The sequence below is a fragment of the Perissodus microlepis genome, chromosome 1, assembly GCF_051167445.1.
Source record: "Perissodus microlepis isolate ML-2025 ecotype Zambia chromosome 1, ASM5116744v1, whole genome shotgun sequence".
NCBI classification, from domain to species: Eukaryota; Metazoa; Chordata; class Actinopteri; order Cichliformes; family Cichlidae; genus Perissodus; species Perissodus microlepis.
This window is the reverse complement of record NC_140461.1, coordinates 1,316,236-1,459,973: the sequence shown is the minus strand read 5'-3', so window position 1 is coordinate 1,459,973 and position 143,738 is coordinate 1,316,236. Positions and strand designations below refer to the sequence as shown.

At 45.8% G+C, this 143,738-nt stretch overlaps 4 protein-coding genes across 11 annotated transcripts in view; all 4 read left to right on the top strand.

Moving 5' to 3' along the window:
* Positions 1-32,568, top strand: part of ccdc102a (coiled-coil domain containing 102A) — a 55,859-nt gene extending 23,291 nt beyond the window's left edge. Inside the window, exons 1-10 of one of the 3 annotated variants that reach the window (XM_084925879.1) lie at positions 4,774-7,794; positions 8,186-8,605; positions 8,895-9,287; positions 14,539-14,762; positions 15,240-15,348; positions 16,833-16,949; positions 17,408-17,617; positions 24,845-25,015; positions 25,782-25,885; positions 28,266-32,568. In XM_084925879.1, coding sequence (XP_084782005.1) covers positions 7,780-7,794; positions 8,186-8,605; positions 8,895-9,287; positions 14,539-14,762; positions 15,240-15,348; positions 16,833-16,949; positions 17,408-17,617; positions 24,845-25,015; positions 25,782-25,885; positions 28,266-28,398 — 1,896 coding nt within the window. In that variant the 5' untranslated portion in view covers positions 4,774-7,779 and the 3' untranslated portion in view covers positions 28,399-32,568. The other 2 variants (XM_084925897.1, XM_084925888.1) reach the window with 2 other exon arrangements.
* A 34,508-nt stretch (positions 32,569-67,076) lies between these two features.
* Positions 67,077-135,080, top strand: dok4 (docking protein 4). Its single transcript, XM_084925831.1, has 9 exons — positions 67,077-67,337; positions 93,943-94,275; positions 113,082-113,189; positions 114,869-114,983; positions 115,649-115,768; positions 116,566-116,755; positions 131,294-131,432; positions 132,039-132,156; positions 134,822-135,080. The coding sequence occupies exons 2-9, from the start codon at positions 94,210-94,212 to the stop codon at positions 134,965-134,967; spliced, it is 1,002 nt and encodes a 333-aa protein (XP_084781957.1). The 5' UTR covers positions 67,077-67,337; positions 93,943-94,209; the 3' UTR covers positions 134,968-135,080.
* LOC146393070 (uncharacterized) lies at positions 125,075-131,287 on the top strand. Of its 3 annotated transcripts, XR_014800048.1 has the most exons (5): positions 125,075-125,798; positions 126,593-127,476; positions 128,177-128,221; positions 129,145-129,274; positions 129,771-131,287. XR_014800048.1 is itself a non-coding variant. In XM_084925854.1 (4 exons), exons 1-4 carry the CDS (start codon positions 127,396-127,398, stop codon positions 129,860-129,862), a joined length of 378 nt encoding a protein of 125 aa, XP_084781980.1. In that variant the 5' UTR covers positions 125,088-127,395; the 3' UTR covers positions 129,863-131,287. The 3 variants fall into 3 exon arrangements, 2 of the variants coding, with proteins under 2 accessions (XP_084781980.1, XP_084781987.1); XM_084925854.1 differs by having other exon boundaries at positions 125,088-127,476; positions 129,145-129,304; XM_084925861.1 differs by having other exon boundaries at positions 125,147-127,476.
* A 4,593-nt stretch (positions 135,081-139,673) lies between the features above and the next one.
* Positions 139,674-143,738, top strand: part of nadsyn1 (NAD synthetase 1) — a 9,244-nt gene continuing 5,179 nt past the window's right edge. Inside the window, exons 1-13 of one of the 4 annotated variants that reach the window (XM_084925810.1) lie at positions 139,674-139,912; positions 140,866-140,926; positions 141,002-141,118; positions 141,230-141,283; positions 141,386-141,475; positions 141,573-141,624; positions 141,702-141,790; positions 141,868-141,985; positions 142,067-142,198; positions 142,674-142,745; positions 143,364-143,488; positions 143,562-143,610; positions 143,698-143,738. The exon at positions 143,698-143,738 is cut by the window's right edge and continues 62 nt beyond it. In XM_084925810.1, the coding sequence (XP_084781936.1) occupies positions 139,828-139,912; positions 140,866-140,926; positions 141,002-141,118; positions 141,230-141,283; positions 141,386-141,475; positions 141,573-141,624; positions 141,702-141,790; positions 141,868-141,985; positions 142,067-142,198; positions 142,674-142,745; positions 143,364-143,488; positions 143,562-143,610; positions 143,698-143,738 (1,085 nt within the window). In that variant the 5' untranslated portion in view covers positions 139,674-139,827. The other 3 variants (XM_084925792.1, XM_084925801.1, XM_084925819.1) reach the window with 3 other exon arrangements.

Genomic DNA, 143,738 nt, shown 5'->3' with positions numbered 1-143,738 from the left:
AAAGTGCACAAGTCTGTTTCTGTGACGCTTTTCTGATCCTCTGATGTTCCTATATTTACTCATTCAACTGCACCTTCTTACCTGCAGCCTGGAGCTCACCTGTGTTGGCTGAGACCAGCTTAAGCTCATAGTTTTTTCAGCGGTCACGCTTACCCAGCTACAGGTGTAGCCTAAAATCGAAGTAATCTAAAAACAAACACGCTGCGGCGTTCCCAAACCGGTCGAGAGACGTAATCTCTCCTCCCAGTAGAGCGTACCCAAAACACGTCATCCACGAGGCATGCTGGGTGACACTGGACCACTTCATCTGCTTCCTTTTGATGTGGATCAGTTAGATATGTATTAACAGACAGCATGTCGGTGGCTTAACAGGTTTTTATCCATCCAGGAGAATGGATCCCATCTTAGTCTTATTTTGAAAGTTCATTTGCCGCCACTCTTTCCTGACCGAGTCGCCGTCATTTGGTAAACTGAAAAGTTTAACCCGCCCAGTTTGCACTTCTACACTTTCCCAGGATTCACACTGATTAATTAACTCCACCATCAGAGATGATCCCAGAGAGCTGCAGCAGGTGGAGAAACTGGTTCATCTGCTGGTGTTGTCCAAAGTGTTGCTGGAGCTTCAGCGTCTTCAGTTTAGAGATTAACGTCAGGCTGCAACACACGAGGGTATTCCTGTGGGTTTGTTGGGCATGTTGAGGCCTCAGCTTTAGAGTTTGGGATCCAGACGTGCTTCTACAGGCTCCTGGAGGTTGGGGTGGATTTTGGGATCTCGCCCAGTGGCTTTAGGAAGGATCTCAGCAGAGCTCAGGAACTCCTCACACACCGACTCCAGTGTTAAACAGGCGTGGGAACGTGTGGTCTCATTTACTGCTGTAATCTTTGGGGACTCGTGAGAGACGCGTTAATAATCAAATAGTCCGTCATCGGTTTTCCCTCGATACAAAAAAGTATCAGTAAAGTTTCTGTTCATTTGAAGTCGTCAGTACATTTCAGTGAAAGCTCTCCGGCTCTGGCTGTACTCGTGCAGCGTCGTCGCTGAGCTTCGTGCACCGCGGCCTCATCCATCAGTTTAACGATCAGCTGATCCAAAATAAACTGAGGCTTGATTACTCGCTCAGAGACATCCGTCACCGTGCTGGCTGGAGAAGCTGACGGTGACAGAAACAGGAAGCGCTTTATTTACAGTGTTGATGCTGCTAAACAGCGCTCCTGAAAGAGACGCTGAAAGACGTCTTTCCTCACTGAACGTGGTGTAATCTGATAGGTTCGCGTGGATTTGCAGCTCAGGAGCCACAACGCTTGAGCCCGCCAATGAATTAGATGGGAATGCATGTGCGCTAATAAGCAATGTCAGCTGTTTGCAGTTATGTAAGTAATAATTACTGCTGTGAGCATTTGTTGTATATAAAAATCTACAGCCTGACTGTACACAGTTTACTCTCTGTATCGCCTTTCATTGTGTCTCTATTGACAGAAATAAGCCACGAGTTTGTTTTTCTAACCCTAAAGATGGAGTCAGTAGTAAAACAAGGAGGATTTACCGTTTGCTGTATTTGTGGAGTAAACCTATTAAACAGGTTTATTAAATTATTAAAAAACACGAAAGAATTGATGGATGAAAAGACAAACTCACTCTTTGACCCTCGGCCTCAGCTATTTTTTATTTTCCATCCACAGGCAATATGGCAGTATCCAATTAAATCCTCAAATTTCACAAACTAAATTAGATCTCAGGCTTCTTGGTCGGTCTGTTAGTGCAGTGACCTCACAGCAGCCATGTTATTGGTCACATGATGTCATTATAAGGCTCCAACAGCACAAACAGGGTGCAGAGGTCCAGTTCAGGTGAAGCTAGCAGACAGCTAGCAGCTACAGCCGCCTGTGTCACCATCCACCTGTCAGTCAGAGAGGCCACGCCCCTAATGCATGTTATTATGAAGGAGGGAATGATCCACAGAGACCAATTTCTGCTGTAAAGTTTGGACATGGGGGTCTCCGGGGACTGACTCACTGCTGCCTCTGCTGGACGTTAGAGGAACTGCAGCTTTTAGAGCTTCATGTTTCTGAGCTGCTTTTCTCTGCTTCTAAAACATCTTCTGTGATGTCACTGTGGTGAGTTAATATTCAGTCTTTATTCACGTTTTAATCTTTAATGAGGAGCTCTGAACCCGGAGGGCTGAAATCATGTTTTCAACACTGGGGCTGAAATATCAGACAGAAACTTGGGCTACGTTCACTCTGCAGGTCGGATTTTTTTGATCAAATCCGATTTTTTTTGTCTGCTTGTTCACACGACAAATAAAATGCGACAGGAAACGCGCTCCAGTGTGAACCCTCAAAGCGGCAAAAGAAGACGTCACACACAACGCGCTCAGTTTAGACCCAGAGCAAACAGTAGTGTTTGACCGATGGCCTTAATATAAAGACTTCGGACTTTACGTTTCCCAATTTTGCTTTAAGTTATTTTGTTATTTACATAATAATGTAAATAACCTAATAATGATCCTTATTGCTGTTTTAGAGGAGCGGTGCTTCAAAGGATAGCTGCAGATTTCTGTCAGAATCTGCAGATTATACAGTACAAAGAAAATGTTCACGTTGTCTTCCCAACAGTTTCACTGACAAATACGCTGGATGTCCAGGAAGCGTTCGCGATGTCTTCTCCGGAGCTGATAATTGGCGTCTGTCTTGTGTCAGTGACGTAAAAGACGGATTTAATGCGACTTGACCATTCACACAGCAGTCGCTTTCTGAAACATCGGATATGTATCGGATTCAGTAACACATACGAAAGTGACCCAGATCGGATTTGAAAATATCGGATTTGTGCCGTTCACACTGTCACACCACGATCGGATAGATGGTCGCAGAGGGTCAAAAAAGCCGGATTTGATGCGCTTTCGCCTGCAGTGTGAACGTAGCCTTGGTGTTGGTTGAGCAGATAAACAACTTGACAGCACACACAGGGGTGGAGAGAAGCTGTAGCAGGCTGGTGAAAGGATGGAGCTGCAAGTCAGTGCAGGCTGCCGGTGAGCAGCACTGACACGTTCCTGCGCGGATGGAAACAGATCGATGTGCTCGTTCCTGTCAGCTGTACACACAAAGGTGCACTCCTCCTCCTCCTCCTTCCTCATCCAGGAGCAGAGTATAAATCAGGTGTGTGTGTGCGCACAGGGTTTTTCCTGCATGCAGGAATGTTTGCACCCCCACCCAAAGAGGTTTTAGCAAGTTCCAAGTCCAAAGGAAAAGTTTCCAGCACCAAATAGTGCCGGGTGATATTTACCAAAAAAAATCGAGCCCCTTATAATCCCGTGTGCCTTATGTATGAATCCTGGTTGTGTTTACTGACCTCGAAACGATTTTATGTGCACGGATGCTGCGTACGAGTTTGTGATGAGGGGTCGGATGGAGCCGAGCAGTGCGAGGTGCTGATCCCGGCTGCTGCTCCGGTCGGATCTTCTTTAAAAATTCACGAGTCCTCCTCACCGTCTCTGTCCTCGCTGCCCTGCAGCTGCTTCATCCCGGCGGTGTCTCATTACTGATGACTGACGCGGAATTTGGTTGGAGCCAGTTTAACCGTCGGGATGAGTCGATTCGCCGCTCAGCAGCACAAACACACTCAGTCACACCTCTGCTTTCCTAAGCTTTTGCACAGTGCTGGTCCGTCAGCTGTCTCCATGCTTTCACTGATTCAAGCTGCTGTCTCACACTGACACTCGGCCCTGAACCTTTCAGGGACCTTTCAGGGATTACTTGACAGACAGCTGAACTTTAACCTTGCAAACTGCTGCCGGAGATGATTTATGGTTGTATGTGATAAGGAGACTCGTGTGTGTGAGATTTGTGCTCGTTTGTTTGGGGGGAGAGGGATGAGCTGCTTTAAATGTGCCCGAGGAGATCATTAGCTTTGTGTTTGTGCCTTTTAAATGTTTGAATGAATTTCTACATTTGTGCATTTTTACTCTGATTATTGTTCAGGGTCTTTTATTTTGGTGGTTTGGAGCCGGTGACATCCTGGAATGAATTCAGGGCCCACGAACAGTGCCTCTGATGTTCTGGTGCTTTCGCTGTGGGAGTGGTCATCAGGTGTGCTGTCGCTCTATCCAGGTAGCTTCCTCACTTTTAAATAAAACCAATTCCTGGAGTAGGGGGCCTGTTTCCTGCGGTGAGGACACACCGAGGACGTGATTCAGTCGTTGGTTTGTTCAGCTCTGAAGCACGAACGCTCGTTTGCTGTTTCTCCCACATGGTCTGTGTTTCACCTTGTATGTGCACCAAATTTCAGGTAAACATTTCTCTTTCCTCAGGTCCTGAGTGTACTCACATCAAAAATGGTTCCTGTTATCAGGTGATGATGATAAAAATCCAAAGACTGTAAAAATATAAGAGTAAAAAGGACACGAGATGAACTCACGAATCTGCCGATTAATGAGTTTCTGACCAGATTGATGGCACAGAGAGGATGAAGATTTTAAATGATTCATGGATTCAATCATTTCTGCCAGCGCTGCTGTTTGTTTCTGCACATCAGAGCTCTGGAACTTTAACCTGCATCCATGGAAACATTAACGCTTCCCACAGCCTGATGACGACACCCGGGAGCGAATGAATGTGATTGGATGAACCAGTAGAACATCATGTATACATCTTTGGCATGAATGCATGAACATTCAGTGACACTGTGAAACATTATGAAGGTACAACTTAATAAAGCTTCACCTGTTTGTGCTGTTGGAGCATTTTAATGACGTCATGTGACCAATAATATGGCTGCTGTGAGGTCACTGCTCTAACACACCGTCCAAGGAGGCGGAGCTCCAGTTTTGGTGAAACTCTGTGATGTTACTGAGTCTGTATGATGCTCCTGCACAGACTGTGGATACCAAACAACACAGCATTAGCTGGGAACTCGGCACTGTGTGTGTGTGTGTGTGTGTGCGTGTGCGCGCGTGCGTGTGTGTGTGTGTGCAGGAGGTTTTCCTCTCATTCACGTCTCGCGTTCAGCCCGTGCTCGGCGGCCTGCGTCCTCGCTCTCTCGTCTGTTTGATTTCCGTCTGCTTCTCTTTCTGCCGTTCGTCTTCCCGACCCTCCTCTTCCTCCTCTCGTTAGTCTTCCTCTCCCACACTTCGACCCAGATTCTGGTTTTTCCTGAGTACACTGCTGGGTTTGCTGTTTGACTGGGAGGTGAACTGGGGGATGAGATTTGGGACTGGAGGCGCTGGATGAGTGTCGGCGAGGGATTTAGCGATGCAGCTTATCGGGGGCAGAGATGGGAAAGTGCAGCTTTCCTGCCTCGTTGCTCTTTGTTTATTTTGCAGTGTGGATGTTGGACTCGTGTGTAGCTGCGGTTCTGACTGTTCATCTCTTTCATGGCTCATTTTAGGAGGATTGTTAGTGAAAGAGTCAAATCTGCTCAGTTTTCAGTCTTGTGTTTCTTGTGCTTGGACACAGTGTTTCACTGCTGCTGTGGACGATGGAGAGATCAATGAGCTCCTCTTTGTTCTCTTTGGCCTTTTTCTTCTTCCACAGAATCAAAACTAAAGTCACGCGTGTCATAGTTTGAAGTCCATGACGCTGGGAGGTGGAGGTGGAGGTTACTGCGAACATATCACGGTCCTGAGATCATGTTTGTGTTTGTAGTCAGTCGTGTTCGTCCGCTCGGTGGACGAACACGACTGACTACAAACTCGGTGAAACTTCATGTTCACGTTGCTGCGTTTGAGTCCCGTCCAAGACCGCGGGCTCCACTTCCCCTGTCCCGCCCTCTGACTCCCGCCGTGGCTGATTGGGCTGGTCCCTCAGTCCCTGCTCCAACCAGACTGCACCGTCAGTCACAGTCATTAACCGCGCACACCTGTAGTCCAGTATGAGCCGTCTGCTGAACCGGATCAAGTCGGTGTTTCTGCTGTTGTCGGTGTACCTGGAGGGAGTCGTTTTCTTCCTCGTGTTGTGTAGCTGATGTCGCGTTTGAGGACAGCGCTTCGTGTTTGCACATCAGCAGTGAGACAAACGTAGCGCCCTCCGGGTTAAACCGTGTCAGACTCGGGTTCGAGGTCCGCTGTCAGGACTGACATGGTTTCACTGAAGCCTTCAAACACTCAGGATGGAAGAGGATTCATTTATGTTTCGAGAGAAGTTGAACGTCGTGTTTTAATTAAGTGGTAATTTAAGTGTAACAAACACAGTGTGAGCTGAATTAAACGAGTGAGGTCAGAGTTTTATAGATGAAAGGAAAGAGAAGCCAAATAATCTCATACCTCACTTATCTTGTTCCAATAATCAGCCGAAGCCAGAATTCCAGTTGACGTGTGATTAATCGCACAGCCTCAGGCTGAAGGGCGAATGAAGCAAAAGGACGAAGAGCGATGAAGAACTCTTCAAGTCTTAGTTCTGATTTGTGACTCACAACATCTCAGACATTTTATTTTTGCGTTATTGTGAGAAACAGCCGTGTACTTTCCATAAATCGTCATTTTTTTAGCACTCGGCTGTAAAAGGCTGCCGGCGTGAACGAGGTGACAGAGGTCATCTCCTGAAATGTTCTCAGGGACCTCGGCCTCAGCTGCTTCTGCTTTTTTCTCCTCACTTTAACTGTTTGTCCTTTTTCTTTGTCTGTTACTGAAGGACGAGGTCAGAGGTCAAGTTTTCTGAAAATCGCGTGAACACAAAGAGGAACGTCACCTAAGTCGTTTGATCGACGCTGTGCTACCTGCAGCCCGTCCGTGTTTCTGATTGGTCAGATGCTGCAAACTCCGCCTCTTGCGTGTGAACACCCTCATGGTCTCACTGGGAAATCTTGAGTTTGTGCTACCTGCAGTGCACGGTTTCGGGAAAGCAACAAATGCGTGCAGGTCGACAGTGATGTCACCACGCGCACGTAGAATGCTGATTGGTTTAAAAGCTGACTTGGACAGGAAGAGGAGCACGAGCGGCGTCACTAACCTGCAGGAGGAGGGGTCGGCAGTTTTCAGCGTCCTGTCCTCTCAGGAGTTCAACCAAATCACAACAACAAACACGTTTGTGACACTGCCCCCTGCTGACAGCGCAGAGCTACAACACGCAGATGATCGTCCGCAAAGCTCCGGCTGCCGGCGTCCTGGCCCGCTAATCAAACCGATGACCATGTGACCCTGTAGCCCGAGTCATGATGTCAGAGTGGGTGGAGCCAAATAAGGGAAGGATATCGTGGACATGTTGAATCTGCCGGAGCCAGCTGCCGTCTTTAATGTGGCTGTTCAGACACGATGAGGTTTCCAGCCCAGCTGGTTATTTTTACACTACACTCAGTGCACGTGATTAACTTCCTGGGCTGATGGCGTGCACTGCCTGAAAGCCGTCAGTTTACCTTTGGAGGTCCAACATGTTACCTGTGCAAACGGGGCAACAGAGGCAAAAGCAGAGGGTGTGTTAGTGGTTTTACCCTCCGCTGAGCCCCCAGCTGCTGAAGCTAAACCTGCTTCATTTCCTCTCCTGCGCTGCTGCCTCGCTGAGACTTGTTCCCACAGTCCCACAGCTCCTCGGAAACTTCCTCTGGAGCGGGGAGGGCGGCGGAGGCGGGGGCTGAGCGAGGGGGCAGGAAGGACCGGAGCTTTTCTTGGCCCGGCGTCTGAGACCAGCTTCACCGTGTTTTTTCCCAGGATTTCATAACCCAAGCTGGCACTGACAGCCGAGATAACGTTCAGCCGTTACAGCACGAATGTGTTTCATTTAGACGCTTCAAGAAAAATACTGACAGACATCGAATCCGAGCGATTATTGGAACGCCAGCAGGAAACGATGCGAGTCCACCAGGTATCCAAGTAACGCCACACTCGCTCCACCTTTACTGCGCCGGGCTCACAGGAAAACTAGAGCCAGCAGAGACTTTGATTGGGAGCTTTGAAAGGCTGTGAGTGGACGACCATCACGGCGGTGGTCCGGGCCGCCGCCGCCCCCGTCTGTGTTTGTTTGTTTTCTTTATGTTTTATTGGTTTTCTTATTTATACAACATGTACAACAATACAAGTTAATCACAGTGGGGGGAAAAAAACATAAAACAAACAAACAAACAAAAACAAAACAAACGATTTTTATGGTTTTTAATACTTTTTATGTTATTAAATTTGTATTTTTAGGTTTATATTATGTTTTTGTTATGCGCTCTCTTTCTTATAGCGCTCTCTTTCTGTGTTTCTGTCTCCAGGGTGAGGACGATGCTCTCCTGATTCTCGGCGTCCTCGTCCACCCCGTCGCCTCCACCATGAACCACACTCCCAGCCCCCACCTGTCCGACGGCGGCAAGCAGGCCGGCGGCGGCCTGCTGTGCAGCTTGGGTCTGGGATCCGACCGGGGCGTCCGCTCCCCGGACAGCCTCACCCACACCCCCAGCCCCACGGGAGGAACGCCCAGCTCCAGCCCCCCGCTGCTGCTGTCGCCCGGCCTGGGGGGCCTCGGGCTCGGCTCCCTCGGGGCCATGGGCGAGGCAGCCGGAGCCGACTGGGAGAGCAGGGAGGAGCTGAGGCTCAGGGAGCTGGAGGAGGCTCGGGCCAGGGCCGCCCAGATGGAGAAGACCATGAGGTGGTGGTCGGACTGCACCGCCAACTGGAGGGAGAAGTGGAGCAAGGTGGGAGAAATGTAGCTCAGTGGCACGGAGCAGGGTGGAGACCGGGCTGGGTGGGGCCCTAGGTGGGGATTCAGTATCTGAAAGAAAGGCTCAGCTATGGAGCTACAGATGAGCAGCTGTTTGTGAGCAGAAATAATATTTCTATGATATCGATCCACTGTGAGCCTGTACGGAGAAATAATATCAATAATAATAATGATGTAATACAGACGCTGAGGTGTTTTAGATGATGTCCTATAAAGAGGTTTGACAACCCGCCTGCTCAGTCAGTCGTCGTCTTTGTTTCCAGGTTCGTGCGGAGCGTAACCGAGCGCGCGACGAGGTCCGTCAGCTCAGGCAGCGGCTGGACACCCTCACCAAGGAGCTGACCGGCATCCGGCGCGAGCGGCAGGAGCTCGCCTCGGAGAACGAGACGCTACGGCAGGAGACGCTGCGCCTCCGCGGCGACCACGCGGCCCTGCCTCTGTCCGCCACGTCCCCCTCCTCCTCACCCGCGCACCCCCGCGGCGCTTCCTCGTCATCCTCGCCGACCATCCCCCCTTCCTCCCCGGCGTCATCCTCCTCTTCCTCTCAGGTCCACGGCGACGTGAAGCCGGACAGGGCGGCAGAGGGACCGCCGGGATCTCCAGAACCAGAACCGGTGAGGGACGTGGAGTTGGACAGGCAGAAGACGGGTCAGAAGGTGAGCGTGCTCTCAGCTGGCGTTCTTCTTCCTGGTTTTGGTTTCAGATTGAATTTCTTCCACACGAGGTCCTGACCTTTAACCTCTGCAAACTTTAGTTTTGCCTTTGTGCATTTAAATGAAACATCAGGATGCAGCTCTGACAAACTCGGTGCTCATGAAACAAATGATGTAATCATCAGTGAACTTTGATCAGTGATTAGACTGATCGGGGGGGGGGGAGCATTTTAAGGTTGGTGCTTGGTGCACATGAAGGATCTGATGATGGTTCATCCACGGACATCAGTGAGTCCTGACCCAGCAGGTAGCAACGTAAAAAATAAGTAAACAAATAAAAGTATTTACAAAAGAAATGAAGTCTGAGTGGGTCTGAACAGGATTCAGCTGAATTTAGTAAAATGGTGACTGAAAGTTAAACCTGAGACCAACGTTCAGCTGTTGGAGAGATGAATGAGTGAAGGTGGTTTAACGCCCGCCTCCTTCACATCGGTGCGCTCGCATCCTCGGCTGCTACACGTGATCCGTGAATGTAGGCCACTCGGGCTGCTGTCTCCACTATGATAAAACACACCCCTGTTATAGCACCAGAGGTGTGTGTGTGTGTGTGTGTGTGTGTGTGCGTGTGGATGTCCTATTTAGGAGGTACAGCTACCCTCTGCCTGAGCACGTGAACACGAATCACGCCGTGTCTCCAGAGGACGCTGTCTGCCGTCTCTGCCGTTGGTCCCATGAGGACAAACTTGATTCAGCCTTTCATTGACTCTGTGGAGCTGCTTTGTGTTTGGAGGCCGATGTAACGCTCAGGCTTTATTCTGCCCAATAAAAACAGAAGAATGAAAACGCGACCGCAACAAAAACTGTAATGGGCTAAAAACGAGTCAGCCACACGTGTAACAGCATCAACAGCTGCTGCGCTGCAGCTAACGCTGTTTATTGCACCATGAAAACACCATGACTGTGTTCTGTAGTTCACGTTATTGTAAAATTACTTCTGTGGCATTGAAAGCGCTCTCTCCAGGCTCCCGGGGATCGTTCGATGGTCAGGGTGTATTCCCGTCTTTCCCAAAACATTCCCTTTGGGAATTTCTCAGCATGATTTCCTGTTTCAGTTGATTCCTCGGCCTGGAATCGACTGGAGCGGTCTCGCGGGAGTTTTGCATCCATCGGCTGTGAGTTCTTACACTGAAATCCAGGAGCAGAGGAAACAGAACTGTCTGTCTGTGCTGGTGCCCCCCGAATGTAGTGTTTACGTGGAATACAGACTGGAGGAACCTCGACACACCGTCTGTCCGTCTGTCCCGGGGGATCCCGAGCTGCTTCCAGGGACGGTCAGAGTAAACATATCATCAGTGAGTTCTACCCTGAGGACTCTTCTCAGCTGGGAATACCTGCAAAACCTCCAGAAATCCTGATCAGATGCCAGAACAACCTCACCTGGCTCCTTTTGGCACTTTACTCCGAGCTCGTCACATCAGGCACCAAACCAGAGGGATCGGTTAAGTCTCCATCACTCTGACCTCAGCGGACCCTCGGGTCCTCAGGGATGCTGAAAGTGCAACACTGGCTTTAAAGATGGTACCTGGAAGTGCTGCTTCATGCTGACGTGAACCAGTCTCATCGGGAATATAAGGCGCCGTTCTTTGGAGGCTGGTGTGGACACTTCCTGCTGGGCAGAGGCTGCAGGGCAGACCGGGATCAGTCAGAGACTCCTGGGTGTACGTCTCCTCCTGGCCTGGGATCACCTCGGGATCCCCGACAGGCTGGATGTGTGGACCAGCCTGTGAGCCTCTCTCGGGTCAAAAATGGGTGGCTGTCCGTTATCATTGAGAGAGAGCGCCGTCACACTGTATGATTTAGAGACTGCTTCGTCCAGTGCCACAAGTCTCTTTGGCTTTCGGTTGAGTTCTGAAAGTGCTGCTCGGTTTTATCCGTGACCTGCACCTGTAGTATCAGAGGTGATGAATCATGTGACTAAAATAGGCCCGAAACATCCTCTTGGCAGCTGGGGGGACGTTCCCCTGCGGTCACGTTTAAATCATTCTGCTTCTCGTTTTATTCTCGACAGCAACTCTCTGCCGTGGGCAAGGGCCCACTTCCACTGGAGACAGCGGCGACCTTCACCTTCAGTCTGCACTAACACCTGATTGGCTGCTTCAGTAGAAAGTTCTGGTGTCGGGTCTTTAGTTTTTATGTGTGAGAGTCATCAAACCCAGGGACAGGAAGTGAATTTTACTCATGAGCTTCAGCGCAGGCGGAGGTCGATGCGGTGCTTCACCTGCACCGTGCCGTCCAGCTTTCTGCTGTGAAATCTGGCGGTGCGTAGAAAGCGGCAGACCTGAACGAACTGCAGCGTTACAGAACCCGAAACGATGAGCGGGACAGATTTGGCCTGCAGCGTGAATCACGTCGGGGATGTTTCTGGCCTCTTTGGCCTCCGAGCGATCATCAGAGCGTCGTTAAAGCGCCGCAGCCTTCCCAAGCGTTGTTGCATCCATCCGTGCAGGTTTGAGTTCATTAAACTTGAATCTGAGCTGACGTGAAAAAACCGAAGGCTGCAATCAAACGCAGGATTTCTGCGGTTTGTCTGCTGTTTGCAGCAGCGGTGGGTCCCTGTGTTTCTCCGCACATGTTTGGGCTGCATGTAAACCGTGATTATGTGTCTGTCAGCAGGCAGCAGAGGTGGTCTTGGAACAGTGGCTCGCTGTTGCTCTCACACAGCTCAGCCTCATTTCCTGTCTCCTTCCATTGTTCTCCTCTTTGAGTGCTTCCACATGTCAGGCTTTGTCTCACCCACAGCGGCGCAGCGGGGCCCTCTGTTGGCCGTCGCCTGTAATGGCAGCGTGGCAGCTCTGTTTTCCATGTGTTGGGACGGAGCGTGCTCCGTGACGCTGTGTCGCTTTTCCTCACGCGTGAGTCTGGACGACGCAGTCCTGTTGGTGTTACTGCGTCGTCCACACTGGAGGGTTTGCTGTCATCCTACAATGATCCAAACTGGAGCAGTGAAAACAGTGACATTTGACTGAGTCGTGATCTTTATGCTTTCAGTCAGAAGAGCAGTGGTAAGGCTGGGCGATACCACCCAAAATTCATATCTGGATATTCTTTAGCTGGATGGTGATATACGATATAGATCTCGATATTTTTTTAAAGCCATAAAGTAAGAACAAAAAGAGAATTCTTAGTCACACTGTCCCAGATCTCACACGGGCACCTTTATTAACACACAGCGCAGATGTACTCAGAAATAAATTATCAGCATCTATTAAATAATAAGGCTCCATAAATAAAATAAAACAATGTTGTTTTTGTGCATAACGAAAAGCTCATAGTTGTGAAGTCAAAATGTAAACTAACAGACGCTGAGCATAAACAAGCATCTGTGGCCCTTATACACACAGTACGGTAATATTACGTTGAAGCACAGTACGTATCACTCCGCGAGGCTCCTCGGTAGCTGTAATGCTCCAACAAGCCATCAAGCGGTGCGGCTCCGTAGCTCAGCAAAGTCGAACTAAAACATTTGTTGACAGATTGCTGAGTGCCTGCAGCACATAAAAGCGGTTCGAGGTCAGTAAACGCAACCAGAATTCATACGTACGGCACACTGTCGATTTTTGAGAAAATCAAAGGATTTTTGGCGTCAACGCGTTAGCCCGGTTAGCTCGTTAGCCCGGTTAGCTCGTTAGCCCGGTTAGCTCGTTAACGCGTTAACGCCGTCCAGCCCCACGCACGGGGCGATCCGCGGTAACTCATCAACGGAGATTTGCCCCTTTAATGCAGTTATGGCGGTAACGTCGTTTTAACGAGATTACCGCTACCAGCACTAAAATAGTAATCTCCAAATGTTGTCTTTTTTGTCGAGCAGCTCCTCTTTGATAGCTGCCGTGTCCACTTCATTGTGGTCACTACGTGACTGTAGCCCCGGGTTACCCGCTGAGGGAGGCGGGGCAGGAAGGTAACACCTGCTAAAGGTTTTCACTTCCTGTTTCTCGACTTGCTACAACAAACCTGCTCAGTCAGAGGGAAGCGTTCCCACAGGCGCGAGTGAAGCTCTGACGGTTCGGACCGTTTCAGAGACGATAACTCCGAGTGTGTCGCGTTTGTGCGAAGCCTGAAATCTAAAGCTGCACACCGATTAAGAGTGTGGAGATGCCCCGAGTCGTGACTTGCAGGTGATTCTGCAGTTTGACCCTCTGTTATCTACAGAAGCTGCACATGTCAGCGACAGGTGTTCTTACTGCAGTACACGTGTTGCTGTCTCAGCAGCTCGTGCATAAACTAAATAAGGTGAAGGCTGTTTTCTTTTTTCAATTTCTTCTATAGGTTATTATGGTCGCATGAATATTTGTGACGCTGATAATCGCGTTGTAAAAACCTGATGTTGTGACGATATCGTGACGCCTCAGACTGAACTTCCTTTGGACGCTTGATCAATAAAACAAAGCATGAAAGTTTTTATCTGCTGAAGTAAAATCATAAACTGTGATTGGACGTGACAGCAGGACATTGATAAATCAGGTTTCCTGCTCTCTTCAGTGCCGGCACCTCCCGGTTTAAACTGTCTATCAGTGTGATCGATATATCGATTGATCAATCGATTGCACTCACATTTACTTCAGTAAATCTCAGCTGCTTTAGTTGATCTCCGAACACCTGCGATGGTCTCAGCTTTGATGCCAGGATGTCCTTACTTTTGAGGGAGCACTTGAAGGCAGCGTGCTGGATGTCTTAGAAACGAGCAGCTCTGGATCGTGCGGGAGGCGAGTGATTGTTCTGTGGAGGAAATAAGGACGAGGTCTTTGCTGTCCGCCTGCCAGAGGGGACAGATTTACTGCGTGCTGCAGGACGAGCGCTACGCGTAGTTTTATTTCTGTTAAGGTCATTAAAAACACGCAACGTGAAAATGATGTGAGAGTTCGCTGGCAGCAACCTCAGAAATTCCAGTTGGGTGGGTCCAGATTTGGTGCTTTTTTTTCATGTTGTTTTCCATCATAACTTCATGAGGAAACATCCACATGTTCAGGGCTGAGAAACACATTTGAGCTAAAAGTCAAAGTTTACAGCAGGTTGCAGAAACTGTTCCACATGTTTCAAGTCTTTGATCTGTTCTCTGAGTAAAGCACAGCATGTCTGTCACATCGTCCCTCCCTCTCTTTACCTGCCAGCGTGCGTCCGTCTCTCCCACCTGTGTGCGGTTTAGCCTTCATGTCACCGTCTGACCTCCTGGTCTCTTTGTCTCCTTCTCCATCAGGACCTGGAGCTGCTCGATTCGGTGCTGCGCTCCCGAGCTCCGGGCGCCGACGCTCAGGAGGCCTGGGATGGCCGCGGCGGCGTCAACCCGGCCGGCTCGCGCCGTCAGGAGCGCAGCCGACAGCTGTGGGAGGACGCGGGGACGGCGGAGGAGGACTCGAGCAAACTGAACGCTCTGCAGCTTCGCCTGGACGAGTCCCAGAAAGTCCTGCTGAAGGAGAGAGAGTAAGAGAAGCGTGAAAAACACGACTTCTGGTTCTGTCAGCAGGGACAGCCCGAGGCCGAACCATCAGTCACATAATGTAGTCATAAATCAGCATTTCACCATAGAAATCCTTCTTGTCTGTAATGTTTTTCATCGATCGCGCCCAGAGATGTGAAACTCATTTTAGGAGTTATGTTATTGTTTCCACACCATCAGAAATCTGTAAAGACAGAAACCTGTCGGCTCGACTCTGAAACTGTAAGAACGTGAAGATCACAGAGAAATGCGTCGTTGTCCTGTCGTTAGAAAGAACAAGACAAGAAAGCAAACAAACCACGAACACACGACAGATCGTACAGAAACAGGAAGTCTTCTGCCATTACATTTATTTTCTGTTATTTTATTACTCCGTTCTAGCACGAGTGGCGGGGAGTGTGGCGGGGAGTGTGGCGGGGAGTGTGACGTGACTCATTCGCGCTGTCTGTGTTTCCCTGCAGAGACAAGCTGGCTCTGAGTAAGAGCATCGAGAGACTCGAGGCTGAGCTCAGTCAGTGGAAACTGAAGTACGAGGAGCTGAGCAAGAGCAAGCAGGAGGCTCTGAAACAGGTGAGGCACAGCACAGGGTCACCCGAGCACAGCGGACGCTGCTTCGCGGGACGGTCCGTCTTCTTTAAACGTGCGCTCTGACTGTTTTTCTGCTAACAGACGAGCGCTCGTGTCTCTGAGCTCCGTGCTTCATCGATCACTGACCTGCTGTCGCACAACAAGAAGACAAAGACGGAGCAAAGCAGCCGAACCGAAAGAAAGCAGAAGGCGCAAACGTGACAAATACATCAAAAGTGCAACGAAGGAAGCCGGAGTGCGTGATTCTCAGGGACTTCCTGTTAGACACGCGCTCGACTTACAGCTTGAATTATTTCATAGAAAATGTTCCTCACTTCAGATTTTCACACACAGTTTGGTCCACGTGACGCTCGCAGACGGTCCACAAATAATTAGCGTTCATAACATTTAGTCAGCAAACGAGCGAGAGCTGCTGACGGCGTTTGAATTTCCTTTCTAACTCCAGTGATCACGACACGACAAAAGGACGATAAACACAGGTCGTGATTGTTTCAGCTCGTTATGCAGCAGCTGCACAGCATCATGCGTCTGTGACGTGTTCAGTTTGAATTTTCGGTTTTTACTTCTTTATACAACAGTTACTGTCAAACAGCAACTGATGCAACAGGACAGGCGCAGCCAATGTGCACAGCTGACCTTCAATTCAGCAGTAATAACAACAATAACAATAATAATAACAACAACAGCAGCTGTTACAAATAAATAGAAGAGCAGGAGTTCTTAAACATTTCAGTGATCACAGTTTTGCTTTTGTTTGAACATTTTCAGGTCTTTGAATGTTTTTATTTCTGGTGTTCAAACCTGTGGCCTCTGTGCTGATCGCGCAGTGATCGTCAGTCATCACGAGTCATAAACTTTCCAAAAAGCCCTTAAAATGACTTTACTAAGAAGTCTGATTGCTTCAAATGTCCCGGCAGGTCTTCAGCTGCAGGAGGCCTGCTGTGCTCGGCAGCGTCCAAACCATAAAGCCGAGTGTGACGATCTCTGTCTTTGTCGAACCACTAGGGGGCAGCACCGCTCCGCAGACGGCAGGTCTGATGAACATGAGTTAGATAAAAGCAGCAAAGTGGGGGTGGGGGGGGCAGAAGATGTGAGAGATGTGTAGATGATGATGAAGGTGACGGAGTTTGTAGATAAGCGTGTTAGAAGATGCAGATGAAAGCGGGATCGCGCTGCAGGTTGGAGGAGGCGGATGAGACGAGAGGCAGAGATAAGGAGATATGACGGGGGGGGGGGGGGGGGGGTCACGCTTATCTCCACGCATGTTGTTTCAGATCCTCCAACATCACAGGAGGCGTCTCACAGTGTCTGCTTTAAAGAAACAGCCGCCTCCCCCGAAAAACGTCCAGATAACATTAAATGTCAGGCGGCTTAAGCGTGGATTTATTTCTAACATCAGCCTGAACGATGCCGGGAAAGCCTGAGAGTCACTGAAAGATAAAATGTTCAATGTCTTCATCCTGCAGCTGAACCTGCTGAAGGAGATGCACCAGGACGAGCTGGGACGCATCTCTGAGGACTTGGAGGACGAACTGGGAGCTCGAACCAGCATGGACAAGAAGCTGGCCGAACTACGAGCTGAGGTGAGGGACCTGACAGCAGCGCGCGAGAATCACGACCCCGAGAAAAGCCGTGGAAGACGTGAACGGACGTCTCTAACATTTATGAACAATTTCATACAGAATTAGATTAAAAATGTCAGACTGCTAAAAACAGTCTGTGAGTTTGTAGGTGCAGAAGCACTCAGGGAGGGGCGGCCCCCCGAGACAGACATGAATAATCACTAATGATTACATGCAGATGGATAAACACACAGTGAGTGAAGAAGAAGCACCCAGTGCATCATGGGAATCCCCCAGCAGCTACACCTATAGCAGTGTAGCTTCAGAACAGCTGTTTATGTTATTTTAAGGCTAAAGTGGGCATTATTAGGGGTGTGGCCTCTTTGACTGACAGCTGGATGTTTGGGCTGCCGTACAGTCAATCCTGCCTCCACCGGCGTTTGCTGTGAAATCTGAGGCGTGTCGTGTGTTTCCTACAGATGGAGCGGCTGCAGGTGGAGAACGCCGCAGAGTGGGGGCGTAGAGAGCGCCTGGAGACCGAGAAGCTGGGCCTGGAGAGGGACAACAAGAAACTGCGAGCTCAGGTTGAAGACCTGGAGGAGCAGTTAGCCAAGCAGCGCCGGCAGGCCGCCTCCGCGCTCGACAGCGACCTGAAGGCCATCCAGACCGAGCTGTTCGAGAGGAACAAGGTGGGCGGGGCTTTCTGCGTGCTTACTTCCCTCTCTTCTTTCATTTTCCTCGCGTGTTCCTCCACGGTTTCATCCCTCACGCTGCACAGCTGTCAGGTTTTTTGGTCCTTCATTTCACGACACCGTGGAAATCCCTCCACAGATGTAGAGACGGGCGGCGTTTGGTCCGAGGCGGGCATCAGCCGGCTGAATAACGAGGAAAAGTAAACCAAGTCTAATCAAAACCTCATGACAGTCTGAGCTCCTGCTGAAGGGGGGAGACAACGCCGGGTCACGGGGTGTCCATGTCGTCATGGTTACATGCAGGTTAACTGACATCCAATAATAAAGATGGAGAAACTTGTACATGGGCAGAGACGGTGAAAGGTGAGGTGTCTCGAGCTGAGACGAGCAGGTTCATCAGCTTGCAGATAAAAAATAGAAGATTAACAAACTTCAGCTTTTATTTCCTTCAAGCGGAAGACGAGAACGTTTCATTCAGGTGAAACAGCGTACCTGTAACCTCAGGTCAGGGGGTCGTTAAGGTCAGACGCCCTCCGAGCGCCCGACGCTCATCCTGCCTCTCCCACAGCTCGTTAAATAAAGCGAGGAGTTAAAAAGAGAATTTCTTTGGCAGCTCAGAGTTAACCCGAGTCTCGTCAGGTGCCTTCCACCTGTGACGATTACACGTTACTTACTTTCCCTGCAGCTGACGCAGGTCGCGTGCTGCACATGCAGAGCAGCTGCGGGCTTTATGCCACGTTTGTGTGGACGACACAGAGGAGATGCTGCTGCCTCTCACATTTCCACTGATTCACAAACGAGGTTTAAAGTGCAGGAAGTTTGGTTTCCTGCACACCGATGAGCTCGCGCTACGTGTTTGTGCCCCGACCTTGTCTTTCAGGAACTGCGTGTGTGTGTGTGTGTGTGTCTGTGTGTGTGTGTGTCTGTGTGTGTGTGTGTGTGTTTAAAAACAGAAAGATTGATTGTGTTTTGTGTTTAGTGTTAAAACCACAGTATTGATCCGCACAGCGAACAACAAACAGGGCGAATGACTGAAACACACACACACACACACAGAGTGATTGAAACACGCACACACACACACACAGAGTGATTGAAACACGCACACACACACACACACACACACAGAGTGATTGAAACACGCACACACACACACACAGAGTGATTGAAACACGCACGCACACACACACACACACACACACACACACACACACACACACACACAGAGTGATTGATAGCAGAATCATCTTCATCCACAGTCGAGGCTGTGGATGCTACAGCACAGATTGATGTTCACTGTCACACACACACACATGGACAGTGTGTGTGTCAGATAAGTCACCTGATCACAGTGAGGCGTGATGAGGAGGCGAGGTAAGAAACGGCGTTTAAAGGAAGTCCCGTGGTCACGAGGTTTAAGGAGCGACTTTGACGCTGGTTAACCAAAGTGGGCGGGGTTAAACTTTTGAACTGTTCCCAAATATTCGAAGCGAGTTATTGAAGCGACCTCCAGCGGGAGGAGTGATTCACCAGACTGAATCACTTCCTGTGTGGACATCCCCACCGTCCAATCAGCTGACAGTTGTAACCAAATGAATTCATAAAATACTTAAGAACAGCAACAGCGATAAAAAACAAGCAGAAAACACCAAAGATAATAAAAACTCATCATTTAAATTCCTGAAAGAAGAAGAAATCCAGCAAAAACTAATCATAGGTCTTTGAAAATGATCAAACCAACACAAGGATAAATACAATTAACTGATAATAAAAAGCAAATTATTAAACGCCCGAACAGAAATCAGCAAAAGAAGCAGAAATGAAATAAAATAATAATTTAGGTGAGAGGAGCAGAGCACAGCTGGAGTTGTGACCCAGCAGGTCGCAGCATTAAGAAGTGAAAGCCTGATCCAGGTGATCAGGTCACCTGTCCATGCAAAGGTGGCCTGATCCAGGTGACCCGAGGGCTCAGGTGGGTTCATAGCTCATCTGAGACGTGCTGAGGTCTGTACGCGCCTCCGCACGGAGCTGAGGCCGATTTTTTTCAGCTTCCTGTGAAAGTGTGTGATGCTGCTGCAGTTCACAGGTCAGACTCGGGCGAAACAATCGCATCAACGATCAGGCAACATCTGAACCTTCCCAGGGCAGGAAACACTCCTGCTTCACCAACACGTTTAAGTTTTGGCTGAGAGGCTGAAAAAAGTCCAAATCTGATCCTGGCAGCACAACACAAACGCAGGACTCTCGAGGAAAAAGTGTGAACATCCAAACACAGAGGTCAGAGTTCAACAGCTTCAGAGCTCCAAGAATGAAGACAGCAGACACACAGAGTAAGAGACTATCAAAATAAAACAGGAAGTAACATCGACGAGACATGAGAGGATTCTGGGAATGAACTGAATAACCAGGAATCACACATAAGTCTAAACACCGTCCATCACAGGTAAAGATCCAGGATAAAAATGCCAAAAGACAAAGAATACAAAACTCTGAGTATGAAAGAACTACAAACACAAAATGAACAGGCAGCAAACACGTCAGAGTAACCACACAGAGAGCAGAGGCCACGCTTTCATTTTCTCTTTCATTACTGCCGACAAGCATGGCGTCACACGGCGAGCCTCCCCGTGCTGTCAGCGGTTCGATCGGTCGAGTCGTTTGAGGTCAGGTCAGGCCGTACGGTGTGCATCCCAGAGTTCAGCGGGGTTGGATGCTGCATCAAAGAAACATCTGGAAGAAGATCAGTGAGTGGATAAACAGTCTCCATGTGAGGAGGTTATTTAGGTTTTTTCTCAAAATGTCACAAATAAACCTGATACGGCCTGTAGGGACAAGTCTGCAAGGAGGGTAACAGTCAGTGAAACATCAGGAATAAATGATTACAAGGCAAACAGAGAGACGGCTTCATGCTTCAAATACAGGTCAAAAACCAGAGAGCTCAGCGTGAGGCCGTCTGCCCCACAGCTCGGACCAAACAGGACGACGATCCCAGCACAGCAGCAAACAACGGAGCTGCCGCAGTGGTCCAAGGTCCAGACTGTGTGTGCGTGTGTGTGTGTGTGTGTGATGATCTCTGGTCCTTTTAAATGGCCTCATTAAGCAGCAGGGTGGGTGGCAGAAGTGTGTGTGTGTGTGTGTTTGTCAGTGTAAGTGGCCTCCATTACCGCCCATCCCACAGGGTTATTTATGAAGATGTCAGGCTGATTTAATGCTGCATTTAACACACACACACACACACACACACACACACACACACACACACACACACACACACATAATGAATCAAAGGAAGTCAGACAGAATGATAATTAGACACTGTTCGAGCTGAAGAGTGTGACTCGTAGTCTGCGAGGAAGACTCTGATGAAGAGGAGGAAAAGATGGCCGAAGGATAAAGAAGTTTGTCCTGGTGGACTTTTGTCAAGGACCTGTTCAACGAGCTATTTAATAAAAAAAAACGTGGGACAGGAAACGGCAGAGTTTGCTGGTTAATTGTGATTAGACCTTCAAAATAAGAGCGAGGCATCTGATTGGTGAGCTGCTCTATTTTTGTTCCCAACCTTTCATTTTACTTCCTTCTGCTCCATCTTTTCTTTGTGTCTCTTTACATTTTCTTCCTCTTTGTGTTTCATTGAGCCGATATCGCCAAACCGCTCCGAGAAGCGCGCACAAGCCCCTCCCCCACTGTACGACTCCCGGGCAGCCCTCGTTATAAAACCAATTCTCCTCTTCATCGTCTGTGGGACTGCTGTCTAAATTAATGCTAAATTCTGCATGACAGAGGGGGAAGGGAGTGTGTGTGTGTGTGTGTGTGTGTGTGTGTGTGTGTGTGTGTGTGTGTGTGTGTGTGTGTGTGTGTGTGTGCACGCGTGTCTTTGTTTTCTGTGAGCAGATGTAGCAGCAGACTTCAGGGTCTTTGCAGTGAAGGAGAAACATTTAACAGGCAGCGCAGCGTAACGCACACACACACACACATTTGTAGGAAGGCAAACATTCCTGCTCATACGCCGTCCTGTAATCCATGTTTAATGGAGTCAGGGACTTCCCGCCCCTCCCCCGTCCTCTCCTCTTCTTCCACCCTCTCAGACAGCCATCGTCTGGAAATGATAAGACTGGGGGGATATTGAGGTCTCTGACCTGCTAAAGATAAAAGCAGGAAGTCCTCAAACTTCTCTGGCCGCAGACATTAAAATTAAATCACCTGCAGTAAATTAACTGAGTTCACACTGAGCACGGTTAACTGAAATAAGGACGGGCAAGATTTTAGAGATGTGTCGTTCTAGATTCTGTTCGCAGGTCTGGTTCTTTATTAATAACAGAGCAGTGTTTATGAGGAAAGATGGAGGCGGCGAGGGACGGCTCGCCGCGTGTAAAAGCATGTTTGTTCTGCAGTATCAGAAAGTCATCATTGAGAAAACAGTTCAGTTTTATTTATTTAGCAGCAAATTAGCACAAACCAACAATCAGACCTCTGTGAGCCGCACTCGGGGAGCAAGAACCCGGGTCGGCCTCTGTTGTGTTTTCTGCCGCGAACGTGTCAGAGTGGGAAATGCAGCAGCATCACTGAGGCGTGGCAGAGAATCACCTGATCCAGCTCACCGACGAGCTTCATCGAGAGGGAAACGTCACACGAAGTGTAATTATCTCCTGAATTTAGCCATATTTTATTAAATAAATCATTTTCATTAAACTTGGAAATATGATTATATTTTTTTCCTGGATATGAAACTGTACGGGCAGCACGGTGGTCCTGGGTCGACTCTGTGTGGCGTTTGCGTGGGTTCTCTCGGGTACTCCGGCTCCCACAGTCCAAAGACATGCAGTTAGTGGCCACAGGAGTGACAGACTGTCCAGGCCGTAGCCTGTTGTGAGATGATCAGGACCCACGCAGCGTGCGGTTGTTGGTTACAGCACTTTTATTTTGACCCACAGTGTTTGTATTCAACCAGGATGCCCGCTTTCCAGCACCTTCCCACACCACACAAACCACTCCTTCCCGACCCCAGACACCGAAAAGGGGCAGAGTTCATTAGTGGCAGTCCCTCTCACCTGTCCCCTCCGACCTCGCGGCACCGCCCCATGTGCTTATCGTACCACCCCTCCATTGCAGCAGAGCCAGAGACCACACCCATGTCATGTCTGGTGGTAGCTGGTTATAGGTCCGCGTGACCCTGATAAGGATAAGCCACAGATAACGGATGAAACTGCACAGCTGGGGTTACATGACATTAAATGTTACAGTGAAAGCTGTAGCTGATCGAGCGGACCTGTTCCTGTGTTGGATGCTAACATGTCCAACCTTTCTAATAATGAGCTCGCTGTATGTGCAGTAATCTCTGCGAGCCAAAAACTCAGATTAATCTAAATACGCAGTTTATCACAGTTTTTTCTACCCTTGGATCCAGATGATGGTGCCGAGAGGGGGCAGAAACCCCACCCACCAACTGCTCAAACATGTTTATGAGGGGCAACCAATCAAAAGAAAGTTGTCTTAAAAGGGGAGGAGCTAAAACAGCTGGTTTCAGATGGAGGATGAACTGAGGGGCTGCACAGAGGATCAGGTACAGAAGGATTATTTTGGACTGTGAATCATGCAAAGCTGCTCTGGGAGGGTCAGTTAGCATTGCCGTGGTTCCTGTGATACAGATCCACTGGGATTATCCCACAGGTGTTTATCACAGAAAATAATCTCCGTTGGAGGTAAAAGTTTATGATAATCCATAAACAGGCGCTACTGTTTTTTAGGCTAATAGATGAAGCATCGTCACGACTCGAGCGTGGCTGAGCTGTGTTTCCCAGGATGACTGTCCCTGACTGGGACGTGTTCACAGATCTACTGAGGTTTTTTATGTTGGAGGACCAAACAAGCAGATGTCAAACTTTTTACTCCAGACGTCCAACCTTCTGACTTTGAGAGGATGGAAAAGATCATTTCTGGGTTTAAACACTTCCAGAATTGTTTTTGCTGGTAAAATAATCCAAGAAAATATGCAGTGTGTCATCTAAGCAAGTACTGTGTTGCCCCTTTTTTAAAGACGTTACCAGTAAGGAGCATGTCAGACATGTTTCTGACCTCCTGGACTTCTGCCTCGTCCCACTGTCTCGCAGACAGGCTGCTCTGGTCTTTGTTCTAATGCTTCACCTGTGAAACACCACCTCTCCAGTCACCACCCTCCACTCTTCATCTTCCTCATTCCCTCATTTCCAGACCCCACCCCCTCTTTTAATCATCCGTTCTCTTTGTTTGATCTGGCTCTGAGCTTGCACTTGTATTTGTGCACCATTCATCATTTAAATACTGACTGAGGGGGGAGGGGAGGAGGTGTGTGTGCAGAGTCTGAAGGAATTTGTCATTATTTGAACAACAGATTGGACCTGAATTCCTCCTCCAATCAAACTGCTGTCCGTGCGCCGTCTCACTGAGGACATAGAGGAGATCGAAGTTAGTAATAAGATAAAAATTTAATACCTAATAACGCTGAGAGATGGATCAGAAGTACAGATGTAGATAAATAAGGATGTTCCCACTCCCCGGCTTTTATTATCACTGTATGCGTCTCATTTCTGTCCATCGTAAGTTCAGAAAAGCTTCCTGCTGTCTGGGGAGCCATTAGGCTGGGGGGGGGGGGACACACAGTGGTGCATTATTAATCCTGCCATTAGCTCCAAGTGCAAACCAGTCAAATGGAGCTTTTGTTGTGCTAAACCCGACTGTGACCACAACTACCTGTAATTACACCCTCGTGAAGACACGATTTCACGTTCCGATGCTCCTCAGAGAGGCTGCGGTCGCTTCTGCCTGCAGCTGCTTTAGAAAGCTGAAGTCTGCGGCGTGCAGCACACGATAAGGAAGTGCACGCTTTAAAGTGCTTCATCTGTCAGTTTCATATAATCCTCACGCAAGAGCACAAGGCTCCTGACGTGTTCGTGTAAAGGTGCGTCTGTTATTCAAACACTCAGAACTCACAGATTATTTTTAAACGTTGAAGCATTTAACGTTAGCATTTAGCCAGAGATCATCTGACCAGATGTCATGAAATATGCCAACAACCACAAAACAAGAAAAAAATCCAACCGTTGCTCTAATGTCGCTTTTCCATTAACAAAAACACATGTCAGCCATTTCCTGGGTGATAAAAGAGTGAAGTCGTTCCTGATCGTGGTTAATCAGCTGTGAGAATCTGAGGTGGAAACGCCAGCGTCTGAACTCTTTCTCTGTCCTCAGGAGCTGGCCGACCTTCGCCACATTCACGCTAAGCTAAAGAAGCAGTTCCAGGAGAAGACGGCCGAGCTCGCCCACGCCAACCGGAGGGTCGAGAGCCACGAGGCCGAAGTTAAAAAGTTACGACTGAGGGTCGAGGAGCTTAAGAAAGAACTGGGACAGGCTGAGGATGAGGTAGGAACACGGCTACGCAGGTATACGGCTGGGTCACAGATTATGGTTGATCTCATCTGCTTATCCAGCTTCTGACCCCGCCCACATCTCCATGACTCATTCCAAACAACCAACCGACTGACCAGATCAGATCTGAACCTTACCAGTCATTGAACAACCAACACACAAACAAACCAGCCAGTCATGTGACCAACTAACCAAAACATGCAGTCAGTTAAAAACTGCCCCTCCTTCCACCAAACCAACCGACCCGCCAGCAAATGACAAACAAGCAGCAGACTAACAATACAAACAACCAGACAACTGGCCAAACCAATCAGCTACCGTCAGATCTGACACCTACAAACAGATTTTGTTAGTTATTCCAGACAGCGTCAGACAAACCAACCAGCAGCCAGTTCAAAACTTTATGAACCTCGATTCTGACCGACTGAACTAATCGAACAGCTGACCGATAAATACTTCTGTGACTAGGTGGGTTTTTTCCTCTTAATATTTTCAGGACAATTTGAGGTGATAAAAAGGTCTGGTGTATTTAAAGTGTTAAATATTCATTTTGAAGCTGTCTGTGTGGAGAATATTCCTTGGCTCTGGATGGAAGCGTGCTAGCTGCCACAGCGTCGGGTTTTGTGCCTTATGACACGTTTTGCACATCGACCGCTGTGTTTCGGCGCCACAGCAGTGTCTCGTGTTTGAGTTGTGCTGTCTGGCTGATATCGTGCAGTCTGAAGCGGGATTTATGCGTCTGCATTTTTTGCGTTTCCAGCTGGATGAGTCTCAAAATCAGACCCGGAAGCTGCAGAGGTCTCTGGATGAGCAGGTGGAGCAGACGGAGAACCTGCAGGTGCAGCTGGAACACTTACAGTCGAGGTAAGATATGCGTAAATCTCTTTGCACCCGGTGTCCTACACCTTTGTCTCATTTCCTGTTGTGATACGAACTCAGTCACTATTTGCTGAAGCAGACTTGACAAACGTGATGGCCGACGGCGGCGCGACATTTATGACTCATATCGCTAAAATGTTAGAAACATTTCTGAAAACATTTGATTTACAAGTTTTGATGAAAAACATTGTAGCAAATTTGGTTCTCGTAAACCTGATGCTGGGCTTGTAAACAACTTGTTAACATTGCCCTGTGGCAGTAGGGGAGTTGTAGTTTTTAGGACTTGTAGTTTTATCCAAGCAACAACATCTGGGCCTGAAAAATTAAGCCAGCGCCGAAAGCTGCTAATGTTGGAATGCCGGGATGGAGAAATCAGCAGTTCATGGAAGCATCTCGCTTCTGACAACATGGACAACATCCATCTTTGAGATACAGTCTGTTGATTTTGTACTTTAGCTTCTTCCGTTCCTTCCTGCCAGCCCACAGCTCCCACAGCTCCCACAGCTCCCACAGCTCCACGTGCAGCTCAGCTCAGTCTGTCCCGTTTCTGATACAAACACTTACGCTCAGCTAGAGTGTCGGCATGTTTAGTAACACTCCTGAAAAGCTCTACAGGCTCTTACTCAAAACACACCTTCAGGAGCGTGTGTGTGTCTGTGTGTGTGTCTGTGTGTTTGTCTGTGTGTGTGTGTGTTTTAAGCTGACAGCCTACTTGTAGCTGCCAGGCTCAATATGAGTCTTGGCACTGCCTTCATTTATTGTTCAGAGATTAGCTTTGCTGTGTGTGTGTGTGTGTGTGTGTGTGTGTGTGTGTGTGTGTGTGTGTGTGTGTGTGTGCGCCTGTCACTCAGCTCTATCAGCTTTGCACAGTCCTCCGCTCCTCTCTTCCTCTCCTCTATGCTCTCTCTCCCATTTTCTCCACGCTGTTGCTCCAGCACCCAGCAGCCAATCACTGAGCTACCGGTCACAGGTTGCCGTAGTAACAGGGAGCTCGCTCTCTCTCATGCCTCTGCTGATGTCGCGGAATGACAGGCATGTCGGCATGGCAACAGCTTGAGGAGACTGACACAATCTTTGTGTTTTGGGTTTTTGTCGAGGGCGCCGCTTCTCTTCGTGCTTTCATTCAGTTTGCCGGCGGCTGCTCGACTGTCTGTGCTGCTCACAGCGTGCCGTGTCGTCGTACACCGGGTCTGCAAAGCATCTGAAGCCTGCGGCCTGTCTACCGTCCAGCAGGGGGCGGTGCCTCTGAAGTCTGATTGGATAGAAGTCTGTGAGCTCAGTGAACCGCTTCCTGGAAAGTAAAGAGGGCAGATTCCAGATCAGGTCAAAGCAGAAAAAGCAGCCCTGAGGTTCCGCCCACTGTGAAACTCTTCCACATCAAACGTGTGGCGATGGCCGCTGTGGTGACCCCGTGAATAAACAGTAAGAGCGGTCGAGGATGAAACCTGAGAGATCTGTTGCAGTTGTGACGCCTGTGTCTTACCTCAGACCCACGGCTGACACGGCAGTCGCGTGTTCACCGGCTTTGTCTTTGTGCATCATCCAGTTTCATAATTTGAACATTCAATGAAGTCCACTTTATTTTAGTGATGCACACATTGTGAACTACCAACTTTGCAATGATCTTGATTAAAATTATGACAAAAGGGGCTCGTTCAAGACCTCTTGCAGCTGAAGTGCGTCGCACCCCTGCTGAAAGTGTTTTACAGTTGTACAGAGTCCCTGGTTCAGTCTGGGACGAGCTGCAGTTCTCGTCCTGTCAGGCTGTGCTGACCACGTCAGGAAACCATTCCCGTATCGATTTACACACAAACACACACACGCTCGTCTTTCAGCCGACGACTGCTCGCGTTGGTGTCGCTCCGTCCTGCTTTCAGACCGCAAACCAGCCGCTATCCCCTCTGCGTCTGAGTGAAAGCGTCATTCAAACAGAGCGTGCCCGAGAGCGCTGTGATCCAGCGCCTTTACATGCACAGCCTCACTTTATAGACACCAGCTATCAAACAGTCACACAGGAACTGTGTCGACTTAATACAGCTCAAACATCCTCGTCTCTGCAGCTGTTACGAAGGAGGATATTATCTATAGAGGCCAATCAGTTTGTGTATCAGGCTGTAAACATGGTTATTTCTGCTGGAAAGCTTTAACATGGGAGTCTATGGGGACTGACTCACCGCTGCCCCTGCTGGGCTTCAGAGGAACTGCAGGTTTTTAGCACTTTAGCATGTTAAGTCTGTTTTTTTGGTGAATCGCCCGCCGACTGATTTCAGGCAGTGTCTGGAAACACACTTTTCCCGAGGTCGCTGAGCCCATTTGACTGAAGTGAGCGGACGTTATTTTAACCCTCTCTCTGTCTTCCTGTCAGACTGCGGCGGCAGCAGCAGAGTCCCGGTCTCTTCGGGAAGATGCGATCGGCTCGCTTTGGTCCTGAGAACCCCGACGGTCCCAGCAGCGATGTGGACGAGGAGGACGAGGAACTGCAGCTCCAGATCCCATGACACACACACACACACCTGCACGCACGCACACACACACACACACACACCAGCATCAGCAGTCGCGTGATGATGGTGAAGATTGTCGCTCTGGGCTGAAAGCTGATGTTTGGCAACACAAAGCAAATCAGTCCCAACCAGCGAGCAACATTTCAGCCCGAATCAGCTTTACAGCGCACCTGTGCATGCGCCTGCAGCGACAGGTGACGGTGTCCTCGACCAATCATCATTTAGCAGAACAAAGACGTTTCAACAACAGACGTTATCCTTGCACACGCACACACACACACACACACACAGCAGGATGAAGCCCAGCCGGAGTGTTACAGGCGTGAACAGGAAGTCCGGATCGTCTGATCCTCATTAAAAGAACTTAACTCAGACTGAACAGCAGGACAAGCCGACATGTTTTTATCCGTTCCACGTACTCGCTCATTCTTACCTCACACCATCGTCACGAGCATCACAGCTGCTCCAGCTGTGCTGCTGTATTCACATCTGCAGTATTAGAACTCCGCCCAGAGGGAGAAAAGCCTTTCGCGCCGTCTGAGGTTCGAAGAGTTCAAACAGAGAAATTATTTTATGCAGTGTTTCTGAATTTGAGTTTTTCTGCCAAATACCAAAGTGTTTAAAGTTCACGGGCCTCGCTGAGATCACTCGAACGCAGCATTCACACACAGGAAACTGGCGACGCTGCTCCACGCGACGATGTCATGACATGACGCTGTGCACCTGTACACCTGCAGGAATCACAGGCTTACAGGTGTAAGACGTCCGCTTTCCTCTGCTCCCCTTCTGAGGCCACTCGGAGCGATTTAAGTCTCTGTAAGTGAGTGGGCGGGGCCAGGCTGCAGGAAGAAGTCCCGCCAACAGCAGATATTCAGAACACCCGCTGAGCTGTGTAATGTTTACTATAATGTGTTCTCAGCAGGACTGAAGCTGAGTGAAGCTTAAAGTGTGTGAGGAAAAGAAAGCTTCACATCTATGAGGGAGGAGTCAGCGAGAGAGGCGTGGCAGGGCGGAGTCAGAGTGTTTGGAGCAGGAGCACCTGTAGCTCCGGCTGTGTGTCTGCTTTTATTTAACCTGAGCTGCTTTCTGCTCGCTTCCAGGGAGATAATCACTAAAGCTAGCATTAGCCCAGGGTACACCTGGGATCAGCCTCTCACCTGGAGTTCAGGTGTTCCCCAAATCAAATGCACATGTGTCTCCTGTTGATCCACCTGTGTAGGCTTCCTGTGAGTTCTCAGTTTCATGCTAGAAAACATCCACAAACCAAATCCTCTGTGAGCGGTTTCGTGGAGGAGCCTCCATCCTAACCCTTCTTTTCCACCAAACTGCACCCACCAGCCATGTCAGTGTGCATCCACCTGAGCCTTCTTACCTCAGAGTGTCACATCCTGCTGCAGCTGCATCGCTGACGGCACAATTTGACGCCCTGGAGCGTCAAATTGTGCCAGCTCGCTGCGCGTTTCTTTGCTTTAGCGGATGTAGACGGTGGGAAGAAAGTAGTCCCTAAATGAAACTGCAGGGTGTGTGTTTTTCTTTGTTTTTAAGTAAGTGGGTGAGATACCTACGGTGGCCCTGAGAGACCAAACGGACTGCAACTAAAGAAAACACCAGCAATGAGAAAAACGCTGCAAAAGCACACAAAACACAACAGAAATAGGAAAAAACACGTTTTCAAAAGCACAAGGGAAGTGTTTCTGGGGAGACAATAACCCGACGGACCAGTTGCAGGAACCAAAATATGCTAAGAATCGCGCTGGGAGACACTTCAAAGATGTGGAGGATCTATCGGTTTTGTGAGGAAAGAAAAGATGAGAGATAAGTGTGTTAGCCTAAGAATCAGTATTATACGAATCCATCCATCCGCTTCTCCTTTTCAGGGTCGCGGGGGCGCTGGAGCCAATCGCAGCTGTCATAGGGCGAGAGGCGGGGTACACCCTGGACAGGTCGCCAGTCTGTCGCAGGGCTGACACACAGGGACTAGTGATTGGATTTCCGGCTCTTTTTAGAGAGCCGGCTCTTTTTAGAGAGCCGGCTCTTTCGGCTCCGAACCGGCTCTTCAGGTTGTTTTGTTGCTTTAATTAATTTATTATTAACAATAATATAAAATTATGCACAAAAGGAATTACTAACGTAAAAAAAAAGTGGTTTTATTTATATATGTTTATATATAATTATATACGGTGGCCCCCAGAGACAAAGCACATACAAACTCCAAAACACATTTCTAGCATGAACTGAACTTCCAAAGCAGAGCTACTAGATCACTTAAATTACATAATTGAAAGCATGTGTGTATTGTTTGTGTATTTATACACAGGCACTCCTATATATTCAAATAATTTAAAAAAAAGTTCATTTACCTGTTATTACCACACAAAAAATCCGGTCGTTGGTACTTGCTGGCTTGTGTAGCCACGAGGTAACAAAAGCTCAACACTGTGCCCAGCATCCTGGAGCACTTCTGTTGTCTTTTGTACATGTTTTGAGTTTTTATGTGCTCTGAGTTTTTACGTGCTTCGGAGTTTGTACGTGTTTTTACATGTTTTGGAGTTTTTACGTGTTTTGGAGTTTGTACGTGTTTTTACATGTTTTGGAGTTTTTACGTGTTTTGGAGTTTTTACGTGCTTCAGAGTTCGTACGTGATTTGAAGTTTGTATGTGTTTTGTCTGTAGGGGCCACCGTAAATATACTTTTATTTATTCACTCCACATAAAATGTAATAAATAAATCATATAATACAAAAATCAACTATTCACATTTCAACTTTTAACAATTTAAATTTTCAGCTTTTTCCTTTTACAAATTTAAAGTGAAAACAACACAAAACACTGCAAACCACAACACAATTAAATATAAATTATAATATGAAAACAAAAAGAACATGCATATTCTCTGTCATATGGACCTGCATGAATAAACTTTCTGAATCCTTTATCATCTGCAACCGAAAATAGTTGTGGATGATTACTATACCTTTCTAATGTGACGTTGTTGTCCCTGGCTCTCTTTCTCTCTCTCTCTCTGGCTCTGTTCCTGTGCTACTGAGTGTAACTACCGCCCCTCCCCCCTCTGCCCAGCGTAAAACACAAGGCTCGCGTGCAGTGAAGCGGAAAAAAGTGCGAGAGAGAGAGAAAGAAAAAAAAAAACAAAAAACCACGTGACGGCTCGTGATAAGGAGCCGGCTCACGTCGTTCACGTCAAAGAGCCGGCTCTAAGAGCCATTTCGTTCGCGAACGACCCATCACTAACAGGGACAGACAACCATTCGCACTCACATTCACTCCTGCATTCACACCTATGGGCAATTTTTCAATTAACCTGTCCTCACAAAGTGCATGTCTTTGGGCGGTGGGAGGAAGCCGGAGTACCCGGAGGGAACCCACGCAAACACGGGCAGAACATGCAAACACAGAAAGACCCCGACCTGATGGTGGAATTGAACTCAGGCAACAGTGCTAACCACCGTGCCATCGTGTGTATGAATCATGAGATTAAAACACACTTACCGAGCATGTTTTGGTTCCCGCAACTGGTCCATCGGCTTATTGTCTCCCCAGAAACACTTATTTCCGTTGTGTTTTGTGTGCTTTTGCAGCGTTTTTCTTATTGCTGGTGTTTTCTTAAGTTGCAGTCCGTTTGGCCTTTCAGGGCCACCGTAGGTAGCTGCAAAAAAAGCATTCCCAATGAGTGTTTCTGACACTGCACTAACAACAGGAAGGGGTGCTCTGGATTTTGAGGTGAAACGTCCCTGAGACAAAGACGATTTAGACCCAAATGATCGGCCGTCACAGTCTGGGAGCTGAAGCTTCCTGTAATGACTCAGTATTTAGCATTTTCATGTCGAGTGTCCAGATGTTGTGAGGGAGGATGGGAAGCTCTGAGGATGCGATCTGAGAACCAAACACTTCAGAAAGATCCACTCATGAAACAGTCACACGATGCCGCTGTGACAGCAATAAACCATTCATCCATTCATTCGTTCATCTTCCACCTGCCTCGCCTTCACTCTGCCTCGACTCTGATGCTGGAAGGGGACCAAGACATTTGTACTGACCAGGATTCTGTATTCCTGCTATTTATGTTGTTGTTCTGGTTTAGTTTTTATAAATGATCTGTACCACCGTGTTTTCTATTAGCTCTATAAATGTCAGCTGTACATACGAACACGAGTCCCCGTGTGTTTTTCCTCTGTGTGCGCTGTGATTTATTCATGAGTGGGTCACAGTAATCACCGCCTTTATTGCAGAACTCCGTAAAGCAGCCTCGGCTTTAGCTCCACACGGGCACTAATGAGACAGTAGTTAGCAGGGTCGAGGGCAAGTTCTGCACAGGACACGAACGTCCGAGCACCGTGAAAGGTCGTCAGCAGCACACCCGTCTGTGACGGAGCTTTCAGCAGCAGCATTTAGGAGTGATTGGGGGTCTTTTATTTTGAAAAGAGCCCACATTTCTGCTCCGTTCCTGTGTCCGGCTTCCTGTCCTCGTCCTCCTGGTTCCTCCGTGACCTGAAGGTCGGGGTCACACACCTCAGCTCGTGTCCACATCCGTGGCCTCATACCAAACAAGTCGTCTGTGTTAAAGTTGTCATGGTAACCATGTGTTGACTGCGACCATTGCTAACAACGTTGCAAACGATTGTTCCTTTTGTACAGTTTAGTTTAGTTTCCGCCTCCATTTTCTTCCATAATAAACTTTTTTCAGTTTCTATGAATATCATCATAACATCTTCACGAAGTGATGCATTTTTTGACCACGGCTTTTTTTTTTTTTTTAACTTTATTGACAAACAACAGTATCAGCGCAACGGAGGCTAGACCGTCCCATTACACAAGCCTCACACTTCCGGCCTTAGCGGTCTTTGAGTACGCGGCCCTTGAGGATCGTTGAGGCTGCGTACTTTAGGGCTGCAGACCCTGAATTGGGAGACAGCCCACGTCTCACTCCAGAAATCCAACATGGCGGCAGCTTAAATGCTGTCATGAGGCCTGTGACATCATGATGTCTGCATCCATGTTTGATACATGGCGAGTGTTTCTGCATCAAAAGGAGCCCGCTGGGGGTGTTCGGCTGGGCCAGGGGTCGACAACCTGCGGCTCCTTATAGTGCGGCTCCGCGTGGTTTGGGAAAATAAATTAGTAATAAACAAGTATTTAGCTGAAGTGTATTTTATTTATGTTAGTGCTTTTTTAACTTGTAGTTCTAAATTGGAAGATTATTGTGATTTTGAAATATAAAAATAAAATTATATTCTATTAATTTTTCATCGCTCAAAATAAGCGTCACACTTGCGGAAGCCGGTGTACACGCGGAAAAGGCGTGCATTTATCGAGACTTTCAACCCCAGGTAGGCCAATTATGGATCTTTGGATCCACATTATGTCAGCAGCTCCACCGTGAATTATGTTAAAAACAAACAGTGCTCACGCCTCACAGAGGACAGCTTACAGTCCTGCTGTTCAGAGGTTCGGGACCATAAGTCTTATTGTAAACATATCACGGCAGACCCGACCCGACCTTTGTGAATATTAGCTAGAAAAATACTCTGACGGGTAAAATTAACTGCCAAACCATCCTACCTTTGTGAATGTTACCTACAAGCATACTTTAACGGGTAAAATGAAGTGGCAAGCCATCCTGGCCGAATGCATATGAGCTACAAGCATACTCTGATGGGCAAAGTTAAGTGGCAAACCGTCATATCTACTTAAATTGGTGCTGGAATGACTCTGTGACAGCAGAAATGTGCATAAACTACTTACGGTAGGACGTTTTGCCAAAGTAGGATGGTTTGTCAGAACACCGGCTGTAGCTTTTCAGCTCACAGCCCGACACACACCAACAACAACACAACAGCACAGATAGCGCAGACGTTAAGGCAGCGAGGCGTGATTGCGGGTGCAGCGGCGATATAAGGCGATATAAGGAGGGCGGCTCACAACAGTTTTTGTTTGCTGGATCATTTTAGTTCAGCTTTCCTTTGTTTATATTTCTTTAAGAGTTCAAAATGTGTTAATTACATAAATAAAATGTAATTTTCTCTGTAGCACTTCATGGATTTCATAAGCAGCACACTGTAGTTGTTCACACAAAGCATAAAGGTAAAAAGCAATATATGCAGTGTTATCTTCATTTTAGATGTCAGAAAGTATTTGCGGCTCCCAGAGTTTTCTTTTGCGTGGGAACCGGCTCCAAATGGCTCTTTGGGTCCTAAAGGTTGCTGACCCCTGGGCTAGACTGTCTTCGGGTCGGTGCTTCACTGGGAGACTCCAGGACGCTCTCGAGGGATCTCTGCTGGTTTGGGAACGCCTCAGTGTCCTCCACTCTCCAGAGGAGCTGCAGGAGGTGACTGGCAGAGGGAAGTCCGGGCGGAAGCAGCAGGAAATGGACGGATGTGTGAAAACGCTTGCACTTCCTGTCATGGAGCTGTTTCTTGTTGTGTTGGAGGAGGAGCAGCTTTGCTCCAGAGTCAGTCTGGAGGAGAGTCTTCGGCTCTCTACCCACAGTTGACGGTCACAGGTGAGGAATCGCGGACCTAATCTGCGGGTTCAGGCCAGGTGTGATGTGCTCAGTGAGTGCAGAGTAAGAAGTAAACAGGAAGTAAGTAAAAAGGAAACGCACTGCAGACAGGTGAGCGGGTCGTTAGAACTTTCTGAACACCAGCAGAAAGCTTCTGCGGTGGAGACGCAGAGGGAGCATCTCGGTGCTGCGCAGTAATGAGACTGAAGCTCATCCCCACACAGCACGCCGCCGCCGCTCCTCTGACATCACATCCATTACTGAGCGTTTGCGTCTCAGAGGGGACACATAATGAGTGTTTTACCCTCCTGCAGGAAAACATGCAAATCTCACTGCACACTGTGTGTGTGTGTGTGTGTGTGCTCACTTACTGTGCATAAAACACACAGCTGTATATGAATATTATAGACATATAAACTTGTTCACATATTCACTGTGGAGCCCCAGGATGATACCAAACTCACAGAGCGCCCACACAACCAAGCAACGTGTGTGTGAGTCTGTGCGTGTGTGTTTAGCCTGATCCCATAAGTACAGTAGAGAGGCGATAATGCTGAAAACTGTCAGCTAAGCATAACACACACTGTACTGCACTCTGTGTGTGTGTGTGTGTGTGTGCGTGTGTGTGTGTGTGTGTGTGTGTGTGTGCGTGTGTGTGTGTGCGTGTGTGTGTGTGTGTGTGTGTGTGTGTGTGGTTCATTATGTTAATTCTCTCCCTGTCTTTCTCATTAGGGCAGTAATGGTTGACAGCAGGATGGCACAACATTACACTGAGGTCTCTATAATTATTCTACAGCTTGCAGGATCTCCATGTTTGCATGCAGTAATCGGTGTGTGTGTGTGTGTGTGTGTGTGTGTGTGTGTGTGTGTGTGTGTGTGTGTGTGCAGGTTATTCTTTGTGTTGTGAGGAATAACTGTATGGAGCCCGTCTGATGTCGTTGGCTGTTTTCTCGTCACTCTGGTTCTAAACTGCTGTCGTCTCTGTAATAAACCTATTTAAGTGTGACTGCACGTGAACAAGGCTGGCTGGTCTTTAATCAGTGCAGGCCTTCTGTTGCATGCTCACAGATATTAAAATGTGCTTATTTGTTTGAAAAGCTGTTTAAAACCTTCCAGAATGGAATGAAGCATTAACACACTGAAGAAATGAGCATAGTGAGCAGCTGAGCTTGTGCTGGGCTGTAATACCAGTTTGTACCACATGGTGGTGCAGCGAGTTAGCCAGGGCAGTCATTCGTCTTCATAAAGTCTGGCTGGAAAAATCCGAAACCTCGTAATGGAGCTAAAAAGAAAAAAGCTAAAAACAAACAAGCAAACATCTAAACACAGCAGTATCTAGAACAGCGCCTCCTGGTGGTGAAATTGAAAACGTCTACAGTTTGATTACAAAAAGTACCTTTAAAAAGACTTTTTTGTTTTGTTTTGTTTCTGTTTTTTTGCATGTGTGAAAGTGGCACTTACTGCCACATAACAACCGTTCCACACTCTGTGGGTCCAAAAAATAAAATGAAGATTAGAGGTGCAGTGTTTTCCTGACCCGGTTCATTCAGTCTGTGGAAGCAGCTCGCCCAGCGCTTCAGCGTGAAGCAGACACCAACGTGTGAACCCTCTGATGGTCTACTAGAAAATGTGAATGCAGCATTACAGACAATCCCAACTGTGACCATCACCAAAACCAGCCAGCCGATCTGCACCGTGGCAGCAGTGATTATTGAGATGCTCGGCTACAAGATGAACAGCCACCAGGACCAGTATCCTCCATGGAGATGGAGACTAGAGGCCAGGATGAAGGCAGGAGGAAGGAATTCAACCAACTGTTGGAGCTGCAGACAGGTGTGATGAAGAAAGGGATACCTAAGAAGCCCACACCTGAGGCCTTAAAAACTGCCAAAGACTCTCAGCCCTGGCCAGCTGCTTGAAGAGGTATACCTAAGAGACAGAAGGCAAGAGAATAAACCAGCTGTTTTCCACTGAACCATCCAAGGTGTACTCTCAGTGGCAGGGGAACAATATGAGAACAAATATGGTGGAGATAAAGATGGAGGCTTGAATGCAGCCTGAGTGACAAGAGAGAGGCGGTGATGGGGAGGAGGTGGGTTGCACGAAGGCGTCTGCAAGGGAGAGTCACAGAGCTTCCTTACTGAACTCACACATTGGCTTCATTTCATGAGCAGCTAAAATGAACCAGCTGCTAACAGATGAGACACAGACAGTCCTGATCGCCTGATCATCCAAATACCGTCCAATAACCTGCCTCAGCACCACATGCACGCTCCTGTCAGGCATCATAGAAGCTATGAATAACAGGCACATGGCTCAATACACGAGCAGGGAACTGAAAGGAATTTGATGGGGATGTGGCGAACGACACTACAGGCCAACTTTATGCCAATAGCGCAAGTCACCATCAAGTGCAGGAGACGTTCTGTCCCCACTGCTGTTCTGCACAGGCCTAAACCCCCTGACTGAGATCACTGACGAGACTGGCTACGGATACCGACTACAGAACGGAGCAATCGTCAGCCACCTTCTCCACGAGACTTGAAGATCTACAGCAACAACAGTCATTTGGTCTGGAGACGTGTAGTCCGATGGTAACAAAGCGAGGGAAGGTAGTCAGAAATTAGGGAATCGCACTACCAGAAGGCAACACTGCAGACAATGAGGGCAGCTACAAGTACCTGGGAAACCTTCAGGCAAGTGGGGACCACGAAGAGGCTGCTAGGAAAAATGCAACCACCATCGGTTGAATGGGAAGAACAAGATCTGGGCTATCAAGACCTACGCCCTGCTGATAATCAGGTACTCTGCTGGGATAATCAGCTGGCCAGAGGAGGAGATAGAAGCCAGTGACATCAAGGCAAGAAACGTCCTTACCATGCGAGGAAGGTTTCGCCCAAGTCCAGCACCCTGAGACTGTACGGTAAGCAAAAGAAAGCTGGCCGAGGACTGGTGAGTGTCAAAACCATGATCCAGGATGAGACAACAAGCACACATGTTGACATGATCACATGCTTAGTGAATACATCAGGCAGGAGAAACCCGAGAAAGAAAAAGAGCAAGAGGACGGCCAATCATGGAAGGACTGGCCCCTGCACGGCGTGCACCATCGACATGTGCAGATCCTGTCCTGAAATGGCAGAGGGAGCTCGTCGTCTCACTGAGAGGAGGGGAGAGGGTCGAGGTGCTGCCCAGGTTGGACATCTCTGCACCTGTGCGTCTTCTGGCCAGGTGTTCCACCCACGATGATCTTGCTGTAACTGTTTAGGAATTTTATGGAACATCATGCGTAAAATCGACAATTCTGCACTGAAACTGCAGCCACAACAACAAAAAGGTAAGAATGTCCTAACACAGGTGCAAATGACATTGGCACTGACAGAAGTCACTTAAACCGAAACTGTGCAGAGCTGCCGGGTTTAATATGCACAGGCTTGATCTGCTGTTGCTAACGGCCATCGCCAGAGGCTGAGTGCCTTTAATATGGCTGCCAGAGGCCGTCACTTGAGAGCGTTTTAGAAACTAAAGATTTGTACACAGCGGCGTGCATGGAGCCACTCACACACACACTGCAGCACTGACAGAAAATATGATCATAAATCATCTTTATAAGCACGGCTCGGGGGGAATAATGAGTCGAGACAATACACAGAGGGCGAAGAATCCCATTTTCAGTGGCTCTTATTTCTCAGAGCGTATGCTGGGATTTCTGCACAGACACCGAGAACGATGAAGACGCAAGTGAGGCCAATAAAATAATTGTCCCCTTCAGGGCTGTCAGAGTCGAGAGGACCGAGCCTCAGCGCCAACGGTCTGATGGGTGGATGAAAACAGCAGAGATGAAGACGATGGCAGCTTCGCACTGCGGGTGACAGCAGTGTTTCCACGGGGAACCTCAGCGAGCACGCACAGGTTACTTCAAACGTCTGCACGCGCTTTCAGATGCTTTGATTGCCTTCAGACCTGCTCTCGCTGATGAAGAGGAGGAGGAGGATGGTGGTCTCATCTCAGCATCTTTCGTGTATCTCTGCAGTCCAGCATTCTGTGAGATGTATGTCACTGAGGAAAACGGAAGCAGCCCAAAAACAACCTGAAAATATGAATTTAAATGACTTTTAAGTCCATGGACAGTTTACAGCGTGCTGTTCTGAACCATCAGTGCCCGGCTTATCTTAAACACCTGTTAGTATCACCCCAGAAGAATCCTCCCTTAGTTATGCTGCTATAGGTGGAGGCTGCTGGGGGATTCCCATGATGCACTGGGTGTTTCTTCTTCTTCTTCACTCACCATGTGTTAACAGACCTCTCTGCACTGAATCATACCTGTTATTAACCCTCTCGAGGCAGGCCTTGCTGATTTGCAACAGTTAAAAACTAACAACCTGATTACCCCACATACATATTTTATGAGTTTATTTTACTCAGAAGTACCACTGCACTTGGTTGTGCATTAGCAACAAAAAGTGTAATTTGAGCCTGAGAGGGTTAATCCCCGTCTCTCTTCCACAGCATGTCTTTATCCTGTCTTCCTTCTCTCACCCCACCCGGTCGCAGCAGATGGCCCCGCCCCTCCCCGAGACTGGTTCTGCTGGAGGTTTCTTCCTGTTAAAAGGGAGTTTTTCCTTCCCACTGTTGCCAAAGTGCTTGCATGCATCTTGTTCATGCATGCTGTACAGTTCATCAGTATTTTTGTATGTGCTTTAAAGGTTTTTATCTTCGATGGATCTGCACTGTGTGGTCATTTTGTGGGCTCTGTTATACTGAGTGCCATGTAAAGGGCTTTATCATTTATCCTGTCGTCAGAGACGTATGGCTGTGTCTGAACTTCCACAGGTGAGCTTGTGTGACAGATATCGGTGCTTCTAATGAAACTGTTGGTGAGAAGAGGGAGCGGAGCAAACGCTGAGGAAGCAGCGACTCACCGTTGGAGCAACATTTCATTTGGACTAAAAGGCTGAAGCGATGAAGAAAAGTTGGTGTCGTGAAAACTGTCACAGAACAGCAGATGTTGAACGTTTATCAGCATCATTACGTCCTTTCTATCTTTCTACAACCACCCAAAGACAAACGCCGTCTCTGCTTCCAGCACAGGTCACGATATGGTCTCTTTCACTACACGGACCAAACTTTATTCCAGCTGATTTTAATCATGTCTCACTTAAAAAGACACTTCAAACTTGTATCAGCATGCTTCCTGCCCAAGCAGGAAAGATAAGATATTAGATGTATGGATCAGTAAAGGATGCCTATAAATCACTCCCACCGCCTCCTCGTGGCCCTGCACATCATAAACGTGTGCACTTCATGCCCACAGATGAAGGACAAAGACCTGGACAAGAGCGCAGTGACTGAATGTGTCTTTTTGTGATCATTCTTTAGTAGCATGTTTAAATTTAGCCAGGAACACTTTATCATTCAGGCCATGATTAAGGATGTAATTTCTCAGTTATTAAATGGAATTTCAATGTATTTTTGTTTAAAATTACATTGTAATTATATTTACCTACAAATACTTAAAGATAGGTGCACTAAATATGTGTTTTTAAAGGAATCAAAAAAATGATACTGTAAGTAAATGTAAGTAATTGCCACCCCCACCCCTCATTATTTCCCTATCTTACATGTTAAACACACTGTGCGTTTGCAGCACTGCTCGTACTATGGGCTGGACTAACCGTGCCTTTTTACATTTTTAGCTGACGTAAATAAAAAATAAAAATACACAGAAGTTATACACCACCTGAAATTACTTCTGCAGTACTTAAAGCTACTTGTAAACTAGTTACATAAACTTACAGAATAATTTATTCTTTGTTTCCTGACTTGTTACCATTTTTCTACTAACTCTAAGTATTTGTTGGTAAAAATAATTACGTTGTAATTTCCATTTAATTGCAGTGTAATTACGCCCTTCGCTGTGGGCCGTGTCACAGTGTTTCCATTCAGCAAACAAAGTTCATCTTTAGTGTGTTTAGTTGTCTAAAAGCAGATCACCCTGTGAAAGCTTCTCCGCTTCCATCAGACGTGTAGTTAAAGAAAGCTGTGCCGCTGACCTCCATGTTTAACCGTGCGAAGGCTGCGGCCGCATCTGAAAGGTTCCAGTGGCTGAGTTTAGTGCTTCAGTCTAAACTGAGCCGACTCACGTCCAGCACGTCAGTGGGTGTGAAAGCGTCTCCTCTCCTCCGTCCTGATGGACGTTTTAGAAGACAAGCTGTCTGGTGTCACTGGCTGTAATTACAGGTGCCGTCACCTGGCTGCGCTGGCCTACTATTACACACACACAAACACACAGACACACACAGACACACACACAAACACAGACACACACACACACAGACACAAACACACACAGCTCACACACACACAGACACACACACAGACTCACACACAGACACACACACAGACACAGACACAAACACACACAGCTCACACACACACACAGACACAAACACAGACACACACACAGACACACACACAGCTCACACACACAGACACACACACACACACAGCTCACACACACAGACACACACACAGACTCACACACAGACACACACACAGACACACACACACACAGCTCACACACACAGACACACACACAGACACACACACACACACAGACACAAACACACACAGCTCACACACACACACAGACACAAACACAGACACACACACAGACACACACACAGCTCACACACACAGACACACACACACACACAGCTCACACACAGACTCACACAGACACACACACAAACACACACACACACAGACTCACACAGACACACACACAGACACACACAGACACACACACACACACAAACACACACAGCTCACACACACACACAGACACACACACACACACAGACACAAACACACACAGCTCACACACACACACAGACACAAACACAGACACACACACAGACACACACACAGACACACACAGACACACACACACACACAGACACACACACACACACACACACACAGCTCACACACTGTTATCAGGCCGACTACTCCTTTGCATCCAGCAAACATCAGAGGACGTCACAGGACTCACACACACACAGACTCACGCACACACAGACTCACACACACCGTGCAGTTCGTGCTTGAATGAATTGTGTGGGTGTATTTACAACATGCAAAGCAGCTGTTTATGTCGGAAACAAACACGTGGCTCTGCACTGCTGCAGAGCTTAGCTTTATTTTTAAATCATTAAGACAACATGAAACTTTAACGAGGTCCATGGGGAAAATGTGTGCAGCTACGCAGTGGAAACACACATGTGATTAAGTCCAAAGGTGCAATAAAAAAAACACAACAGCTAACAAACAGCGTGAGCGTGATGACCAGCTGGAAGCACGTTTAGTGTTGAGCCTGCGTGGATCAGAGATCGTAGGACACGGAGGAACCGCGAGAAAACAGAGAACAAGTGATGCTGACCAGCAAATTCACATAAAACAAAACAGGAAGTGAGAACAAAGAGCGAGCTCTGAACAGGTGAAGACAAGGAGGGATGACAGAGACAGGAAGTAAAACACAGACTGGTTCTTACAGTCACTGGAAAACTGAGAGTGAAACAGGAAATGAGTCTAACACAAACATGAAACAGTGGGAGAGCTGAGAAAATCACAACATCAGAAATAAAATGATGAACAACAAAGTCAAACAGCACAGAAAGCGAACAGCAGGACATTCAAACTTCTATAAGGACTCCTTAAAGCTGCAGTTCCTCTGATGTCCAGCAGAGGCAGCAGTGAGTCAGTCCCCATAGACTCCCATGTTAAAACTTCACAGCAGAAATAAACATGTTTACAGCCTGATACACAAACGGACTGGTCTGTGGATCTTTCCCTCCTTATTAACACCTGTACAGAGGAGGATGTTTTTATAACTCACCTGTTTTATAAGTTTGCCTTATTAGGGGCGTGGCCTCTTTGACTGACAGGTGGATGGTGACACAGGCGGCTGTAGCTGCTAGCTTCACCTGAGCTGGACCTCTGCACCATGTTTGTGCTGTTGGAGCGTTTTGGAGCATTTTAATGACATCATGTGACCAATAATATGGCTGCTGTGAGGTCACTGTACTAACAGACCGTCCAAGAAGGCGGAGCTCCAGTTTTAGTGAAATTAAAGGATTTTGATTGGATGTCATGAGCACTGATTAGCTGCTATCTGTGTCTGGGTGATGCTCCCAGACATCAGCACTGCGGTCACACTGGGCCGCTCAGTCTAAATGTTTGTGTGAGGCAGGAGGATGAAGAGCACGCAGAGATGCCGCAGCGAGTCCTCCGAGGCACAAAGCTGCTTTTAGGGTTCCTTCTTGATCTCCTGGTTGCAGTCGCTCGTCCATCTGTTCACCGCGGTGAGGACGTGATACGACTCCCATCAGCACCTCTGCGTTTGCTCTGCCAGAGAGCGTTTAATAGCAGCTTTAATGCCATTCTGTTATGCCTGCTAATGTTCCTGTTGGTGTGCATGTGTGCATGCACGTTTCATTGTCTGCAATAAAGCCCCATGCATCTCAGCACTCTGAGTCTGCGAAAGCTCTTTATGATTACAGATTCATTTTTTATGACTTCTACATTATGATACTAATTACCTTGTTCACTGGTTCACACTGAAAAGCGTGGGCTTCAGAGCGAGCCGTGTGCAAAAAAAAATGCTTATTTAACAAACCCTTTAGTCCCGAATCCAACATTAAAATTACATCTAAAAGAAGTAAAAACTGTCAGTGACATAATTCAACTTAATTACAACACAGAAATCTTATTAGAAACCATATTTTATGAAAGCGAGAGTCATGAAAACAGAGCTCAGGATGGAGCTACAGCAGAGGCCCGCAGCGTGATCCAAGTCAGAGTGAACTCAACTCTTTTTATATGATTGTCATATGATTGTTGGGTTTTGCTCTGTGTGTGTTATTGTAGGGTCTACCTCACAATATAAAGCACCTTGAGGTGACTGTTGTTGTGATTTGGCGCTTTATAAATGAAACTGAATTGGATTGAGATATCTCGTGCGGCAGCACGCTGTTATTCTCAGGTAACGACACCATCATCTCTAAACAGCTTTGCACTGTAACTGTGTCGGAGAAACAAGAATAAAGCTGTAGTCACGGCTGCTCTGAAAGCGCTGAGCTAACCTCTCCGTGGCTGCTGCTCACCGGTAGGGATGGGTACCGGTATCCGGTGCCATTATTGCACCGGTTCTGACATAAACGATAGTAACCAGACCGAAAAGCAGCGCACGTTACGGTGCTTTATTTCAGGTGCTTTTTTTTTTCCTGAGCGGTGACACACTTTAGATTCTAGCCAATCATTTTACGTTTCCGTGGATAGTAGGCGGGCCCAGGTACGTAGGTTCTTTTAGAGCAGAGCTACAGATTAAAAATGCCCAAGGCGAAGCGGTCATGAGACACCTGGCGACGTATAGCGTTTTGTTAAAAGCCGAGAAATGCGCCGTATTTGATAGCTTGCTGCGAGACCTCACACCGTGCACATCTACTGCGGGTGTGGTGCCTGTTATCGGACCCGGAGTTAGCAACATCCCCCAAAAACCCGAAGAGGAGAGTCCTGGCCCCTAGCCCTGCCAGTGTAGCAGAAATGATGAGGATGATGATGCAGCAGCAGCCGTTCTTCTCTGCATGAGTAGCTTAATGTTGTTCGTGTGTAATTTACGTTGAGTTGGCTAACCACGTTATTACATTAATGCGTGTAAGGTGAACTAGCAAACACCGTCGTAGCTACATGCGGCTGTCTTCTTGTTTGATGGCAGATACTCCCTTCACCCTGGCCAAAAAGGCTAAAATGACCAAAGGAAAAGTGGGAAACAGTTAAACATGAGAGGTTTTTGGACAAAGTTTGTTTTTTCCATGTTTAAGCACTGCTTCCAGCCAAGAGTGATACCATATATGCCCCATAGCTGCAGAAAAGGCTAACATTGTTATCTTTTTACAAAAAAACAGCTGAACATGAGAGGTTTTTGGACAAAGTGTGTTCTCCATTCTTTGAGCACCGTTTAAGCACCGGCACCGTTTCAAAAGTACCGGTTTGGTACTGGTATCGGATAAAACCTAAACGATACCCATCCCTACTCACCGGTGAGGCTGCTGCAGCTTTAAACTCACTGAGCAGTCGTCTGGAGCTGCTGCTGCTGACACTTGTTCCCTCTGTGTAATGTTCCCAGACCAGCTGCAAACCTTCCTCGCTCGCCACGTCGCATTCAGCCTCGTTGGATGACGATGATGTGCCGCTGTGCCACAGCTGTGACACCATCAGCTCCACCTTTATAGCTCTTTTCTCATAAGCTCCATTGAGCCTCACCAACTGCAGCTCTGATTTCAGTTTGGCTCAGGTATTCACCACGATGTTTGGCCTTGAGCTTTTCTTCTGCTGCGTCTCATGATGAATTGATGTGCTAACAATAAAGTCTTCATTTCACGCAGTAGGTCTTTAACAGCAGAAGCTCTGGTCCAGTTGATTCTCCACTGTGTGGTCATAAAGTGCAGCAGAAGATTTAGATTCGTCCCTGGAAGACCCCGTCTGATCAGTTGATTGCTCATCTGTGACGGCCGTGGGACCTCCTCCGCTGTGCCAGAGTGGTGATCCTTCATCTTTAGCTTCATTGTGAGGCAGAAGGCGTGTGGTGACTGTGAATTTTAAGAGTTTAACAGGATGGTGAAGAGACTGACATCAAAAGAAAATGTGGGACATCAAGGTGTTCCCAAACCAACAGAGAGACCCGATCCCTGCAGCATGTCCTCTGCCCCGGGGTCTCCTCCCAGTTGGAAATGAAACACCTCGGCGAGGAGGCGGTGGTGTCCTGTCTGACAAACCTCTGACTTATGACTGATGTGACGACCTTAACGAGCTGAACCACAGACTCCAGTAAGCAGTTTTAAGTCGTTCGTCATTCCCGTTGCTTGACAGTCCTTCAAACTTAATGTCTAATAAAACTTTTTAAAGGTCAGCTTTTGATTTTTTATTCCTCAGTTTCCACGCATAGAATGTACAAATCCAGATAAAGTAAAGCTACTATCACAGCATGTTAGGGATCAGTCGTTTAGGTTTCTAGGAAGTAAATCCAGTGAAATATGTTGCAGATAAAATGACAAACATTACGTCCCCACCAAGCAGGAAAGCCAGTTTTGGTTAGATGACAGTCACGGAGGGCCAGAGAAACAGACAGCGAAGGTTTCAGAGGAGACTTCCATCAGTTCAGACTTTAAACGTTATCACAGCAGAGCTGAGGCGGCTCCTCCTCCTGCAGGATCATTTTACTTCAGCAGATTTAAGAGAAGACATCAAACCACACTATAAGAATCATTTTACAGACAGCTCAGCTTAAAGATGCAACGTCCAACACTTTAAATCCTACATATTCCCACAGCTCAGTGCTGATGCTTTACAGCTACAATCAGTCAGTGTCTACGTATGGACAGGAAATAATACTGCACATAAGAACTACAGAATCAAAGGAGGAATGGGTAAACCCTCAGAAACATTCAAGGAACACTTTTGTCAGCTCAGTTAAACCTCTGATCAGATCAGTGAAGTAGCAGAGGGGCTTGGTGATCAGTGTCAGCTGCTTTGGTGTTAATGAAGCTAAGAAAGGTGCACGAGAGGGGCAACAATGGGACGAACAGAAGCAGGAACGATTTATGACATTTTCCCCTCTTCATCTTTTCTGGCTGGTTTTCATGAGATCTGAGCTACAAGAGGACGTCCAGCAGCCACTGTGTCAATGTCTCTGACCAAAACATCAGAAACAGATGTCGTGAGGGGGGCCAGAGGGCCCGGCGTCCTCCAGTGGACCCTGTGAGAGCAGGTTCATCCTGAGCACAGGTGACAGACGTAAAAGGGTCTGGAGAAACTGTGGAGGACATCATGCTGCCTGTAACATGTTCAGCATCGTTAGGTGGTTGTCAGTGATGGTCTGGGTGGCATATCCATGGAGGGACACACGACCTCTGCGGGGAACGACACCCTGACTGCCATCGAGTATCAGGATGGACTCACTGTCAGACGCTGGTGCAGTCGCTCCTGGCTTCCTGCTGGGGCGTGACGATGCCCGGCCTCATGTGGAGAGACAGACTATCGAGTACTACAGATATTGTAACTATCTGATAAAGGGCAAAAAATCTCAGTGTGGAACATACGCCTAAATGTTAAACCCCGCCCACGAAAAGCGATGGAGTCCAAACCAGGGGCGGAGTAAGACGACCAAACGGTTTCCGTTCACAGACGTAACCATTTCCACAGGAAGTTTAAGCACATGTGAGAAAGTGGGCATGTGTTACTATGGCAACAAAGAAGCCAAAGCTTCGACAGATGTGCCAGCTGTTGACTTTCAACCCAAACTGCGAGTTTTATGTAAACCTCACTCACTAAATATTAATTATTAAATCAAACCAAATAACTCAAGTTGTTTCCCAAAGCAACATATTCATTTAATTCGTGACACATTTAAAAACTGAATAATTAACGCATTAAAATCTGCGACTGGAATTTTGGCCTCTGAAGAGAAACTCCATGTGGATTTATTTTCTCTGGTTTTCTCTGGTTGGTGATATTAAAGTCCTGTTTGTGGCACATTAGTATATGTGAGGGGGAAAACTCCTCAAGATGGGTGGTGACCATGGTGGCCATGTAGAAGTCGGCCATCTTGGATACAACTTTTGTTTTTTCAATAGGAAGAGGGCCATGTGACACATCAAACTTATTGGTAATGTCACAAGAAAAACAATGGTGTGCTTGGTTTCAACATAACTTTATTCTTTCATGAGTTTGTGAGGTTTACATAAAACTTGCAGTTTGGGTTGAAAGTCAACAGCTGGCACATCTGTCAAAGCTTTGGCTTCTTTGTTGCCATAGTAACACATGCCCACTTTCTCACATGTGCTTAAACTTCCTGTGGAAATGGTTACGTCTGTGAACGGAAACCGTTTGGTCGTCTTACTCCGCCCCTGGTTTGGAACCCTGGCCACCGTGGTCACCACCCATCTTGAGGAGTTTGCCCCCTCACATATACTAATGTGCCACAAACAGGACTTTAATATCACCAACCATTCCCATGTTATTACGCTGTATCCATATAAATGGCCCACCCTGTATAAACGTCTAAAGCTAACGCTAAAACCAAACATCTTTAACGAAACGAGCAAACACACGATAGAAACTGAAAGGAAACAAAAGAACTGAAATTAAATCTGATAATAAAAATACATAACTCTGGGGGTTTGGCACATTTTCAGATGACAGCTACAGAATAAACCCTCAAACTGCCACTGAGCAGACGGCCTTTTTCTGTGGCTGAACACATTTTTATGGTGATGTGGGTGCTGCGGGTGGGTGGTGTCAGACTGATGTACTTCCTTGCCTCAGGCCCCCCCCACAGTCGAGGCCAACCGGTCGCCCCCGATGGGACCACACCTGTCAGGCTTACAGTAACCACGTCGCCTCGCTGCCCCCCTCCAAATAAAAGCTGCTGCATGAATCTCTGTTTGGCAGCCAATCACAGCCTCTGTTCCACTTCCAACGCTCGCTGTTCCTGCTGCAGCTCGCTGAAAACACATTTCTGTTTGAGAGAATCAATTTGGGCGCACACTCCTGCTCTGTGAAAGTCATTTCTACCATTTGTCATCTACGCAGCTACGCATGAGAGCGTGCAATAAGAAAAACTGATAAGGCGAAGGTGGGTGCAGGGTTTAGATAACCACACAAAGCGAGAGAGCATCCCTGATTTGCAGCTGTAATATTATCACAGACGATGTTCTTGTAGTGTTCCTGTGGGAGTCGCATCAGACTGCAAACTGCAAGGCCTTCCCCGAGAAGACACCAGGATGGCAGCTTGTGTTGCTCCTAAACCTGGAGATGTGGTTCAGCATTAATGCCCCCCACCCCCCCGAGCAGGGACGTTGTTGACACGTGTTCCCGAGTCCAGCAGCTCTGCAGCCGTCCTTCATTCCTGTGATGATCTCTTCAGATGCAGTCGTGTCACAAATTAATGATGAGCTTCCCCACCAGCTGATTTTGATCGTTTTATAAACCTTTTCCAGTGCTTTGTTGGTTCTGTGCCAATCAAATTCTGACTGACCAGTTATTTTAAAAAATCACTGAATATGTTTTCAGTAAAATTGCTCGCACACGTGCAGTTACACAGCGAGCCTTTAAAGGTTCCTCAGCTGCAGGAAGTGTCTATAAAGGTTGTTCCAACACATCAGGAGCATCCCATTCTGGGTCAGCCCCACCAGCTCGCCCTCTTCCTGCCTCACCAGCTGCATCTCATCTCAGTAATCAAGACCTGCTCTCATGCTCCGCTGTGCCAGCTCGGTGTCCGGCCCCTCTCCTGCTCTTTGTGGATCCGCTCGTCTCTGCTGCCAGCCAGCTTGCCTCGCTCATCCTCTGGGCCTCCATCCATCCAGCCCAGCCTCACCCTCACGCTGTCCACCTGCCAGCCAGCCTCGCCTCCCTCTGCTTTGGCTCCCATAGTCGACAGCCCAGCCGCCGCCTCTGGCTCTCCGCTGCTCAGCCCTCCTCCCACATCCTCCTGCACTTTCTAATAAATGAGTTTGGCCTCTCGAGTCTCCGTCTGCACCTGAGATCACCTGTTCTCTAGTCTGCCGTATGAAAAGTAGAGAGAAACTTAAAGTGGATCTGCAGATTTCATCAGTTTGGGGACGGAGGTGGAGTTAAACAGACATCTGTAACTGCTTCTCATGTCTGCAGTTAATTGAAGACCTTTATTCTGACTCGAAGCGATGAATCTCTCCGGCTCTGATTCGGTGCTCTTATTCAGCTGACAGGACTGACTTTTAAATCAATTCCACTGAAAGCAAGAAATATTGATGTATTATTTTATGCATCGTGTTGGAGTTATGAATCACTCGCAGCCTGGTAATAGAGTGTTTTAAAGCCTGTGAATGAAGCCTCGAAGCCTCTCTGTATATTTGAGGTCATGAAAGGTCAGGCTGAGTGTTTCTGTAATGGAGCAGAGAAGTCGCTGCGGCGGTCTCGATTGGTTTGATTTACAGTGAAGTTATGAGAGGCGACTGCACTGTGAGCCCTCACATGTGTGTGCTGGTGTGTCGGCACAGTCCCATTCTTCAGGGTTTCAATTGCTTAGAGTTCTTGTTTAAAGTCTTGAAGGACACATTTTTGCTCATTTGTCTTTTTGGACTTTGGGATCAAAACGTTGTGCTGCGTTCAGAGATCGTTAAATGTTCTCTTGGTGGTTCATATGCTGAAAGGTGTGCCTGAAAGCAGGGCTGGTCACTTTTGATCTCGATGTTTCCTGACTGAGTGAAGGGACCCTGAAGTGTCCTAAACCTGCTTCACAGTGATTCACCATCAAATCTCATGGAAACAAAGCACCATCATTTAAAAACATATAAATGTTGCTCTGTTCAGATCTTAATCTTCTAAAGTGCTTCCTGCCAGGGTTTAGGAAGGTGCTCTATAAATGCAGAGAATTAGTCAGAATAAAATGATGAAAGTTTGTCTTTACTGGTTGTGTCCTGATTCTGAGCAGCTTTCAGAGTTTAATTTGCGTTCAGAGGTTCAATGAAGGAAGATTTTCTTCAGCGGGAAAAAGAAATGTGTTCCTAGCAGGCTTCATCGTTGTCACTGCGAAGCTATAGTCTTGTTTTTAAACCGCAGTAACGACATTATATTTTCACTGCTTTCCTCTTTCATGCAGTCTGCACGAAGCAATATGGTGAGAGCTCATGTTTTAAAGTAAGGATGATGGCGTTTTTGATTATTGACTGTTCAACTGCAGCCCAGGTGTTTCTGATCTCTGATCATCAGCTCGCCTCACTCAGGAGATCCAACCAGCTCCTGGTTTTTCACTCTGCAGGTGTTCGTGTCACTCTTCTTTATTCAAGAAGCTCCAGGGCTCAGTGAGACTGGCCTCCCTCCTGTGCTTTCAACTCAGTACCAAACGCACGAGAGCAAAGTTACCAAAATAAAACAGGAAACAGCTAAACAGTGAACATCATGTGACTGCACACGAGGAGGCGGCAGGATAACCTGAGAGAAGGAAAATCATAAACTTCATTGTGGAACAAAACGTAACATAATGTGGAACCAAAGCAGAAAAACAAGATACCTGCTACAATCCCACATCAGCCATCTGTAAACTGTGAAATGAATCTAACCAAGTAGGTTTTAGTGCTAAACGCTAACCTTGGTGCAGTGAAAACAACTGTCATCAGTGTGATGGAGAAAAACTCTGTCGATGACCCGGGAAAATGTTTTTGTGGTAAACGTGGAAAGAAGTTATTGTGTGTGAGACTGAACTGTGAAGTAATCATGTTCACATAGACAAAAAAGTACAGGGGAGGTGAGTGTCCAAGGACACGAATCAGGAGATTAAACTTCCTGGTTTCCATGAACTCCCATCAGACTGTGTGGTTCCTCTCCTCTGATGAAGAGCAGTCAACAAACAGCTTTCTGAGCTTTTTTAATGCAAGGAGGCAAGGAGGCAAGGATGCAAGGATGCAAGGATGCAAGGATCAGGGAGAAAATGAGACGAAACCAAACTCTTACACATGAAAATCAATAGACGAGATAGGAAAGAAGGAACTTAACAGCAGTTATGTTACCAATAAACACCGTCGGATGTTGTTTGTGCTTCATTAACACTATGGATTTTACATTTACGACTGACAAGAGTGTGTGTGTGTGTGTGTGTGTGTGTGTGTGTGTGTGTGTGTGTGTGTGTGTGTGTGTGTGTGTGTGTGTGTGTGTGAGAGAGAGAGCAGAATGGACCTCAGTCCCAGCCCATTAGAGCAGCTATCAGCCTCAACAGTAACAGATGGCGCCGGCTGCCCTGTTCAGCCGTTTGTTACTGTGAGAAATAAACAGATAAATAAAAGAAACATCACCACTCTGAAGCCTGTGAGACCGAAACAATGTTTAAAGGTGCTCAGAGGCCGCGCGTGTGTGTGTGTGTGTGTGTGTGTGTGTGTGTGTGTGTGTGGGCGTCAGGATAATGGGCAGAAAGCTCAGAGCAGACATCCAAACCGTAGCCCGGTGATTACAGTGAAGCGGCCGCAGAGAAGCTATAATGGAGGCCGTCATATATGAAATTTATCTCTTCGTGTTTGAAGTGAAGACAACGTTTTTTGTTTCTTTGGTCTTTTAGCTTGTTTTTAATGTCAGCGTGTGGGAAACGTAGCGTACACGTGCTCTCCGCGGTGAGCGCCTAAAAGCTCTCGGTGACAGTTTTACTTTGTGCCGAGGGGTCGATGTTTTAGATCAAGAGACTCTCACGCCATCATTTAAATGTCCTGCAGGCCTCAGCTGTACCTCCATCCTCAGCCTCACGCTGAAGAGGTCACCCATTTTGGCACCAGCAGGTCAACAGCTTCATGTTTGGTGTAACATTTAGTAGATGGACTGGCGCTGTGTTTTCTGCAGACATTCTGAGTCTTCCTCTTGCATCATCTCGAGTCTTTCATTTGTTACGACCAATGCTAGAACATCACGTTTTATGCATCTATAAAACGCATAAAAACAAACATGTTGACTGGACTCTGCCGTCCTGTGAAGATTTAACTAAACCATCCGTGCTTCCATTTGAATCGAGCAGCCAAGTGCTGCTGATCGAATGAATAAATGATCGTCAGCAGGTGAGAGCACCTGTTTGCTGCTCTGGAGCATTCAGGTGTGTGTTAGCTCAGAGCCGCAATCGGACATCCCAGCAAATTCATCGTGAGGTCAGAGTGTGGAGATAAACCCAAGAGCTCTGTCTCAGACTCTGCTGGCCTCAGTCAGCAGGTTAAAGGTCAAAGTTCATAAGAGCAGCATTAGAAACAGACTGAAGTATGGCTTGTTTGGAAGTCTGCAGGAGAAAGCCTCTTCTCCATAAAGGACCAGAGCAGCACAGTTTGGGTTTGCAACGCTGAATCAGAACAAAACAAAGACTTCTGGAACCAAAAAGCAAAGTGAGCTGTTTTCCCATAATGCACAGCAGCACGTTTGGAGGAAACAAACAACTCCTGAGCTCCTCTGTATACCAAAGTGCTCCAGAGTCCGTGTGAGGCCGTCTGTCCCACAGCTGAAGCTTGGACCTACCAGCACAGCAGCAAAGAATGGAGCTGCTGCAGTGGTCCAAGGTCCAGACTGAGAGGCTGTGCATGAACCAATGCTGCAAACCCGAACGAGCTGAAGCATCGCTGAGAAGAAGAGAGGAGCAAAGTTCCTCCACAGAGATGAGACAGACTCACAGAAACATCAGTGCAGGTCACTGCTCTCAGGGAGCAGCTGCTTCAAATGCACACGACAAAGGTTACGTGTTGTTAGCAAACTAATGCTAAATGAATGACCTGCGGCTCAAACATAAAGACATAAATGTGAAAACTTGTCCTCACCTGCAGCAATCTCTCAAACAAAATGGCAGCAAGGTTAAACAAAGCAGCAGCGCGGCACCAAGTTTGTTTATTCTGCAGCGCCGCCAACTCTGAAGGTTAATTACAGCTCTGACCTTTCCACCTTCCTCTTCCACTCCCCTAATTTCTCGCTCTTCTTCCTCCCCCGCTCACTTCACTTCATCCTGCTGACTCTGAAGCCACGCAGGAATCAAACCTGGCAGGACGCGGCCCTCCTCCACACGTCCGCTGTCAGAGGCTGCACTTCTTTCCATCTTCACCTCCTCCTCCTCCTCCAGTCTGGTCATTATCAATCCCTCCATCACTCTGTCATTTATTTGTTTACGTCCCTGCTTTTCTCTCCTGACCAGACTGACTCATTCTCCCAGAGAGCAATAAAATGTGTGTGTGTGTGTGTGTGTGTGTGTGTGTGTGTGTGTGTGTGTAGCATGAATTAACCACAATGCTCTTTATTGCTGCATCTCAGCGCAGCTCTAAAGTGCTGCAATTACAGCACTCTCCCGAAGAAATCTCAGCCTCCTTCGCTCTCACCGTCCTCAGTAACACAAAGTTTTGACATCAGTGTGTGAAAAGGTTTTTTTTTAATATAGAAACTAAAGAAACTGATGATTCATACAACAAAGAGGCTTTATCACCCTGACGCCAAGAAAGACATGGTAAAAAAGACTCGGGGATGTCAGGAGCTGATGTGAATTGTTCACAACAACAAGACAGTGCAGAGTCATAAATCCATCAAGTCTGTGGTTCAGGCTGCTCGAAGACTTTGGTGGGATTTAAGGAAAACTTTAATGTCGTTGGTGTGAAAACAGTTTCTTTGCTTGGACAATTTTCACTTTTAACACCCTCAGAAATGTGATGAGAGATAGAAGGACAGCTAGCAGCACCCTGTTGTCACCATCCACCTGTCAGTCAAAGAGGCCACACCCCTAATAATGCAAACATACTGTTATGTAAAGGAAAAGGCTTTTAGTGAGGTGTATGTGAGGCTGGGCTGCAAGGAAGGAGAGAAGGACTTGACAGGGTGGTGCTGGAAAGGATGTGCAGCAGGTTAGGGTGATGAAGGATTGAAGGATGAAGGAGAAGACGTATTTGTTTAATCTTGCTTTTCCACCTAGCTAATATTTGGTGTGTGTTGATACATTTTTATCCGTTATGCTTTGTTAACTACTTTTATGTATTATGATTGTCATTGTTTTATAATTGATACGCGTCGGGTCCTTTCTCTTTTCCCTCCCATCTCCTTTTTTTTAATCTTATTTTGTCAAGCACCTTGGTATACCCTTGGGTTTTTAGTGTGCTTTATAAATAAAGTTTAGTATTATTATTATTATTATTATTATTATTGTTACTATTGTTAAGGATGGAGATGGTGTTGATATTATTTTTACAGCGCCAAATCACAACAACAGTCACCTCAAGGCGCTTTATATTGTAAGGTAGATCCTTTTAACAGGAAGAAACCTCTGGCAGAGCCAGGCTCAGGGAGGGGCGGGGCCAGAGAGAAACCTAAAGGAAGTAATTACAAAGGGGGGAATTACCTCTCGACAGACAGTTTGTGTATCAGGCTGTAAACACGTTTATTTTTGCTGGAAAGTTTTAACATTGGAGTCTATGGGGACTGACTCACTGCTGCCCCTGCTGGACGTTAGCTAACCTGCAGGTTTTATGTATTAAACGGGTTCTTGGCTGCGGAGCAGCGGAGCAGCATCCACTCACTGGCACCGACTTGCTCACGTCTTCGCTTCAGCTCTCACTTTCTCACGTCTGTGTCTCCTTCTCTCTTTTTAATACGTTTAAATCCACTGTCACAACTTCATGGTTCAAAATTAGTATCAAGTAGATATTTGTGTGGCAGAGTGTTTGCTCCAGTCCCCCTCCAAATCTGTTAATACTGGCTGCATGAAATCACACACTTGTATTTATCTCAATGTAATTTAATTATCGAGATAAGAAATGTTGTTGTGAATTTGCAGGACCTATTTATTTGTGTAAGTACTTTATCCAAATCCTTGATCCTGCAGAAGTGTGATAACCTTGATCAGATCTAGATTTATGCAGGTAAATGAAGCCCAGCTGATGACTGTTCACACACCAGAGGACACGTTTGTAGCTCCTCACCCCACTGACGCCTTCTTCTGACCAGTATCAGCATGTAGCAGCTGGGAGAACAGCCACATTGATTATTTTATCTCTTGGTGTTAAAGATGGTCTGATGAACACATTCAGAGAACAGTCCACAAAAGCCCGTCTCACAGTCTTCTTCTCCGGCAGCTCGGCACTTTATTCACTCACATGTGTAATGTTCCTGTTGGCATTAATCTGGATTATCTTATTTTTGTCATGCGTTGAATCTTCTGTAACTTTGATCTCTGTCGTGAGACTCTCATCTTTTAAATGCGAGTCGTCTGTGTTGAGCAGAGAGCTGATGTTAGGATGTGATTAGCTTTATTTTGTGCACTCAGACTTACTTTTACCTGCTGCCTCCACCTTTTATGCTAAGCGAAGCAGATCTCCTCCCAGCTGCAGGGCCTCAGCACACGAGCACGGGACAGATTTCATCTCCGTGTCAGTGAGACTGTTTCGTGGGATGTGTAGGTATTGCTCTAAGGGAGAGATCAGATAATGAAAATGTCAGTGCTGCCACCATATGACGCTTTCAGAGCCATCCGTCACATTACACTGCATCAAACGAACATCCTGCGTTCGCAGCAGCACCGTCAGGAGTTTCCATTAATGTCTGAGCGACACGGACACAAATATCTGACGTTCCCACCTCGGATTTTACTCTGTGCAACGAAAGACAGGACGTCCGTGTGATCTTGTTTCGTGTTGTGTCCCATTATTTGCTGCTGCAATGACCCAGTTTCTGTAAATGGCCTATTAAACTTTCATCCTCAGTTAAACCGTTTCAGAGATAAAGGAGGAAACCTTTATCTTTATAGTGAAACAAGGCAGAGAGGAGGAAAACATCAGTGAACAGTGAGAGACAACCAGACGTTTTATTATAAAGGTTCAATAAATCACAGGTTCCTTTGGCTTCATCAGTGTTTTTATTTTCGCTGGTGACCCTTTAAAATTAAAAAAAAGAGAAGAAGAAGAAGTATTTCCTTGTTTCCTGTAAAAACCTGATTTGTTGCCCATTATTCTGGTCTGCCTACCTCTACATATGTGTGGGTGAATGTATTATAAAGTGTTACCAGCTCATTTACAGCCTCTAGACACACAGTTTGCCCCGCCCCCTGTTTATTAAGCTTGTTTTCATTGATCAGTGATTGAAAAGCTTCACTTTCTGTTTATTTTGCCAATGCCTGCATTTTGCATTTGGCTCTAAAATCGGAGCCAGTTTCATGGATGTAAATTACTCCAGTGTGCCCGTCACTGTGACGGGGATTACGGTTTTGACTTAAATACCCTCAGAGCGCAAAGTGCGCCGATCACAGCTCTAACCGAGCCCGTTATATAACGCCGCTGACATTTCTGCTCAGACATAGGAGTGCATGGTGTCTTTAACCCGTGGAAATCCTAACACGATACACATAAGTCTCCTCCCTCCTCTCCTAAACATCGCCCAGGTGACTGACTGAAAGGAGTCCTTCTCTTTCACCTGCAGCTCAGGTAGATTCTTCATCGTGTCTAATGTCAGTCTGTCCTCTCCTGTTAGGTTAAATCAGGCCTCCATTATTCAGGGAATTGGAATTAAAACCGTCCACTCTTGTTTTGGGGTTGCTCTGTCTGCATCCGTTTGTTTTAAGAGCTTTATCGTCCCCTCGTTCAAACATAGCAGCCAGTGTCTCCACGTGTTCTACTTATTTTAAAGGAGATGTAACGTCACACAACAGTTTCCTCAGAAAATCATTCGTTAGATTCAGAAATGAGCAATGGAGCCTGCAAGTCCCAAAAGCTGCGGTTCCTCTGCCGTCCAGCAGAGGCAGCAGTGAGCCATAGACCCCCATGTTAAAACCTTCCAGCGGAATAAACATGTTTACAGCCTGATACACAAACTGATTGTTCTCTGTGGCTCATGTTTCGCTTCATAAAGACCGTGCGGGGGGAGGAGCCCCCTGTTTAAAATGTATTAATCTTAAAGTTTGTTACGTGGCTTCGACCTCCATGAATGAAACTAACGTGGTCATTAAACCATGGCACCACGGGGGTGCTCTCCAGTCTAATGGATGACAAACTTGTGGATTGTGTGTCCTGATAACAAAATAATGGTTTGTTTTGTGTCATTTGTGCAGCGTGTCACTGAGTCAGGGAGACTTCCTTCTTAATAAACTCCTGGAGCAGCTGAATCTGGAGAGGAAACAAAAGGTTTTCGTAGGAAACGGAGACGGTTGCGTCTCCACGCTGCCGCTCAGCTGAGTGACTGCTCGGTGTGCCGATCTGTTTATCTGTCTCCGCTCTACATTTATTCACATTCAATCTCACGGCCCAGCAAACACAGTAAATACAGCCAGCGTGTTGGAGAGAAGGGAAACGAAATGAGAAGCGACTGTATTTAATATTGCCTTTATATTAAATCCCCAGATGAAGACAGTATTAACGCATTAAAGACTGTTTGGGCCGCGTGTTTGAGCTTCAGCGTGGGGCACTCGGCACATCTTTCACTGGATTATAAACTGATCAAAACTAACGGTTGCTTTTGGTTGTGACATCATCATAAAAGTTTTCCAAAAACAGTTTAAATAAAAACAGATGTGAATTAAAATACAGTCCAATGAGACACCCGTAAAGGTGTGTTTGGTCATGTGACTTTGGGCCAGTGTCTGTCTGTTGTGTGGGCCCGCTTCCAAAAGAGCGTTCCCACAACTCTGCCAGGAGTCCTGGGTTGATCGACATGTTTGCTTGAGGTTCATGTGTTCTCCTTTCACGGGTGTGGCTGGAGGCTTCAGGAAGCTGAAGCTGGATCCAGATTCAGGCCTAAAATCACAGTTTTACTACGCAGCAGAGAACTGAGATCGTAATGAAGGTAACCCAGTGTAGTACCTCAGATCTGATCTTTGGATAGTTTTGAGGTGATTCTGGAGTTTCATTCAGCGTTGGGAGGGAGAGATGAGAGAATCAGAGGGAGCTGAATCGGTTTTCTGCTCCTGCTGTGTCAGGGACAGGATAATGTGTGGAAGGCTTCACTGTTTTTATCAGCCACGGCTGCTTACACTGCAAAAACTGTCCATTTGAAAAGAAGAGTGCTCCTCAAAATCAAAATGCAGTTATTATCTGCTGCCCCGTGTGTCAACTGGAGCTGCTTTGAGATAGGTAGGACCAATAAAAACAGAGGGCTAATACCCATCAGAATTACCTCCATGTTACTGTACAGCTTCTTCAAAAAGCTTAACAAGTAGCTGCACAGCTTAATCCCAAGTCTGCGAGTCCAAACTATTCCCAAAGTCTTTATTTTCTGAAAAACTCCTTCCTCACTGTCAGCTTTTTCCTGGAGTATTAACTCCTAAAGATAGCAGCACGACACCAACTGCCACAAAGATTTGATATTTAAGAAAATATATTTTTATTAGCAGCAGAAGCGTAAAGGAAAGAATACTGTCGATTATTTCTTAGGAACTATTCAGCAACGCAAACATGGTTTTTGTTGTTTTGTTTGGGTTTTTTGGTGGTTAGCGAAACGCTTCTTCAGCTTAGTGTCGACTTCTGAGCTGAAACATTAAGCCAACACTGAAGCTCTTGAACCTGCAGTTCCTCTGACGTCCAGCAGAGGCAGCAGTGAGTCAGTCCCTGTAGACTCCCATGTTAAATCTTTATAGCAGAAATAAACATGTTTACCTGTATGGGACGAGGATGTTTCTGTAACTCACCTGGATTAAGTTTATCAATTATTAGGGGCGTGGCCTCTTTGACTCACAGGTGGATGGTGACACATGCAGCTGTAGCTGCTAGCTGTCTGCACGCTGAACTGTTTGTGTCACTTACAGTTCAGCCCCGTGTTTGTGCTGTTGGATCATTTTTAACAACATCATGTGACCAATAATATGCTGTGAGGTCACTGACCGTCCAAGAAGTCTGTACCAAAACTGAAGCTTCAAAATGTGGAGTCTAAATCTGATCAGAGGGGTTACAGCCAGAGGAAAACAGGTTTGGGATTTTGTGGATCTCACAGTGCGCTGCTACATCAGCTGAGAGCTTCTCTGAGCTGCAGACTGTGCTGTCAGTTTGTAATCCGTAGCTTCTGCTTGTCATGTGAGCTTTGGCACTTCATGTGCACACAGGCTCGTCAGAGATATTTCCTAACAGAGTTTTATGGCCTGATGATTGAGCCAGCCTTTGTAATGTGTAGACTGAGAGGACTCACAGGAAGGAGGCAGGACACCAGTGAATAATAAGAACTGACTGTGCGAACATATATTGCATACACAATTTATGTATTTGTGGAATAAATTGGCGTGGCTGTGGATGTGAATCAGGTTTATATCCAGCAGTGTTTCAACAATCGATATTTCTCAGATTCCCATTTACAAAAGCTCTTGCTGGGTAATATTGTCATAAACGAGGCAACGAGGACAAAGCGAATGAAACCGAGAGAATTAATTTTATTTCCCTGTTTTCAGTCTGGGGACTGAAGGCAGCCCTGCAGCCTCGCTCTGCTTCCAACAACAACGATGACCTCTGCTCAGGTGACCACAAAGCGAAAGGATCCACTAACCAAATAAAGACTCATTATATGTGTTTTTAAACGTATTCATACACCAAGGACTTTCATCTTTGCTGCTTAAACTAAAAATGGGCTGTGATCAGGTGAAAGTCAAATCCTTCATGTTGTTATCTTTGGCTGCCGGCTGGAACAGACAGATAAGAAGATGATGATGATGATGATCCTTCCACGTCCTGTTAAAGTGTCTCGTTTGCTCCATTTGCAGTGTTTGATCTCTTCACCTGCCCTTTGCTCTTCCCTGATGCCACAGGTCCAACTTCCATACATTTTTCTTTATTTTCAGATAATTACTCTCTGCAGACGTTTCGTCTTTCGTCCCAGTTCAGCTGTTGAATGAACTGCACAGCTCACTGGTTTGTAGTTCGCACAGATCACTTGAGACAGCAGCTCTCGCAGCCTTAAGGCTGAACTGTATGATGTTAAAACTGCTCAGCTGGTTCACTTCAGTAAATAAATTCTGCTAAAAAAAGTCTTGCTGGCAGTTTCTTTCCTTTAAAACGATGACAGTGTTTTATCTTTGTTTTGTTCCCAAAGCTCTCAGATATTTTTTAAAGCCATGAGAACCTCATATTTGGACTGGGGGAGGAAGCATCAGCTGCAAAATCATCATCAAACACTGGAAGCAGATGTGGGCAGATGTTGCTCCATGAAGATGCCAGCAGCACCAAGTTTTGCAGACTTTTTTTCTAGCTCATCTTCAAACTGTTCATGTGCTCATTAACACACAAACTAAAAGCAGAGTGGCACAGCTGGAGCAGGAACGCACACTCTCAGGAAAAAAACAAACAGCTGATCTTTATTTAAGATTGCAGCCAACGTCCATGTGGTGCCAGGCAGACACTCCAACGAAGGACAAACTGAAGCTTAAAGACACACACGAGGATTTCAAACTGAAAACAAAGCACAAAGGTGTTACCAAAATAAAACAGGAAGTCCAAAATCCCAAACACAGAGTGAGAGATTTGCCAGTCAGGCACACAGAAAGCAGAATAACTGAAAGCAGGAAGATAATCCAACGGACGATAACAGGACCCGATCGAAAACAGTAATAAGACCGAAGGTCAGGAGAGAGACGCCCCAGGACCAATCGTTCACGCCGATTTTCTAATCTCATTCGCTGACACTAGAGAGAGGCTGCAGCCAAACCGCATCTCAAACACACGACGCAGTTAAAGAATCCAGAGAAAGAATCTGCTGTTGATGAACTTTGATTTTCAAGATTAAAAGCCGACAGTGACAGTGGATTCTGTCGTGTCCTGCTTTCCTCGCGTGCTGTGCTCCTCGTATTAATCGGCTCCAGTTTTTTTAATGAGACCTTTTCTGGTGTGACAGCTCAGCTCTGAGGACTCGTCACTGACAGTCGGCCTTTGGAGATTTTCCGATTGCTTCAGGTCTTCTTTATTAAACCTGACGCTGTGATTTTTTTGTTGGACACTGAAATTTCATGTTCTTCATCCTAGTTGGTGATCTGATCTCATGGATCTGCAGCTTCTCGTGAAGGGAGCGCACCCCTGACGGGCCAACTCACAGGAATATATATGATTCTTGCATGAGGCACAAAAACACTGATGATCTGCTCTTCCAGCTCCAGCATTTAATGCTAATCACGCCAATGCGAAGCCGATAGTGTTGATATGCTCCATGTGGGGCCTGGACTCGTGCTGAGGCCCCACATGGAGCCACACAGGGCTTTTCCCATGTTTGGAGCCTTTTTATATGCTGCTGTGCGTACCAGCGTCCAGCTGAAATATTGCTGTGTGGGTCCTATCTAGATTACAATCAATTAGCTGTGGCTTGTAGGAATTCCTGTGCTGAATGGGGGCTTTTGTTCGTTGTTTTAAATGCAGAAAGCGAACTCTGAAATAACAGCATTAATGAGAAGCCACATCTCACAGACACCCTCAGGACTGTGTGATTTTTTCACTTTTCTGTGTTTGTGTGTCATTTTCCAAGCGAGAGAATGCAGATGTAACATCTCACAGGAGATTACTTCCAGATTTGGTTTCCCATCTGGTTCAAGACTCAGCTCAAGGTGACCCGCTTTGAATGCTCCTCAAACATTAAACAGAGACGCAGCGTATTCCCATCCTTCCCACCGATGCAGCACGGATCTTTCCCCGTGTGTGCTTTTTAAAGTGGCTGCTGTCTGCAGATCGTGCATAATGTTTCTTTTGCCATCATGCTTTGGCTCCCAGCACTTTGCATATGGGCAGTTGTCAGAGACTCTGTGGCCTCACATTTAAAGGCAGTGGATGAGATTCATGTTTTTTAATGTGCAGGATTAATGCTGTGAGGCAGAATGAAATGCATCCATTTCCTAAACATAACCAGTGAGTAAAACCAAAAGTAAAGAATTAGAGAATAAATCAGTGATTGAAAATCAAGTAAATTGGAGTTTGGACAAGGGTCGTATGGCCCCGGAGGACACCGAGTTAAATTCATTTACACAGCACCAAATCACAACAACAGGTGCTTTATACTGTAAGGTCGACCCTACAATAATACATACAGAGAAAAACCCAACAATCATATGACCCCCTGTGAACAAGCACTTTGGCGACAGTGGGAAGGAAAAACTCCCTTTTAACAGGAAGAAACCTCCAACAGAACCAGGCTCAGGGAGGGGCGGGGCCATCTGCTGCGACCGCCCTGTCAGATGTGCACCTGAGGCACTGTGAGTGCATCTGATTTAGAATATTTACTGGGAGCCCTGTGATGATAATAAAGTGCTGGGAAGGTGTGCAGGTGGGGATGGACACAAACTCACCTGCTGATGCAAACAGTTCACATGACGAGCGACTTACGACCACTGCATTTATTACTTTGAACTTATATTTGCTATGTTGACCTGAAGTTCTGCTACCTGCCGAGTACGACACAATGTACAGATCTGAAGGAGTCAAACACACTTTAATCTACCGTGAAAAAGTTGGGATGCTCCGACTTCCTCGTGGCGCACTTTGGAGAGAGCCATTAATCAAGCTGTTAGAATCAAACAGATTCATTAGCCACAGGTGACAGGCTGCTCACACTGAGCTGCCTTTCCAGGTCCTGATCAGTGGTATAAAAAGATTCTGACTCTCTATAATATATAATGTCTTTGAAAAGCTGCTTAGAGATAAGGTGACTCTCAAAGCAGAGCCAATGAGACTCGATAAGAGAATCGAATTGATTATCTCTCAATCACGACACCTGTGAGTGTGTCGATATGTCACGAAGCAGAGTTAATGTTAGAAGCAGGAAATGTTCGAAGCACGGGTCTGAGTCCATCATCACTCTGAGAAAAAAACAAAGTTACAGTTTTCAAACCTCTAATATTGGAGTTTCATGTCAGCAGTATCCTGTGTGAGGACTGGTGATGCTCTCCCTGCTGTCTCTGCTCTGCACCAACCAGCTCTGCTTACACATCGCACACACACCTCCCGCCCCCACCCTGTGCTAATTTTGTGTTTCCTTCCAATCATTTCCATTTGACAACACGCTGCACTAACATGAAAACACCGTCTGGAGAAACAGCATCTTTATCCCCACAGGAAGCTGTGTGTGTGTGTGTGTGTGTGTGTTCACCCACTCAGCGGTGTGTGAAAGGTGGAGACAGGGGTGATATTTCTCTCAGACACAGTCTACTCCAACTTCACCATATGGAGCCCATTACACCCATTTACGAACATTGTACAAGAGCTACACACACACACACACACACACACACATGTAGTTATGATACAGCAACATAAAAACACGTCTGATAGCAGTACAGAAGGAACATATGTCATGTAATAAATAATGGAGTGTCAACATTTAGCCATGCTGTCTGCTCACAGTGTGTGTGCGTGTGTGTGTGTGCGTGTGTGTGCGTGTGTGTGTGTGTTTGTGTTTGTGTGTGTGTGTGTGTGTGTGCGTGTGTGCGTGTGTGTGCGTGTGCGTGTGTGTGTGTGTGTGTGTTACAGAGATCTGTCAGTGTGAGTCACTGTGTTTTGTCTCATACGCCTCACTGTATCAGTGCTATTACAGCCTTATCAGCTCAGTGGCACCAAACCACACACACATGCACACATATGCACACACACGCACACACACACACACACAGTCACAGTTATACTTGACTGTATATAAAAGATGGACATAGTCACAGGTTCTGGGAAGTTGAAGCTTTAACCGGAGCAGATGCCATGTTGGTTTTTGGAGCCAGGAGTGGCCATATTTGAATGAGAGGGAGGAGTGCTAAGCTATGCTAGCCACATGTGCTCAGGATTGAGTGAGTCTGTCATCCTCGTACAGTCTATCAAATACCAGGGAACACACACGCACACACACACAGACACACAACCCCGTTCAGCTATCTTAATGAGACATAATGGTTTCCCTAGCCCCTTACCCTAACCATTAAAAATGAATGCCTAACCCTGACCCTAAACCTAACCAAAACCTAATTGTACCCCTGACACTAAAACCACATTTTGAGCCTCAAAAAGGCTTCAAACTTGTGAGGACCGGTGAGTGTGTCCTCACAAGTGACTGCTAGTTCTCACAAGTATAGTAGAATGCAGCGTTCGGTCCTCACAAAGATAGCTAGACAGGAACACATACACACACACAAACTCTATATCTGGCCGAAGAAGGTTTGTTATTAACCAAACCGTAACGCTTATAATAGAGCATCTCTATCTTTCTGACCAGGCGAGCTTGAAGCCTTCAGGATTTTGTGTTTTAAAAAATTTCTCCGTTTTTTTTTTTCAGGATCAATTGGATTATTTTTTCATTAGTAATTCCTCACACGTGCAATAAAACAATTTAATTATCACTTCAATATAATGTAAGTTATTATAGTTGATTATTTTTTTTAAATAATTGTTTAAAGGTCCTGGGATCCACCAGCTAAAAGAAGAATTAGGGATGCTGCGCAGTAGATTACATGGCCCCGTCCCAACTTTTAGAAACATGTTGCTGTCAAATTCAAAAAGAGCTCTTACTAAAATGGTACGTTTACTCAGTTTAAACATTTGATATGTTTTCTGTGATTTATGTGAATACATTTTGTGTTTATGAGATTTTGGAATCATTACAATCTGTTTTGAAATGATGTGGTGTAATGTTTGTCCAATTAACTTTTGCACTTCTTCTCTGTTTGTTGCTTTTTAAAACTGAGCAACAAGAAAATTATGAGACATAATTTAAATATTTTTGCAGTCATGAGTAAAAAACTGCATTCATGGTGTCATTAATAAAAACATAATGAGTCAAGATGTTGAAAGGCTCTCAGGAGGGGACGAAACTAAGCTAACCCAGATACACGAGGACTGAGCAGCACAGCAACATCACGTCTGGTCGCAGGCCGGTTAGCAGCATTTCTCAGCTGTAAGGAGGCCTGTCTGGAACAAGAAAGTGATGTATGAGTTTTCAAAGAGACAACTACCGCAATCCCACAGAGGCTGAGGCACTGGAGGCTGAACCGCAGGAGCATCAGTCAGCAAAACCGTCGAGCTGTCCGAGCAATCAAATTCTTCTTCATTAAAAGTTCATGTTATTTTGTCCACCTCCCGCCGACCGCTAAAGCTTCCCTCTCTGGTGTTTTGCAGAAGATGAAACCTTGACGGTGACAGGTCTGAGCTGTTGAGCGCACGGCAGGTGTGCACACTTTCAACCCCACCGAGCATCGAGTCACCAGCCTGCATTTTTCACTCAGGCTCTCAACTGATTGGCTGGCTAATTGACTGGCTGTCAGTGTGACTGATGGCACCGCTGCTCAAATCCAACATATCCAAGGTAACGCACTGATGCGACACCTGAAACCCCCCAATCAGCATTTCTCAGCGCACAGAGTGAGCAGGAGAGCACCTGGTTCATCTATCATTCTGATAGTGAGGCTCAGCTCCCGAGTTGCACTGTTGACATGCTCCAACCGTCCATGAGTGAAACTGTGCCGCTTCCCAAAGGCCGGTGTCAGTGCCTGACCTCCATAACTGCTGTTAATAGGTCGGTTCACTGTAACTGTCAGGTGTATATTAAAATGTGTCAGAACAAGTGGAAACTTGAATAGATGACGAGTTAAGACTGATGGGAAGTTTAATAGCAAACATCGTCAATCAGATTCACTTTTGCTGTGCTACAGCCTGGCAGCGCATCCAGCTGATGCCACAGACGCAGGTAAGTCACCGCAGCACCCCACCCGTGCACATCGTTTCCACCTCACCCGTGCCCTGCGCTCGTGATCAAGGTCAAGTGGCTTTATTGTCATTCCAACCATGTGCAGTGGTACAGTACACAGTAAAATGAGACAACGTTCCTCCAAGACCAATCAACATGGGACTACATAAAGTGCAATGTGCAAAGATGTCACATCTGCCTATCCCAGCTGTCTTAGGGTGAGAGGCAGGGTACACCCTGGAGAGGTCACCAGTCTGTCGCAGGGCTAACACAGACAGACAACCATTCGCACTCACACCTACGGGCATTTTGGAATTTCCACATTAACCACATAACTGCATGTCTTTGGACTGTGGGAGGAAGCCGGAGTACCCGGAGAGAACTACATCAGAAAATAAAGGATTACATCTGGATTTGTATATAGAAACAAATCTTTATTCTCACAGATGTTCCTGTACACTATGCCGGCCACTTGGTTATGGCGTTCCATGTATGCCCTGCCTGCTAGCATCTCGCACCCTGCTGTTATGTGCTGGATTGTCTCAGGGGCATCTTTACACAGCCTGCTCCTGAGGTCTTACCTGGTGTGATAGACCCCAGCCTCTATGGATCTTGTGCTGCCATGATTAGTGCCTCTGTGCTGTCTTTCAGTCCAGCTTTGTGCAGTCACAGATTTTATCAATTTATCTAATGTATGGAGTCGGTGTGAGTGAGGCGTGGTGTAATTAATGAAGGTCAGCGGGTCTTAATACATTTCTACATCTTCACAGCAGATCAAATATTTTGTGTGGATGAAACATAAAATCAAGACTTTCCTCTGAGCTGCCTTCTGTTGTGTCTGATGCTGGAAATCAGCGTCCCTTTTTTTGCCTGAGCCTTTTTTGGGGGTGTTACGGTAGGAGGCGGGTCCTGCTGGAGCGTGGCTGGCTGGCTGGGCGTGTTTAGTGTGTGTGAGAGAGAGAGAGCGTGTGTGTGTGTGTGTGTGCCCTGTCGGGCTCCTCTCTCCTCCTGCACGGCTCAGCTCAGCTCGGCTCAGCTCGGCCGGGACGAACGGCGCACACAGGCGCGCGCACACGGACGCTGATCCGCACACAAACCGAACTGCCCGCGCGCGGATCCGCTGGATTTACCGGCTGCAGGGAGGAGGCTGAGAGAGCACCGGGAGCCGTCCGAGCACCGGGAGGGACCCCGCCCGGACAGCCGCAGCTGTCAGCCAGGTAACGGAGACTGCAGATGTGCGCGCGCGCATGTGTGGCAGAGTTTGCGGTGACGGCGATGTCCCGTCCGGTTCCGCCAGCCCGGTCTCCTTTGTTAGGTCACAGCGTCGCGTTCATTTCACGCTCCGTGTTTTTGTCTGTTTCTGTGTTTCCTCGTAAAAACACGATTTTAATAAACCGACGAACCATTTACAGAAAAGTGTTCGGAGAGCACGTTCAGCCATGTCAGTGGGTTTGTGTCACCTGTGCGGCGTGGACACCTGACATCTGCGCTCTCACTATAGTCGTGATATTTATTTGACTTCGTGGGCATTTTTTCTCTTATCTTCCAGTTTTGGGGGGTTTTCTTATAACCAGTGGTTCAGGAGGTCGAGCAGGTCCGAAGGTTGGTGGTTCAATTCCTGGCAGCTCCAGTGTGCATGACAAAGTATCCTTGGCAAGATACCAACCCAAGCTGCTGTCTGCGCGTCCATCACTGAGACAGAAGTGCGCGTGTGCGCCGTGGGGGCTCAGGTAGAGGAGAAAAGCGCTCATCTGAAAAACATTCATTAGATTTGATCTACATTTTTACTCACTGGACACCTTTAAAAGAAAGAAATCTCTTTTCTTTTGGGACATTTTTCCCGCGTGGGGCTCTTTTGTTGAATTGCATTATATTTTGTTCCACTACTTTATGAAGCTGGTATCTTATTTTCTAGGTTGTTTTTAATGTCTTGTCTACATTTGAGACACATAAATTGTATCTTACCGTAATTTCATAACTTTCTGAAATATTAATAAAGAAAACAATCATGTTGCATCCTGTCAAAAGAACCCCTCTGCTGGCTTCCTTCTTTGAGCCAGTCCTGCAGAGGTGCCGTCAGTTACACTCAAACACCTAACGCCGATCTCCTTGATGTGTGGTGGTCAGGTGGAGGTGTGGACCTCATCCTCCTGGAGGAAGTGATGCCCCGTAGGTCCTCCTCCCTCAGTGAGAAATACATGTGATGCAGAAAGAGTTTGTGTGTTTGTCACTGAATAAAATCCCTAACTGTGGATTTGGTCCACAGCCGAGCCGCCTCGTTTGGTGGATGGTGTGACTCCATGGTCGTGCAGCCTAATCCTGATCCTGCTGAAAAGTATCACAGGGTGATGTTTTCTCCTGGGACCGCTCCCCGCCTGATAATGGAGCCTCTGCTTCAGAGCTGCTAATGAACCGCGGCTCTCTGTTATCTCAGCAGCCATAAAGTGATGCTGGTAGTGAGTCTGATAATACAGGGGACTGATGGGGAGGGAAGGGAGGGTTTCCAATGAGAGTCTTTCACGCTGTTACTGCTGGAACATCACGGCAGTGGGCAAAATATCATAGGATGGCATTATGGGAAGAAGGAAGGGAAGATAAGTTAAACTGACACTGAGGTTAATATTGCACACAGGTGAATTTCAGCAGGTCTTTGTGCCTCCAATTAATCGGGCTTTCATAATTTCATGAGCTGTGTTATTGGGACCTGTTGTCAGCTCTTCATCTCCAACACGAAGCTGGGTCAAATCCATAGATTTATGTCCCTACAACATGAGTAATTGTCAGAGAGCAGACCTCCTGTGCTGATGGATCAGGTGTGCTGTGTGTAATTTACAGCTCTAATGGTGCAAACACGCAGCAAAGGTGAAGGCATCTCGTTAGTTTGACAGATCTACGACTCACACAGCAGCCGGCAATCAATCCCGAACGCATGCTTTTATACGTTTCTGTGTGTGTGTGTGTGCACGCATGTGCGCATGCAGGGCTGCATATGCTCATGCATATTCAAATCTCAATTTGGGTCTGTGTCAATCATGCCTGTGGGTGTGTGTGTGTGTGTGTGCACCGTGTTTACATCTTTGTGGGGACCAATAATTGAAAGTTTACCATACTTGTGGGGACCAACAGCTCTTATTATGGGGTGGCTGTAGCTCAGGTGGCAGAGCAGGTCAGCCACTAATCAGAAGGTCGGTGGTTCGATCCCAGGCTGCCTCCTGGCTGCATGCCAAATATCCTTGGGCAAGATACTAACCCCGTGTTCGCCTACTGGTGGTGGTCAGAGGGCCCGGTGGCGCCTGTGTCCGGCAGCCTCGCCTCTGTCAGTGCGCCCCAGGGCAGCTGTGGCTACAATGTAGCTTGCTGTTGCCAGTGTGTGGATGACTGGATGTAGTGAAAAGCGCTATACAAATGCAGGCCATTTACCATTTATGGGGACAAAATCCTGGTCCCCACGAGTTTGAAGATATTTTTGAGGCTAAAAATGTGGTTTTAGTGTCAGGGCTACAGTTGGGCTATGGTTAGGATCAGGGTAAACGGGAAAGCATTATGTCAGTTAGATGTCCCCACTAAGATATGAAAACACGACTGTGTGTGTGTATGCGTGTGTGTGTGTGAACATATATATTTATATATGTGTGTGTGCTTTCGTGTGCTTGTGTGTGTGCATACGTGTGTGTTTCTCAGTCTCTGGGTGAATGAGTAAGGGGGATACACTGGGGAGCTGGAGGGAGGGAGTGAGGAGAAGCTGGAGGAAGATAAGGAGGAGGACTTCTCTCCGGTGTTTTTCCTGCTCTAATTTGCTCTGACAGCAGCTCCTCTGGCTCAGACTGAACGAGCCTTTACACTGAGGAGAGAGAGAGTGTGGAGTATTCCCACTGTCTCCCTAACAGGCTTTAATTGGTGATGCTACAGTAACTGTATAGAGCGGTGTACTTCTGTAGTTCCACTACAAACTTCCTGTTGTGTTTTCAGCTCTTGCTAATTATCCAATATCCCTGCTGCGGATTACAAATCAGCCGATACACGAGTTGAATAATTAGGGCAGCCGGAGCTCTTTGTTATTGTTACTGTGAATTAAAAGTGTTTACACCACAAATATCCTGCTTCCTGTGCTGCTCTGTAAAACAAATACTTTGAAGTCAAATAGAGTGAAGGAAAAATCACTGCCAGCCAAGTGTGAAGCACCAGGGCTGAAAACGACGACATACCAGCACACTGTTTGGTTTAAAGAGATCATTTCCCCCTCATAACCGCTATGTGGTGTGTGTGTGTGGGGGGGGTATTGTATGATTAGGGGTTTTAGAGACAGGTGGGTGGTGACCTCAGAAGTGGCACCGACATGGCAGGTAGCTGGTAACGTTGTAGCGTTGACCATTTTTTAAATCAAACTGCCTTTTAAGATTGACGTTGTGACGCCCCGCCTGTACTAACACCTGTATTAAGCAGGTAAATACCTGCCCCCCCGCTTTGGAGGTAATGTGCTCACTTTTGCCTTCTCGGCTATCCCACTAAGGAGGAAGTGGTGATCATCCAAGATATTCAGACTTGTTGGTAAGGTTGGTGCTGTTAATGACCTGCATGGTGTGTGAATTTTAAAGTGATGGGAGTGGAGCCAGGGAGCCAAAGGCAGTGACGTGAAATAATGAAGTTTGTGAGGTGAACGGAGATGTTGTTGTTTTTGGTGTTTGCAGCAGTGTAACAGCATAACTGTGGAATGTCTTCATATAACAAATGAAACCTGACAGCCACATCCTTAAAAACACTCTGCTGGTGGAAGCTGTTTGCCTCGCTGCAGAGCCCCGTGTGTCACCTGTCTGATGATACATTACAGGTGTGTGTTTGTCCTGCACGCTATCATTTCAGCTTATTACAGCCTTTTTTGGGTGCCGGCAGACTGATTATTAGGCTTCAGACGGACCTCTGCTTTATGACGTCTGCCAGACTTGTGTTAGTACGCATGCACATTTGTGCACGTGCACATAGGCGTGGTGTGGCTTTAGTCTGAAGCTGTTATTGCTCCACCATCTTCCATCAGAAATCTTGACTTTAGCACTTTGCACAGTGAGATGAGCACAAATACGTGTGTCCAGCAAACATTCTGAGTAACACTGGAATAACTAATGTTGACTAGAAGGAAGTTCATGCAGAAGATGCTTGCTGTCCATTTCAAATGATCACGGTGGCGAAGTCCAGCCGTCTCTTCCAAAGCCAGGTGGACTTCTCGCTCTAACTCTTCAGACCAAGAAGTCACAGCATCAGGATGTTTTTCCTGTGGTTTAGCTTCTCCCAGAGTCTTTTGTTTTATTGTAATTAATAAAAGATCACATAAACAATTGTTTTCGAGCAGACCGGGAGGTTACACATCTGGCAACTTATATTTTGGAGCTGTTCTTCAACCAGAACTCCCCCCTGTTCAGCATGGGGGGGTCATCCTTCTATTGATGAGTCCAAACTGAAACCAAACAATGTTCTTGTGAGAAATATGCAAAAACAGTCATGAAAACCTGCAGACACGAACGTCCTGAACACCGAGCTCCCTGCAGGTTTATAACATCAGCTGTTCGAACATTAACTTCAGTTTCCATTTTGGCTTCCAGCAATTATTAAATCAACGTACTTGAGGGAAAAATCAAAATTTAGCTCGTTTTGGAATAATTGTCTTATTTTGTGCCTCAGCATCTCTTTGTTTTGCTCGTGGACGTTGAGTCTGTCTGACCGCAAGCTTTTCACAGCCACAGATGTCGTGTTTAAACAAAGACTTATGATATTTGGTGTTTCTTCCCTCATTTTGCATGTGAAAGACATTTATGGTGCAGTGGAGTTTCAGCTGATGAGCAGCAGCACAGGTTTTGTTAGACATGGAGCAGCAGATGGATGATAGGAGGTGGAGGGTAAACGCTTAGGAGAGATGGAGGAGGTGAGGGAATAACAATGCTGTGACTGATAGCTGTGGGACGGGGGGTAGTATGTCATCGTGTAGCACCCTGTGGGTGCAGATGTCAGCTGTCACAGCAGTGTGGTTACACCATCCACCCTCTCTGCCTCTCTCCTCTGTCCACCCTGGAAAGTTTTCTCAGACTGATTTGTGCTCCGTGCTGTGGAGTCAAACGTCACTGTGGCATCACGTTTGCTTTTAAAGGGATCTCACCTGAAACCCTGATGTTAGATGACTCACACAGGGTTCCACATACTGACGAGAAACCTCATGATGGTGCTCTGGAGTCTGGAGCTGATCATGAACTGATCTCCAGAAGGCTCCAAGGTGAAACACAGAGTTCAGCCTGTTCATGTAAAGGTTTGATTGTAGCCGTGATGGGGTTTCGAGTTCACACGAGGTTCATTTCAAACAGAGTTTTGATCATGCTGATGAGTTTTGGTCTCTTGGTTTAGTCCTTTGATTATTTTATTATATATATATTAATAGGTATCCTCCTTTCTTTTTTTTTTACCTCTCAGCCCTGAAAGGCTGATTGGGTATTGTCCTCACGCCACCGTGCAGGCGGGTGGTGGCGTGGACACTGTGAGCACGATCCATCCATCCTCCTCTGTAAACCTGAAGATGGTGGCAGCAGGCTAAGCAGCTAGTCCAGATGTGCTTTTCCAGGCAAGGTTTTCCGCCTCCTGCAGGATCCCGAGACGCTCCCAGGAAGTTCTGGGTCACAATGAGACCAAAGTTGTAATAATCTAGAATAATCCTTCAAAGATTTCCGTGTGGGGAGGTGTTCACCAAACCTCGAACCTCACATCCTCGTCCTCTCACCGCCTGCTTGTTTTCTTTCTGTTTCCTCCTCAAATAAACGAGACGAGCGACTTAATTAAGTGAAAGCAGCGGTGCATTTGTAGAAGGGCTCACTATCAGTACAAGTGGAGCAGACAGAGCTCTCTGTGTTTTTACTGCAAAGGATTGTGGGTGCACTCAGCTTCTGGTTGACTGGCCTTGACGGAGAGAGAGTTAGAGAGAGAGAGAGAGAGAGGGTCTGTAATTAGTGCTCAAGGCCAAACTGCCACATTCCACATGACAGAGTGTCTCTCTCCCTCGCTCCCTCTGTCTGTCAGTGTCTCTCGCCCTCCAGTTGTGAGACGAGAGCTTCGCTCCTCTCTCTCCTCTTCTTTCCTTGCCTCTACCGTGCAGCTAGTTTTTGTGCACGAAGCAGCTTCTTCTTCATGTGTGTGTGTTGTGTTTTCTGTGCAGTGTATTAACTATACTCCATCTGTATGCTTACAAAATGTCATGTTCCTGGTCTGTTGACCCAGCGTTTTAAGTTTTAGTTCATTTGGATGTTGTTTATGTTTAAGTTCATTAGATTAGCGAAGTTCGTTTGGTTATTAGACTCCTTGTGTTTTCTTCCCCTGTATTTAAGTTTCCCTCACCCTTTGTGTTTCATGCTGCGTGTCTTATGTTATCAAGTTTGTATTATCATGTCTGTCTCATGTTTCCTGTTTTATTTTGAAGGAGTCGCGTGTTCTTTGTTCATTGTATTTAGTTTCACTTCCCTTGTCCCCTCATTAGGCTCATGTCAGTCAGCTGTTCCTCCATGTGTTCCCACTTCCCCCAATCACCTCCTGTGTATTTAAGTCCTCTGTTTTCAGTGTGTCGTTGTCAGGTCGTCTGTTGTCCTTTGTGTCATGTTTCCAGGTTCTGTGCTCTAGTTATTTTTGTGTTCATGTTTTGGGTTTCTATGTTGTCTTAGCTCTCCTAGTTTAGGTTATTGTTTAGCTTCTCCTCTGCCTTTTGTTTTGTAATGTTTTCACCAGCCTTAATAAGCGGCTCGCTTTCTGTTAACATTTAAGTTTTGTTTCGTGGTGTCTGCATTTTGGGTCCTTTTCATAATACATACAGTCTGCCTCTGCCGGACTGTGACACAACAGTGTGTCGTTTACAGAAATCATCACAGAAAGTGAGACAAAAGTGTTTTTTATTCCTCATCTTTCACCTGCATGCAGCTGCATTAGCTGCCTTGATTAGAGCATTAAATGGCTTTTTATCAGTAACAATCATGCTCACAGGTATGATTAATACGCGTAAAAACGCACACTAGGCCAAAAGGTGAGCGTAACCCAGCCTGATAACACAACAGCTACAGCTGAGCTCCGGCTTATAATCCCAAAACAAGCTTTCTGAATGTGGTTAACGCCATAAAAATGATTTATTCAACCAGACAAACATCTTCACATCGTGCGGTTTGTGCCTCTGTCGACCCGAACGCTGTGTCTAACTTTTACACAAGTTTAAAAACAGCTGATAAAGTAATGGGAGTGTTTGTAGCTCCAGGGGAGGACCGAGCTCAGAGCATTCACAGGACACTTAACCCCAGATTCCCTCCATACGAGGAGTCCACGTCACAAAAAAGGGCCGAGAATAAAAATCTGGACCTGAGCTTTGAACTTTGAGTCTCCCACCACAGGATACCAACACATAAAACAGTCATTCAGATCAACTGGACACAAGCAACAACAACACAAATGTCCTCGGTGCTCCGTAACCAGCATTCAGCCTCTTCTCTTCTTAATGCGCTCTCCTCCACCTCTCCGTCTAACGTGCAGGAGCAGGTAGGGAGTGCTGCGCCTTGGTCCCGGCGGCCAGTCCACCACAGCTCCTGCATGTCTCTATCTCCAGTAAATGAGGTGACAACAGCCCGCTGAGCCTGCTAGTCGGAGGAGGAAGCTGCCTGCTAATCATTTCTGTGGCGTGATAACATCTGATAACAGCCACGTAATGGGCTGATAACATTTAAACAGGTGGCTGTATCACAGGTGCGCCGCAGCGCCGGCCTTAGTGGTTAAAGGAGCTCAGCAGCTCCGACACACATTTCCATCTTTGTGAGATGCATTTTTAAAAAGTCACAAAGGTTTGGAAAGAGCCGTAAACATCAGACTGCAGCTGTTCTCGGATCAGTGGAAACAGCTGTTTTTATTGCTGGACGGTCCTGAGTATCTGCAGACTTTCCTCTCCTGCCTTTACCGACATCCACGTAAATAAAGAAATAAGTTTGGCTTCATCTGCATGACGTCAACTGAAACCATCCTGTCAGCTGTCACTAAACGCAGGCGTTTGTATAAATTCAGCAGTAGATTTTATTCTTCTTTGAAGATGAAACAGAGGACTGATGCGCTCACATCTCGGGCTTCTCTTCTCCCTTTGGCTCATTAAGGCGGTGTTGCTTATGTATTTCTGTCCTCGCCATCAGAACTTTTAAACATGTCGTGTCCAAGGCGAGCCGAGCGGCGAGGCAAAGTTTCAAAGTTCAGCTGAATTCATATCTGCAGAAAAAGGTCACCTGACGCGTCGTCAGCTCGTGTCCTGATTGTTCTGTCACACGAAGGCACTTTTTGTTCATCACACCTTTCATGCACTAGCTCGTCAACGCACCAGCTGTTCCTGCTTCCTCTCATTTGCTTCCCATTACAGAAGGTTGTTTGGTTCCAGCAGAAGATGTCCTCAGGTTGATTAACACAGCTGAACACATATGGCAGGAAGCTTTCGCTTTAGTTTCTCCAGGACAGAAACTAAAGCTGCCCTTTGTCACAGATTCTGTTCATAAATTTTATGGACAGGATTTCCAGAATTTCTAGGCGTAGTCAAGGTAGAAGGATCTCATCTTTGCAGATGATGTGGTTCTGTTGGTCAGGTGGTGTCCTTCAGCATGAGAAGCAGTGCCTCCATGTCTGAATCTATGGCCTTCAGCCAGTAATGGGTGGAGTGCCCAGTACCTCAGGGTCTTGTTCACAAGAGAGGAAATTGACAGATTCGGGCCATGGCTGCAATGATGCAGACGCTGCACCGGTCCATCGTGGTGAACAGAAAGCTGAAGCGGAGCTACATCCTCTCCTGTGGATGGCTGGCCTCTCCTTAGGCACATGGTGAGGAGTTCAGTCATTTGGGAGGGTTCATAGCAGCTTCTCCAGCTGGGGTAGTTTGGGCATCTGACTAGTATGCCTCCTAGGTGAGCTATTCCGGGCATGCCCTCCTGGGAGGAGGCCCTGGGGCAGACCCAGGATTCAATGGAGTCTCTCAGCTGGTCTGGGAATGTTTCAGTCCTCCATCAGATAAGCAGGAGGAGGTGGCTGGTGAGAGGGAGGACTGGGTTCTCTGCTTGGGCTGGTGCCCCCGCGAGTGGGACCCGGATGGATGGATGGATGGAGGTGGTTTTGTCTGTTTCATCAGTTTTACATCCTGACTGGTGTTTTTCTGCATCAGTCAGACTTTGATGTGTGATGCTAATAGAGTACATTTAAATGTATTTGATTGTAAAATCCAAAAGGATGCTTGAGTGAGTCCCTGTCCTGAAAGAAGCAGGCATGAGCTGCTGGTTTGGGTCTTCTCATAGAACAGCTGAGAGGAAGGAGAGAGCAGAATCAGCCTCGTCCTTTGAGACGGCCTCAGAGGTCACGGCGGGACAAAAAAGTCCTCGTGTGTTGTGAGTTTACTCATTTCATTCCTCAGAGAGCATCACTTTAAAGCAGGTCATTGTGTGTGTGTGTGTGTGTGGCAGACACTCCCTCCTCCCAGTGATGGATGGAAGGTTGCTGGCTGGCTGTCTTCGGTGTCAAGCCTGCATGTGACAGAACTCAGCTGATAATAAATCATTCTTTTTTTTTTGATAGCGAGTGAACAGAGCAGCAGTGTGATGTGTATTTCATCTGCACCTGAAATGAATCAATGTGAGCCAATCAGAGGGTGTTTATGAAATGATGCTTCACGTCTGAGACTTTTGATTTGAAAATGTCCTGATGTGATCTCTGATTACCTGTTGTGGGAGACGCACCTTTCCCTAGTGACCAAAGGTTGCTAGGGGGTCATCAGTTGCTCTTGTTGACATGCGGGTGGATGGTGACACAGGCGGCTGTAGCTGCTAGCTTCACCTGAGCTGGACCTCAGCATCGTGTTTGTGCTGTTGGAGCCTTTTGGAGCATTTTTAACGACATCATGTGACCAATAATATGGCTGCTGTGAGGTCACTGCACGAACACACCGTTAAAGAAGGCGGAGCTCTGGTTTTACTGAGAGAAAAGCATCAGGCCACACCTTTTAATTCTGACTTTACGAACGTCTGTGGAGGAGTGAGTTGTTCTGAAGAGCTCACTGTACAACGAAGCTGTTTCAGGACCGCAGCAGCTCAGTCATGACCATGACTTGGTGTGTAACGGTCAACGACTGCGGAGCTGCGAGCCATCATCATCAGCACAGACTGTGAGCACCAGGAGCTTCAGCAGGTCTCAGTGCTTTGGTGCATGTAGTAGGTTCTCTACCAATCAGAAAGTGTCCAAGTATCATTGGATAACTGAGCTGCCCACAATGCATCACAGTATGTGAATGTTAGATGAGCTGCTTAGACTCGTAGTCTAAAGCGCTTTGAGCAGGAAAGCACTACATAAGTGTAAGTAAGTCTATGATGTCTGATGTTGTGGTGGTTACACGCTGTGTCTCCATAGAACTGCAAAGGTGAATGAAAGAGGGCAACGATGCTGCAGCTGTTCGCCCGTGCTCCTTTTTGTTGCCTCTGTCGTGTTTGTGTGGCTGAAGTGTGCGATTACCGTCGGTGCTGCTGAGTCACGGCCTGTCACACTCTGACAGCGGGGATGAGAGCGCCGGGTGTGGGCTGCGTGCTCGCGTTGGAGTCTCTGGGCGGTTATCCTGGCAGCGATCTGCTTCTGGTGGTTGTGTTTTGGAGCGAAGCAGTCGTTGATTATTACATTAATGCGGCGTGGACTCGCACAAACTGCGGTCGCAGCATAATCGAGTCGTTATTTTTCTGCACACGTGGTGCTGATGAGCCGATAAAGCAGCTGCTGCCTGAGTGTCTGAGTCTCTCCTGGAGCGTGACTGCAGATAAGGAAAGAATGGAAAGCAATGTTCAGACATTTGGGAAAATGCACGTTTGTTTTTTTAAATTCTGCAGTCAGATCAGAAGATTCATAACTGTCTCGTCTCTGTAACGACACCTGTGTGCATTGGTTTGGCACAAAGACTGAAACTGAGGTGAAACTGTGAAGTTCCTGCGTATGATGACAGAAAGTGACCGGCTGTGATCGCGTATTTGTAGGTTTCAGACTGTGAAACAGGCCAGACATGTGTGGTTTATTGAAATGCTCGAATTTATTGTAGCATGCGTCCCTCACAGAGCCTCGGTTTGGGCCACACGAGGCTTCACAGCGAGAGCATCAAACAGCCAGCTCGGAGCAGCCTGAATATCACGGTGGCAAAATTACGACTCTGTTGTTTTGTTGTTGTTGTTTCTTTAAATCTCACATCGTGTTTCAACGGTTACTTTTCATAGAAGAAAATAAAAGCAAAGTGTTGTTGCAGATGTCGTTTGCCTGTGCTGTAGAGCTTCCTGCGGTGACACTGACGCACTTCAAAGTTGATGTAGCAGAAACACTTTGCAGTATCTCTTGCTGTCTGTGGCTCCGTATCTGTGCATTCAGAGTGATGACAGAACTTCTGATCTTCAGATTCGTGGCCGTCTCGCAGGTCTAGTTTGGCCTCTATATCACCGTGACGACAGCAGCTAAAATCTGTCAAACACGAAACAAAACGAAGTGTGCCGAGCGCTCGGTTTGGGCTTCATATTTAGAGATCAGTGGGATAATGTAGGTGAATTTCCATTGTCTTCAGTTCTTTAAGAACCACTGAAGATAAAATGTTCCTTTCAGTTTCTTGCTCTAACAGATTTGTCTTGTCTTAAACTCTGCAGACATGCAGAATAATTTCAGTGCATTTGTCGCCATTATAACCCTTAAAAAAGCTTTATTGTTTGGATTCATCAGCATATCAGTGAGTCACAGGTGAGCATCAGCTGCAGCATGTAGGTTGGCGTTCATGTCTTTCAGTACTTTCAGAGTTGGACCACTCCTGCTCAGCTGAGACGTGATATGGTGGCAGCTTCCATGTGAGCCCCGCCCCCACAGTGTCATCATTATCCCAGTTATGACAGCAAAACGATGTAATTAATAAACTATAAAATCATTTGAGCTCCTCTCTGCATGGAGCTCCATTTTGCATTTGAAATGGGAAATTCCACGTTGACGGTACCGAGCAGTTTTCTGAGAGAGCTGAAGCAGGTTAGACGTTTGATTTGTTTCATGATGCTCTTGATAGAAAGCTTCATTATCCAGCAGACGCCTGGAGAACGTGGAGGTCAACATTAAAGGAAAAGTACTTCAACTCCAGCCGTCCCTTCAGCGCCTGATGGTTTATAACCATTGATTTAGTCTCCTCGCCACTCTGCTAATTTATGAAGCCCTCATCTGGTGCCAATAAAGCAGCCAATGAGGTGAAGGGAAATAAAGAAAGCGGGAGAGTGTGACTGCTGGCCTCGTGTCAGAATCGATGTGGACGTCACCGATGATTCACGTGTTTTTGTTGTAGTGGAAACTCGTAAAAAGTGACGGAGAGACAGCAGCTTAACCACCAATTACAGCCTCTGATTGTCTTTGGTCCAGAACGGCGATGATGATCCGAACACGGACAGGTTAATCAGCCGTGTGTGTGTGAGTGTGTGAGTGTGTGTGTGTGTGTGTGTGTGTGTGTGTGTGCGGTGCCTTTGGTCTGTATGTTGTGTAAAACAAACCTCTCCTTCGATCCTCCTCTCCACCTGTTTGTGTTTGACAGCAGGTGTCTAATATCTGTGGACAGCTCAGTGGTCCATCACAGCGCGGGCAGATGGTGTTCGCTGGCCAACACCCTCTTCCTCCATCCTTTTTTACTTCCTAGATTCCTTCTTTCCTTCCTTCCTCCATGCAGTCCGAATAAAGGCACGTCCCTCAGTAGCCTTGAACTTTGAAAGCCCTCATCAGACAGCAGCAGTTGCCAAGGAGTCAGTGCTACCCACTGTGACCTGTGTGTGTGTGTGTGCATGCATGTGTGTGTGTGTGTGTGTGTGTGTGTGTGTGTGTGTGCGTGTGTGTGTGCAGCTGAGGTGCATTGATGAGTTCTGTGTGGATGTTTTGCAGCTCCTCTGATTGTGTTTTGATCTTCAGTTGTTTTTATTGTTTCATCATTCATGCTGTTTTTGAAGTCCTTTTCTATTTATGAAAAATAGTCGAATGTGATAAAGAGAATTATTTCAGTCAAGCGCCAACCTCTGAGGCTGAAAATGCAGCCACCACTGATGTGGGGACACCTGCAGTTCCTCAAATGCCCACTAGAGGCTCCAGCAGTGAGTCAGTCTCCATAGACTCCCATGTTAAAACTTTCCAGCAGAATAAACATGTTTACAGCCTGATACACAAACTGATTGGTCTGTGGATCATGTCTCCCTTCACAACATCTGTACGGGGGAGGATGGTTTTAGACCTCTGGTAGGGCCGATGGGTGATCAAGAAGGTGGGGTTGTCATAGATACTAAACCTTGTTAGCTCTGCTTAATACTAAGAAACGATATTTGAGGTTTTAGCCATCAAAGTAACAAATAGGGTCAGCTGTTTCAGACCTGCTTTGGCCTCTAAGCATGATCTTAAATCCATTATAGATATTTTACTTAGAAATGATTCAAACTGGGACAGAATTTCAGCAACCTCAAAATGTTTTAAAGACTCGTGCGACTCCTTAAACTTTGTGTAACTTATAAATTGTCCTTCAAGGTCAAATTCCTCACTGGGATATTTTGCAGTGAAGTTAGTGCTCAATGTGCAGTCACATGCGGTAATAAGCTGTTGTAGTTTTACATGAAACTTGAATGTTTTAAAGAGCAGGTGTGATGCTGCAGTGATTCCAGATGTTGAAGTGACCTTGGATCATTCATCCATTTCTAATAAACTCGGTCTTCAGCTGATTGAAGAACATTTAGAATCTAAATAAATGAAAGCACTTTAATGGTTGGAAAATCCAAATCAGGGTTTTGTCTTAAGAAAACTGAAATAAGCCACCAACAGGAAACAGCATTGTGCTGCCTTATTCACCTTATGTGTGTTTAATCCAAAGGTTCCAAAACAATCGTGTAAACTGAAGTTTATCTGTGCAGAAGGACGTGAGTCCGATTTTCTCGCGCTAACTAAAGGAGTCCTGCAGTGTTTCAGGACGCATTTTATTTGCTTTAATAAAAAACAAAAAGTCTTGTTAGGAAGCTTTGGGAATAACTCCTCCCTCCTGAGTCTTGACTCAGAGCATCATGTATCTCATGTTTCAGAACAAATGCAAAGTCTGCGGCTCATCTTTGCAGACTTGATTTGGTGAGCTTCTCCTCCGCTGACAGTCTGGGAAAACAACAGTTTCTTACTGTGTTCACTGAGTTTGTGTGGCTGCTACGTTGCCCAGGTCTCAGGTCTCAATTCTAGGATTTTAATTGGATGTTACTGAGGACTAATTAGCAGGTGTGTGTGTCTGCTTGCTGCTCCCACGCAGTCTGTGCACGCACACTGATAAATAAAGTTGGCTGACAGCTCGGCACTCCATCGTCACTTCCTGCTCAACAACCAGCATCAGCTGAAATGCTAAAGCTCAGGCTTTAAACTAGCTGTCGGCGTGTATATGAGTGTTTTCCATCTACGTAAGCATAAGGACATTAAAGATGCACTTCGACCTGTTAGTCATTGAAAGTGGCCAGCGTGAAGGTTACGCCATCGCAGCAGTGAACAAGACACAAAATCAATTTGCAGTTTAATTTTTACAGCGAATGAACGTGATGGAGGCGGATCACAGCCTGATGACCGAGTCCGCTGCCGCCAGAGAAACGGCACAAATGGAGCCGATGCCTGGACGGTGCCGCTGCCATGGGCCAGGCTGCAGCAAGTGAAGCTGAGTCTGCCCTCAGCTCCAGCTGTGCAGGTGCTCCGGCGGAGCCGTCGTCTCAGGGCTCGGCTCGCCGTTTGTTTGTAGCAACCAGCCAGCCTGCGTGTGTCATTTGTAGAGGCTGGTCGTTTAGCCTGGGAAGCCAAACTAACACTAACCAGGTTTTCTGTGCTGTGCAGTCCAGTTAGTGCACATGTGTCGAACTCCAGGCCTCGAGGGCCGGTGTCCTGCAGGTTTAGATGTGTCCTTGATCCAACACAGCTGATTTAAATGGCTAAATGACCTCCTCAACATGTCTTGAAGTTCTCCAGACGCCTGGTAATTAGCTAATCATTTTATTCAGGTGTGTTGACCCAGGGTGAGATCTAAAACCTGCAGGACACCGGCCCTCGAGGCCTGGAGTCCGACACCCCTGAGTTAGTGTGAAACTGGCTTTGGATGTGTAATGCTCTCTGTGTGGACGGCAGGATGCTGTAAAATGACTGCTTAACTTCCAGGACTTCAGGGATGGAACCAGGCGAAACAGGTTATTCCGGGTCTGGAGCTGTTATGCTGGGCATACACTCTGCGATTTTTGGCCCATTTTGAGCCGATTTTTGAGTCGTGTGAACGTTTTGGCGATCGGCCCGATTTTGGCCTTAATCGTGCGTCATGCATCGTGTAGTATACGTGGGGTAACGAGAAGCGATTAACACCTCACGACCAGCTCCCGATCATCAATCGCTTGGTCGTGAGGGTGTCTCCGCAGCTTCTCACACTGCGCACGCGCAAACACAAGTGTCAGTGAAAAAGACGGAGCAGCACGGCGGCGTGTGATCTGGACACAAGCGATGGAGGCACAACTTGTAGAACTTTGGCTCATCCGGGCCTTTTCGATGTGGCCTCACAAAATTATCACGACCACAACAACCGTGAAAATAGTTAATATGAAATCAGCTGCCTGATCATGTTTTTCATTAGCAATTTAGCAAAGTTGATGGTGGTGGTGTGTGTGAGTGAAAGACAGAGACGGAGAGCGAGCGACAGAATTTCTGTCATAACCTTCATATTGAAGAGCCGGTTCTCTAAAAAGAGCCGGAAATCCCATCTGTAGTTAGCAGCTCTGTGAGGTGAAGCTAACGCACTGATATCGTTCCCAGGTTACTCTGAACAGCGTAGATCAGCTGAGTCACCTGCAGGAAGTTCTTCACTGAAATGGTTCAAATTATACTTGGAGGACCAAAGTTTCTGAGTGAGGCTCCCCTACACAGACACAATGCTTAATACCAACATTATGTCAGGTCCTTTCAGAGTGTTGATGTAACAGGTTGACTGCTGTGCTGGGCCGGCGTTATGTTTCTATGTTAGTAATTAGAAATGTTCAGCAGATTTAAGAATCTTTCCTCCAGCTTGTGTGCACTCAAACTTTATTTATCATCACTGGTGTAAATTATTTATCAGCGGCGTGTTGTTCGGGACATTTTGGCCACTTGTTTTCAGCATTTCCGAATTAGCTTTCATTTCAGCTTTCGGATATCTGCCAATAAAAGTGCAGGACAGGCAGAAGCTCTATTATGCATGACTGTATGAACACAGGCTGGCAGCAGTTGAGTGGAAGCAGAGTGGAGGATTGATAATTCAGTTAAAAACATGAAACCAAATCGTCGCTGTCAGACGCAGAGCTCTGCACATCGTCTGCTTCCAGCAGCTCCTGATGACATTTGTCTTCAAAAGTGAAAGCGGGAATGATTCACAGGTGAGAAAATGTCAGCTTGTTTACATCCAGCGGCGACGCCGTCGTGGAAAAGTCACCTCATGAATGAAACATTTCGTTTATCTCAGGTTCAGCGGCACGAAATCGAGCCGCTGGTCGGGGCTGTTCTCGGCACAGGGAGCAGCGGGAGAAACACGAACCTGGAGTGAAATGAACTCGAGACACTTTGTCACCTACAAAAACAGTTTGCACATCAAATATCAGGGACGCTACAGATTAAACCTCGGTGCTCCGAACTCCTGATCCCGGGGGGAGGGCGTGCCCATCCCGACTTTGGTAAGACCATCGTGCTGCCTAAGAGTCACGTCGAAGGAATCTACCGTGACCCAGATAAGCAGGTTAACTGGGACGTGAACACGTGCACAGGTGCGCTTAAAAAGGCAGGCAGGAAGAAGCAATTAAGAAAAATCCTGACATTTAAAAAAAGGCGAGGATGTCTCAGACTAACCTAGATAGCAAAATGTGCGCAGCCCAGACCGGAGCCGATCCACAAATGTTTCTACATCACAGGTTACTCCTGTCTGTGCTGCTGGTGGCCAGGTGTGTGTCAGAGGTTAGCATGACTCTTCCAGCCTGCAGCGAAGTGTTTCTACGGTGAAGGCGACACTTTATTGCGGCACTAACAGAAAAAGCAGAGGCCTGGATGAGATCCCTGCAGCAGCTGCTCTGTATCGACACGTCTCTGCTTGTTGCAGAGCCGGCGACGTCACAACGAGCGACCAAACGAACATAATTGGCACTTTGCTGTCACCGTCACTGTACTCTGTGCTGCACACTGATATTATACACCGGCCGCCTGGGGAGGTTTAACGTCCTAACGTGTCATCAGTCCTGCTGACCAAATCACATCTCTTCAGGCGAATGCAGTTATTATTTCTTCCCGAGTGCTGCCTGTGTGTTTTTTCTCGGGCCAACAATGAATTCAGACATTTCAGCTTCTGCTGGGAGAGCTGCGAGCTGTTTGTCGCGTTTTCTCTGAAGTGAAAAAGTGTGACGCGTCGCCTCGTGAAAGATGGCTCAAAGCGCTCGTGGCGGAGTCGGTGTGTTGGTCATGTGTGCACGTCACCATCTGATATGAGACTGGAGACGGAGCGTCTCTCTGTCTGTGGCCCCTCTCCGTGTGTGTGTGTTTATCCCATCGTTATCTGTGACAGATAGTTATAAGCAGACAGACTGACGCTTTCCCAAGTGTTAGCCTTGGGGCGTCCTGGGGAGAGGCATGAGGGTGAGGCAGAGAGAGGAAAGAGGAGTATCTGAATTTCTCTCTTTAATATCCGACCTCCCCACTCCGAGTTTGTCTTTTTTTCCATGTCATGCTCTTTGTCGCTCTCATCATCTCGTGTACCAGCCCTCCTTATACAAAAACACTAATGCTGAAACACTGAAACCTGGAGTTCCTCTAACGTCCAGCAGAGGCAGCAGTGAGTCGGTCCCCATAGACTCCCATGTTAAAACGTTACAGCAGAAATAACCATGTTGATGTTTGCAGCCTGATACACTGTTTGGTCTCTGTGGATCATTCCCTCCTTCATACCAGCTGTACAGGGGAGGATGTTTCTATAACTCACATGTTTAAATTGTATTAAGGCTTAAAGTTTGCATTATTAGGGGCGTGGCCTCTGTGACTGACAGGCGGATGGTGACACAGGTGGCTGTAGCTGCTAGCTTCACCTGAACTGGACCTGTTACTGTACTAACAGACCGTCCAAGAAGGCGGAGCTCCAGGTTTGGTGCACAGTGAACTTCAATGATTTTAATTGAATGTTACTGAGCACCAATTAGCATCCACCTGTGCCTGAGTGATGTTCATGTACAGTCTTTGGAGGCAGACTGGTAATCAGTCTGACTAGCATTAGCTGATAGCTTAACAGTCCTTCTTCCTCCAGTTATGGCCAACCAATCACGGCTGTTTCTAGCTTTATGAAGTCTTTGCCTGTTTGTCCTTCGTTAAACAGTATTTCAGAATAATATTAATTTAAATTTCTAAAAAAATCACATTTTAGCTTGAGACAAAGTCCTGCAGACAGAAATATTTCTCTATGCATTGGTCAGTATTGAGATTTTGGGGTATTTTGCTTTGATAACCTAACAGCCTAACGGTTTAAACAAAGATATAAAAGCCGTAAATTTCTCATTTCAGCCTCAAATTCATGTTTTCGAAGCATTTTACTGTTGATTACAGATCTAAATGGTACGTGGCCACACTCGAAAAATTATTTTTCACCCTGAATAAACACGAGGCAACGATTATGATCAAAAGATTATTTACTGTAATGTTTAATCTTCAGGGAGGCTATAAACCGAATGTATGAAAATCAAGTAAACTTCATTTGATCAGATCCATTCAAATTAATATTTTATAAAATTACATGTAATTAAAATAGGCAAAGTCAGGATTTGGGGCATCAAGGCTAAAATCAGTGAATATGAAGAGCATTGAGTTGTATGTCGGTATTTTGATATGTTGCGTTTTGTGAGTATATCAGGATTTACCCCAACGCTGGGCTGCAGTTTGGAACCTGTTAGAAAAACTTGGTTCCTCATACGTTAAAACTGACAGTAAATCATACACAGACATAAATGCCACAGGCAAAATTTGCTTTATTGCTGGAACTACTAATTTTAAATCCAAGAATCAGGGGGAGGCTCACAAGCTCTGCTCTCATGTCTTACTGTTGTCTGTGTGCGTTTCAGTGTTCGTCATGGCAGCAGGACGGATGAATAAATGAACAACTCTTTGCATAAAACATAAGAGCAAATAGGAATTAAACCTCTTGTCATTTCGCTCACAGTGGGATGAAGTGAAACAGGAAGCAGATTTCATTGTCAGATAAACAGACTGTAAATGTTAGAAGGCGTTCACTGAGGCTGCCGGTGATGCAGCCTGAGGGAGGCCGGAGAGCATCTTCCTCCTAATCAGAGCTGCTCAGTAAGGCTCGGCTTCGCTCTCAGGTCCTCGGGCTCAGTGAGAGATCCTGCACACACTGAAATGCAGCGTCGTTTCTTCCTCTGCTCCGACGCCGGAGCCGTCAGTCTGTTCGTTCCTCGCTAAAATACTGCAGACGAGGCAATTGTGAGCTCGGGAAATGAACTGTGTCGTGTCCTTCTGTCACATTAGAGGCCACTTATAGTCCTAACTGTACAAACACAGAAGCATAGAAACGTCCATGCTTTATAATTCCACTCAGTTTTATTTACACAGCGCCACATCACAGCAACAGTCGCCTCAAGGCGCTTTGTATTGTAAGATAAAGAAGCTACAATAATACAAAGAAAGCCCCGACCAGCAAGCACTTTGGCAACAGTGGGAAGGAAAAACTCCCTTTTAACAGGACGACAGCTCCAGCAGAACCAGGCTCAGGGACAAAACTTAGAGGACGTGTATTTATGAATCAGTCAACAGTTTTTACCGTGTCGAACCCATCAGTGCTCTCACGTTCTCATGAAGAGCTGTGCGCTGGTTTGGACAGACACAGCTGCGTAATGAATGTAATGTGATGCTATGGAGTGTTGCGTAATGTTACGGTGTTACGGACTCATAACACTCATTAAGAACACAGACTCCCTTTCCAGCAGGCCTGCATCCACGTGCACTCAGGCAAACTTGATTTCTGCCACGGCTGCAGATTTAACTCGGGGTCAGGTCGGACCAGTAAAGACAAATATCTTCACAGCTCCGTGGTGCTGTCACCGTTTCTCAGCTGTCTGCACAAACAGCAGCTCCTTCATCTTTCTTCTTCTATCTTTCATCTCATTTCCACTCCACAGGGTGGGCTTTGCCGTTATCCAGACAAGGATCGATAAACGCAGCGAGAACAGTCCAGATGATATCGAGGCCTCGTGCGTGTCAGAACTCATGCAGGCTCTTAGATTAATCAGCTGACGTCCTGTAGATATGCAGATTGTGTTCAGAAGAAAAGAAAAGATCCGAATAGAAAGGAAAACCAAGGAGATGGAAGGTGTGCATGCGTGCATGTGTGCATGCGTGTGTGCATGCGTGTGTGTGTGTGAAAGAAGAGGAGGCGAGGAGACAGGCGTGCAGGAAAGGAGGCTGATTGCCCGACTGATTTCATGAGTCACTTCTCTGCAGGCGAGAGGCTGGAGAGACAGGTGGCTGTGCGAGTGTGTCCCCCCGGCTCACTGTGATATGTGAGTAATTTTATTAGGTGTGTGTGTGTGTGTGTGTGTGTGTGTGTGTGTGTGTGTGTGTGTGTGTGTGCAGCCCGACATGCTGGCCAAATGTGATCTTTGATGTACACTAGTGCCAGCCCGAGAAGGAAAATACTCAGGAGAGTATAAAGGTCAGCGCACACACACACACACACACACACACGCACACACACACACACATGAATGTCAGCCTGTTGGCGATTTAGTTGCTGCCAGATTTTTTGAAAGGAACAAAATATTGAAGCTTCTTTGTGTCGTGTTTGCTGTGAGGTCGAGTGCAGAAAAACAGACAGTTAAAGAGACGGTGCGTTATTACTCGCTGTAAACAAGAGAGAGGGCGGCTGAGTGATCAATTTCAAAAGCTCCGAGAGAGACTCCAGGACAAGAAACAGGAGAGACGCCCTGAGGATGATAAGACACAGGTGAACATCAGTGAGAGAGGGAAGGAGAAATAGAGCGGGGGGGACACAGAGGGAGGGGATAAGAGGGCGCAGGTCAGGACAAATATGTCGCGCTTTAACGTAGTACGCCACGGGCCAGATTTACTGACGTGCTACGCCAGCGCAAAGTGTAAGAGGCGGGAACTGAGGTGTACACCAACTGTAGTTAACGTTTTGACTGGAGTGTCATTAGTTCATGTAGCTGTGATTTACAGTGTGAGCACAGTTATCAGAGCAGCATGTGTCTGTGGCTACACCAGGAATTAAACCTTCAAAATAAAACAGGAAGTGGGAAACTGAAAGGATAACAGGAAGGTCCAGAGAGAAGTCACACAAACCAGGAGAAATCTCAGAGTCAGCGATGGAGCAGATGAAGGACTGACACAAAGACCACGAAAGCGTCTGCCAGTGGAAGCTGTCCTCTCAGAATCAGTGAGCAGAAATCTCAGTACTGATGTGCAGCGACAGCCTCTGATGTTGTTCTCTGTGTGAAGATCCTCCGACATACTCTAAGAAGTCTGAACACGAGTCGTGACAGATGCTGCTGCGTCTGCATCAGTGCATCACACTCTGCTCGACAACGATACTCAGATCTTTAACACTTCCCTCCCTGAGCACGCCGGGTGTGTTGATGTGAGAGCTGCAGGCTTCTGCAGGATACCACACACACGCGCACACACACACACACACACACACGCACGCAGGAAGGGCCACCGTGCAATCAATGAGGCTACATCAGGGAATCGATGTCAGGCCCTCGTAATCTCCGGCGTGCTTCGACAGGCTCTTTGTGCGTCTGTGTGTTTTTAAAAACGATCACAGCTCAGATGTGTTGATGCTGACGGTGCAGGCGAAGCACGTTTGGACGCAGTTAGTTCTTCTGATTACAGGAAGTCCTCCAGCGCCAATATTAAGATGTAAATATTCAATAGAAATGAACTTTTAGTTATGCAGTGAATATAAACAAAGGTTAAAAATGTATAAAACGAGGTTAAAATCAGTTTTTAATATTCTTCACATTCAAAATTTCATTTTTGGTTTTCAGTTTTTGGGCCCAGATGTTGTTTTGTAGTCTGAGCTCAGGCGTCTGACTTCCTGTTCATACACAGCCGCCCAACGGACCTCCAGTAAATTTCATATTCAGGAAAGATTTTATGTTCTGCGCAGCACAAACAAACATAAAAATCATAGAAGGTGTTTCATATAAGTTACAGTTTTATTGTCTCATAAATACATTTCATAGAAAAGAAAAAAACATTTAAAAACACTCAAAGAAGCAAAGGTTGGACATTTATTTCTATACGGTTCATTTACTCATACATATATTTGGCCTATGATCTTCATCTACTTATTTTCCTGTTTAAATGTCTTCATCTAAAGTGAGATTTTTGTGGAAGTGACTTGTTTCAGTCTGCAGGAAGCACAGCCAGTCGCCAATCTCAGCATTAAACTTGCACAAAGTGAAGACATTTGTAAACATTTAATTTTTCTTTGTGTTTTTGCTGTTAAGAAGTAGAAAAATCAATATTGGATGTTAGTGATCCACGAGTTTCCTGGGATGTGGAATTAATCCTGGGTGGATCATCCCGGTGAAATAAAGACTTGTTTATATTATTGACAGACTTCCTTATCATTTTCATGTCGAGGTGATTAAACACAATAAAGGGTGGGGCTTACATTAGCATTACAGCTCTCTGATGTCACAGAGACTCTGATTGGTTTCAGTGGACTGAAGAGGAGGATGCTGAGCTGCGAGCTTCAGATGGGAAGGCCGGATGGAGCGCACGCGTCTCTGTGCAGAAAGAGGCCGGAGGCCGCGCACCGGGAACTTTCCACCGCTTGCAGATTTCATCAAATTACGATGAAAATCAGGAACAACTGCAGTTTCCAATAAAATATTGAGTGTCGCAGGCTCAGGCTCAGAGAACATCTGAGCCTGTTTAACAGACTCAAGGAGCCTAAACTGAAGCTAATTTATTTTAAATCTGTGAGAAAATGATAAATTTCTTTTGTTGTTGACGTGCCAACACACCCAGCTCTGCATCATTACAGTTTATGTAGATGGGACAGTTTTATTCTTTCCTTTAAAACAATGAAGTGAACAAACCCGTCAAGACTCCGTCTCAGATCGTTCTGGTAGCAGCTCCATTTGTAGTTGTTAGGAAAAATACTTTAATGTACGTTGCATGTGCAGGGCGGCACAGTGGTGTGGTGGTTGGCACAGTCTACCAGTCCGCCAGCTGACACGATCGTTAGGATAACCCGAGACTCTGAATCAGCCTCAGGGTCTCCAAGCAAGGAGAGCGGAAAGATTGGACCCAACCCAGCAATCACACTGCTGACGATGAGCAAGCGCCCGGCAACAGTACGGAGGAAAAACTCTTTTAACAGGAAGAAACTGAACCAGGCTCAGGGAGGGGCGGGGCCGTCTGAGGGGAAAGAGAGGAGAGCGAGCTCAGAGCTGTGATCCCTCAGCCAGCATCCACTTTCATGCTGATCGTCTTATTTGATAGTTAAAAAATGATTAGAGTGCATTTAAACCACAGGAACAAGAACCAGACTCCTGAACACGCTCACAGGGTTCTTATTATGTGCTTTTTATCATCTGTCCTGATGCACCTGTAGCCTGTGTGTGTGTGTGTGTGTGTGTGTGTGTGTGTGTGTGTGTGTGTGTGTGTGTGTGTGTGTGAGAGAGAGAGCCACGTGTTCTTCCAGGTGTATTGATTGTCTCTTTGTACATAGGAGTGTGTATCTGATGTTTTCTATAGCAGCCATACTACAAAGTGCAGGAGTGTGTGTGTGTGTGTGTGTGTGTGTGTGTGTGTGTGTGTGTGTGTGTGTGTGTGTGTGTGTGTGTTCCGTGCACAAATATTCTGTTTGTTCAGTGTTTAATTGTCTTTCGTGCCTGAGCCACTTTATAAAACCAACACTGCTGTAATGATAAGCCTCTCCTCCTCTGTGCCAGCCTGTGTGTGTGTGTGTGTGTGTGTGTGTGTATTAATGAGCCCCTTGTTAAACTTTAATGTCTCTGTTCCACTGTTGTCAGGGAGATTTACCACTGAGCCCTCTGGGAAATGTCTGCCCCACTGCTCCCAGCCTGATGGCAAACACACATTCCCACTCACACACACGCTCACACACACACACACACACACACACACACACACACACACACACACACACACACACACACACACACACACACACACAGAGTCAGGCGTGCATGCACATTAGTTTGCACATGTGAATGAATGAATGCATACATTTGTGCTGCAGTGTATTATATTGTGTCTCAGCTTCAGCACTGAGTGAGCTGAGTGTGTCTGCTCTGTGGAGATGGAATGTGTCCGTGTGTGATTCTGCTGTGCTTCCCACTCGGTTTACCGCCTCAGCAGATGAAACACCCCATCGCCTCCCCGTCACCTCCCCGTCGCCTCCCCGTCCCTGCGTCCGAACCATCCGCAGACCGAGCCGAGGTTTGGATGTGAGACCGGCTCTCCTGCATTCGTGTGAGGTCACAGGTTAATTTGAAAAACACACGGCCGTCACATCTGAAACTGGAGCACACCGTGAAGTCAGCTTGTCTTTGTCCTGAGTGTCGCTGACACTACTGACTGACACATCCTGTGTGTGAAAAATAATAAAAACACTCAGTGCGGAGCACAGTGCTTCACAGAGCAGCACTCACAGAGGGGACAGGAATATTCATATGATTGTTTTATAGCAGAGACAGCTGAGGAAACGAGATACAGGGAGAGACAATAAAGATGATCAGAGGGAGGAAGTAGAACTCGCAGTCAGACAGGCAGACCACAGCTGTCCAGGTAAAACAGGACGAAGGACCCCAGCCGAGAGAAGAGACGGCAAACAGGAAGCTGGATGCTGCAAATACACAAATCTAAACACAAACACAGAAACCACTAAAGACTTCATTTAAAATAAATGCATGTCGCTGTCACTGTGGTGCTTTTTTGAGGTTGTGATTTTCTTTGTAGTTCTTCCTGTTTGAAATGTTTTATTTCTATTAGTTAGCATTAGCTATTCTTTGCTCTGATTGTATGTTTAGTTATATTTGTTTCCATGTTGTCTCAGCTCGGCGTCTCCCCGTCATGTTCATCCATGTACGCCCATCGTGTCTCGTTCCCTCTTCCCGTGTCCCCTGTGTTGTATCCTCCCTTTCTCTCTCATGCTTCCTCCCTCCTTCTGTCTTTCGTACCAAGCATGTGTGTCCCGGTTTATATCTCTCCATGTTTCCTGTTTTATTTTGAAAGTCTTGTGTTTTCATGTTCAGTGTGTTTAGTTTTGCTTCCCCTGTGGTGTTCATTTGTGTCAGCTGTGTTTCCCCAGTGTTTCCACTTCGCTGTGTATTGAAGTCCTCTGTCTGCCTCTGTTCAGTGTCAGGTCGTCATGTTTCCTGGACTTCATCTCATGTTTTCAAGTTTTGTTTTTTCCAGGTTCATGCTCACGTTCATGTTTACGTTTTTTCATGTCTAGCTTTAGCTTCACCAGTTTAGGTCATAGTTTAGTTCTCACCATTGTTTCTCCTCCCTACATTTTTCTGACAGCCATGATAAAGGATCGCTTTTTGTTAAACTTCAGTTTGGGTCCACAAACACAGCGGCCATCCCAGCCGTAACATGAAGTGATTAAACAGCAGCCATCCAAGAGAGCATCAGAGCCCTGCGTGCATGTTTCCGACAGCAGACAGGTTGATATGTTTGAAATGTAAAGATATGATTAGGAATAGACTGGGGTGATCGTTTTATTCTAAATTATAATATATAAAGGTTTATGTGGCTGATTGTCTTTATTGGGGCGTGTGGAGACTGTGGATCGTGGGCGTGGCTTATCTGGTATAATTAGCAGTCAGAGAGCCCTTTGGTTTGCTGTGCTTCACAGCTGCCATGTAAGCTGGCGAGCTGAAGCTTCGATAAATAAAAATATGAACTCGATTTGCCCGTCTCTGCCTGCATGAGTCTTGCTGCTCGATGGTCATTCCTTACATACACGTTCAGTATGAGACGGAGAAAGACATGATATGTGACATAACGAGCTCCACAAAGCCTCGTTTTATCTCAGATACATATCCAGATATGTATGTCGGTATGAATTGGCCGGCAGAAATCAAACAGCAGATGTTTTTGAATCAGTGAGCAAATCAGAGTCGTGGGCGGCTGCAGAGAGAGTACAACTGCACATTTACATTAAAGCAGTGACTGTTAACACTGAATCAGCTTCACGGGGACAAATGAAGACGACCGAGGACGGCAGAGCTGTGTTTACACGTTGCAGTGAAAATACTGTCACCTCATAATGACTGCTGAACGGAGAGCACGAGGAGGTCGGGCCGTTTGAAATGCAAATGTAGCGCGATGGAAGCCGGCTGACGAACGGAGCTCTGATTAGAGAACGCTCAGCGCTCCAACCTTTTTATTTCCTGGTTTCAGCGCCGTCTAATAGAAGCTGCCTCCTCTGATTTCCTTTATGTCACTGTGCAACACACACACACAGAAACGCAAACAATCAAACAGAGAAACTGAAATCCAAGCAGACACACGGGAAACTGTACATTCAGCACAATCCCACTGCATGCTTCCCCTCAGAGTTCAGTGTGTGCCAGCGGCATGAATAATGCACGTTAATGTTGTGCACCTCGCTCTTCAATGAATAATGAACATATATCCATTTCTCCTCCCTCTTTCTTTCCATCTTGCTGTCGGTCCATTTCTCAGAGATGCCAGCTGGAGAGATGAGCTGTCTGAGGATGAAGGAATGAGAAGGAAGGAAGACAAAAAGGAGAGGAACCTCAGCCAGAGGAGAGGAGAAGGAGAGAGGAGGATGTTGGGAGTTTTGTGAAAGAGGACAGGCGAAGAAAAGGTTCAGTTTTTTTACTTTCAAGTGGAAAAGTCCAAGAAAAGACAGACAGACTGTCAGTGACAGAAGCTGAACGAGTGAAGGAGGAAACATCTGGATGGTCTCCAGTGTTGCGGCCTTCAAAGATGGCCTCCAACTTCAATGACATCGTCAAGCAGGGCTACGTACGCATGCGCAGCCGCAAGCTGGGGGTGAGTGGGCGTTTCAGCTCTTCCATTTAAACATGATCTTCAGAGGGCCGGGCCCGTGAAACAGTGTCAGTGTAAAGATGTTTAACTGCACATTTAATCCCTGAGCTGTCCGAATGTAGGAAAAAGAAGTGAAATTTCAGCAGCACGGCTCAGTTTTTCTACGTGATAAAGAAATGAAAGAAACCTGTCAGCACGAATACAGAAAACTACAGAAAAAGTTCTGTTGGCTCATTTTCCCTGAAAAATGTCTGCAGTTATCATTGCTGTGTTTTCTTATTTGTATTTTTTAAGATAATTACATGGGTGTAGTATGAACAGCGATGGGGTGGAGGTCTTTAGGAGCAGGAAGACATATAAAACCAAAAATAGTGCTTTGATGTGGACACGATGGATGTGGCTGTGAAACTGAGACATGCTGATAAACACCTGTTTTCTCACTTCCTGTTCTGGCCGTCTGTGGAGAAATGAAGGGATTTTGTTTTTTGATGCTCACAGCTGTGAAAAACCAAATGGTCCCAAAAGAAGCTGCAGACAGCAGCAGAAGCAGAGTCCCGTCACACAGGAGTAGTTTTTGGATTTACGCTGATGTCTTAATGATGTCAGGCCTGTTATGAACCTCAGCGGCCTGGTGTGAGCAGGCCTGCCGTAGATGAAGTTGTGTATGGGTGTAAATACAGACATTGCCTGAGGCTGTCCCGCTGCACTGACCGTCACCTTGAATATTACTGTCCTGGAAAAGCAGCTCAGTCCAGCCTCACTTTGCTCCCACTGGGTTTGGAGACAGAGTGCGTCTCCTCACAGCCGCAGTTTCACGTCTCCACGTCAGCTGCACGGAGAATGCTAATTCGAGTGAGTTGCATTCAGACGGCGTAGGCGGCACAGTTCAACTCTGCACGACTTATATTATGGAACGAACGCAAATCAATTAAAGTCATGTTCTGTTCGCCGGCTCGCTTCAAATAATGGTCGCGCTGCTATCGCCGCTCCCAGAGCTGAGTGAACAGCTCTCAGAGGGGACGCAGGAAATTCCCACTCCTGTGTGAACTCTGATATTGCCCGAATAAAGTTTCACGTCCTTAAGTTTTAGCTCAGGTAATGGATTGCATATAAAGAAAAATGTGGCCTGTGGGAAATAATGCTGTTGAGTTTTATTGCCTGACCTACACTGACCGCTCTGTTTGTTCCAGAGTTTTTCTAAAGCCTTGCTCATAAATGTGAGACACAGAGAGGAACTGTGGGTGGTTTCTGCTCCTGCTGGCTCATTCAAACTTTTTCAGTGCACAGAACAAACGCTGGGAAAGGATCACTTTGTTTCTAGGTCCGATTGAATATCAGAAAACCAGCAGCACTGCTGGACGTCATCTTAAAATAAATTCAAAGTCAACTTTAGCACTCCCAGCATTTTATCCCGGTCTGGAATAACCAGCAACGACTGACTGGAAAAACAAGTTTGGAAGATGTTTGGATTGGTTGATTTGATGCGTGTAAGCGAGAGTCTTTATTTTTCTGGATCCCTGATCTCACACGATGATGTCAGAGGTTTGTGTGGTGGTGGAGTGCGGATCTAGACCCGAAATGCAGCCTGAACACAGGGAGGCACAACGTGAACTCAAAATGTACTTTGAATGAGTGAGTGGAGACAGTCGAAGGAAAACAAAGCCCAAACGGTAAAACACGAAAGCAGAAAAAGAAACTAACGAGAAGCATCACAGTATTTTATATCAAACGCACCAACAAAGAAGATGAGAAACTGAAGACACAGAGATACACAAGGAACAGCACAGGTGCAGACAGCTGGAGAAACTAAACTGAAAGGGTTAACAAAATAAAACAGGAAGTGATATAACATACATAAATTCCCTAGGGATTAATAAAGTATTCTGATTCTGATATATATATATATATATATATGATATATATATATATAGATATATATATATATATAGATGGGCGATCGTGGCTCAAGAGTTGGGAGTTCGCCTTGTAATCGGAAGGTTGCCGGTTCGAGCCCCGGCTCGGACAGTCTCGGTCGTTGTGTCCTTGGGCAAGACACTTCACCCGTTGCCTACTGGTGGTGGTCAGAGGGCCCGGTGGTGCCAGTGTCTGGCAGTCTCGCCTCTGTCAGTGCGCCCCAGGGTGGCTGTGGCTACAATGTAGCTGCCATCACCAGTGCGTGAATGGGTGGATGACTGGTTGTGTAAAGTGTTTTGGGGTCCTTAGGGACTAGTAAAGCGCTATACAAATACAGGCCATCTACCATTTTACCATATATCAGGTACACCTAACAGGGAGACAAGACTATGACTAGAAACCCTAAAGACTAAACTGAGTATAATCAAGGTCAGAACTCCAAACAAAGGAGAGGGGAACTCAGCTAAGGATGGTCCTGCTGGAGGTTTTTTGCTGTTAAAAGGGAGTTTTTCCTTCCTGCTGTGGCCAGGTTCTTCCTACACTGATTGTTGGGCTTTACCTGTATTACTGTATGGTCTCTTTCTACTGTTAGTCGCTGTTAGCCGCTCTTAGCCACTGTTAGTCGCTGTTAGTCACAGTTAGCCACTGTTAGCCAATGTTAGTCACTCTTAGCCAGTGTTAGCCACTGTTAGCCACTGTTAGTCACTATTAGCCACTGTTAGTCACTGTTAGCCAATGTTAGTCACTCTTAGCCAGTGTTAGCCACTGTTAGTCGCTGTTAGCCACTGTTAGCCACTGTTAGTCACAGTTAGCCACTGTTAGTCACTGTTAGCCAATGTTAGTCACTCTTAACCAGTGTTAGACACTCTTAGCCAGTGTTAGTCATTCTTAGCCAATGTTAGTCACTCTTAGCCAGTGTTAGTCGCTGTTAGCCACTGTTAGTCACAGTTAGCCACTGTTAGTCACTGTTAGCCACTGTTAGTCACTCTTAGCCAGTGTTAGCCACTGTTAGTCACTGTTAGCCACAGTTAGCCACTGTTAGCCACTGTTAGTCACTGTTAGCCACTGTTAGTCACTCTTAGCCAGTGTTAGCCACTGTTAGTCAGAGTCTTGAAATAAGGTCAGTAATGGTCTTGTTTCACGTGTGAGGCTGGGCTGAAAAATCTCACACAGCTAAAACTTGCTGCAGCAGATTCAAACCCTCCACATCAAGAGCCAAATCTGATTGAAAATAAAAGCTGAGAAACATTTTATATGTTATTATGTTATGTATAAAATATTTGAGTTATTTTTATTTGTTAAATACTACAGTAACTGTTTTACTGCAAAAACCCTGTATATTTTAATGATACCTAGCCTATTTAATCCACTTTAAAGCTCTACATTTTGAACAAATGGGAATCTGTAGTTTTGAGGATCCGGTGAATTCCCATCACTTAAACATAGAAACAAAAACCTAAGGCACTTTCCCAAATTCAGCAACAGTTCTACTCGGCGCCAGCAGCTCCACGTTTTCTCCCCGTGCGCCTGGATCGTTCCTGCCTTCAGCACCACAGGACTCGGCGAGCGACATCTGTCTCCTCACCTGTTCCTCTCCTCCTCTTCATCAGGTCGCCTCATCACAAACTCATCATCATATCCTGTGCTATGATTTACTTTTGTTTGTGTTTGACGAGGTTTGAGCGCTCGCCACACGTGTCACAAACCTCGCCTCTGCTGACACAGCTCCAAACACGACTCTGCTTACGATGATCAACAGAGCGAGCGAGCACGCACGAGCCTTGATGCATTGATACAGACGTATTTCACAGGTGGAAGAAGTAGTTCCTACTAATTCTTTAGACAGTCCCAATAAAATAGTTCCACTCTGTTCCTGTTAATGATTAACTGCAAATTTAACCCAGATGACTAAAACCAATATTTCCATATCAATCCGCACAGCACTGAAGTTCAGACTGTGGAGTAAACTCAGCATGCACAGACACATTTTACCTGGAGATGTACGTGAACACCTGTGTGTGTGTCTGTGTCTGTGTTTGCTATGATTTCAAACATCTGTAATCAGAAACATGAACTCAAGCCTGAAATTACATGAAATCCAGAAGTTTCGTGAACGTTTTATTGTGATTCTGTTTGACGCGACGCGCTGGTTTTGTTGCTAATCTGAACCTTGCTACAGCATTTACCTGTCCATCCACCGATGGCCTCGTGCTGACTTTGCCTAGTTTGCTGTTTGAGCTGCAGCTGCAGAACCCGTGAAGCTCTGCAGGGTTCGTTTCTGCTGTTTACTTTCAGCTTTGTGAACGAAACCCACAAATGGCGCACAGCAGGAATGAACGGGCATCAGTTATGCTAATGAGCAAACGTGACAAAGATGCAGCTGCTCGTTAATGAACCTGTTTGTCTGGATGAAACAAGCCTTTACAACAAGTTTAATAACAGGTCATAAAACCCAGATCCTGATTTTATAGCCTCTAACGTTCAGTGGTAGCGAGGGAGCGATCTGATTGTGCGCTGGATTCAAATTGCTTTTGGGTGCATGAGGGATTTACAGGAAATGAGGCGCGCATGTAATCCAGCATCATTTTATCTCGCCACTCTGAGTCCCAGTGACGGGAGAGGGATCACCAACAACCGGGGGCATCACCTGTAGCCACGCCCTCTTTACGAACCGTGTGAATCGCAGTTTCTGTGACCTTCTGACTTTTTCTGTAGCGCCATCATCTGGTCATATTTAGTCTTTAACTGAAAACCAATCAGAGCACAGCTGCAACCCTTCACAGTGAAAACAGGCCTTTCCTGTGACGCTGTTTTTAAAAGCAGGAAGATGAATGTTCTCGGATTTTCTGACTAACTGAAACAGAAGCAGCGCTCTGACAGTCGGTGTAGATTATTTCCCTGCTGAGGTCTGTGTGTCTTCTCCCAGTTTACTTTAGCTGCTCAGACTCTGAGGAGGACTGTTTTCTGTCCTTCATCATGAAGATGAGGGATGGAGCTCTAATCGTCGTGGGCTTTTGTTCTTTTCCCCTCTTTTATAAATGCGGTTAATCACTTGGAGGAGTTCTGGGACTTCTGAAATCTGAAAAAGAAATGATTGGTCCATGAAGCGAGTGATGAATTGAGGGATCTAAAGTGGTTTTGATTGGCCCGGGCACGGTCGTTTTATGTGGAAATAATTCATGTAATGGTGTGTTCCAGCTGGAAGGCAGACCTACTTATCCACAGCAGAATTCCTTCTCCGTTTCGCTCTCTTTGGGAATCTTTCTGTGTTTGCTTTGAACACTATCTCATGTCGTATTTTTGCCCGGCCGTCTCTGACTGCCCTGCCGTTTAATTGCTCTCCGTCTTCGCTTTCTCCCTGTGCGGCTTTCTGCCCTCAGTGCTGATTCTGCACAGCTCTTCCTTTTCTGTCTCGTTATCTGCATCCTTCCTCTGCGTTCCCGTGCGCCATCCACCCCTCTCCCTCTGTGTTTTTGCCCTTTTAAATTTGCTTCCTTATTCTAGCTCAGTTTTGCTGGCGGTCTTGCCCTTCGTCATCCTGTGGAGCGCTCTGGCAGATATGAAGAGGCTTTGCAGCAGCAGAGGGATCAGAGATGATGTTAAGGCCACATTTCTTTGTGGATTTGTGGGTTGTTATTGAACATGAACACCGAGGAGTTCCCGAACCAGCTGACTGGACTCAGCTTTGTGTCCGATTTTCTCCTCCTGGATAAATCGGATTTGTGACTTTGATTGATTGATTGGTAATTTATTTCAAACATGTAAACAATATACAGGTACATTTAGAAAAGAAAATAAGAGAGAGTGGGGAAAAATACTATACAAAAAAATCAATACATTTCAATATAGCTGCTGTTCTGATTCATTTACATGTTGAAAGGGAAGAAGTAAACACTTATTTAACCCCACCCCTTTGCCATAAATTATCAGTTAATATTTAGTTGCTTCATTACTGATATAATTTGTAATAAAAATAGGGAACAGATTTCTGATATACTATATCCTGTACTATCACATCATGATTTTTTTTTTAAATAGAGACATTCACTTAATTTCAATATTTTCCTTTTGTTTATAGTTCGAGAAGATCATATTTTTATAACTCTTTTTGAACAGTTTTGTGTTTGGACGTTGCTTTAATTCCATATTCAGGCTGTAGTACAAACCTTCCCTGTTTTGAAGTTACAAAAGTTAAATTAAATTATAACTTCCTTTTTTCAAAAAAAAAACATACTCTGAATATTACCTGGCAGTTCTTTATTTTTTGCTTTGAATAGAATTTGTGCTGTTTGGAATTTCACTAGATCGTCAATTTTCAATATTTCAGACTGCAAAAATAGTGAGTTTGTATGTTCCCTAGAGAATATGAAGTGATGTTTGTCTAATACCTGTTTTGCCTTGTTTAGTGTTGCAATGCTTCGTGATACGTTGGAATGAATATATCTTACGTGAGCTCTCAGTTAAGTTTTTCATCTATTATTACCCCCAGAAATTTATTTTCACTGACTCTTTCAATATCAACACCATTTATTTGAATCTCAGCATTTGTATTTAAACTACTATTTCCAAATAACATAAGTTTAGATTTATTCAAATTTAATGATAATTTGTTTTTATCAAGCCAGAACTTCACTTTACTTATTTCATATCCTCCAATAAATTCTGCAGATCATCACCAGAGCAGAAGATGTTTGTCTGGTCAGCAAAGAGAACCATTTTTAATGCTTTGGACACTTTACAGAAGTTGAAGAATTTTGGACCCAAAACTGACCCTTGGGGTACACCACAAGCAATGTGCATACATAAGGAGCAACCACCATTTAATTTCACAAACTGCTTCCTGTCACCTAAATAACTCTGGACCCAATTTAAAGCTACCCCTCTGACACCATAACGTTCCAGTTTTCTTATTAATATATCAGGATCTATAGTGTCAAATGCCTTTGTCAAGTCTATGAATAACCCAGCCACATATTGCTTTTTGTCTGTGGTATTTGTGATGTATCCTATTGAATCTAATAGTGCCGATGATGTTGATCTGCTTGATCTGAATCCGTACTGACTCTCGGTGAGGAGTTTATGTTTATCTATTAATTTTTCCAGTCGGTTTTTAAACAGTTTTTCAAGAATTTTTGAGAATTGAGGTGGTGAAGAGACCGGCCTGTAGTTTGTGAAATGGTGTTTGTTGCCAGATTTGTATAGAGGTATAACTTTTGCTATTTTCATTCTGTCTGGAAATCGACCAGTTTGAAATGATAAATTACAGATGTATGTAAACGGTTTTATAACAGCCTCAATGACTCTTTTAACCACTATCATATCAATATCATTACAATACAAAGATTTCTGATTTTTACATTTTTTGACCATTTCAAAAACTTAATTTTCATCAACAGCTGTGAGAAACATAGAATATGGATTTCTGTCTATCAGTGTATCCGGTTTGTCCTGTGCTTTCCCAGGATGAGTGATTGTTCTTGCTAAATTTGGTCCAGCAGTTACAAAGAATTCATTGAGACTGTTTGTCACAACATCCATATTCTTCATGGTCGTTACAAATGAAATACTTGTAGTTCTTTTGTCCAGTCCCACGTTTTATAACACTGTTCAGTATTTCTCATAATCTTTTATTATTATTTCTATTGATATCTAATTGCTTATCTATTGCCTTACTATATCTAAGTATATTAATTAACCTATTTTTATATCTTTTGTATCTGATTTCAGCATCTTCAGTTCTCGTTCTTAAGAACTCTCTGTACAGAGCATTTTTCTTTATACGTGCATTTTGCAGACCTTTTGTTATCCATGGACAGTCCATATATTTATGTTTCCTACTATACTGCTTTATTGGACAGTTGTACAGTAATGTAAATATTCTAAGGAATTCATTATACGCACTATTAACGTCCTGCTCCTGATACACTTCACCCCAGTTCTCTTTCCTTATGTTGAGCTGCACAAACTCAGTGACGCAGCTTAAAGAGAAGCTCGGCCACCTCGTTTAAGCACCGCCGTCTTCTCGTACCCGAAACCTGCACGCTCATACAACAGCAACGTGTCAATCACACTGTAGCCACGCCCCAAACCCCTCCCCCTCTCCCATGTCCTTTCTGATTAAACGGGCCATGATTTTATAATTGAATATCGTGTTTTATTCGATAAGACTTGAAACCTGCAGCTGAGATGAAAAACTCAGAGCTCAGGTGAGCAGGACGTTTCTATCCAATCAGACGTCATTTTAAAAGCAGAGGGTATAATGTCGCCAGTCTCTGGTTCATGTGTCATCACCTGACATGAGACTGACTGGAGGTGATTGTCAGCTCAGTGTAGATACTGAAGGCCAGCATGGAGAAACCCCGAGTTTCCCCCTGTTAGCACGTCAGACGCCTCACATTTGAAGCTTTTGGCGGGCGAGCGTCTCTGCGAGCTACCTCAGAGTTGCAGAGAGACGGAGAGCGCACGAACAGGAACAGAGGTGAACGGCGGTTTATCTGAGTTAGTCTCTGCGTCTTCGGGGCACAGAGGAATGGCACAGCTGAGGTCCTCCTCAAGGCCGGATAGATGGACTGCCAAAGTCACGCTTCATTTATCTCAAGAGGAACAACAAAGCCAGAAGGAAAAGGGCCGCCACGCAGCGCCGCCACGCTGACCTCAGCTGTGTGCGAGTCTCCTCTTTGTTTCCTGCCTTAGCATTTCCACCGCCTTACTGGATAATGAACTACAGTATTGATGAGATTGGTATTGATCAGCCTCCAGGCATAGAGCATCCCACACACGCCCCTGTCAAACCGCCTCCCGCTGATTAATCGTGACGTCGATGCATTCAGATTGCTAATAAGCTCCACGTCTCGAAACATATGTGAGATGTTCCCCATCTGTCTGTGTGCTTAGTTCTGCCTTTTGGGTGCAGCGAAACAAATGCTCGTCTAGTTTTTTTCCACTTCCTCTGAGCTGTAAAATACATTTCCCATCCTTCAGCTGCGTCCGCTCGCTGGCGCCTTGGATGCTTTCCAAACTTTGAGATTGGAAGGCCGAACGCGCCTCAGAGGAGACGAGTGTGTGTTTGACTCCTGCACAGGTTCATGGGCGTCTGTTCCAGTAATGGCTCCGTGTGTGCGGATGCTGCGTTGCAGCCGGCGAGCACAAAGTTACCAACACATCTCTCCAACAGCGACGGTCCAGACCGAACGACCCCCGTGTGGTGCTGAGACGCAGCGTTTGAGGATGTGCTCGAGCTCCAGACTTCAGGAAACGATTTATTCTAAACAACGTTTACGTGAAAAGTTACTGCTGAAGCTGAAAATGAATTTCTCGGAGTTCTCCGTCCCGTTGCTTATGGACTCTGTGGATTTCTTTATTAATGGTTCATGTTTAAACCTTCCTCCTGCAAAACCACCCCGTCCTGGTCTTTGACTCGGTCCGTGGATTTCTGCGGTAACGTCTTTTCTTTCTGTGTTTTGTGTTGCCTCCCTGTGCGCCTCCTGTCTGTGTGGACACAGGACCGGCTCAGAGCCTTAGTTTCAATAAATGTAAATACGTCATCACAAACTAAATTATGCCAGAACTGGTGAGAGAAAAAACTTTTTTATTAAATGTATTAAATTATTCAATTTTATTTGATAGAAAAAGCAAATTAATTAAGTTTCCTGAAATAATAAATCATGTTAATATTCTTTATGTTAATAAAATGAAGTTCTAGAGGGAACGTTTTACTCCGGTACTTTATTCCTGGAGTCTCCGGGGATGAGATGAAGGTGAAAGCGTCGTAGTTAATGAGGCCGATACCGACGGAGCACAAACTGCAGATCGGTCACTGGTTTGTTGAGCGGCTGTGTGTTCAGCTCAGGAACAAAGAGCTCACGTTTGGATCGGAGCTGATTGAGCAGGAGGAAAAAAAGATGTTGGGCACTCATCACCAGATTAAAAAAACAAACTGAATTATTCATGTGGGTTTATTGAAGGAGAGTGATGGATATGAACGCCCTGAAGGCCCTCAGACTCTCCCACAGATGGAATTAAATGTGAGGTTGCCCGAGGCCAGATTAAACTTATAGACACGACACATGAGAAGGTGATAGGTGAGCTAATTTGCAGGATATATATCCCCTCAGACGCCAGCTGTGATCTCTGCTTATCCAGCACGCAGCGCTCAGACGCGTTTAAGACCAAAGATTAGTTTCATCTCTGCGCCAAGCCGGAGAGCAGATGCAGCAGAATCACGTCAGCTGTCTGCACATGCTCAGAACGGACGGGTTCCATTTAATGGTTTCCTCGTCCTGCACATCGGCTGAAACTATGTCAGCATACACAACATGAGAAGTGGCTTTGAGGCCCAGCCCCACATGTTATCACACAGCTACAAGACTATTCAATTCTACTTTATTTACACAGCGCCAAATCACAATAACAGTCGGCTCAAGGTGCTTTATACTGTAATCTAGACTCTACAATAATACAACAGAGAAAAACCCAACAATCATATGACCCCCTGTGAGCAAGCACTTTGGCGACAGTGGGAAGGAAAAACTCCCTTTTAACAGGAAGAACCAGGCTCAGGGAGGGGCGGGGCCATCTGAGAAGGAAGACAGGATAAAAGACTATCATGCTTTCATTTAAACAGCTTCCTGCAGACACCTGCTCAGCACCAGTCCAGTGTTCAGTTCTGGTCTCGGGCTGATGAGGAGGAGGAGGGGTTTCCATATGTCTGACTTCTGCTGACCAATCATGTTTGAGCAGGCCTTGGTTGCAGGTAAACGGTCCACCTGGCTGTTTGCCCAAATTCTGTCTGAGTGACTTAGCCTCGTGATCTGCATCTAGCCTGGAAGTTTGAGGGCTCCGCCTGAAGCAGCAAAGCGCTGGCTGTTCCTCTCAGAGGCTAAAGCTGCACTCATGCTAACACGCTGCTGTCTGTCTGCTTGTGCAGAGAAGGATTAATGAAATTCAGCCAACACAGAGATGCATTTGCATGCAGTCCTCCGACAAGCTAACAGCTCGCCACCTGTGCTTTTACGCTGCACGCAGGTCGAATGCTGATCAGCTGAAAGTTTAAAGAGAAAAAGGGAACAGCAGAGTTCAAGCAGAAGCTCAAGAAAGGCAAAAATAAAACGTGGAGCTCAGCTTCAGCTCACACGTGTGTCTGAGATAAGCAGATAGTATCACCATCATGAGTCTCCTCCTGCTGTCCCGAGAATCTGGAAACGAGTTTGATTTACCTTGAAGGCATCGTTACATAAGCAGCCGCTGAGATTAACGAGCTATCGTGACGTGGCACCACCTCTCCTCCCCGCTCTGACCCGGCTGCGCTCTGACCTCTGACCTCCACCCACGTATCCTCCCGCCGAGCTGCTTTCCTTTAATTTTAGAGGCGATGTCGGCATTCCCGAGAGGTCATTTCAGTTTGTACAGATGAGTTATTCATGTGTGTGAGTGTTGGTGGTGGTGGTGGGAGGGGTTACAGCCAGGTGCTGAAAAACACAACTTTAATCCAGTTACGGTGTTTTCACTCCTGCCGTGTTTCACCCGTTAAATCAAACTCTGCTTCTTTCATTTCCTCCTCTGTGTGAACGCAGTAATCACACCAAACCAACCTCACCACGAGCCTGTGGAGGCGGTGGTCTCAGCCCAGGTCTGTTGGCGGTGTGACTGTAATCTGACCTCAGTCCGACGTAACGACCAGGTTTACTCTGTAAATTTAAGCTGAAAACCTTCTCGAAGCCACGCATGCTTCATGTTCTGGGATCCAGCCGTGATTTAGCCTGAATCCTTCGTGTTCTCCAGTAGCCCAGAACTCAGCAGCTTCTTCTTGTATTTACTTTTGTTGCTCCGCCCCAGACTCACCTGGCCAATGAGCTGACAGAACATTCTCACCTGTTTGCTGTACTTCGGGGCTTTCTCACCTTATGCTGCAAACCCAGCCAGAGCAGGTTGGAGACCAACAGCTATGAAATCACTGCCTGCTGACCAATCAGTGTCCTGGAAGATCCGTTTTTTCTCCTGTGAGATTAGCACCTGATCCTAGGACAGAGCAGCTGTTTGCACCTGCTGACCACATCCAGCTTTTCAGACTCCAGCTCACAGAATCTAAACTAAAACTGTCTTTTTAAGATGAATTTGGTCAAATAATCAATTAATCCATCAGTGATTTTAATGTAATTGTAATTAGCTGTCAGTACAATAATCAGTGAGGTTGGCCAACGCCCCCTTTCATGAGACCGCGCTCACAGCTACAGGTGGGAAACCTGGCGTTAGCTTAGTGAGGTGATAGCCAGCTTCATCCCCGGGTATGATGAGGAGAAAACACTGACCCGCCTCTCGTTGCCTCACTCACTCAGAGAGGAGGATTAGCTTTTCCACCTACATTTAACGTCCGTGTTGTGACTGGTGTAAGGTGTGAGGTGCTTTAAATGATTTTCCTCATTCCTCAGTGGTCATCGTGTCTTATTTGGGGATTACAGTCCTGCCTCAACACGCTAAACTCAGGACTGACATCAGCAGCAATTAGCACGCCGTCGCTGTCATTGTTAATCCTGCCTGAGGTGCAGAGTTAATCTCCAAAAGAAGAAAGCTGAGAAGCTGAGGATTCATCACAAGATCCTGGCAGGAATTAAACCAGTCGGAGCGGGATGTGAAGCTGCTGGACGGATTAGGAGAGAGACCAGGTAAAAAGTTAAGATCAGAGACTTCATCTGTACACATGAGGTCATAACAGGAGCAGGCAGCAAAGACGAGGAGCAGGCGGAAAACCAGGCAAAAATACCAAAATACAGATGAAGCTGACTCCTCCTGACAGCAGCCAGGAAACAGGCGAAAGGTCATACGTGAGGAAAACTCCTGGAACAGGAACAGCCAGAGGCTGCACGGAGAATCGGCACAAAACATCCCGACAGCCTAATCTGGGCTCTCACGTATGCGTCGGGTATGGCACCGGCACATTTTATGTGGACACGAGTTACAGCAGGTGTTGTTTGACACAGACGTGGCTCGACTGTCACGACACTCCTGACACATCCACACCGGACCGTGGCTGAGCTCAGGCAGCCAGATTCACCCTGAGCCGAAACCGTCAGTCGGGTGAAACAGGAGCAAAGTCCTGACTGTTTGTAATGATCAGAAAGAGACAGAAGCAGCTCTGGTTAAAGAAGTAGAACTTAGTAAAGTACAACTTTATTTGCTTTTTTTATTTTTATCAGGTTTGAGTGAAAGCGATCTTTGAAATTAAAGTTAATCAAGACAATGCTTCAAAATAAGTGCCTGAGATGGCCGCTGAGTGGTGGGGGTGGAGTTTCGAAGGACTTTTGGTTTTATTGAATCAGCAGATCATTACTGTGACTTTAGTGTTCGCTGCGAGTGAAACAGATTCTAATGATAGACGAGAGTGGAGGCGCGGCCTGCTGCGTCTGCTGCCGTCGTTACGGTGACGGACTGCACAGATGTGGTTACTCTGCCCTCGCTGTTCACGGCTCTGTCTTCAGAAGTGAAAAGCGCACACACACACGCGCACGCACCCGCGCACACACACACGCGCGCGCACGCACACGCTGGGAGTTTTTGGAAAGTTGAGGAAACAAACAGCTGCTGATTTAAACCAGGAGTACAAATATTGCCCAAAACAATCGTGACTTTCTCCTCGTATCGAGCAACACTGAGGTTCGTTTTATCGACGTCCTGACTGACAAACCGCCGCCTCTGCCGCCCCGTCAGCCTTCTCACGTTGCAGGTGGTATAAAAGATGGCCGTAGCTCTCAGGTGATTTAAACCTGCATCAGAGTCAGAGAGGACGATTATCATCTTCTCTGGTTCTACATTAACGACTCGTCAGGCTCGAGTCGTCGCTGTCTCCGGGTTCACGGTCAGATCGACACTTTGTTTGCCACGCCCACTTTCAAAACACGCAGATGACGTGACAGGACGTCAGTAACAACGCCACCCTGCAAGATGTTCTTCAGCCAGAAAGTTTCACTGTGAGGAGACTGTTGTTGAGATATAAAATAAGTTGAATTGAAGTGCACGTTTCCTGGTTCCTCTGGGATTTAGCTCATCGGTTGGAGGCTCAGTACACGCATCTTCTCCGCTGTTGGAGATTTCTGCCGTAGACGAGTCTGTCCTCTGAGAACGCTCTAATCTTCTCCGTGACGTGCAGCACGTTTTCCAACCACCAGGAAACCAAACAGTAACCGACTAAATGTGTTTTCAGGCGATGCCCCACAGTCACTGCACCGGTCGATGCTCGCGCTGACCTTATTTTCTATCAGACCAAAGTCATCACCAGAAATAGCTCGTGGTCCATTACAGAACCAGTGCAGCTGTTAGCGTGGAGGTGTTGGGACGCAGCAGCCAGAAGCTTAATGAAGCAGGTGTGCTGAGATCTGATCAAACTGTAATGGTGCCTGTGGGGACGCTGGTTAGAGATGCAGGCGTTTCCTGAGACACAGCACATCGATCCTCTGTGTGTCCTGCTGGAGCTGAAAGGTTGCACTTGTTTGTGCCACCTTTAAATGCAGGGACAAAATGTCATTGGTTCGTATTGATTTCTAGAATGTCTGAGTTTGTTTTTAAAGCCTTACACCTCCAAGTCCCTCTGTCACAGGTAACATTAGAAGAAGGAAGAGCTCAGGGCTTCCTCTGAGTTGTGTCCATTAAATTGAGGCAGGTTTCCTTCATCAAGGGATTGATTTACAGAGTGTGTAACGAAACCCGAAGCGAGGGTCGGGTCTGCCTGAGAAACCGAGGGACGCCTCACACTCAGACCGGTCCTGAAGCATCATCCATTTGTGATCCTGTTAGTGCCATAATTTCCAGAATGGACGTTATCATGTGTGACTTCTAGAAGAAGAGTCGCCCCCTGGTGGACACGAGAGACAGACATGCATGTCTGAGGCACACTGGACAAACATGCTGTGATCAGAAGTTTCCATCCACTCATCGTGGGCATGAATTTCAGGCTCATTTGGGGCTTTTAATGATTTCCTTAAACTCTTCTGTTTCCAGGGTGGAAGGACTGTCCAGCATGGGGTTGGATGATTTGCACAGGTTTGAAATCATTTTGGATTTTCTCTAATCCACCTGCAGTGTTTATACACCTGCACTAATATGTCCCTTAAATGTCTGTTAGCACCTCAGTCAGACACTTTTAGAAGCCATCAACAAGTGTTTGGCATAATTCTGGATATTTGAGCTTCTTGGCACAACTGGTCGACTTTATTTAAATTAGTTGGTTTTCAGGCATAGAAACAGCTGTAAGTGTAGTCCACGAAGTTTCAGTGTAGGCTTGATGTCGGGGCTTTGGGGTCATTGTCCTGTGGGTGCGCCCGCCTGTGTCCGTGTTTCAAACATCGAACTATTGATTTGATAGGAAACAGTCCTCCCTCTTTATTATTCTAACCACAGCCCCACACCATCACGCTGCCACCACCATGCGTGACGCAGTGTTCATAGGTTTAAACAGCTCACCGTCTTTGCAGACCATAATTCATCTTTCACATTACTTTATGTGTTTTTGTCTTAAATTCTTGCTGTTACTCAGCAGCTGTCGCCTCTCCAGGCCAACTAAATCCATCGAGAACCACACCAGTCCAGCTGATTGCTTTCACACCATCTTTGTAGTTTTCACAAAGCCGGCAGCATCGAGCTGATTCAGGTTGCACACGGACGTCCACGTCCTCCTTAAACGCTGCGATCCCAGGGAAACGCCGCGCCCGGTGTGTCTCTGCGTGTCAGATGGTATTTCATCATTGTTCATGCAGAGATTTGTCATGACTGAAACCTGCATCTGAAACTGTTTTTCCATGACGTTACTGACTTTGTTGTGCTAACGCTGGATTGCACAGGCTGCACTCAAAGCTCTTTATGCAAACACCTCGTTCACACATTCATACAGGAGCTTCTTTCTATCGTCAGTGACAAGTGCACTGCAGACCAACCTGGGGTTAGTGTCTTGCCCAAGGGTACCTGACACGCAGACAGGAGCAGCCAGGGATCGAACCACCGACTTAGTAGATGACCGGCTCCTGAGCTGCAGCCACCACAAACCTGGTTCATCTGAGCTTCTAACTGAATGCTGATGTTACTCGTGCACAGTCACAGTCGCGCTGCACTGAGGTTTGCACTGTGAACACAGCCAAACGTCCTCTGCAGTGTTCGAGCACAGCGTCTAACGTTTAATAATGTTATTATTTTTGCTCCATTATTTCCTCCTGATTCCTCTGCTCTATATTTCATTTATGAGGCTTTAATAACTGGAAGTCACCACAGTGAAGTTATTACTGTGTGTGTGTGTCAAACAGCTGCAGTCCTGACGCTTCATCATAAAATGAACTTTAGATGCTTACAGTAGTTTTTGGTCTGAAAAGCGTGCACTTCATGTAATGCACACTGCAGACCTGGATGTGACTGAGCACTTATTAGCAGCTCTGTGTGTCTGTGCAGACTTGTGAGTCCGTCACAGGATCCGGTTCGGTCACTTTGCTCCTAGGAAGCGACTTCACAAACTATCTTGAGCGGATACGATCATTTCAACTCTGATCTGCTGCTAAAGTAGCCGGCTGTCATGCAGCACACCCATTTTCTGGCAGAGCTGTTCAAACCGGGCCTCTGCATCGTGTGGCGAAGGACAAATGTGTGATTTGAGAGAAAAACAGAGCAGCCGTGGATCCATTCAGAGTGTGCCAACGCAGCATTTCAAGGTTACGCTAACACCTCGGCTGCATAACATCATCATCTCCTCGTGCTTTCATCTGAGCGAGCCCCTCTGAGAATTACAGAAACTCCCAACAGCTCCGCACTCGTTTCATCTTTGAGGCTACAAGAAGGAAGCAATTAGCTCTCCTATCTTCCCCTTCCTCCCATCTCCCTCCTCCGTCTCCTCTCTTTAGCTTCACTTAGCACTCCTCACAGCTCCGTCTGCTGAGACCTGATTACTTCAGAGGACAGTGAAGGGAGAGATGAAGAGGAGGAGGCTGACGAATGATGGGGAGGGAGGATCTGTACAGATGGTGGCCATGAAAGCGCTGCAGATGTTCATTGAGTAAAAACAGAAACTAAAGTGGAGAAATGTTGAAAACTTATCAAAAACTACACGTTTAGTAGTTCAGCAGGTTTTCTGTTCGTTTGATTCTTTCAGTTCTTATTTTGTTGACAGTTTCAAAGAATTTAAATGATATAAGCTGACTTAATCCACCCGATATTTCTCCTTGTTTGTCTCATCAGGTCTCCAAGGATCTGTTTGGGCTGTAATTATTATCATCATTATTAGTTTTAGTTATTATTTTTTAACCTGTCTGGCATACCCACGGTGAGAGAAGAACCACCAGTAACACTGTAAAATCTCCCAGTTTCTGTGCTGAGAAACAGCCCAGCCCGACCCTGAAGTGCTCACTGGAGGACAACATGAGCTTAACTGTCCTCCTCTGAGGCGAGAGCCGCTCTGATCAGCCTATCGTGTCTGGTTTCTTCAGGCATCAGAAAACGTCTCCTCGCTGTGAAAGTGTCGCCAGAGTCAAAGCCAGCGTGTACTCGGGGTCAAAGTCGGGCTTAATGCTCTCAACGCAGCTGGAGGTTAACCCTCTAAAGCCTGAACCTTGAAACTGGAGAGTTTATTGAAGCATCTGACAAATTTGTTTGAAAAACTAATTACATTTTAATTTCCATATATGCCTTTTAATTTGTATCAGTTTGTTACATCTGGCTTTAAGAAACCATCCACCTGTCAGTCAAATAGGCCACGCCCCTTTAATCCTTAATACAATTTAAACAGGTGAGTTTTAGAAACATCCTCCCTATGCAGGTGTTATGGAAGAGAAATGATCCACAGATAGCAAACAGTTTGTGTATCAGGCTGCAAACATGTTTATTTCTGCCGTAAAGTTTTAACATGGGAGTCTATGGGGACCGACTCACTGCTGCCTCTGCTGGACGTTAGATGAACTGCAGCTCATCTTCATTCTTTCCCTGGATGTTGCTGCTTGGGTTGAAGTTCAGTCCATCAGCAATCATCTCTCCTCAGAAAAGAATGAATTACTACCTGCTTTGGAAAACAGCATCTGCTGAACTTGATTACACAAAATGACCAAATCATTGTTATGGATCCACGTCTGGGTGATGCTGAGAGTTTATATCAGAGCTAATCTCACTCAGGTTTCCTTTTAGAGGTCACATATGTGAGGAGCTCCACACTTGTTCATTAAAGATCAGCTCCTGGCTTTAGCCCAAATAATTACAGTTACATTAAAACATGTGAATTTTGATTTTATGTATTGTAGAGCCTGTAAAATAAATAAGCGTGTAGCCCAAGTGTAAAAGCTACACAACATGAGGTGGATCAGTTAGTTAGACTTGTTACTGTTACTGTAGTTCCTGCACAAATTTTTCACCAGAAATTTAAACCTAATTTTCACGATTTATTAACGACACTCACCATCATTCCAGAGTGTAACAGCCAACCAGCTGTGTTGAACATGGTGTCAGTTGCTCCTGACAACAAGAACTAAAGCTGTTTCAGCACAATGGGCTGAACCATTTTTTAATGCGGGTGCGGGGGGTAGGTAGGTAATGCACTATGTTGAGTTTTAGAATGTAATTATTTTAATTAACTTCAATGGTAATTATAACTAGGCTCAAAGTGTTAATACTTATATGCATACTGTCATATGCAAAACGAGGGTGGCAAGAGAACATGCCACCCCATGCCACCACAGTAGATCCGCCCCTGAGGACAGAGATTTGTAGAGAGAACACGAGACGAAGCTTCGCTCTGTGTCCACGTCCTGCACTGACTTTATGCTCCACCAGGGGCAAGAATGTACATTATGTTGATATGAGGTTATGATGATATAAAATGAATGTCATTGTGTGTGTGTGTGTGTGTGTGTGTGTGTGTGTGTGTGTGTGTGCTTCAGATCTATCGGCGTTGCTGGCTGGTGTTCAAGAAATCTTCCAGCAAAGGACCTCGTCGTCTGGAGAAATACCCTGACGAGAAGGCTGCTTACATCAGAGCATGTCCTAAAGTAAGTGTGTGTGTGTGTGTGTGTGTGTGTGTGTGTGTGTGTGTGTGTGTGTGTGTGTGTGTGGCTCAGGTGTGCTCTTTAGAGCTGACACACTTACTGACAGAGATGAAAGCCTGTACAGAGCTCAGCGTGAGGCGGCCGTTTCTTCTTCTTCTCTTTAAAACTCAGCAAGCTTTCGTTCTTCATCATGATCATCATCAGCAGCAGCAGCATTACTTCTCCTTCAGATGACCGTCCTGGCTGCCTTCACGCTCCTTCACTGAGCATCCTTCAGCTTGTGAACTTGCGGTTGCTCTTTGTTCTTTCTCACAAAGCTCTAAAGAATCGACTGTAATCCAATCACAGCTGAGATGTTAAGGTGGACGGGACGACTCCAGCTGTAAAGAATCAGACACTTTGAGGAATATTTGGCTCAGCTTTGATGTACACTACCACTCTAAGGTTTGGACACACCTTCGCGTTTAATGGTTTTTCTTTATTTTCATGACTGTTTACATTGTAGATTCTGACTGGAGGCATCAACACTATGAATGAACACACGTGGAATCATGTAGTAAACAAAACAGTGTGAAATAACTCAAAACACGTTTTCTATTTTAGATTCTTCGTAATATCCACCCTCTGCTTTGATTCCTGCTTTGCTCACTCTTGGCCTTCTCTCCATGAGCTTCATGAGGTCGTCTCCTGAAATGGTTTCCAACAGTCTTGAAGGAGTTCAGAGATGCTGAGCACTTGTTGGTCCTTTGCCTTCACTTTGTGGTCCATCTCATCCCAAACCATCTCCACTGGGTTCAGGTCAGGTGACTGTGGAGGCCAGGCCTCCATCACTCTCCTTCTTGGTCAAACAGCTCTCACACGGGCTGGAGGTGTGTTTGGGGTCATTGTGCTGTCCTGGCATGTCGCTGCAGGATGCTGTGGTAGCTATGCTGGGTCAGTGTGCCTTCAGTTTTGAATGAATCCCCAACAGTGTCACCAGCAAAGCCCCCCCACACCATCACACCTCCTCCTCCATGCACCATGCATGTAGAGACCATACGTTCACCTTTTCTGCATCACACAAAGACACGGCGAGTGGAACCAAAGATCTCAGATGTGGACTCATGAGACCAAAGCACAGATGGTCTAATGTCCACTCCTTGTGTTTCTTGGCCCAAACAAATCTCTTCTTGTTGCTTTTCCTTAGTCGTGGTTTCTCAGCAGCTGTTTGACCATAAAGGCCTGATTCACACAGTCTCCTCTGAACATGTACAGATGTGTCTGCTGCTGGAGCTCTGTGCGGCATCCATCTGGGCTCTGATCTGAGCTGCTGTTAACTTGTGATTTCTGAGGCTGGCGACTCGGATGAATGCATCCTCAGCAGCAGAGGGACTCTGGCTCTTCCTTTCCTGGAGCGTCCGTGTGACACAGTTTCATCGTTGCACTTGATGGTTTTTGTGACTGCACTTGGGGACACATTCAAAGTTTTAGCAGTTTCCCGGACTGACTGACATATAAACACGAAGTACAAAACCTGACCTGAATTAAATTAGACTGATCACCTAATTAGCCAGTGATATGTAACCTGACAGGCCCTGCCAGCAGGTGGCGCCTCGGCTCCCGGTCGATGTTAGAGGTCACAGTGTCTCTGCGTGGTGTTTAATCAGCCCTGTTTTCCACTTTATCTCCAACTTGCTGTTTAGGTGACAGAGATCAGCAATGTGAAGAACATCACACGACTGCCACGTGACACCAAGCGACAGGCGGTGGCCATTGTGTTCACAGACGACACCTCACGCACCTTCACCTGTGAATCAGGTAACATGTCTGCCTCGACCTGTTTGGGGGGGATAGAGAAGGCACAATGGAAGAGTTAATGGTGATGTATAATGATGTGTAATGCATGAACATATGAGGAAGAGCAGTGCCCAGTGCATCATGGGAGTCCTCCAGCAGCCTACACCTATTGCAGCATAACTAAGGGAGGATTCAGGGTCACCTGGTCCAGCCCTAACTATATGCTTTAGCAAAAAGGAAAGTTTGAAGCCTAATCTTGAAAGTAGAGATAGTTTCTGTCTCCTGAATCCAAACTGGAAGCTGGTTCCACAGAAGAGGGGCCTGAAAACTGAAGGCTCTGCCTCCCATTCTACTTTTAAATACTCTAGGAACAACAAGTAGGCCTGCAGAGCGAGAGCGAAGTGCTCTAATAGGGTGATATGGTACTACAAGGTCATTAAGAGTTCCCAAAAATGTTCAGACTTGATGCGTGCCAATTCAAAAGAAGGTCATACGTTTAAACATTTAAAATCTGCGTTCTACTGTGGATACAATAAATAAATATAGATTTATGTGATTTTGAGAGTTCCAACTTTTTGAGTTGAGTTTGTTTGTGAGGAGCAAGATTTTAAATTCTTTGAACGGGGAGTCGGTGAGGTGAAGCCAGTACGTGTTTGTAGTCCCCGACAGCTCTCTCTCTCTCTCAGAGCTGGAGGCTGAGGATTGGTTCAAGACGCTGTCGATCGAGTGTTTGGGGATGCGACTTAATGACATCAGCATGGGCGAGCCAGACCTGCTGGCTGCTGGAGTGCAGTGTGAACACACAGGTACAGCACACACACACACACACACACACACTATGACCATTTTATCAGTCCGAGCTGAAGATGTGCAGATGTTCATGGCAGTGAGACAGGATCAGAAATGAGTCCATCAGAGGGACAGCTGAGAGGCTGAGAGGGTCTGAGCGTGTGCAGAGGAGGGAGGGTGGAGGATAAAGATGGAGCTGCCAGGCAGGAGGAGAAGAGGAAGAGCTCAGAGGAGGTTCATGGATGTAGTGGAGGACATGCAGAGGGTTGGTGTGACAGCGGAGGATGCTGGGACAGGAGGAGGTGGGGGCGTGTTGATATGTTTTTGAATGTATGATATTTTTACCCGTGATGTTTCTTTTGGGTTCTTTTCCTTTGATCGAGGCTGCTGATGTAAATCTGCTCTTAATGACTCGTTAAATCACGGTTGACTCGCTGCACCATCGTGTGGCACAACGTGGTATTACATGAAAGTCCAGCCCAGCACAAAGATGTTTTCAGTTCACTGTGAAACATTTCAAACTAAAACCAGGAAGTGACGCTGAAAGCTCCTCCAACTGTGAACATATTATTGTTTATTGTTGTTTGTTTTTATGTCAGATTTCATAAACCTTGTAGTGCTCTTTGCACACAGTTATGAAAACCTATTTAAAGGCTGCGTCTGTTATGAAAGAATGATTAACTTTAACTTTATTCATCCTCCAGCTGCAGAAAAAGCAGTTCACTGTTAATCGGTGTTTACTGTGAGGACCTGAGCATGAACACGGATTTTACTTAACATTTGTGTGGAGTCTGACCGTCCTCTGTCTCCTCAGAGCGCTTCAACGTCTTCCTCCTCCCCTGCCCCAACCTGGACATCTACGGCGAGTGCATGATGCAGATCACCCACGAGAACATCTACCTGTGGGACATCCACAACCCTCGCACCAAGCTGGTCACCTGGCCGCTCTGCTCGCTGCGGCGCTACGGACGCGACGCCACCCGCTTCACCTTCGAGGCTGGACGGTGAGACTTCGTGGTGGTCGGGGAGGGGGGGGTGGTCTGTCCTCAGATAAACACAGGTGACATCCATCACAGGTTAGAGAGCGCCATCCTTTGTTAGCAAGGTGACTTTGAGATGAAGTGCTTATCTGAACTCACATACTGTCAGTCCAAGGATACCACACACTCACACACACACACACACACACACTCACACACACACACACACACACACGCAGGGCGCTGCATTGGGCTGAGCCTCGTGAGGAGATTGATTGAATAGATTAGTCGATGAATCGATGCTGGGACAGACCTCCTTATCTGCTCTTCTTTGATAAAACCTGACCAGCTATGATTGGGTCAGCATGCAGATAATGCTGTGTGTGTGTGTGTGTGTGTGTGTGTGTGTGTGTGTGTGTGTGTACTTGTTTTCGTGACATCTTAGGACAATTTTATGATAACACACTCACAAAATGAGGACGCTCAGAAAAATGAGGACATTTTTGAGGTCCTCATTTTTCTGAGCCTTCTAAAGTGTTCTAGAGGCTCCCAACATGCTCCCAAACCAAAAATCTCGAAAGTCCTGAAACATCACAATTTTATGAAAAAGTGTGTTTAAGTGTGTTTAGCGTTTTTGCTCATTTTCAGTTTCACGCCCTACTGGCCAGTTTTGGAACTTAACACACTTTAAACACACTTTCAGTGACGTCACTCTGCGAGTCCTCATATTGTAGGTGTGTCAGACACAATAACACATTTGACCCAGGTTATACCCTTCTGGGGCTTAGCGGACACATGCGTGGACAACACCTTTTAGCTCTTATGTCCACAGTCGTATTCAATGTTGAAATGGAGGTGAACTTTATTTGAATCATTCGTGGAACAATAACAGATGAATTTTGAGGCTTCTGAAAATTGTTTGCTCAAACCTTGCCAATTAAACAATCATTCTAACACGTATCAAAAACTTTTCACATTTTTATACATATTAAGGTGAGCTATAAGCAAGGGTAACAACAGTTAAATCAGGCAAATCTTGACAAAAATGAAGGTCTTTAGATTCAGTTATCAGTGCCTGCACTGCTTGGTTTTTTTTTGTTGTTGACAAAATGTATCGAAATATAAAGTTTCAACATTTGTCTAATTATATTACTATTAATTAATGAGTCTTACTTCTCAAGATCAATGCACAAATTGTCTGACCTTCACTATGCAGAATGATGTGTGTGCAGATTTTGACCCTTGAAGAGTTTATATTAATCTGCATTAATATAATTGCATCTGCAATCTGCAGTTGAACTTGGAGATTCCTGCCGCTGTCATCTGATTCAGTATGATCATCAGGCTCAGTCTCGACTCTGTGTATCTACAAGAATTGATGAAAAAAGTCAACACTTCATTAATTATATTTTAAATTCAACTTACCTTATACTTTTTACAATATAGTATAAAATGCATATTGTTTCTTTAAAAACTAATAACACACTATTAAAAACTGCAGAATGCACAATTCCAGCTTCATTTAGTAATTCAATTAGTAAATAAAAGTGAGTAATTAAGTCACTTAATTAACTAAGCAACTGTAAATGTCACAGTATGCAGCAGTACAATTCAATTTCAATTCAATTTTATTTATATAGCGCCAAATCACAAAAAAAGTCGCCTCAAGGCGCTTCATAGGTACAGAGAAAAACCCAACAATCATATGACCACCTATGAGCAAGCGCTTTGGCAACAGTGGGAAGGAAAAACTCCCTTTTAACAGGAAGAAACCTCTAGCAGAACCAGGCTCAGGGAGGGGCGGCCATCTGTTGCGACCGGTTGGGGTGAGAGAAGGAAAATAGGATGAAAGACATGCTGTGGAAGAGAGACAGAAGTTAATAACAGATATGATTCAATGCAGAGAGGTCTATTAACACATACTGAGTTATAAAGGTGACTGGAAAGGAAAAACTCAATGCATCATGGGAATCCCCGGCTGCCTACGTCTATTGCAGCATAACTAAGGGAGGATTCAGGGTCACCTGGTCCAGCCCTAACTATATGCTTCAGCTAAAAGGAACGTTTTAAGCCTAATCTTGAAAGTAGAGATAGTGTCTGTCTCCTGAATCCAAACTGGAAGCTGGTTCCACAGAAGAGGGGCCTGAAAACTGAAGGCTCTCCCTCCCATTCTACTTTTAAATACTCTAGGAACAACAAGTAAGCCTGCAGTGCGAGAGTGAAGTGCTCTAATAGGGTGATATGGTACTACAAGGTCATTAAGATAAGATGGGGCCTGATTATTTAAGACCTTGTATGTGAGGAGTAGAATTTTGAATTTAATTCTGGATTTAACAGGAAGCCAATGAAGGGAAGCCAAAACAGGAGAAATCTGCTCTCTCTTTCTAGTCCCTGTCAGTACTCTTGCTGCAGCATTTTGGATTAGCTGAAGGCTTTTCAGGGAGTTTTTAGGACATTCTGATAATAATGAATTACAGTAGTCCAGCCTGGAAGTAATAAATGCATGAACTAGTTTTTCAGCGTCACTCTGAGACAGGATATTTCTAACTTTAGAGATGTTGCACAAAAGAAAGCAGTCTTACATATTTGTTTAATATGTGCATTGAAGGACATGTCTTGGTCAAAAATGACTCCAGGGTTCCTCACAGCGTTACTGGAGGCCAAGGTAATGCCATCCAGATTAAGAATCTGGTTAGATACCATATTTCTAAGATTTTCAGGGCCGAGTACAATAACCTCAGTTTGATCTGAATTAAGAAGCAGAAAGTTAGCGGCCATCCAGGTCTTTATGTCTTTAAGACATTCCTGCACTTTAACTAATTGGTGTGTGTTATCTGGCTTCATGGATAGATAGAGCTGCGTGTCATCTGCATAGCAGTGTAAATGTATGCTATGTCTTCTAATGATACTGCCTAGGGGAAGCATGTATAATGTAAATAGAATTGGTCCTAGCACTGAACCCTGTGGAACTCCATAATTGACCTTAGTGGGTGAAGAGGACTCTCCATTTACATGAACAAATTGTAGTCTATTAGATAGATATGATACAAACCACTGCAGCACAGTACCTGTAATACCTACAGCATGCTCTAATCGCTCTAATAGGATATTATGGTCAACAGTATCGAACGCTGCACTAAGGCCTAGCTGGACAAGCACAGAGATGAGTCCACTGTCAGAGGCCATAAGAAGATCATTTGTAACCTTCACTAAAGCTGTTTCTGTGCTGTGATGAGCTCTGAAACCTGACTGAAACTCTTCAAATAAGCCGTTCCTCTGCAGATGATCTGTTAGCTGTTTGACAACTACTCTTTCAAGGATTTTTGATATGAAAGGAAGGTTGGAGATTGGCCTATAATTAACTAAGACTGCTGGGTCTAGAGATGCTTTTTGAGTAAAGGTTTAACTACAGCCAGCTTGAAGGCCTGTGGTACATAGCCGATTATTAGAGATAGGTTGATCATATTTAAGATTGAAGCATTAATTAATGGCAGGACTTCTTTGAGCAGTTTTGTAGGAATGGGGTCTAAAAGACACGGAGGTTTGGAGGAAGTAATTATAGAAGTTAACTCAGAAAGATCAATTGGAGAAAAAGAGTCTAACTTAACATCAACGGTACTAAAAGTAGCTGTAGATAATATTACATCTGTGGGATGATTATTGGTAATTTTTTCTCTAATGATAAGAATTTTATTTGTGAAGAAGTTCATGAAGTCATTACTAGTTAACGATGGTTGGCTCAAAAGAGCTCTGACTTTTTGTCAGCCTGGCTACAGTGCTGAAGAGAAACCTGGGGTTGTTCTTATTGTCTTCAATCAGTGACAAATAGTAAGATGTTGTGGCTTTGCGGGGGGCTTTCTTATAAATCAGCAAAATATTTCTCCAATTATGATGATCCTCTAAATTTGTGACACGCCATTTCCTCTCCAGCTTACGAGTCATCTGCTTTAGGCTACGTGTTTGAGAATTATACCACGGAGTCAGGTACTTCTGATCTGAGACCTTAGTTTTCACAGGAGCTACAGTATCCAGAGTCGTACGTAGTGAGGAGGTAAAATTATTATTAACAAGATAATTGACCTCTGTTGGGGTAGCGTTCAGATAGCTGCTCTGCTCTGTGTTGGTACAGGGCATTGAAGATGATAACAGTGGGTGGATTACATTCTTAAACATAGTTACAGCGCTTTCGGAAAGACATCTAGTGTGATAAAGTCTACTCTCCACTGCTGTGTAATCAATTATTGTAAATGTAAATGTTATCAGGAAATGATCAGACAGGAGAGGGTTTTCAGGAAACACTGTTAAATGTTCAGTTTCTATGCCATATGTTAAAACAAGATCTAGAGTGTGATTAAAGTGGTGGGTGGGTTCTTTTACATTTTGAGAGAAGCCAATTGAGTCTAATAACAGACTAAATGCCATGTTGAGGCTGTCATTCTTAGCATCTACATGGATGTTAAAATCACCCACAATAATTATTTTATCTGAGCTGAGAACTAAATCAGATAAAAAGTCTGAGAAATCAGAGAGAAACTCTGTGTAAGGCCCAGGTGGACAATAGATGATAACAAATAAGACTGGTTTCTAAATTTTTTCAGCTGGGGTGGACAATGTTAAGCATCAGGCTTTCAAATGAATTAAAAGTCTGTCTTGGTCTTTCATTAATTAATAGGCTGGTGTGAAAAATTGCTGCCACACCGCCCCCTCGGCCTGTGCTTCGAGATTTCTGGTAGTTAGAATGACTCGGGGGTGTTGATTCATTTAAACTAACATGATCATCCTGCTGCAACCAGGTTTCTGTAAGGCAGAGTAAATCGATTTGTTGATCAATTATTAAGTCATGTACTAACAGAGACTTGGAGGAGAGAGACCTAATATTTAATAATCCACATTTCACTGTTTTACTCTTTGGTTAAGATGTGGATACTGTATTGTTCTTTCTTTGTGATTTTTTTAAGTTTAAGTTGTTCATTGCTGGTTTTTATTTTGTTTTTTGTCTGTTTGGGAGCTGACACAGTCTCAAAGGAGATGGGGTTTTTTTTTGGGGGGGGGGGGGGGGGGGGGTGTAACAGGAGGAGAGAAGCTGCAGAGAGGTGTGTAAGACTGCAACTCTGCTTCCTGGTCCCAACTCTGGATAGTCATATTTTGGGGGGTTTAATTAATTTGTCCATATTTCTAGAAATGAGAGCTGCTCCATCCAAAGTGGGATGGATGCCGTCTCTCCTAACAAGACCAGGTTTCCTTCAGAAGGTTTGCCAATTATCTATGAAGCCCACATCATTTCTGGGACACCACTCAGACAGCCAGCAATTTAAGGAGAACATGCAGCTAAACATGTCACTCCTGGTCTGATTGGGGAGGGGACCAGAGAAAACTACAGAGTCCGACATTGTTTTGGCAAAGTTACACACCGATTCGATATTGATTTTAGTGACCTCCAATTGGCGTAACCGGGTGTCATTACTGCCGACGTGAATTATGATTTTACTGAATTTACGTTTACCCTTAGCCAGCAGTTTTAAATTTCCTTCAATGTCGCCTGCTCTGGCCCCTGGAAGACAATTGACTATGGTTGCCGGTGTCTCTAGCTTCACATGTCTGAGAACAGAATTACCAATTACCAGAGTTTGACCCCCGACGGGTGTGTCGCCGAGTGGGGAAAAACGGTTAGGCATATGTATGAATTTGAGGAGTGGACCCAAAATGCAGACACAAAGGAACGTGAAAGAAAATTTGAATATTAACAGAAAGCAAGCTGTTTATTAATCTCTACTTTTAAGATTAGGCTTCAAACTTTCCTTTTTGCTAAAGCATATAGTTAGGGCTGGATTAGGTGACCCTGGATCCTCCCTTAGTTGTGCTGCAGTAGACGTAGGCTGCCGGGGGATTCCCATGATGCACTGAGTTTTTTCCTTTCCAGTCACCTTTCTCACTCACTATGTGTTAATAGACCTCTCTGCACTGAATCATACTTGTTATTAATCCACAGCATGTCTTTGTCCTGTCTTCCTTTTCTCACCCCAACTGGTCACAGCAGATGCCCGCCCCTCCCTGAGCCTGGTTCTGCTGGAGGTTTCTTCCTGTTAAAAGGGACTTTTTCCTTCCCACTGTTGCCAAAGCGCTTGCTCATAGGTGGTCCTATGATTGTTGGGTTTTTCTCTGTATCTATTATTGTGCGATCTACTGTACAATATAAAGCGCCTTCAGGCGATTGTTGTTGTGATTTGGCGCTATATAAATAAAATTTAATTTAATTTAATTAAAAGATCACAAAACAAAAGGCAGAGGTGAAGCTAAACAATAACCTAACCTGGGGAAAATATTTTTTATTAAAAAACAAACAAACCATGAAACCTGACATGGATACAAAGATACCTGGAACATGGAAACGTGGCACCAAAGACAACCGATGACCTGACACTGAACAAATGAGGACAGGACTTACAGTGGCTTGCAAAAGTATTCGGCCCCCTTTAACTTTCCCACATTTTGTCACATTACAGCCACAAACATGAATCAATTTTATTGGAATTCCACGTGAAAGACCAATACAAAGTGGTGTACACGTGAGAAGTGGAACGAAAATCATACATGATTCCAAACATTTTTTACAAATAAATAACTGAAAAGTGGGGTGTGCGTAATTATTCAGCCCCCTGAGTCAATACTTTGTAGGACCACCTTTTGCTGCAATTGGATTCCATTAAAATTGATTCGTGTTTGTGGCAGTAATGTGACAAAATGTGGAAAAGAGAGACGAATACTTTTGCAAGCCACTGTAAGTACACAGAGAGATAATGAGGGGATGAGGAACAGCTGGGACAAGGGGAAACAAAACTAGACTCACTGCATATAGGATAAGGACTTTCCCAATAAAACAGACATCACAAGGGTAATCTAATAAACAAATGAACTTAGCAAACCTAAAGAACTTATAAATAAACATCGACATCCAAACAAACTAAAACTTAAAACGCTGGGTCAACAGACCCAGGAAAGTGACAGTAAAATCATTTATTATACACATTATACTTATTTTCTTAAATTGCTTATCTATTATCTGTATTTTCACCTAGGGGTCTAGGGGTGCTGCTCTTCTTTTCATGACAAATTAGGACATGTTTATGATAACACACTGACAATATCAGGACAATTTTGGCCTTACTCTATCAGTGAACAACATGCCCATGCTAACTTAAACTAGACAGGCAAGCTAACCACATGTGTATTAAGTGTTACTTAAGAATAGGAACCAAAGAAATTAACGGAACGAAATTAACTGTAACAGCAGTTTGCAAAACATTGTGACAGTTCTCAAGTGTTCCTACCTCAAATACAGCACGTGTTGCTGTGTTTTTGTTGTTAAATGGACGAGGAGAGACCGTGGCTGGTGAGAGGATGCAGCATTTCGTCAGTGGAGCATAGAACGACGTCTCTGATTGGTCAACAAGTGAGTAAAGATGCATCTGATTGTTCGAAAGCCTCAACCAAAGAGCTGCTCGTCACGGCAAGATACAAACTCGCCGGAGCTCTGCGTGAACGGCACATCCGGGACCTTCAGCACTCAGGAGAGATTTATCTTGACGTATGTATTTACCTTTGATATCCATGCTTCGACGCACACTTGCAAGGTAAAGTTGTATGTTTAACAAGCTAATTAAGGTTAGTTAAACGGAATTAAAACAATACACAATCGATTTGAACAAATTGAAAGTGGTGAATGATGATAAATGTTAAAAAATTACTTAAGATTTATCTTTAACAATAGATATTAGAAGTTAAATTTAACTGTTTTTAAATTCCCACCGGAGTTAAAGGTACCTGCGGCCTTGCATGTGCTCTGCATCTTCAACTGCAGAGACAGTCAGTCTAAGCTCAGTGTAGCTAACTGCAACACACATTTTTTTTCAACACAAGATATGCTTGGGGGGATTAAAATGATAATATTAATGTTGTCGTATTCAGCACAAATCAATAATATTATAGTTATTTGCTCACGGTCTGGGTATCTGGCCCAGCGTTTCTGATGTTATTCTAAGGTTTTTGAGTATCTTATGTTTAATGGCGGGTTAGTTGAGTTTGGCTTAACGTTATTAATATCGTTTTAAGGAGTTTATGTTAGGGCTGTATATTACCACGTTTGTATTTTCATGCCATGTTTCCTGTTTTATTTTGAAAGAGTCTGTTGCGTTCAGTTCATTAATCTCACTTCCCTGTTGTGTCAATAGAATCATTTGTGCGAGCTACTACCCTGCTGTCCCTCTATCCTGTCTCAACCTCCAACAGGAAAGTAGAAGTCAATTGGTGATTCAGACCAATTGGTGAGTGACATACCCACTTCATTCTTCCAACAGGTTACACATTATTTTTTTGTATTTGGTATCAAGTATATGTGTCAGTTGGGCCTAGTGCATAAATGAAATGCACTTTGATTGTACTAAAACAATCAGTTTGAGTTGAAGTTAACCAAAATCACCATTGGCATTAGGATAAAGTAATTGTCTATACCATTTGTTAGTCCAAACTTTTCCCTTAAAGCATCAGCTTGATCTTTATTCTGACTAAATTTGATATTTTTGTCCTTTTACACATGTTTTTGTCCAAATAAGCTCCCGCTGATCAGTTTACATGATTTAATTTCTGGGGAAATAGATGGCTTTACATCAGTGTTGGGTTTAGAGCTTTTATTGACAACAGCAGGACAAGTTAGAAGTCAGGAACGTGAACTCTACATGTGTTCAGTCGTCATGTCCTCATATTGTTTTAAGCTGTGAAGGACATGACTGTGTTTCAGTTGCCTTCCTCATGTGGTAGGACCAACAACTCTAGTGTGTGTTACACTGTCCTCATATCATTGGGTAGCAGAACCGTACAGTGTTAAGTTTCTATAGAATCTGGTATAAGGAAGTCAGATCCTTCTGTAATAATGTTCACTGATACAAATATGATCTGTAGTTAATTAAATAGTCGGGATTTATACTAGAGAATGTTTCTGATGTTATATTGTTGTCTTTTGTTGCAGAGACCAAGTGCTGAGATCCTGTCTCAACCTCCTTCAGACCAATTGGTGAGTGACATACCCACTTCATTCTTCCAACAGGTTACACATTATTTTTTTGTATTTGGTATCAAGTATATGTGTCAGTTGGGCCTAGTGCATAAATGAAATGCACTTTGATTGTACTAAAACAATCAGTTTGAGTCGAAGTTAACCAAAATCACCATTGGCATTAGGATAAAGTAATTGTCTATACCATTTGTTAGTCCAAACTTTTCCCTTAAAGCATCAGCTTGATCTTTATTCTGACTAAATTTGATATTTTTGTCCTTTTACACATGTTTTTGTCCAAATAAGCTCCCACTGATCAGTTTACATGATTTAATTTCTGGGGAAATAGATGGCTTTACATCAGTGTTGGGTTTAGAGCTTTTATTGACAACAGCAGGACAAGTTAGAAGTCAGGAACGTGAACTCTACATGTGTTCAGTCGTCATGTCCTCATATTGTTTTAAGCTGTGAAGGACATGAGTGTGTTTAAGTAGAAGTCCTCATATGGTAGGACCAGTGATTATAGTGTGTGTTACATTGTCCTCATATTGTTTTAAGCTGTGAAGGACATGAGTGTGTTTCAGTTGCCTTCCTCATGTGGTAGGACCAACAACTCTAGTGTGTGTTACACTGTCCTCATATCGTTGGGTAGCAGAACCGTACAGTGTTAAGTTTCTATAGAATCTGGTATAAGGAAGTCAGATCCTTCTGTAATAATGTTCACTGATACAAATATGATCTGTAGTTAATTAAATAGTCGGGATTTATACTAGAGAATGTTTCTGACGTTATATTGTTGTCTTTTGTTGCAGAGACCAAGTGCTGAGATCCTGTCTCAACCTCCTTCAGACCAATTGGTGAGTGACATACCCACTTCATTCTTCCAACAGGTTACACATTATTTTTTTGTATTTGGTATCAAGTATATGTGTCAGTTGGGCCTAGTGCATAAATGAAATGCACTTTGATTGTACTAAAACAATCAGTTTGAGTTGAAGTTAACCAAAATCACCATTGGCATTAGGATAAAGTAATTGTCTATACCATTTGTTAGTCCAAACTTTTCCCTTAAAGCATCAGCTTGATCTTTATTCTGACTAAATTTGATATTTTTGTCCTTTTACACATGTTTTTGTCCAAATAAGCTCCCGCTGATCAGTTTACATGATTTAATTTCTGGGGAAATAGATGGCTTTACATCAGTGTTGGGTTTAGAGCTTTTATTGACAACAGCAGGACAAGTTAGAAGTCAGGAACGTGAACTCTACATGTGTTCAGTCGTCATGTCCTCATATTGTTTTAAGCTGTGAAGGACATGAGTGTGTTTAAGTAGAAGTCCTCATATGGTAGGACCAGTGATTATAGTGTGTGTTACATTGTCCTCATATTGTTTTAAGCTGTGAAGGACATGAGTGTGTTTCAGTTGCCTTCCTCATGTGGTAGGACCAACAACTCTAGTGTGTGTTACACTGTCCTCATATCGTTGGGTAGCAGAACCGTACAGTGTTAAGTTTCTATAGAATCTGGTATAAGGAAGTCAGATCCTTCTGTAATAATGTTCACTGATACAAATATGATCTGTAGTTAATTAAATAGTCGGGATTTATACTAGAGAATGTTTCTGACGTTATATTGTTGTCTTTTGTTGCAGAGACCAAGTGCTGAGATCCTGTCTCAACCTCCTTCAGACCAATTGGTGAGTAACATACCCACTTCATTCTTCCAACAGGTTACACATTATTTTTTTGTATTTGGAATCAAGTATATGTTTCAGTTGGGCCTAGTGCATAAATGAAATGCACTTTAATTGTATTAAAACAATCAGTTTGAGTCGAAGTTAACCAAAATCAACATTAGCATTAGGATAAAGTAATTGTCTATAACATTTATTAGTCCAAACTTTCCCTTAAAGCATCAGCTTGATCTTTATTCTGACTAAATTTGATATTTTTGTCCTTTTACACATGTTTTTGTCCAAATAAGCTCCCGCTGATCAGTTTACATGATTTAATTTCTGGGGAAATAGATGGCTTTACATCAGTGTTGGGTTTAGAGCTTTTATTGACAACAGCAGGACAAGTTAGAAGTCAGGAACGTGAACTCTACACGTGTTCAGTCGTCATGTCCTCATATTGTTTTAAGCTGTGAAGGACATGAGTGTGTTTCAGTTGCCTTCCTCATGTGGTAGGACCAACAACTCTAGTGTGTGTTACACTGTCCTCATATCGTTGGGTAGCAGAACCGTACAGTGTTAAGTTTCTATAGAATCTGGTATAAGGAAGTCAGATCCTTCTGTAATAATGTTCACTGATACAAATATGATCTGTAGTTAATTAAATAGTCGGGATTTATACTAGAGAATGTTTCTGACGTTATATTGTTGTCTTTTGTTGCAGAGACCAAGTGCTGAGATCCTGTCTCAACCTCCTTCAGACCAATTGGTGAGTGACATACCCACTTCATTCTTCCAACAGGTTACACATTATTTTTTTGTATTTGGTATCTAGTATTTGTGTCAGTTGGTCCTAGTGTATAAATGAAATGCCCTTTGATTGTATTAAAATAATCAGTTTGATTGAAAGTTTCCCATATTCAACATTAGCATTACTTGTTTGTGAACATCTTAGGAGAAAGAAATTGGCGTATCATTTGTTAGTCCTAACTTTCCCTTTAAAGCATCAGCTTGATCTTTATTCCTACTAAATTTGATGTTTTTGTGTTACATTGTCCTCAGATTGTTTTAAGCTGTGAAGGACATGAATTTGTTTTTTTTAGCCTTTCTCAATTGGTAGAACCAACAACTCTAGTGTGTGTTACATTGAAACTGAACAGCAGGGATGTTTGTCATGATGATAATAACACTCTATCCGATTTCAAACAATCACACTGTGATGAGTATTATTAGTAGATTATGTTCACATGTAAAATATTCATATCAAATGGTAAATGGCCTGTATTTGTATAGCGCTTTACTAGTCCCTAAGGACCCCAAAGCGCTTTACACATTCAGTCATTCCACCCATTCACACAGACATTCACACACTGGTGATGGCAGCTACATTGTAGCCACAGCCACCTTGGGGCGCACTGACAGAGGCGAGACTGCCGGACACTGGCGCCACCGGGCCCTCTGACCACCACCAGTAGGCAACAGGTGAAGTGTCTTTCCCAAGGACACAACGACCGAGACTGTCGGAGCCGGGGCTCGAACCGGCAACCTTCCGATTACAACTCTTGAGCCACGATCGCCCCTTAATGTAGAATTACACACTGCCCAATGCTGACTTTGCCTACAATGCAGAGAAAAAAGCAAACATACCTATTGCATGCATTGATTCTCATATTTCACTGTTACTTTTCAAAGGCTCAAGGACCAAGTATTCCGGGGGTTCCAAGCCACACGCTTTACTCAGCTGCCCTGGACAAGATGAAGGGCACCTCTGCCTCAATCACCCTGGACAACAAAAACATTAGCAACACTTCACCAAGAAGGGGTAAAGGCACCCAAATACAAAATGTTTTAGGTGAATATACTTGTGATCAAAGGACAAGTTTGTTTTCAGACATGACACTATTGAGAGCTTTTATCATAAATCATTTCATCTTATTTGATTCCCAGCAGAACACAGCACTTCAAATGGTTCATTCCAAGCATCCTTAAAGGAGCAATAAGCAATATCTTTTCACTGCTAGGTGTGCTGTTTTGCACTGCCTGTAAACCAAACCAAAGTCTATGGCTGGAGATCAACACAGAGAGAGGGATTGTGACTTCATGCTGTACTCCAGATGTAATTACACCTCTAGTTCTTCACATAGTCATTTTTAATTCCTTCAACCTAAGTATGATGAATTGTGCTTATTGCTCCTTTAAAGTGCTCCAGTAGAAAGCAAGGTTTAAGAACATTTTGTATTCACATTATAAACTAGAATATTTTCTATCTTTTCTTGCATTTGCATTAAGATATTTTCTTTTCTTTCCATTTATGACAGCTGGGACGGTGAGAAGCAAGTGGACAAATGATGAAGTGAAGGTTGCTGAGCGGCACGTTTCACTTCATAAAAAGCTGCAAAGTACCAGGTAAAAAGGAATGTGACTGCTGCCTCCAAGCAGAGCCGGCAGCTCTGAAAGGCAGAGACTGGGTTGTCATAAGGTACTACATCCACAACAGGATCATAGCATTAAAAGAAAGATGCAAGAAAAAAAGAAACAAGCAAGAGAGATACTTTGTTACTTCCACAGTTATGTCAGTATTGCAGTTTTCTGTATTGCATTGTTCTTACTCATAAATCTGTGGTTTATGCTGGGTGCTTTTTGCAATTAAATGATAAGAAAGGCAGATAATGTTCCACGTTTTTATTCACATGAACATTCACTGCAAAATGAATTAATGCATTACAATATCAAGACTTAAAAAGTAGACTGACCACATTTGACCCATGTCTTTTTTTTTTAAAGTCTTTACACAGCTCAGATTTACTGTTTTATTAACACATAAATGTCTGATATTTCTGTCAGAAGTTACCCGACTGGTGAGCATTACTATTGTGCATCCATGTCTATTATATTGTAATCTCAAAAGGAGCTAAGCTAAAAATACAGAACCTACCCTTACCTGGTCCTTATAAGTCATGTATACTTGAAAATTATATGTTTCCATGGGCTTCACAATTCACCTAAACGTGAAATATCTGTGTGTGACCTTATGGTACTCATAAGTCACATAAACCTGACAGTGTCCTCACAAGTAGCATTAAATTCAGGTTTGACCAAAATTTAGCCCTAGCCAAAATCTCAACAGATGGGCGTGTTCCTGGAAGCATGGGTCAAACTTTTTGTGATTCCCATGCCTCTAGGACCTTCGGAAAGGCACGTTCCCATTTGTCACATTTTTGTCATACGCACTGATATATCACAAAAACACGTATGTGCGTGTGTGTGTGTGTGTGTGTGTGAGCCCTCTGGTGGATGCAGAGGGCTCTGCTGCGGACGCAGCAAAGCGCTTAAACTCAAATCTGATTGGAGAAGATGCACATCGATCGATTATCAGAAAAGCACCATCTAAGACGCACACCATCAGTCAGTGAGTGGTGGAGTATAAAGGGGCTGACTGAGCCTGGAGTGGCCGTTGGAGGAGCTGCTCAGGATGCTGCTTTGCCTCACACACTTTACTTTTCTAATTTGACCAAATGTGATTACAGGCTGAACAACAAGTGCGTCCGGCACACTGCTCCTCCAGCAGCAAAAAATAACTTTAACTACACAAAGACGGCAGGAAGAACCAGGCCAGAGATGAAACTGCAGATCACTTTCACATTTGTCGTCTTGTTAACCACAAAATGGGTAAATCCCTAATTTGGTGACGTAGTTCTGGAGGATGAGCAGTGCTTTACTTCCCTCATCTCAACCTTTATCTTCTCTGGAGTGACTCAGAGAGAAAACTGAGCAGTAGGTAGGATTCAGACGACCGCGAGATAACACCGCCGTTTTCACGCTGAGCTGCTGTCATGTGCAGGATGTGTGACAGCGGCGAGGGACTCTACACCTTCCAGACCAGAGAGGGGGAGCAGATCTACCAGAGGGTCCACTCGTCCACGCTAGCCATCGCTGAGCAGCACAAGAAGGTCCTGCTGGAGATGGAGAAGAACAGCAGGGTGAGGCGTGACCTTTCCTTTCTGATGATTTCAGCAGACTCGGGTTCAAATTCAACCTTTATTCAAACCCTGTGCGATTACAGCAGCACACAGCCACAGACTGTATATAAATGATGGAAGTAGCAGGTCAGAAAACATCCAGAAGGGGGCGACTTCCCCGTTTCAAAGAGCATCTTAATTTAAAAATATCACCATTAAGTGTTAATAAATGCATAAAAAATGTGCTCGTCTCAACAAAGTTTTGAAAAGGTCAAAATAAACTTCCTGTAACGCTGTAATAAACAATTATAATAAATCAAGGCTATAAAGTCCTATGAAATTTCACATTTGTGCTTCATATTCACATTTTATTCAGTTTATTTTGTAAATAAACAGAAAAGCAGTAAATAAAAATCTGACAGAGATAAATACAGACCTGCCTTGCTCAGAGGCTCCTCGGCAGCAGAAGAGAACATCATGTGGTTAAAAACGGGCTGGTCGTACCTGTGGCGTCTTCCTGCTGGGACGCTTTCACAATAAAATGAACTTGATTCTTTGATTGCGTGTGAGCCATGCTACTTCCTGTGCTTATTGTCTCAATTCCTGATGTTGTGTTTTTTATCCCAGCTGCTGTCGAAGGGCTCAGAGTCTGGCTCGTACCCCTGCACCCCCACCGCCATCCTGCCGCGATCCGCCTACTGGCACCACATCACTGGAAACCAGACCGGCATGGATCCCGGCAGCGGTACGCCGCACGCCAACCCTTACATAACATTTACACGAGATTTATACAGGATTGAACTCTCGATGATGTCAGAAGTTCAAAAGCTCCTCCCATAAACTCAAGAACCAAACCTGATTTTTGTCTTCACGGTCGTCTCCTTAAAGCTCTGCATCGTAGGAAGTCCCGCTCTGATGACCTCCATGCTCCATCTCCGTGTTACGGACATACTTTACTTTTTTCATTCTCTTCACCTCCTTTCTCACCTCCTTTCTCACCTCCTTTGTCCTTCACCCCTGCTGGAGTGAAGGACAAAGGAGGCAGAGGGTCGTTCAGTACAGATGGACTCAGTGTTGTTTTTATAAAACAACTCAAAACTCACCTTTTTAAAACTGCTTTTGGTTAATTTTTGCTTTTTTTATATTGTCTGTTTGACCTTTTTATGACTTTTTATCTTATGTGCAGCACTTTGTGACTCTGTCTAGGAAGGTGCTATATAAATAAAATTGTATTTATTTATTTTATTGACAGATTGTCAAAAAAGACAAAGACAGAAACACATCAGTGACGAGTCGTGTCCAAATACAGAGACGTTACCAGTTTATGCTTCATAAGAACATCTTTAGAGTCACACATGCATTTGGTCTCAACATAAAGTATCCAGGCAGATATTTCTGTCTTTGCAACTTCAAATAAACATTATTCATGAACTCTTAATATATTCAAACATCATGTTTTGGTGAAGCTGTTCCTCACCTGCTGCTTTTCTCTACGTTTCATTCGTCACGCCACAATGTCCCAAAAAAAGAGAACCTCCTGAGTAATCGAGTATTTGCTTCTCGGTGCACTGTGACCTGAAAACATTGTTTGGAGAGTAAACATCAGAAACGTGCAGATTTAAAGAGTCAGATGTTAGAGGAGCTGCACAGAGACCCGACAGACAAATTCAGCTTTGGTTTCAGAGTTTTTGGTGGATTGTGTTTTTGATCGTGTCGTGACGCCGACGCTTTACACAGACGTGTTGAGGAGATCGATGATAGGTTTATAGCATAAACTTATTCGCTGGAACGTTAAGGACAATTTGCCACACAGCAAAACGCAAGACACAAGTCACCAAAGTTCTTTGTGTTACTCATGCATGAGGGAGGCATGCCTGGTGTCGTTCCACCCACTTGACCTCCGTCAGACTCTCAGCCAGGTTCCCCATAGCACTCCTTTTATTGAATATGCATAGGGTCATTAACATATAACATCTTACATAGGTATACATGTGAACAAAGAATACCTTGTCTGTGTGTGTGTATGGGGGGGGGTTAGAGCGTGACCCCATAAAGACTTCCCTAAACCTGCTGGTCTGGAAGTCCAACAGTTCATCTAAACAAAAGGCACTTAGACTAAAACTGACATAGATACGTTCATCCTACCATAGAACAATAAGAGAAGCTACGACCTCTCCCGCGCTCCCAGGATGTGGGTGTGGATGCCAGAACACTCTGCACACGAAGTCTTTGCAGACTGCTAAACAGTGTTGGTCAAGTTACTTGAAAAAAGTAATCAGTAACTAATTACTGATTACTTCCCCAAAAAAGTAATCCCGTTACTTTACTGATTACTTATTTTCAAAAGTAATTAATTACTTAGTTACTTAGTTACTTTTTAAAAACACAATTTACAACCTGAATAGGTGATAAAGCGACAGATCTTTCAGCCCAATTCTACTTTTTCTGCATAATCCATCATACAAAATGTAATCAAATGGAAAAGTCTCTTTTTAAAACTTGTTTTATTAGTTTTAATCTTTTAACTTTATGCATCAAGCAAAAATGTAATTATATGCAACATTCTCTGACTGGAAGAAATTAGTTTAACATTTAAACCTATTTTCTGCACATAAAATAAAATAATTTTTGTGTTTACACTCAGTCTTTCAAATAGATGCAAGTAAAACACAGCAGAAAATAAATAAAGTCACAGACTAGCGGTCCTTTGGCTCTATTTTCACCTGTAAAGCAGGAGTGGGGTAGGCGGAGGTTTACCCTGGTGCAGGTGAGCCGCGGCGGTCAGTGGAAGAATCCGCGAGTTTCTCTGTGAGTTTCCCATTACGTCGTTGCGCACTCGGAGCTTGTTTAAGGTTTTTTTCACTGTAAAAAGAAGTTTTCTTCCCACGCACAACGGACGCTAATGTTTTTGTCACTTTTTATGGAATCAAACTCAAAGTAAGGTCAGTACTTCCACGCTTTAAACGCTGCAGGCTCATACTCTCACCGCACTCGATATATGATCCACTGTTGATCTGCACACAGCTGTTGTCACGAACGTCGCACTCGCTTACGTCACTGTCATGAGACATTCTCGCAAAAAAATCACGGTTTTAGTAACGCAGTAACGCAGCGTTCCTACGGGAAAGTAACGGTAATCTAATTACCGTTTTTGCAATAGTAATCCCTTACTTTACTCGTTACCTGAAAAAAGTAATCAGATTACAGTAACGCGTTACCCATCTCTGCTGCTAAACATCACACATCCTATCACTACACAATCGATTATACACCTCTGAGCATATATGGTTAAATATTTCCTGATACAAATGACAATAATAAAATCTAAACCCATCAATCGATATCGGAGTCAAGTAGCATCAAGGCTCCGCCTACCTCAGGTAACAGGTGTGTTTCTGCTCCGTCTGTAGGTGATGCCGCGGAAGACGAGCTGCTGTCCACCCGCCTGCCTCCCGACCGCCACGCGACGCTGCCCCTGGCAAACACACACACGCAGTCTCAGCCACACATACACACACACTCCCCGACACACTACCCCACCTTCCCCGGACAGTGACACACACACTCACACAGGTGCGTGTGGACTTTGAAGACACACACAGGACCCACATGCATGCAGACACACACACTGGACACTCCCTCCTTATATCTGACAGCCCAACATCACACCTCACAGGATGGAGGGACGCTAGCAGCGGCCGGCACGCCGTCCTGAGAGCGCGCTTCCTGCGGCTGCATCCTGCTGTGTGACGTGAGGACTGAAAGCTCTCAGCTTCAAACCAGAGACAGAGTGAAGATTGTACGGACGTTTTTATACTGAATTTCTACCGCAGCTTCCTTTTGAAATCACAACAATAAAGAGGAAATGAGCGGCAGCCTGACACGCACACGCCACAAACACGTCACACACACACGTGGACCGACGCAGGCCTGTTAGCGCCCTGCTGCTCGCTCAGCTGCTTCCTCCTCCTCACACCAAACATCAGTCTGCCGTCACGTGTGTGAAGATGCGTTTTGATCTTTGTTTGACCCGCCCACAGTCACATGCCAGCGTGGCTACTAGAATAAGCAAGAATTCAGTTATTAAATGACAGAATTTATTTACACCTCAGAAAATTAATTTGTAATTGTTCGATTTGCTTGTTAGGTCTGACGTCTTTCACCGTTTCCAGGTCCGAATCCTCCTTCAGTCCTAAAATCAGGGAAACTGAGGAACAGCTGAGGGTGGAAAACAGTCCAGATATTCCAATAAAACATCTGTGCAGCTGTTCGCTCAGCTGTGACAATAAAGTTTAATCAAAAGGAGGATTTATGAGGTGAGCAGGCAGAAAGCTCGCTCTCTGGCTGAAGGATTTAAAAAAGACTACAAAAGTACAGTTCATGTCATAGACTGTATATAAAGGATGGATGTAGCTGCCCAGATGTGACCCTGATGGGATATGATGTCACTGCAGTGAAACGTGGACCAGCAGCTGAGAGCTAAACGTCAGCACTGATGCCACTTTTTAGCTCTGTCCATCTTTCTTTACAGTCTGCACACCGAGTTTACGCGTCGGGCTCTCGGCAGCGCCGACCGAGCTCGGTCACTCAGATGTCTCGGGCTGGTTTGGATCTCTCGATGATCCCGAGCTCACTCTGAAGTCAGACGCTGAGAGTTTTTAAACGCGTGCTGTGCGTAAATAGAGCTGATAAAAAGCTGCACAGGACCTGGAAGAAGTTCTCTGAGGTCATCTCTTAACAAGCAGATCATCTGTAGGCTTAAAGTAAAAGAAGTCAACGCCACGAATGTCATCATATAGAAACCTTAGGCTGCTTTAAAGCATATTCAGGCCCACGTGGTTGCATTACTGTGGCTCCCTGCACAGCTTAGGTTGTTTTTTTATAGTGACAAAACTATGAAACGCCAACATTTGGTCAAATTTCCACTGTTTTTATGGATGTAGGAGGATTGAAGCGATGTATGATCCTGCTGCACGGTGCCTTAACAGCACCACGAGGACTGTGAAGACGCGTGTGAAGAACACGTTTATCACATGTGGATGAATGCCTTTGATTTCACTGGTAGACGTGACTCCGCAGCTCCAGGATCTGCTCACCGAGCCCTGGCTGCGGTGTTTCTTATCGAGTGATTCCTGAGCTCTCCGGGATGTGTCTTATTGCACCTTCGTCTTTTTACACACCCCTGTTCTCATCATCCACGGGTTTTAGGGACATTTGCCTGTCAGTAACTGATGTTCACTGTCCTTACATTTCATTGTTCACTTCTCACTTTTCCCTCTGACAGATGGAAAACTCTCAGCCTCTCTGCACAGGTAGAGTTCGTCAGTTTGAGCCTCACGTTTGTGTTTCTTCTGGTCCGTAGCCATGTGTGAAGAACTGGTACCTTCAAATCTGAGGCCACGGTTCTGAGCAGGAAACAGGTGGAGTCCCTCCGTCCGGGTCAGGGAGGTGTAGCTCCACCCAGTTCTTTAAGAGCTCTTGGGATGTTGTTCACAACAGATCACAATACGGATCTGAAGTGATGTGGATGCCGTCGGTCTCACCCTCACCTTTGACCCTGAGCTGTGTTGTAGATACTGTGAGGCTCCTCTGAAGGAGGAGCTCAGTCTTTCAGGAGGAGGTCAGAGTGTAGAGTCCTTCACACTGGAAGGAGGCAGTGTGAGGTGTTTGGGAGGAGACCCCAGGCCAGACTCAGGACACAGTTTGTGTCTCTGAGCTGGCCTCGGTGCTTCCCCAGAAGAGCTGCACCAGTTTAAGCCTGATGGACTGCTGCCTCCAGATAAGCTGTAGAAAATGGATTTGTGGGTGTAAAATAGGAAAATGTGTTCAAACACTGACACGAGTAGAAGTGGAAATAACACAGGTTAGGTTTCACTTCTGCCCTGAGGTCACACCAGAGGCTTCACTGGGTCCCTGAGGTAGTCTGCGATATGACAATAGAGAAACCCTGAAGCTGCAGCAGTGCTGGCATCAGCAGACAGATAGCAGCACAGTTAATCACACACGGCCCATTTTTCTGCTTCCATTGAGTCCGAATAGTCCAGGTGGTCAGGACGTTATGTTGGATAGCACAGCCATCGTTTCTGTCATCAGTAATATGAGGAACGACCAGCCGTGGCTCCGGGAGCACGGCTCAGACGACACAGGGCGCTCCATTTGGAAACTAAAGTTCTTCAAGCTTATATGGAGGAGTTCAGAGCGACGATGCCTGAACGGGTCGAGGCTGGTTCTGGATTGGTTATTGATCGTTATCGATGGCGTCAGAGGAGAATGGCAGGTGCTGCCTTTGCCTTCTCTCACACTGAGCTGTACAGGTGAGGTGGAGGTGGGGAAATTCCAGGACAGCAGATGCACGTCGTGGTTTTTCCACCGTGGGCTCCGATCAGCTGTCAGCCGCTGCCTTTTGACTCCGCCCTCGTCTTTTTTCACACTTTTTTTCCGTGTCGTACCCGGACTGTGACGAAGCTGGATTCCTCCTCTGTCACCATCATTAGTTGTTTTTCCATCACTGAAACATGACAGGGCTACAAATTTCATCTGTGCTCCACATGATGGAAGCTGTGTACATATCTGCTATTTATTTCATGTGCATTTGAGAGAGTGTGTGTGTGTGTGTGTGTGTGTGTGTGTGTGTGTGTGTGTGTGTGTGTGTGTGTGTGTGTGATTACTGGAACATGTGTTCATATAAAATACACACATACCCTCTGTTGGACCTTGTGATGTAGAAGAAGCTGCTCCACCTTGTCAGCGTGGATCTTCATGAACCAGAAGAAAGCGTTTTTGATCCCATCCTGCACCGCCCCCTCACGCCGCGTCCATCCATCCGTTCGCTCATACATGTTCACGCCTGTGCCGCGCTGCAGTTCATCTTTGTAGCAGGAGGAATCGTGCAGAGGGGTGTTTCATAAAGAAGGAGCAGGACAGGCCAGACTTAAAGCTTCATGTTTGTCGAAGAATAAAAGAAAACTTTGACCCTGAAGAGATTTCTGCTTTGAGGGCCGCGTCTCATGGTAGCACAGGAATGTCGTGTCACATTATCGTGCTAAATCCGGTGTATTGGGCTGATTCCAGCCTGTTTGTTCGGGTTTCCTGCTGAGACTCGAGTCTTTATGAAACCCCCTTCTGGCCTCACACACCTAAGTGCTCGGTGGAAGCGCTGAGTGATGGACGAGGCTGGGAAGCGAGACGGGAAGCGAGACGGGAAGCGAGACGGGAAGCGAGACGGGAAGCGACGGCTTCCCTGCAGCAGTCGTAGTGTGTCTGTGATTGTAGTGTCATCTCTCACCGCCGGCCGTGACCTCCCCTCAGCTTTGTAACCGATGACAATAAATGCCGTTTCACACTGTCCACACAAAGTGCATGTTTTAGAGAAAATAAAGTTCATTATTACTGAAGGATGCGGCTCCCTGCTGTGATGTCAGTCCTTAAATTCTCACAAATTTTGTTTTACCGCTTATTTTATTATTTTATTACATTTTGAGCTGCTTGTAAAATATTCAATATTAAGTTTTTTGTGTATCAAATGATTTAACGATGAAAGATCTGATAGTTGTAGGTAGAAACCCAGTGATGGTGGTGCGAGGGAAGAATGCAATGAAAGGTTTAGCTCACAGCACAGAGGATCTGCCTCCTCCCAGATATCTGTGGGTTTTGGATTTTTGCATATTTGTCACATTTATGTGTTTCAGGTCATCAAACAAATGTTCAAATTAGACAAAATGATGCCAGTGATGACAAGATGCAGCTCTTAACGATGATTTCTTTTATTAAAAGAAAGAAAGCTTTCCAAACCTGCAGTGTATGAAAAAGTAAAGCTAACTAACCCCCAAACCCTAACAACCCTCCAGCCTTGGCAGCCTTCAGTGAGTCTTTCACATGGATGTGGAGGAATTTCACTCGGACACTTGTTACACGTTCAGACTGGACTTGCTTGCTGGTGTGTTTGGGATCGTCCTGCTTGAGCAGAGTGCTTCCTCGTGGCTCCATCAGCTACACCAAGTCTATAAAGCTCAAACTAAGAAACCAGGACGGGGCAAATGCTTTGTCACAGGTTCAACTCCAGCTGATTTCTGCTACTGATCCAGGAGCTCACATATGTGAATGTTTTCCAGTTTATCCTTTAAAAATGAAGCGTCGCGGGACAAATGGTATAAATGTGTCTTTGTTTTTGGATCATTTTGTGAATTCAGAGGCTTTTTCCCTGCCTGCGCCCACCCTCTGCCGTCGGTGTGAGTCTGTGAGGATCCAGCAGGGGGCAGCAGCGCTCACGGGCTCAGTGAAGGCAGCGCGGGAAGAAGAGGCGGCAGGAAGCGCTCACACAGGTCTGCGGAGCACAGCCGCTGACCTGCAGCTCCGCTCTCACCTGAACCTTTCTGTCCTCGATCACCTGCGCCGTGTGACCCCGTGACCTGCCGACATGGGCCGGAAGGTGACCGTGGCTACCTGCTGTCTGAACCAGTGGGCTCTGGACTTTGAAGGCAACTGTGAGAGGATCCTGAGGAGTGAGTGAGACCGCAGCGGCTTCTGTTTGATGTGTGAAAGCAGCGCGAGCTCAGGCTGTGGCCCAGCCAATCACGGCCAAGAACAACTCTGCTTTTCATAAAACATATGACGCGTTATCCCCGTGCGCTGTCACAGGGTGCGTGGGTCTGCTGCCACTCGGTAATAATAAATGTTCAGCTCGCTTTATTTCGATTCAGTCTGTGGGAGGCGAGTCACCCACGCGAGTCACCCACGCTCACTGCACATTTCAGCAAACACGCATCAGCAACATGAATCAGTAATAACAAAGAATCCACGCGGCATCATAGCAAAACTACGAGGTGTGTGTGTGTGTGCGTGCGTGTGTGTCCAAACCAGGACACTGATGAAAAATCAAACCATCATAGTTTTGTCAGAAAGATCTTTAAAGGACTCGACTCGACTCGACTCCACCTCTGACCTGAAACCACGTCACCTCCCAGTCAAAGGTCATGTCTTTTACAGTGGACCCTCCACTGTAAAAGACACCCAGACATTTCTGTAGGAGTTGGTGGAAAAACAGGAAAACACAGCTAAAAGTTCCAAATCTCCTTTATAGTTTCTAAAACTGTTTATTGGGCCAGATTTGAGTTTCAGCCAGGCCGATCCCAGCCCCTGGGCCTTATGTTTGATACCTCTCTCCTAGCTGCGTGGAGGATTTGACCCGGGTGAAGGGTTGTCGGAGTGTCCTGGGTGTGTGTGGACACAGGCACACACAGACCAGCCGTGGCTGCTCTGACTAACAGTGACGGAGTCGTCTGCACACTGTGGGTTACTGGAGGTGGACGAGTCACATGACACGAGATCGCGATAAGAAAATAAATAAAACTCATGTTAAATTATTAGTTCTGTCACAGGCTGATTATCAGAGTGATCACAGTCGGTGATATCAGGCAGGTGTGTGTGATACTGCAGTTCTCCCGTCTGCCTGCAGGTATCGAGGAAGCCAAAGCTCACGGAGCCAAGTACAGGCTGGGTCCAGAGCTGGAGATCTGGTACGAGTCTTTTACGTCCTTATTAAACTCACGAGTCATCTGTTGGTCCAACTCTTCTTCTCTGCTTTGTTTCAGCGGCTACGGCTGCGCAGACCACTTCTATGAGTCGGACACGCTGCTGCACAGCTTCCAGGTCCTCAGGAATCTTCTGGAGTCTCCCGTCACTCAGGACATCATCTGTGACGTGGGGATGTGAGTGTTCAGAGTGCAGCGCGAGGCTTTGGCTCCACCTGCTGGATGTGATTTGGCGTGCACCTGTAACGTCTCCTCTCCTGCAGCTCTGACTGTTTCTTGTCCTTTCAGGCCCATCATGCATCACAACGTGCGCTACAACTGCCGCGTCCTGTTCCTCAACAGGTACGTCAGCAAGGCCACACCTCCTCCTCCTTCTTCTTCTCTGCATAGGTCGTAGTCTTCCTCCACATGGAGCTAAACAAACACTTTGCTTCTTCATCATAGAAAAATCCTGCTGATCAGGCCCAAGATGCTGATGGCCAACCACGGGAACTACAGAGAGGTGCGCTGGTTCTCCCCCTGGAACAAGTTACGGTCGGTCACTCTGGAGTTCAGCTTTAATCTGTCACGCGTCTGCAGGTGACCACTTGTCCTTAAACGTGGGTGTGTCTGATGTGATTGGTCCTTTCAGGCAGGTGGAGGAGTATTTCCTGCCCCGAATGATCCAGGAGGTGACAGGCCAGGTAACCTCTGCCGTCGCAGTTACGAGCTCATGTCTGGTGAGAGGTTCTCTTCTGAATTTTGTCGTTTCTGTTTGCAGGACACCGTCCCCTTCGGTGACTGCGTGCTCTCCACGAAGGACACCTGCATCGGCACTGAGATCTGCGCCGAGCTCTGGAACCCCGACAGGTGGGGAGAGGCTGCCAGCATCGCGCAGGTGCGATGGCGCTCGCTCGCTCTCCTGCTAACGTCTGTCCTCTCCTCAGCCCTCACATTCAGATGGGTCGAGACGGCGTTGAAATCTTCACCAACTCGTCCGCAAGCCACCACGAGCTCCGCAAAGCTGACCAGAGGGTCAACCTGATCAAGTCGGCCACCACCAAGGTACGCACCCGAATACGAGGCCGAGCACTGAGCGCGACGGGGCAGTGTTGTACGTGACGCCGTCTGCTGGTGACGTTGCAGAGCGGAGGAATCTACCTGTACGCCAACCAGAGGGGCTGTGACGGAGACCGCGTCTACTACGATGGCTGCGCCATGGTGGCCATTAACGGTGACGTCGTGGCGCAGGGAGCGCAGTTCTCCCTCGATGATGTGGTACGTGAAAAGGTTTCCTGTCACGTATGTCCTGCTGGAGGTTAAACATGACGATGAGCTCGGTGTGTGCGCAGTGATCCCAAAGCTCAGGTGAGATCAGCAGGAGCAGCTCGTTTCAGACACAGGACCACCTGACAGGCCGAGGACACGATGATGTGGGATTATTTTGAATTTTGATTCATGCAAAGCTCCTCAGGTAGAGGAGGGGGCTGTTTTAGGGAAGTGTTTCCTGTGCTGCACTGAGACTGCAGGTGACGGACTGATGTGTGTGTCGCAGCCACCAATCGCAGCCAAGCTTTTAACAGACTGATGGATGTGCGACCCTAAGCACAGACCAACCAAACGCAGCTGCCTGTGTGTAGCTTTCATTAAGACCAAGAAAAGAAAAGTTTAACCTGTTCTGTGAGGCTTTTTATCAAAACCTGCGATGAAGTGTGTGTGTGTGTGTGTGTGTGTGTGTGTGTGTGTGTGGTAGGAGGTGATTACGGCCACTCTGGATCTGGAGGACGTTCGCAGCTACAGAGGAGAGCTGTGTCAGCCTCAGCTGGTGAGAGAGCGCCCCCTGCTGTCCAACCTGTGAACAGCACGAAGCTGCGTTTGTGTTTTTCTCTAAAATGTTATCAGCTCAGTTTCTGTAATGACCTGTGACCAGCAGTGACCATAGTTGACCAGCAGTGACCATAGTTGACCAGCAGTGACCATAGTTGACCAGCTCGACCTCCACATCATCACAGGTTCTCAGCTCCTCCCGCAGCTGCTTTGACCTTTGACCCATCCTCAGTGAGAGCTGCAGAGCTCTGAGGATGGGAAGCAATAAGATTTGCTTGATTTAAAAATGTAAAACCTTGATAGTGTTCGAGTCCCTGTAGGTGTTTCAGAGTTACAGAGCCACGAACGCTCGCACACGAGCCTTCAGTCTCGTGGTCGACCTTCAATCCAAACCAATCAGCGTATTAACCTGCTAACAGGCTGATGCTTTATACTGTGAGGCCAAGACCAATAATACAGGCAGACGATCAAGTGAACTGAAACTGACCTATGACAGGTCGTTCCCCCCACAGCAGAGCTCGTGTTAAAGGTCACGCAGAGGTCACCTGCGAGTGGCGGTGCTGGATGAATGTCAGGTGCTGACGGTGTTCATCTCTCGTGTTTCTCCCTGTGGAAGGAAAGTGACTTCAAACCTTGTCACAGGGTCAAAGTGGACTTTTCTTTGTCCGGCTGTGACGACGTCTACCTGCCCACCCACCAGCCAATAGAATGGCACTTTCACACACCAGAGGAAGAGATCAGGTACGTTTAAATGAAGCTTCTGTAAAGCTCCCAGAAAGCCTCTCTTACAGCTGTTTGCTGCCGCGTGCTTCAGTTTAGGGCCGGCCTGCTGGCTGTGGGACTACCTGAGGAGGAGCGGCCAGGTGAGAAGGACAGGTGTGAGGTCATCTTTGGCTACATTAAGAAGTGTGTGGTTTGGGCCTCTGAGCTATCTGCTCGTTTGTGTTCAGGCTGGTTTCCTGCTGCCTCTGAGCGGCGGCGTCGACAGCTC

Bases quoted from the DNA above. Each gene is read 5' to 3' on its own strand.
- dok4 (XM_084925831.1), top strand. From the start codon at position 94,210: ATGGCCTCCAACTTCAATGACATCGTCAAGCAGGGCTACGTACGCATG. The intron at 113,190-114,868 runs GTAAGTGTGTGT...CTTGCTGTTTAG, and splicing joins ACATCAGAGCATGTCCTAAA to GTGACAGAGATCAGCAATGT. The intron at 115,769-116,565 runs GTACAGCACACA...CTGTCTCCTCAG, and splicing joins AGTGCAGTGTGAACACACAG to AGCGCTTCAACGTCTTCCTC.
- LOC146393070 (XM_084925854.1), top strand. From the start codon at position 127,396: ATGTTTCTGACGTTATATTGTTGTCTTTTGTTGCAGAGACCAAGTGCT. The intron at 127,477-128,176 runs GTGAGTAACATA...CTTTTGTTGCAG, and splicing joins AACCTCCTTCAGACCAATTG to AGACCAAGTGCTGAGATCCT. The intron at 129,305-129,770 runs GTGAATATACTT...CATTTATGACAG, and splicing joins CCAAATACAAAATGTTTTAG to CTGGGACGGTGAGAAGCAAG.